Source organism: Ambystoma mexicanum, chromosome 10 (assembly GCF_040938575.1).
Source record: "Ambystoma mexicanum isolate Mex_15411 chromosome 10, UKY_AmexF1_1, whole genome shotgun sequence".
Taxonomy (NCBI): domain Eukaryota; kingdom Metazoa; phylum Chordata; class Amphibia; order Caudata; family Ambystomatidae; genus Ambystoma; species Ambystoma mexicanum.
The window spans coordinates 1,066,041,798-1,066,185,976 of record NC_090932.1 but is presented as its reverse complement, the minus strand read 5'-3'; positions in this window follow the sequence as shown (position 1 = coordinate 1,066,185,976).

The following is a 144,179-nucleotide window of genomic DNA, read 5'->3' as shown; positions in this document are numbered from 1 at the left end:
TAACAAGGAGTAGCTCTTGACTTCTTCCATTAACTTGCTCATAAAATTCGTACCTTGATCGGTTAGTATTTCCTTTGGGAAACCGACCCTGGAGAAATACAGTAGAAGGTGTTTCAGGATTTGCTTTGTAGTATTAATTTGCATTGGGAACGCTTCGGGGTATCTGGTTGCATAGTGCACAATTACAAGGACATATTTGTTGCCTAATCGGGATGTTTCTAGAGGGCCAATGATGTCCATCCCAATTCTTGAAAAAGGGATTTCTATGATTGGCAAAGGATTCAGAGAGACAGGTAATGGGACGTGTGTGTGGTTTTCTGGCAGATCTCACATGTCTGGATAAACTTTATATTGTTGTGAATACGTGGCCAGTAAGGTTTCCCACTGATATGTGCCTGGGCTTTGTATTGTCCAAAGTGCCCCACGGTAAAATGAGAAAGTGCAATTTCCAGTACAACGTTTCGGTGGGTCTTGGGGATTACTAATTGTGTCTTTATTAAGCCTTCTGTAGATGTGTCTTTTCTATATAGCAACTCCTGCTTTAAGAAGAAAAAAGAACTTCCTTTCTTCATACCTTCTCCTTCAGGCATGGCTTGCAGAAAAGCTACAGCAACTGCTGGAACATTTTGCTGGGCGAAGGCTGGGTCGGGATAGATTGTAGGCTCTTCATTCTTCCTTTCTTCAATGTTAAAAGGTTTTTCAGCTTCCCCAAAGCCTAGTTTATCTTGTTCTGTTTCGTCTGGTTTACTTTCCTTAAATCGAGGAAATAGAGCCTTTTCCAGAATTCCTTGACAATTTGATCCCCACAATATACTTCAAATGGTATTTCACCATGATTCATTAAGAGAACCTTTACGTCCCCCTGGAAGTCAGGATCAATGACACCTGCTAAAATATCTATATCGAACTTCCAAGCTAGGCCAGATTTTGGGGCCATCCTTATGTAACACCCCAGAGGTGGCATCAACACCAAATCGGTAGGAATCATTCCTCTTTTCCCAGGGGGAATAACAGCTTCCATACTACTACAGATATTGAAACTTATTGACTCTTTAGTGGCAACAGAGGGGCTGGAAACTCTATGACTAAGCTTTTGAAATTGTAGGGTTCCCTAATTTATTTCAATTGAGTCACATCCTAAACCTGACACCATATGTAAGGAAGGCATGGTATCAAAGCAAGACAGACACAAGTGATCACAGTTCAAGGGTGTTTATTAAACTGCAATAATGGTAGAGATAAATGCTGAATCTAAACCTAAATCTAAAATGGAAGCAAGCTACGACCATCAAATAATTATTTCCTCTAAATACAAAATAGTGAGGGATAATGTTCACAAAGAAAAAAAAGAATTGTTCTCAAAAGGATAAATCAGGATATTACAGCCGGGGTCTCCCTGTCCCATGTTTGAAACATGGGACAAGGTGGGAGCCTCGAGCACAGCAACCTTCTGGGGCTACTCCAGCCTGAGTTTACAGTTCCCTTTTCTCCTTTAAAGGCCTTCTGAGCCCAAGTCTCTTCATGCAAAGTCTCTTGCTTCAGAGGGCCTGTTGCATCACAAGCAGCAAACAATAGTTCCTTCTATTTATCTTCACTTCAGGTGATTACTCTTCACCTGAGGTTGCCCCTCAGCCAGGCTCCAATCCCTTTCACATCAGCCTCCCTATATCAGGCTCCCGACCAAAAACTCACTGTGGAAATCCCTCAGTCGAGTTCACATTTGTCACCACAATGCATTTCACTTAGCTTTTCAATACATCACTGTCTTGCTATATTCATGAATCTCAATGTCCCCCTTGTCTGGGCTTAGACCTCCTTCATTGCTTTCAAAATCACTTGTCACTTTACAAAGAGGCCTCCGAAAGGGTGAGCACTGTCTCGCTGGGTCACTCTGTGTTTCTATGGCAAGGGTACATTTCACTTTATCATAATCTATGCAGTGTTCCCCTCATCAAAACAGTTCACTTCACAACGTCTCAATGACTTTCGACTGTACAAGGGGGTTTGGCTTGACCCTTGTATGACCCTTTTTATTACACACCAGCCTTCCCTAGGTTCTCCTGGTTCTTATAGTTCTCTCAATTCATCCTATCCTCCTTGTTGAGAGGCGGGGCCTTCATCAGAGTCTTTCAAAAGAGCGCCCACGTGGCGCTGGACCACTCTAATGTTGATACCTCGTTAGTTCACAAAAGACCCTTGTCTATTACCTTCTTTACTTTATGCAAAATGTTGCCACTGCCACCTTGAGTTTTAACACAGTCTGGTCCCCTGTCAGTTTCTTGTGGCTCACCGGCTGCGCTGAACTCATTGGCTTTTCTTCCACTGGAGTCAAGGACGGTACCATGACAGCAAGCTCTTTTCCTGTCCTGGCAATCAGAGCGGAAGGACCCTGTATACCGTTGACATCTGTCACACCAATTGCCAGCTACGTTTCCCGGTCTTATGGTTCTTTCACGAAGGACAATTCCCTCCATGTCATTCTCTCAGTTGCCACAGCCTTTTCCCTTCATTTGAACTGCCAGAATGGAATCGCGGCTTCCTTGTGCGTTCGGCCTTGCTCAAAGTGTGATCTCATGCTCTGCCTTTTATCAATGTGGGGAAGGGAAAGGGCCGTCAGGTGTGCGCTGTTATCAGCAATTGGCCAACTCTGCCTGACCCTTGTGTTGGGACATTACAGGTAAATGGCTCTGGTGTTAGTCCTTTGTCTTTCATGGTGTGAGAAAGTGTTTAGAGGAGGGCTGAGGTAGAGTTTTTTAATATCCTACGGGGCTGGATGGGGAAAAGGTGTCATAAGGAAGGGAGTACTGTGTCTCACCCATCAGTGTCCCACTTCCACTCCCCAAATACCCTCATCCAGGTCCTCCTCCCTCACTGGTCCAGCCCCCAGGAGTTGGATCCAATAGCGATGGCCATGTCTTGGCCACCTGGATGACAGATCCCCAAGGACTAGCGAGTGAGACACTTCAGGTTTCTCACATCAGAGGGTTATGAAGTAGGTTACCTCATTACAAGGACATGATTATTCCATTCAACATGTGTAGGGTAAGGAGAGTATAGTAGCAGATTATTTGTCCTGGGCACAGTGAGGTGGAGAAGAGGTAGATGGTGATGATGAGGAGAAGATGGAAGAACAAGTCTACAGCATATTTGGGCAAGTGGTCAAAAAGCAAAAGTGGAACAAGGCTCTAGAACATTATGTGGAGCTAATGGATGTTGTCCGTATAGTGGGGTGTCCATGGGACAGGCAAGTGGGTTGTCCAGGACCAAAGCAGTTCAGTAAAGTAAAGGATGAATTGAGCATCAAGGATGGTTTCCTCTGCAAGGGAGACAGACAGTACCTCCTTTGGGTGTAAGAAATTAAATACTGGAAGCCGGTCATGAAGGACATGTGGGCATGACCATGTTCAAAGGTAGGCTTTGGTGTGACTGTTGGTGGCCTGGCATGGATTTGAATGTTAGAAAAATGGTCGATGAATGCAGTGTGTGTTGTCATGCGGATAAGATGTTGAGCAACAGGACCCAGCCACTTACGACAGTGGAATTTCCAAGCTTATTTGGGGAATTCTAATGCAGTGGTTTAATTCTTGGATATGGTTTTCCAGAGAGAGGTTTCCCCAGTAAATTACAGATGGACAATGGGGTGCAATTAACATCAAAGGTTGTAGAGTGTTTTCTGGAGAGTGTGGGGGTGGCACACCACAAAACCTCCTTATAAACAAATGGTGCAGTTGAAAGGTTCCATCACACACTCATGCAAGCCGTGGGGCATCTAGGAGAATTTGAGAACGTTAGGAGAAAGCTGTGGAATGCAGGGTGTGTGCATGCAAGTTGGCACCAAATGCCACTACGGGACTGGTACCCTCTGAAGTGCTGAGGAGGAAAAAACCACATTGCATGGTATGCTCCCTGTTGTTGGGACATGCAAGAATTGTGGAATGGGCCAAAGGTGAACTTAGAGAAAAGTATGACAAAAGTGCAAAAAATGAAGGTGAGGAATGATCTTCAGAATGATGCTAACAGGAATGATTTTTGGGAGGGGGAACAGGTACAAGTGAAAAAGGCAGGGTAGTCCATAAAGGGCTCAGTAGGGCTTGGGAGCCATAAATGATACAATATGTATATGAGGATGCTATAGTTATGAATGAGGGGAGGATACAGAATAAAAGTAAGCTTGCCAAAGTGAAGGAGTGTGTGGGATATGCAGAATGAGTTGTTTGGAACCTCATGGTTAACTTTCATTAAGTATCAACCTTTGTTACTGTATTGCTTCATGATTGTGAGGATCGAGGGATGAGTCTCTGGAATTTCACTGCCAGTCATTCTGACATGGTTGTAGTAGTGTGCCCCACTTGTTTTCATTTATGTGTATCCCTCCCACCTCTAACCTTCAATTCTACCTTCCTGCCACAAAGTGACCAATGCTGAAACGGATGCAAAACAAATAAATACATATTAATACAACTTCATCAATGCAACATGCATGAATGGCACATTATAAAATTGGAACATTGGGTGTTCCATCGTTGAAAATGGGGCTGGAGCGGGCATTAATCACTGAGATAAAGTTTGCTTCTCCCGCCGCCGAGTCAACATTCAACACAGTCACACTCTGCCAGGCACCACCAGCTGAATCAATCCTAACCCACCCCATTCCCTCATTTGACTCCTTCCCTGCCTGATCCAACTTTCAAACTAATTTGTCAGTTTCCAGCTACAGGTCTGCTTGTTATATATTAGCTTTGTTGTTTCCAGGTTAGTACTGCTCTAATCATTCCATGAGCAACATTTTACATGGAGTCCCCAGATTTCTGTGAGCAACATTCTACATGGAGTTCTCAGAATTGGCTGTGGAACATCTTGTTGTGTCTACTTCTAACCTGAGGTTCTACTGGCGGATTGATGCTGAAAGCTGAGAGGCTGATGTGCTGTTAGGGTTCTTGCTATCCACTGGTCTGGAGTTATGTACACTAAAGCAAACCTTCAGTTTGATCTTAAGCCAACTCTGTCACCTTTCATTATACACCGTTAGGACCATCCTTTTTTTTCCATTCCCACTCTTTCCTTTTATTCACCACCCCCACTCTCCCCACTCCATTTTCTCTAGGTACACACCCCCAAGCACTCAGGCCACACACCTGCACCCATCCTCCAGTCTACTAGACCTTCATGCACTCATTTTTATTGCTTCATGCCCCACACTATTAAGGAACTGTTACCCCTCACTCGTACCTTCCACTCCTCTTTCTTCAGCATGTCACTGTCTTATGCTTCAAGGTAGTTACCTGCTTATACCTTTCAAAAACCTATAGTTGACCTGTAAAACCATCATGACTACCAAAACGTTTCCCTTCTCCCTAACACGTCTAAACATCTAAATTGTGTGTTTTTTCATTGCACCGCCAATTACTTGGAAATATGAGAACTCCGAAAGACCAGGCTCTTGCTTCTGCAGTTGTCATTCCATGTGAATAATAATAACTCGTGTATCAAACTTTTTCTGTAATGCTCAGCACTCCCACCTCATCTTCCTTGTACTTCCAAATACTAATTTCTCACCCAGACTCTTTCACATGTCTGCTTCCATGGCACTGCCCTTGCCTGGATCATCTATTACTAATCTACTCACTGCTTTTCCATTATCTGTCCCCTCCTATTCACTCCCTATACCATGTATTTTGTCAGACTCATCTGCTTCTTTGGGTTCTCATATCATAGATGATGACAGACATATGTTTATCCTCTTCTCCTGGCTTACCTTGGAATTGTCTTGCTTCATCCCTGAATGATTGACCACTATACTCTGTTAAATGCCAAATCCCAGCCTGATGCCTAATTCCTTCAAAACTGAGGTGATATCAATCACAATTTCTAATGCCTCATCCATCCTCTCTTCTTCAATATCCTTCCCCTACAACATACCATAACAGATGTATTTCTATAGTTCACCTACTGAAAGGTATTTGTGCACTATTGACAGATAACTGATGTTTACTGTTAAACAACACAATAGCACTCTTTTATAAACCTCAGAAGGATGGCCATAACTCTGACTTCCACCAGGTAGGCCCTGCTGGCTTGCAATCGTTTTTCAGAGCATCAGCCCTATTTAAAGCAGTGCCCATTCAGGGAAAAGCAACTCCATTAGCCCCTTTAATCCTATCCCATACTGAGCGCTTACTTTTCCCATTACACAATTGCAGCGAATCATGTGACTGTGAAAATTGCATGACGTGTCAGAGTGTAGGCCTGAGAAAACCAATTGTAAGATCCCTGTGCCATGTCTCCTGAGCCATTGGAAGGCAAAGGATCCACACACAAAAATATGTGCCTTTCACTGTTATTTATATTCTACCTGATCCTACGGTAAATCTCTTATTCATGAAGGTGAAATTGTATTGTGTAATGTTTGTAGTGGCGTTTTTGATGTGGAGGGGCTGAAACCGAAAGGGTGCACCTTATTTTGTGTTTATGAAAACTGGGCCATCTGTGTTTTGGCCGTGCTAGTACCAGGAGGGAGCGACAGGCCCCTTTAGGGGATGAACCATGTATGTGGGTAAGGGTGCTTGTACATGGGGCAAGAACCGCTGGAAAAGGTGTACAAATAGCACCAATCCCCCCAGTTAAATGCAACTGAAATCAGCGGTATGAACCCACGGGCATGATGGGGGATGAGCACATCCATAACTGTCAGAAGCATTCATGAGTGCAGCATATTGCCACTTTATGTTCAAGTAGGTGTTCACATGAGGTGTGGATGCAGATAGTTAAATACTGATACATGAATTCAGAGCAGAGTAAGAGTAAACTTGCCACAAGCATTTTAATAAAATACAGTATTAAGCAGTACTTGAAGCTTTGAAAGAAGGACAATGTACGATGGCCACATACATAAACAGCATTAGATCAAATCCAGCGAGTGTGGCAATAAAGATGAGAGTCCTGACAAGGTACATATTAGCAACTGCACAGGATGCAGTGAGATGTAAGAGACGCACAATTATCACACATCTAGTTCACCAATCACGACAGTATGTCCTCCAGAAGGAAGAGTCAGTCTGGGTGGCTTGGGTCCGATGTGAATGTGCCCTGATCTAGAAAACTGGCAAGCAAAGTCACAGAAAATTATGAGGGCGGTGATGGTGAAAGTGAGGTTCGGTATGCCAGCTGGCACTATGACAATTATGGCCCAGAAATGAAAGAAATATGGCATACAAGAACATGTAGCAGCATAATGAGCGCCAGTGTCCAGGAGTAGCCATGTGCACCAAGACATGCCTGCTAGGTTGTCGTGTTTGGGCACCCATTTTGCCCTATGGGGTACAAATCAGCACATTAAATACCATGACATGCCAGAATTCCCCTCATATAAGTAATCTAGCATGGGCCAGTCAAGGTCTGTTAGTAGAAGGTAGTGTTAGAATGTAGCGCCTAGAGACTAGTGATGTGCTATACACTTGGAAAGTAATCTATACTGCAATAGTATATGTAGTACTTTGAACAGCAGGGAGCGCTCAGAGCACTAGAAGCCTGTATTAACATGTATTTGCTTTACATTTGCAAAGCAGCCTCTTAGTGACGTGTGTTTTTATGTTACTTTTCATTTATGAACTTATACAATCCTTCATTATAAAAAATAACTTAGATGCTTGATTGCTTACTCAAACATACTTGCAAGCAAACATGCTTACATATTTAGTTCTGCATAGTCTATGCATGCCTACATATTGAACCAGCAAACAGTGCAAGCAACTTCATTTGTATTCCCCATAAAAAGGAACAAACAGCCTGCTGAGGAAGCCAGGGAACATGTAACAAGGCATTGACTTCGTACCTAGAAGCACAATGCTGTTCGAAGCATCTTGTTGAGGCATGATAACATTGGTAGACACTCAGAGCAGCTTGCTAGGATTGATACCAAGACGAAAGTCCTATGTGTTATGATGCAGGTGTTTTACTGATTTATACATTGAATAATGTGCTTTCACATTTCTTGCATTTCATCTCATTTATGCTTTCTTGATATATGTGTTTTGGCTTAGTTTGAAAAGTTGAATTGAGACGTATGTTTCAACTGATTTGGTGTTGAAGCATGGATAGGGCTTTTGGTTTTTGAATAGATGTTTTGTAGATTGGTTTGTATAAAGAAACATGACTTGTATCCTATAAAATGGTTGATTTGCTGGAACAAAATGAATCATTAGCAACAGTGTTTTGAGGGTTTTTATATATGTAAAATAAATGTTTCCTTTTTTATAGTAATTTTTGTCTCAGAAGCGTGGATATAATGCTAACTAATGAGAAAGTGTCATGTTAAGCATTTTGTCTCTCATTCAAAGATGCCTTTCTGTTTTGTTATTTTCTCTATCCCTTTATAAACATGTGCTAGCATGAACGTATTGCAGATCCAGTCAATAGATGTAGGGTTGTATTTATATGTGTTTCGGGACATGGGTTGGGGAGGGACACATGTTTGATCCCTCACCAGCTGAACAAACCCAATTAAACCAATGTACCCGAGCATAAATCGTCAATGTTATCAGATGAAGGAGTAGTCTCGTGCTCTGTGTCAGTGTCCGATAGCTACAATGTCACATGAAAAGGGAGCTAGATCCTACTACTGACTAAGTTGGGAGCAGGCTTCCTCCTCCGCATTACGGTCAGCACCCTTAGTATAGCCTAGGTGGTCCTTTTATGTGGGGCTTTTTAAGCCTTTGGTGCCCATTCATTTATCCTTTCTTGGGCTCAAGTGATTTACCTCAACCCGAATTAGCTCACAGCACAGATAAACGTGCCAAGACAGTACAGCTTGGTTTTGTTAATTAAGTCTTTTTCCTTTCATTCAGCAAAGAGCATTGGGGGTTTTGATAGGAAGGCCTTCCACTAGTAATGCTTTAGAAAGAGAGAATTCATTCAAAAAAGAGCAGCCGAGAGGGAAGCTGCACTTATCTTAGCTAGGACATGCACCTTTCAAATAAATCTTCACTGCATCTGGAAACGCTGTGATAGAGCAATAGTTCCATTCATTTTAATGCTATAATATAGGAACGAAAACCTATTTTAAAGCTGTAAATTCTATGAGTGCTTCAACCTCAGAAACATGCACAAGTGCTTGTACTATTCCCTCTGGAATTGGTGCACCAGAAGGGCTTTTATAAATATTGGCCGATGGATCTTATCCACCTCTCCCAGATGGCATATATATTCACTTGCTTTGCATTGACCAAGTTAACTCTTGGCTGTGCAAAGATGACATTTATAGAGTCCAACTAAACTTTATCATAAAGGTACAACAACCCAGGACACACATTTCTCATCCTACAGATATCCTGTATGTTTATATTAAGATACCTTCTGTGAAAATGAGGTGTAGCTTCAGATGTTAGACTTACCCTGCTCACCAGGCTAGCATTTCATATGTGCACATTTCTGAGCCAGAGCCATGGTTGTCCAGAGAAATATATCTATCCTGGTTCCCAAATGGTCTTCATTTCCCACCAGGAATTTCCCAACATGGGCAGATAGTGCAGGGTTCATGGATCTACGGAAATGCTCTGGGGTTTCGCCCCATAAGGGAATGGACCATGAACATAGATGCAGTTGAATACTGTTGCAACAAGGAATGAAGAGACTAACACAACTGGTGCTGTGGTGATGGTTATAGACTTTCAACACACACAAAAAAAAGATTAACCTACCTGTCTATCTGTCATTAACTGTAATGGAGTTTCCCCTTACTAAACTAAAGAAACTCTGGTGCTTGTCAGGAAGTCCTTGAAAGCCCAAAATCAAAAAGGCACCGTCCCAGTCCAAAAGCTGTTACACAATCCCTGTCACTACAATAAGGGTCCTGATCACAACCTGGGAGAATGATTTGCTTCCCCTGGATGCAAAAGTATCTCAAAGCTGCCGCATCTTCTCAAGGTTAAAGTTCCATTAAGGTTCCCTGCATTTCGTTAAAAAAACAAAAACTGTTCTACAGGATCCTTGTGGGGCTAGGAGAATTACTGCCTTCTCCTAGCCGGTTCTGCGATGTTCCGTACAATTATCTAAAAAACTTGTATTTCCTTCTAGGAAGTATTAACAAATTTGGATTTCTTTATACTACTTATCTTGCCCCCAGTAGTATGATGAAGATGCTCTGCGAGTCCCTCTTGATTCTCGAGCACCCCCTCCTCTTGAGGGACTGCTCAGTGAAGTGTGCTACAAAATGATTCACTGCTTCACCTGCTTCTTCTTCCTTTCACAAAAGGGGAACAGTGACAAAGACAAGGACTATATGTCCTCTCATCTACGAAAAAAAAAGTAACCCCAGGGATATGAAAGGTCTGGACTCTTGACTGGGTCTAGTGTTGACCAATTGCAATTTCAAAATGGCCATTTGAAAGGTGATGATTGGCTTTTGCTTTCAAGACAAGCCCAAGATGAATCTGTGGCATGTGTTGGAGGGATTTTGGTTAGCATGTATTTTGGGGTGTTACATCATCTCAAAAGTCCTCACATAAACTCTATTATTGTCAAATGTAACCCCTCGAATAACATGTCAGGGTTTTACTTTTGAGGACAGAATTACTTTCAGCCGATGTGGCGAGTGTCATCTCCTTATTGTCGTCACTGTTTGTTACACTTGATTGTCTCCGTCTTTTCTCTCGTAACTTTCTCAATTTCCCCTCTGCTTCCTCTTCTAATGATTCCTGTTACCTGCTCTCGGCGTCAGGATGTTCCACCCATTCTGCTGGTGATCTCAGGTGGTATATAGATTCTCTCTGGCTGGGTGCTTGTCTCCAAGCTCCTGTAGTACTTACTGCTTTGATGGTGGTAACGGACTCGACTGACACTTCTGTACCTGCCAGGCATACACCACCACTTGGGGTAGCGGTCTCTGCATAGCTGTTGGACCGCATTACCCAGGTCATGCTACTGTGTTACAGTGTTCCTCTTTCTGTTGGGTCGGTTCCTGTCCAAATGGTAAGATACTTTCCGGGCATCTCACCAATCATATCTGTTTCTTTCAACGGTGTGTTGTATCTTGTACCTAGGCTAACAAGGATCACAGCAGGGGCCCCTCCTCCTAAGTGGTAAACACCCAAGATGGCTAGTACACAGAGAACCATATCTAAAATCATCTCTTTGATGCTTAAAGACGCCTCTAAGAAGCAGACGCTAGATGGAAAGCAAAGGTAAGGGATGGCAAGTCCCTCAAATTCTAAAACAGATAGTGTGAAATACACTGTTTTACCATAATCAGTTCCATAGGAGAATGCCTAACAAATTGATTGATGGCTGGCCTCAACCATACACTCGTCCACATTTGGACACAGGGGGCCTCATTCCGAGATTGGAAGCAGCCATGGTGCTATTTGCACCATGGCTGCCTCCAATACCGGGTCCGGCACCGGTGTTGTTCAATGGGGACTTACCGGTGCAGTCCGACCCTGGCGGGACCGGTAAATCCCCATTGAACAAACCATTCCCCATTCCCATTTGAGCCCCCATATGGCTCGATTGGAATGGGCAGAGCGCTAATAATGGGCTCGAGAATGGCAAGCCCGTTATTAACGCCCTGGTCCCTTAGCGGGACCCATAAGGGACGTGTGGTCAGACCACACGTTCCTTACGATTCCCTCCAACGGACCTCGGAATTGGGCAGTAAGGGATTACCGGCACAGGTCTCCTTACCTGGTATCCCTTACCACCCGACTCGTAATGACCCCCAGGGACAGTAGTAGATGGTGTTCAAATAACTGAGATCCCCGGCAGTAAAATAGGGTTCCTCTATAGACAGCTAATCCCTTATTAGGGGAAAGCCATTAAAATAGGTAGAATATGTGTATAGTGCAATACATGCAGAAAAATGTCGCTGGTGCTTTTAGCTAACCTAGAAACCTAATAACTATAGAATCTCCTATGTTAGTCATAAACACATATAATAATGAAGGGAACAAAGTAATTCCCCTTTATGTCATGTTTCCATCTCGGACTCAGCCTTTCACCCTTCCATGTGGATATAAAGAATACTCACGTAATTAATGTCACTAATTTCAGCGCTATGCAACACACCTGATGCAACGCTATTTAAAAAGATTAAGGATGCATGCATTTGCAACGATAACATGTGGCTTAACAGGCCTTAAAAACCCTTGCTGGCTGATGGAAAGCCACAGTCTGCATGGGTAGGTTTATAAAAGGCACAACAAATGGCCCTCATTCCGAGGTTGGTGGTAGTCATGGCGCTATTTGCGCCATGACTGTCACCAATAACGGGTCCGGCACCGGTATAGTTCAATGGGGACTTAATGGTGTAGTCCGACCTTTGTGGGACCTGTAAGTTCCCATTGAAAATGCCATTCCCCATTCCCAAATGGGAATGGGGAGGGCGCAAATAACGGGCTCGCGAATGGCAAGCCCGTTATTTGCACCCTAGTCCCTTAACGGGTCCCGTCCACAACGGCTGGTCAGACCAGCCGTTACTGGTGGGACCTGCTAAGGGACCTTGTAGTAGGGCGGTATGGGATTACCGGCACCGTTCTCCTTACCGGTGCCCGATATCCCTTACCGCCAACCTTGGAATGACCCCCAATTAGACCATTAATAAAAAGTGCACAGCACACTTTTACGATAGTCGCTCTATCTGATAAGAGCTACACGTTCAAAACATTAGGGTGGCTTCATAAACGCCATCTTTAACTGGCAGATAATCCCTGCATGAGAAAGACAGATATAGGGCCTCATTACGAGAAAGGAAGTAATGGAAAAAGGAAGGCGGAATGGTAATGCCGACATCATTAATGGGTCCAGGCCTTTACGACCCGACAACCCGCCAATGCCGCCACCGCCGGTACCGTGCCCCTTCATACTGGCACGTGCGTGTACACGCGCCCCTTCGCGGAGTAAATAGCGGGATGCCGGTAATAGGAGGACTTCACAACTCACGGGGGCATACAATTACCGGCAATTCTAAGGCGGTAATTAGGGCCTGCACAATGGCGGCCATACAGGCATCAGGGACCACCCGTAAACAGCAACCTGCGGTCAAGGCAACTGCCACAGGTGCACACAATCACCACAGGTGGATTAAATGAAGCCTGTCCCAGTACAAAAGAAGTAGACACACACACCACACCCCTTCCAACACCAAAATGATACCACTAGCTGTTGCAATCATGGGGCTGAAGGACATGCCTATACTGCTACAACTACAGCAACAACACCAACTACACCAACAACTACAGCTACAGCAACAGGCAGCACAGCAGAGACACAGGAGGAGAAGGAGGGTGAGACAGGCCCAGCAATTACCACCAGTGCAGCCAGTAGTACCTCGTAGGCAGCTACCAATCCCTCCCATCAGACCCAGTCCATTCAATTTAACCCCTGAGCAGATCCACAACCTTTACCGGTTGGACCGGGACACCATGCGCACCATTGTGGACATGATACATGATGACATCGTCAGCCTCATAGAAATACGTACTGCCATCCCCCCGTCTACTAAAGGTGGTTTCTGTGCTCCACTTCCTGGCCACAGGCACCTACCAGCACACGGTGGGCCAGCTGCATGGCATTTCACAACCACTATTTTCACGCATGCTGACCCTAGTGCTGGATGCCCTCCTGAAGCACGCTAGCACCCACATATCCCTACCACGGACTGCCCAGGAGATAGCCGACACCAAAGTAGGCTTCCATGCACTGGCAGGGATGCCCAATTGTGTTGGTGCCCTCGACTGCACCCATTTAGAATTGGTAGTCCCCCATGCCCTAGAGGCGCTGTACCGCAATCGCAAGCAATACCACTCCATCAATGTGGAGATGGTATGTGACTCCAGCAAGATCATCACACATTGTTGCGCTCGATATCCCGGATCAACAAATGATGCCATGGTGCTGCGTAACTCCACGATACCCCGCTACATGGAGCGACATGCTGGACGACGTGCCTGGCTGCTTGGTGAGTTGCCTGACTGGCCCATGGCAGTGCATCAGGGTTGTGAGGTGGGGGATGCATACTCCACCAGGGTGGGAATGGGCATTGAGTGGAAAATGCAGGCAGAGCTAAACACTCCTGACCTGAACCTCCCAACCCGAACATGACACATCACTGCCACACATTGGACCAATGCCGTATATCAATGACAACATGTAAGACACACAAGCTGGCCACCATGGGTATGTCAAGCAATGCATCACTAAACATGATTGCAACTGTGCTAATGTGGCTAATGGGATCATGCACAGTGTAGTATACACAGCAATAATGGGAGGCAAAACATTGTCCTGCATCCACAGTACATCCACATCAGCATGCAAGAAATCACCCTGCATCATCTGTACCACACCATCCAGACTACCACACCATATTGCAGTATACAATGCATCTAAATAATATTTGTGCATACGTACAGGGACATGTGCATGTCAACACCAAATTGCTGCGCACATGGCTGTGAATTCTGATGGTGGCAGCTCAGAGTGATTCACACAGACCTATTTGTATTCGCTTGCAGGTGATGGAGGATATCCCTTGAAGCCGTGGCTACTTACCCCTGTGCGGAACCTGCAGAACAGCCATGAAGAGGAGTACAATCGGGTTCATACCCGTACCCGTGTTGTGATTGAGCAGACCTTTGGCCTGTTGAAGGCGCGATTCTGCTGCTTAAACAGGTCTGGTGGAGCCCTCCTTTATAGGCCTGAGAAGGTGGCAAAGATCACCATGGTCTGTGTCATGCTGTACAACATGTGTGTCCGGAGAAATGTACCACTGCCACCTGACATTGACATGCATGCACCGGGTGGGGATGATGAGGATGAAGACGGAGGAGAAGCAGCACCCCTGCCAGTACGTGATGCACAAAATGTCCGTGCAGTACGCCAATCACTGATTGATGAATACTTCTGACCCACAGGGAAATTGATGGATGTGGGTCAGTAACACATTGTACACTGTGTCCATGTGGACATGCTCACAGGGAATGTGGGGAGTTGGGCACTGTGCACTGTCATGAATAAAATGTATACACACAAAATGAACAATGTCCAGGCATTGAATGATTTTTCACACACAGGTGTATTAATATCAACTACAGAAATGTGCTACCCCCCAACACCCCACAACACCAAAACACCCCATACCCCCAATGAGCTCCCCATACCCCCAATGAACTCCCCATACCCCCAATGAACTCCTCATACACCCCAATTAACTCCCCCTAATACACCTATACACCACCGACACCATCTGACTCACTCCCATTGTTTTCCCACACTATTTCCTTGCTTTCTTGTCCGGGGCAGCATTTCTGACTTCCTCGCACTCAGTCTTGTCGGACGCACAGGGCTGGAGGGTGCAGCGGAAGCGGATGTGGAGGATGGGGGTGTGGTGGATGGGGTGGAAGCCGTGGTGTTTGCCACGGCTGGTGCGGGTTGTTGCTGTTGCTTGGGCAGCAGGATTGAGGTGAGGCCCTGCGTGACAGCCCCCAGACTGTCTTGCATAATCAACGCAGAGGCATTAAAGGCGGCTGTGTTCGCTGCTATGGCCTGCACAATCCCATGCCTCGTGTCCTCTCCCTCCACAACATATTGTTGGACAAGGTCCAGCATTGCGTCCTGTCTAGCCTCCACCCTTGCTAGTCATACCTCAAGGTTGGTAGGAGCAGCAGTGGTTGAGGGTGCTGCGACCAGGCGTGCATTGGCAGGGCTGTCCTCGGGGCGGGGTGGCTGCTGAGGTCCGAAATGTGGAGTAAAGGTTCCGCAATGCTACTGGTGGGTGTGGCCTGAGTGTGAGGTTGGGGGGTGGACACGGGGCTTGGGGAGTGTGGACATGCCACATGGGTTAGTCCATCCTCGTCCACATTCCCCTCCACTGCAGTTTCAATGTCGCTCAGTGGGGCAGTGGCTGCTGCCTCGCCCACCGAACTTGTTGCTGCCGAATGTGTTTCACTGGCCTCGCCTTCCACTGGTGTTGCCAGGTCTGTGGTCCCAGTCTCAGGTGTAGATGTGGGGCCATCATGTGCGCACTCGCCCTGGGTTTTGGTGTGGCCTGCGAGGCTGCCCCGGAGGTGGTCTTGCCTGTGGGAGTTGTCTTGTGCCGGGACGTGGATGCCCTTGAGGGTGTTTCCTCACTGGCATCCTCTCCATCGGTGCCTGGGGGGGTAGAAGAGATGCAGGGCATCAGTGATGGTGTTACATGCAAGATGTATTATATGGTGCTGTGGAGAATTTCATTTATCATGCACTCATATCTTACAGGTGTGTCACACAGGGTAGTATGAAGGGGGCATTTTGGCATTTGCCGTGACGTCTCAATTCAGGAATGCTGCATGGCAGTTGGCATGCTGTTGTATTGGGGTTTGTGTGATGTATTACATGGGCACAGTCCGTGTGTGTTGGCTGTCTGTTGATAATGGGATTGGCACTCAGCATGCATTCTAGTGTGGCAGATTTTGGGCCTCCATCTGGACAAGGATATGTTGATGTGTGTGTTGGGCCATGCGCTGCCTTGCCTAGACTCTGTTCCAGATCACTTGTGCTACGTCATGGTTTCCCCTACTGGGATCATCAGGGTCCCTCACCTCCATCTCCAGATGTTGCAGCACCTGTCTCCATCTCCTCAAAGCCCTCGATGGACTCCATCTGGATGAAGGTACTGCACGTCTCCTCCCAGCACATTAGTTTTGTGGGTGAGTGTGGACCCCCGCCTGTGGCCATGGCTTGCCTCCTATTGCTGGCCAGGATGTTCCATACCCTGAGGCGGAGGTCATCCCACCTTTTCTTACAGTCTTTGACTGTCCGTGGGGTGGTCCCGACTGCCGAGACCTTGCAGGCTACCTCCTCCCAAATCTCCATTTTTCTCTGCTGCACCTCCCTTTTGAGGTTGTGCTGGTTAATCTCCTCAGCATGGGCAGCAAGGGTGTCCGCCAACATGTTGAGTTCTTCGTCCGAAAAAAGCTTCTTGCGCAGGCGGGGGTTTGATTTCCTGGTAGCCTTAGACATGTTGAATAGATTGGCACTGGTCTCTCCTTTACACAACTGGTGGTTTGGGAGGATTGCAATGGATTGTGTTTTTAAAGATGCCCGCCGGCGCATTTCCCGTTCCGACGCGATGACGTTACTTCCGGGTCCGGTATTACGACTCCGGTATTAGCATGATGTTATTACCGTGTCGGTATTAAGGGGTGCCTCCTAGGTGGAGGCGGTATCGGCGGGTCCCGTGATGGTGCTATCGGGGGGTTGGAGGGCCTTTAGCGCCATGGCAGTATGGCCATTACCGGCATGGGGGTTCGCGCGTGCTCGGGCACTCGTAATCACCCGCTATTGGCGGCGTCAAACGAGCACGGACCTGCTAGTTCCTACATACCGGTAATGACCCCTGTTTTTACCGCACTTCTCGTAATGAGGCCCATAGTGTGTGTTATTTGTTATTTGTAAGCACCAGGCATGTTTACTCATGTGATTAAACAGCTCGGGAAATGCAGAAATAGTAAAGCTTGTGAGAGAAAAGAACACTCTTAAAACAAAGCCAATATGCAAGATAGCATATATCATGTGACTACTCTGAGCAATAAGCAAAGGAAGCTGACATAACTACAGCCCATGCCAAAAATGAGCAGGATGCACATTTGTAGGGTCTGTTGGACTAGAGAATAGATGATCACATGCGAAGTACACAAATGACTGCAAATCCATCACACGGCTCATTCCAATTCCATCTTCGCAGTCTGGGTTACTACAGTTTAAGACAGTTTCTGGGGCACATGCCAATAAAATAGTGGTATCCATTGCAAAGACGTTCATTGGTAGGAAACTCACAGGCTGCCATTAAGTCATAACATTCCTCACGTATGGAGGGGCTAGTTACAGGAGTGGGATCTCTGCAGAGACAGGGGTGCAGCGGCACCCTGCCACTCCCTTGCCGCCTTCAGAAAGCCCAGCGCTAGCCTGTTCGGAAAATGCAACTGAGAAATAGAATAGGTTTCGCAGGCGCAGGCTTCATTGAACAAATTAGTAATAAAGGACACTGATGAAAAACATTTCTGTAGTAAGACATGATCACACAGTGCAATTGAAAAGGTGCATTTCAATGTTAGACACACAAAAATGCTATCCTGTACCATAGTGTCCCTTTTTTGAAATTCGAATCTAGGTGTGTGTTTTAATATCTGCACCCTTTTTCATTGAATTGTGTGTCCTGTGTGTCCTTTTTTGTGACTACTAGGCCACCTAATGAGTTTGGGATAGGACTGTACAGCCATCCTCTTTCCCTCAACTATCCTCTGCCATCCTGGTGGCACTCACCATCTCCACTATCTTCTCTAATTGCTATACTACCACCTACCCTCCCTCTCTCACGAAGTCTGGAAGAAAAAAGCATAAAAAAGACATCCTGACCACCAGCCCTGTCCTACACATCTCAGATACCTATGCCAGTGCAACTTCCAGACAGGTCTTCACTGATATCCTCTTCTCTGTCCCCTGCCCAGATCTATGGACTCATCTCATCTCTACTCTCTCCTTTCACATCCTCTCCCATTAATGGTGGCACCAAGTGGGAAGTCCTCTTGGTGGGCTTTGCATCATCCAGGTGTATCATTAATGTCTATCACACTGGCACTATCTTGGTTCAGGGTCCTCAACCCAACCTCCTTCACTTTGACCGGCATCTGCGGTCCCTTATTAACTTCCTTCCCACATCTGCTACTCCCCCGTCCACTCTCTCTGTCCACCACTCTGACTGGTGTACCATGCCCCTGTAACCATCCTCGATAAACCTCCAACGGTGGAGACCTCCTTCATCTAGCCATACTTAACCCTCGCTCATTCATCAAACACACTGCCGACATCTGCCTCCTACTTGAAGACATTGACCATGACATCCTCACTCTTACCGAGACGTGTTTCAATACAATCTCAGTCACTGCTTTTGACTCCCTTCCCTCTGATGGCTAAAAGATCAACTCCAAACCTCGCCCTAACCGGTCTGGTGATGGGGTTGCCCTGATTTTCCCTGATTGGGTCCCTTCCTCCCTCATACCCACCCAGCCTTACTCTTACTTTGAGAGCCTGTTCTACAAACTGGTAATTTTTCCCTGTTCCTCTCTGACCATTGCCGCTTTCTACAGGCCACCTTGCCTCCCACCCTGATCCTCATCGAATGGTCCAATTTCTCCTTCTCTCTCCTCACAACCACCTTTAAACTCCTTCTCTTGGGCGATTGCAACATCAATCTGGACTCCTCTATAATGGCATCCACTTTCTACCGTGACCTTTTCACCTCTCTCGCTCTCCATTCTCCCTTCTGGTCCAACCCACTCAGCCGGACAGACTCTTGATGCCCTCATCCACTCTGATCTTTCAATCTCCTCCCCACTAATCACCCCTCTCTCCTGGTCAGACCACTCTCGCCTCTCCTCTCACCTGGGTCCTCTCAGCCCTCTGACCGTACCTCCTCTAGCCCTGCCAACCTTGTTCACGAAAATCCATCCGATGAAATGTGAGTCAGCTGCTGCCTTCACATCCACCTTCATACCCTGTTCGCCCCCACCGCAAACTCTACCTCTGACTCTGCTCTCAGCAACCTCCATCTGGCCATTGCTAACACTTTGGACATTCTTGACCCAGTCATGAGGATCCACCTGAAATCTGCCGCTAAGCGTATCACCTTGTACAACTCTGCACTTGCAGCCATGAAATGTAAGTGCAGAGCTGCAGAACAGAAGTGGCAGACCTCTGGCTCACCCTCTGACAAACTGGTTTGTCACCTGTACCAAAGACAATACAGACTTTCCATCTGCTCCAAAAAAAGGGTCCACATCCAGGCATGCATCTATGGTGCATCCAACAACACAGCTGAACTCTTTAAAATCTGCATGGAATTAGCGAAGCCTTCCGCAGTCTCCCCACTCCAAAGCCCTCTGCAACGCATTGGCCACATGCTGCACTACTAAAACTCATGAGATCCTGAGCACCCTTTGCGTCCCTCTCACACTCCTTCAGCCTCTTGCCTCCAATGACCTCCCAGCCCCTTCTTCCTTTCTCTCCTCCTTCTCCCCTATCACACCAGATGAGGTCCCCAGAGTTGCCCACTCCATGAAGGTCTCCTCCAAACAGGTTTCCCCTGCTCCTCCTCCTACAACCATCAAGGACAATATTGGCTCTCTTGCCCTTGCACTTGCTTATTTCTGCAACCACCAAGTTGCCACTGGATCCTTCCCATCCTACCTCAAGCACTCCCTTGTGCACCCCCGCATGAAAAAACTTTTGCAGATCCCACTTGTCCAGTCAACGAACACCCTATTTCTATCACCACCTTCCTCTGTAAACTCCTGGAGAAGATGGCCTAACCCCAACTTACCTCACACACTGAACTTGTTGGTTACCTCCACGATCATCAATCTGGATTCCAAGCATCCAGACGCACAGAAACTGCTCTTCTGAACACCTGTGAAGAATTGCTTGCATCTCTAGATTCTAACTCTCCGGCTGCCCTCATTCTACTTGATCTCTCCTCTGCTTTTGGCACGGTCAACCACTCCATGCTTATAAAACGGCTCTGTGATACCTTAGGTATTTTGGAGTGGGCACAGGACTGGCTGACCTCCTTCCTCGGTGCCATCCATCCCAGGTTTTTCTGTGCACTTTCTCCTCCCCATCCACTTTCTCCACCTGTGGTGTACCCCAGGGCTCCAACCTCTCTCCCTGGCTCTTAAACACTTACCTTGCTCCACTGGCACGTGTTATTTCCACCTTCTCCCCTAACTTCCACTGTTACACAGATAACACACAACTCTTCTTCAAACTTCCCCCGGCCCTCTCCTTACTTCTGCTCTCATTCTGGACTGCCTATCTGTCATCCAGTCCTGGTCCACTTCTGAAAATCTCTGCCTCAATGCCAGCAAGACTGAGATGCTTCCTATTGGGACTCCTGCACCCTCTTTCTTCCCCTCACTCTGGCCATCCTCCATGGACTCTCCCCCATCTCTTTCATCCAAAGCCAGAAATCTTGGAGTCATCTTTGACTCCTCTCTATCCTTCCTCCCTCACATTCAGGACCTTGCCAAGAAGTCCCACTTTTAACTCTTGCTTCTTAAAGGAATTCTCCCTTTTCTTACTTTCCCCCAGAAGCTCAATGTCTCAAGAGCTCTGGTTATCTCTAGGCCAGACAACTGCAATAGCATTTTCCTGAATCTACCCTCTTCCTTTCTATGACCCCTCGAGCTAATCCAGAATAGGGCAGCAAAACGTATCCTTGGCCTCAAGCCCAGGGAATGCATCTCTCCAGCTCTACAAACTCTCCACTGGCTCCCGGTTGCTGCAAGGATCAAATTGAAATCCCTCTGCATCATCCAGAAGGATGTCTGTGGCCGGGGACCATGCTATCTACAACTTGCTCTTACTATATAGTCTCCCGCTAGATCCTTACATTCTTCTCGTACCAACTCTCTGTGTGTCAAGTGCTTCGATAAATAGAGGACTGGTGGGTGATCTCTTTCCTCAGCTGGCTCCCTTTTATGGAACAGCCTCCCCCTTCCTTGTCTTGATCCGGATCTCCTAAAATTCCAGAAGCTCCTCAAGACTTTCCTTTTCGCCTTCTCCTTTCCTTCCTCCCTCCTCTGCTAATCCCACAGTTGCTGAGATTGGTGAGCAGGGCCTTTATGTGTCCTTCTGGGCCCTGGTCTCCTACACTGAATCACCTTCAGCCTCCACCCACTCCCAGCACTTGCCTTGGCACCCACTGGCCTATGCCACAGTAGGCCTGCACTTATCTATTTATTGGCAGCTGACCTCTCCCTGCACTTGCACATTCTGAATCCTCACAAGGCCTAGTAAGTCTCTCTTTGCTTTTAATTGTTTTCAATCCCATGTTCCCTCCCTGTTGCCCTGTGGGTGCTTTGAAACACAATTTACTTGCTGTATAAGCGTCTAACAATTGCACAATACAATAATATAAAACAAATGCAAATAAAATGGTTCAACTATGGGCAGCCATGGTCAAACCAATGACTAGGTCTAGCCATGGATCCTGGTTTCAGGTGCCACCTAGGAAGGTCCTATAGGGAGTTTAGTAGCAGACCTTATAAACTCAAATGGGCTCACACAGAACCTTGAAATGGTAATTCTAACAAAGGTGGACAGTGCTTTTTAACAAAAGCCATTACAAAAGCAGGGTTACATCCAAGCAATGCTTGTGTGTGTGATTTCTTGCAAAGAAACTGTAATCAGTCTACCATAGTTCACTAAATTAGCATCAGCATACTATAGTGAAGCAATGCGAAGCATAGATTCATGCGTGGATATAATCTTCATCAAATTCCTGCGTGCACACAAAACAAAAGAATGCCTTCATCCAATGCATGCATTTCCAAGTGGTTCTATCTTGAAGATGAACTTCTGCTTCGAGGTGACTCTCTGCCCTACATCATGAGAACATACATAACATATGTAGCTGATGTGGACAACAACCCATAATCCAAGAAACATTGAACAGAACCTGTTTCTTTGCTACCATGCTCACAACATATGGCAGATATGGATATACCCAGCCTATAACAATAGCTCAGGGAGTTGCGCACTTGCCACAGTCAGCTATAATGTTACAATCAAGTAGATCCAATATAAAGCATTTTACTCACTTAAAATAAAAAAGGCACTGCTACAAGCAGGCTTTGCAACATGCAGCACATATATTATGAGGAAACAACACAGAAATTAGAGGCAACAAATACAAGGGTGATTTTGTTATGTGGACAGCATAATGACAAGAAGCTCCTAGGTGTTTATGTGGTCAACACGGCACTATAGGTAATAACCTGGTATTAAAATGACAAGAGTATTAAGTTGGTGTATTTGATGTCTGTAAACATTCAAAGGGAATTAGGTTTGAAACCTCAATGGTTGACCAGTTCTGTGATTGTTGATGGGATTGAGTCAGCTAAGTTTGGTAGATCCCGTCTGTGATAAATTACACAGACAGCTAGTCACGATCTGCCAGACTATGATTTAGAGGACAAGACTCAAAAGATTTGTGATCCGTTTGAAACTCCTGAGGTTTCTCAGTGTTTAGTCATTGATTACATAGACTTGTACATATGATATGTTCCTTTAAGTGTGTGTGGGAACCAGTGGTAACCACACAAGACCAGAGCACATCATTCAGGTATGTATAAGTAATGTTGTTGCATATACAACAAATCACCACCACAAAGGTGCATAGTTGACCATTGCTTTTAGAAATGGGCAATTCTTTCCAATCAATACCCAAATCATATAAAAGCCTTCTCGAAATTTGATCAGGCCTGTAAATATCACCAGCCATATTGGGGATTGTATATGTACAAAAAGACAACAACCCATGCAATCAATTTGACAACAAAGTTTTGAGAACCACATTGGCGGAACCATACTTTTTTTCAATTTTTGAATCAAGCTTTCCGGAAACAGAAACAAGGCAAGTTCATTGATTCCATTCCTCCTTCTAGGGAGGGCCATTAACATTATAGCATTACCATGTTAAAATACTCTCGAGGTATACAATCAAGCATTGTCTGACAAATAGAGAGAAACAGTTGCAATGTGTATTCTGTCAAATGCTTATGTCACACAGAGACACATGTTTTTCACCTTCCAAGCCTCTCCCCAAGGACTGTAGGCCAGCTCCAGGCAGACAGCATTGAGTAGGCTGCTGGTCACGTGACCGGGCCCTGCCACTCAATTGATCCACGCATCTTCAGTTTTCACACGCCTTCCATGCCTCTACTTAAGGACTGTAGGCCAGCTGCAGGAAAGCAGCATTGAATAGGCTGCTGGTCATGTGACCAGGCCCTGCCACTCAGTTGATCCACACACCTGCAGTGTTCACATCTTCCAGGTATCTACTTAAGGACTGTAGGCCAGCTCCAGTCAGACAACATTGAATAGGCTGCTAGTCACATGACCTGGCCCTGCCACTCAATTTGGCCATATCAAATCATTTGAAAGCTATCATCCTCAAAGAGCTTTCACAGTGATTAAGGAGCCATCCAAAGTCAGGATTGAACACATTCTGAAGACTGAAACCTGGAGAACACAAACAGTAGAGGAGTGCAAGGGAAATTAACTGATAAGTGACAACATTAGAGTGCAGGGAATGACTGGATGAAAATATTAGCATTATAAACATTTGATGACTCAATGTAAGATAAAGAAATCTCAGAATGTGGTGTAAGTTGATTTTTTTTCTTCAAATCAGTGTTTTTTTATGTTACTAAACCAGCCTTTTCTACTCCTTTCTATAGTACAAAAACGCATAATTCTTTCCAGGGCATGAGGGACTTGGATGGGTTATCCTCAAGTAAAAGTTGGAGAGGGGAAAAGTCCCATTAAGTAAACCTCCATCATTCTTCAAAAAGGCAGAGAATAGGGTAGAAGATTGACTCGTTCACAGCAACCCACAAAGATTGCACAGAAGAAGGATCCCTTGTTCTTCCCCTGTTGCTGCTGCAAGGAGCAAGAATAAAGGGGGGGGGTGATTCTGTAGGGAAATATAAACAAAAGAAAACAAAATATGCAAATGCCAATTTGACATTTTGAATTGATATATGAACCAAATTCTGTGCAAAGAAATGAAAAGAAACACATGCAAGGAAATAGTGTGATGTCAGCAGCCCATCAAAAACAAAAGTGTATTTTTCCAAAATAAGTGACAAAGCCAAAACTACATTTTTCCAGTAACATGAAAGTATACAGACATCTTGATTAAATGGAGGTCAACAATTGCTTTTTCTTTTGTCTTTATAGGACTGAGATTTAGACAAATACAATGACACTTTCAGAGACTTGAAGCTTAAATCTGTGTCTAAAGAAGCTGGATTGCAGACATGTTGTAATGACGCCCCTATTTAAAGAACACATTATAATGTGGAAATGTGGAAAAATACGTGACTCTAAATATTACATTTGTGCATGAAACCAGCAACGCTGGCTAAAAGGCAAAGTGGCCTTTTCTCTGACTCCAGCAACAGTGCTGAGGAGTTGTTTTCTCAAAAGAAGTGAAACTAAGCCCTTTGAGGTTGATCTATAAACTTAATGAAAATCTGGATTCACCAATGGGTCGAATGCACTCTTTGTGAGGGGAGTTTTTGTAAGGAGTGTCTGAGAAATGGATTTGTGAGTGAAAGGAGAGGGGTGTAGAAAGTGCATAGAGTGAAAGGAGTATGGTAGTGAGGAAACAATAGTAGTAGTGTGGGAGGAAGAGTACTACTAGTGGGAGGAGGATTGACGTAGCAGTTGGAGACGGATAACAGTTGAGGGGGAGGAGGATAGTAGTGCATAGAGGAGAGTAGCAGTGAGAGTAGAAGTGTGGGAGGAGAGAAGTAGTGAGAGTAGTCATGGGCAGAGAAGAGTAGTAGTTGGAGGAGGAGAGGAGCGGTGAGATGAGGAGAGTAGTAAAGGGAGGAGGAGAGTAGTAGTGGGATGAGGGGAATATTAGTTTGTAGGAGTAGTGAGAGTTCTGGGAGAAGTAACATCAAAGGGTGGAGACAAGCAGTAGGAGGAGGGAAACATAAGAGGGGCTGTTGACTCGAGGGAGAAGTAAGAGGAGGGGCTTGGTCGAAACAGTAGAAGTGGTAAATGTGGGCATATGTGCACTTAACCGAATCAAGCAGAGCAAACTCGTAGCACTATCCCTATTCCCTAATAGAATACTAATAACTGTTTATTATAGGGAAAGTTAGTATGTCCTGAAGAGAGTCAGTGAACCTGCACATAGGGAATTCCCATTATTCTAAGACAGACCCTGGACAGTAGGGGTTATCATTTGGTTAAGTTAGTGACCAAATCTCATGGGGAAAGAGTGGGGAAAAGAATGAGAAAGAGAAAGAGAAAGAGAAAGAGAAAGAGAAAGAGAAAGAGAAAGAGAAAGAGAAAGAGAAAGAGAAAGAGAAAGAGAAAGACCTAGGGCCCTCGGCATATCTATTAAAAACTCTTGGACCTTCCTCGAGATTCAGTGTTTCCTGTAGCATCTGTGAGAGTGGATTTTTGGATGTATGAAATTAGGGGTAAGAAACATTTTATTTAACTTTTGTACATTTTAAACTGGGACACATCAGGAAGAAGGCAAACAAAGAATGGTCTCAAAAGGAAGACAAAACAAAGTTTTCTATATAGAGGAAACTAACAACTCACTATCAACATATTGAACACACACTGAAGCAATAGGGCACAAGCATGTCCTACAACAATACACTAATGACCAAGATGCAAATATATTCTGAAAAGCTTGAACTCATCAAAACTCCATGAAACAGTTGTATTTATTTGTTCTATTATCCAAAGGGTGTTATAGATAATATTAGCAGTACAATACAACAAATATAAGGCAAACAGGAACGATCCAGAGATTTAGAACAAATCATGATTCAGGGAAAAGGAGTTCAGTAAAAGATTATTTTTAAGCCTTTTTTAACTGTGTACACATGAGCAAATATCTGAGGTACATAATTCCAGAGTATAGGAGCAAGGAGTTGAAAGAACTGAAAGTGTTAAACAGCACAAGAAGGATAAAGTACCAGCAGAAAAAAATGGGAAGCAAAACAAGGTTATGAGTGGATTGGAAGAGAGAACTCAAGGAGCAAAGATAGGGGCAAGATCATGAATACATTTGAAAACTAAGCAGATACCAGTAAATATAAGCAATATTATAAGTGGAAACAAGAGAAGAACAGGGTAGACAGAGAAGCATCCTAACTACAGAATTTAAGATAGAAAGCTAAGAAAGGTGTATTTTGAAGGCCTACGTAGAGAGACCAACAATAGGAACGACTGTAAAGAACCAGATATTGAAGCAGCGTTTTAGCAGAAGTAAAAGTAAGAAAATGACACATTTTCTAAATATAAAGATGGTAGCAATAAGAAAAAGCAACAGTTGCAATTTGGACCTGGATGAAATAGAGGGGTAAAATATTACACCCAGATTACTTGCATGAGGAGGAATAGGAAGCTAGAGCAGTGGAAAGTAAATAGATAAGGGAGAGGAAACCTGAGATGAGGCTGGCAAAAATAAAAAGTAATTTTCTCTGGACCAAGATAGTGAAAGCTGGAAAATATCTAAGAAGTGATAGCAGAAAGACAGAAGGAAAGATGATAATGAATAGAATCATTGAAAAAGGGGGATGACAGCAGAATCTGGGGATCATCAGCATAAAGATGGATCTGAAAGCCAAAACCTGAAATTAATGAGGCAAGACAAGAAGTATAAAGAATAAATAATACAGGACTAAAGTTTGACACTTGAGGAACACAATGTGAAATAGAACAAGTCCAGAATGTAGCGCCCTTCCAAGAAAAACTGAAGAAATGATTTGTGAGATAGGAATAAAAACATACAATGAGAGTACCAGAAAACCCCAGAGAGGAAATAATTGAAAGTAAGGTGGGATAATTGACAGTGCCAAATGTAGCACTGAAATCAAGCAAAAACAAGGGGGTTCTGGGAGTATCTCTACTACTGACCTATATCCCGGGTTAGAGTCTCAACCAGAGTCTTTAGCTCACCATCGTTTCACAGAAGAGAAATTTCCGCTACATATCAGTCTTTGTCCTGCCCAAGGTGAGTACAGCACCGAAATGTCTGGCAATTCTCTTCTGAACAAGAGTACCAACAGCAACCCCAGACACGTGTTTTGGCCTGGTTGGTCAGTGAGGTGGAGCTGTGCCCCTCTAAGAACAGTGAAAAGAGAAACTCCCAGAACCCCCCTTGTTTTTGCACTGAAATCAAGCACCATCAAAATAGAAAAAAGTTTATGATGACGGGCATGAAAAATAGAGTTAGATACAGAAAGAAGTGTGGTTTTGGTGGAGAAGCCTAAACGAAAACTAGATTGGCGATAGGGGAGTAACTTGTGAGAATTGAGATAAGAAGAAAGTTGAACATGCAATTATTGTTCCAAACGTTTAAATATATAGGGAAAACTAGAAATTGGCTCAACATTAGAAGGATCAGATGGATCAAGAGAGGGCTTTTTAAGCAATGGAAAAACAGTTGCTATTTTAGATGCCAAAGGGAAACAACCTGAGGATAAAGAGAGATTGAACAAGACAATAGGGACTAGAGCAAGCGCAGGAACAATTGACTTATCTAAGGAGGCAGAAAGAGGATCCAAAGTTGAGCGGTGGTTTGAGCCATAGAGATCATAGAAGTGACATCACACTCAGAAATTGGACAACAAGAAGAGAAAGTTGAAACATCAAAGAGAGAAGCAGCAATGGAAGGAGAAGCTGTAAAGACCAAAGAAGCATGAATATTTAATGAAGATGTAATGTTTTCGACCTAGGCAAGAAAGAAGATAGTACAATCTTCTGGGGAAAGATTCGGGGACATAAAAGGGTCAACAGTGGCAGGAACAGGCGTCCTATTAAGAGTAGTGAAGAGTAGATAAGGGGAATTAGCCTGGGATTAAAAGTGTTTGAAAGTAATTGGCCTTGACCTGTTTCAGAAATTAAGAATACAAAGGAAGCAATGAGGAGAATATTTGGTAGCTGGAAATGGATTTATGTTTTAACAATGTCGCTTGGCACTATGAGCTTGAACCCGAAGCAATTTTATTTTAAAAAGAGGAAAACGAGGAGCTACGAGACCTACCCTTAGGTTTGAATTCTGAAAAAGGAGAAGCAGTGTTTAGAGAAATAATAGCAGAGTAAATGTTAGTAGGAAAGTTATCAATATCAAGAGAAGAGTTATGCCCACAATCTGAGGGCTGTGAAGATAACGAAGTAATAAGAGCAGAAGATTCCAGGGGCCCGATTTATGGAATTTTCTGTATGGTAAATAGGGAATTTGCATGCTGAACCACTCGCAAAATCCCATTTGTCGATTCATGAAATCGACTGGGTGGGACTTTTCCATACTTTGCGGGCACTTTGTGCAGTCTCGGCATATCTCTGCGTGCAGTCAATCGCCCTGCGGGAGACACCTCACAGAACATGGGCATGGCCTGCGCAGAAGCCAGAGTAGGGGGCGGAACATGGACAATGGGGAAGAACATGAGAAAATATGGGCATTATGAGGGACGGGCCACAGGCAGTCCAACGCACACCCACAACTGCGCACGTAAAATCGTATTCATGGATCTGACCACACAACCTCACGTCGGGGAAAAAAACATGCAAAGCTGTCAATGTAAACGCCATTTGAAGGCAGGCGTACAGACACGTGCACATAGGAATCACTGTGCAGAGGTAAGATTGCATGTTGGATTAAGGGGTGCATGCCCGCAGTCGGGTTTCCGATAAAAGTTAGAGTTGTGTGTGAGCAGTGTAGCAGGGTGCAGGAACAGTTTGTGTGGGTTTGCACACATATTTATTTATCGGGAAATGTTAACTTTTACGATACATGTTTTGCATGTTGATGGGGTGCTGCAAATAGTTCGGAGCGACACTATGCAGTGTAACTGGGGTGCTTCCTTGATTGCAGGGGACCCCACACAAGATTACAGCGGCACATGAGTTTGTGCCCTAGGACCGTGCACAGATAGGTATTAGTAGCTGTATCTGTTTTGCTGAGGTGTGTGTGAGGGGTGTTCCAGCCACAACCTGCACATAGGCTTACTTTGCTGGGACAATTCCATAAATATACGGTGCATGTAGAAAAATGTATGTGTGCAGGCTTGCACAGAGTCGTTATCGGTGCACAGGCTTTGCGGGATCTATGTGCACTTTTCAATGAATCGGGCCCCAGGTTATGTAAATCACAACACAGAAACGTGGAAGTTGAGGGTAATCGGGGAAAGGAATTATGATGAGAGAATAAAAAAGATGAAGAAACTGAAAAATTATGAGTAGGAAGCAGAAAAGGAGTATAAATAGAATCAATAGATTCAAGATCAGAACAAGCAAACATTAGGACAAGAATGCCCAATGCTGACATTTCATGTGCGCTAAAGTCCAATGTCGCCATATCATGTGCTCCCAGGTCCAGTGCCGCCATATCATGTGCACCCAAGCCCAATGCCGCCATTTCCTGTGCGACCAAGCCCAATGTTTCCTTCTTATGTGCGTCAAAGTATAACGCTACCATATCATGTGTGCCAAAGCCCAAAGTTGCCATCTCATGTGCTCTCAAGCCCAATGCCGCCATATCATGTTCGCCCAAGCCCAATGCCACCATATCATGTGCACCCAAGCCCAATGAGACCATTTCTTGTGCGCCGAAGTCCAATGCTGTGATTTCATGTGCGCCCCATCCCAATGTTGCCTTCTCATGTGAGCACAAGTCTAATGCCGCCCTATCATGTGCGCCGAAGCCCAATGCTACCATATCATGTGTGCCAAAGCCCAAAGTTGCCATTTCATGTGCGCCCAATTCCAATGCCGCCATTTTATGCGCACCCAAGCCCAATGCCACCATCCCACATGCTCCCAAACCCAATATCTCTATTTTGTTTGCGCCCAAGCCCAATGCCACCATGTCATGTGCTCCCAAGCCCAATGTTGCCTTATCATATGCGCCCAAGTCCAATGCCGCCATTTTACGTGGACCGAAACCCAATGTCACCATTTCATGTGCCTCCAAGCCCAGTGCCTCCATACAATGTGCGCCCAAGCCCAATGCCGCCATATCATGTTCGCCCAAGCCCAATGCCACCATATCATGTGCACCCCCAACGACACCATATCTTGTGCGCCCAAGTCCAATGCCATGATTTCATGTGCGCCCAAGCCCAATGTTGCCTTCTCATGTCCCCCCAACTCCAATGCCGCGATTTAATGTGCACCCCATCCCAATGTTGCCTTCTCATGGGTGCCCAAGTCCAATGCTGCCCTATCATGTGCGCCGAAGCCCAATGCCACCATATAATGGGCGCCCATGCCCAATGCCGAAATTTCAAGTGTGCCCAAGTCCAATGCCGCCATATCATGTGCTCCCAAGTCCAGTGCCGCCATATCATGTGCACCCAAGCCCAATGCCGCCATTTCATGTGCGACCAAGCCCAGTGTTGCTTTATGCATACATCCAAGACCCACGCTGACAACCACCTGGCCTACAATACACATGCTACCATGCCACATCCAAGTCTAGACCATCGCCGCGATCTCAGATCCCGGACGATAACACCAGAATCCCATCACACGCAACTCTTTCCTGTGTCACCGAACCCAAGCAGATATTCCTCCACAAAAACTCATGAACCCTGACAATATGCATACAACTGCACCTAACACTGAATGGTAACCATCCCCTCCCCTTGTATGCACCCTGATTAATGCCAGGCCCGTCATTGCCCACACACTCGACGTCAAAGATCTCATAACCACCAACAACATTGACATCTTAGCCATCACAGAAACATGGCTAACCCCATCTGTGGGCTCAGTTCTATCTATGCTATCCCTATTCAATATGCCAGTCTTAGAGAAGACACAAAAGGCAGTAAAGGTGGCAGTGTCGTCTTGATATATAATGACTCGATCCCACTTAGACTTATCACTGCATTGCCCATCCCACACTGCAAATCTACAGGTTCCTAACTCAGTTGCTTGCCCAACTGCTCCATATCACTCTACTTGCTGTACCGCCCTGGGTGCCCACCCCTCAACACTTTTGATGACAATCTTATCCAAGTCATCGCCACTAACCTCAAGCCTAAAATGCAGCTCATAGTCCTGGGAGATTTCAGTCTTGGTTTTAATGACCTTTTGGATCTCAACGCCTCAGCCCTGGGCAAAGCTACCTCAGCCCTCGCTGGACCCAATGGATCCTTGACCCCACACATTCCATAGGCCGCACACTTGATTGGCTACTAGAACATTACTGCAACATATATGTAGTCTCCAATGTATCATGCCATTGGACAACTGCAGAGCTTTCACCATCCATATGCCACAGAAATACATGAAACCCCCCTCCCGCTTTAGCATATAGCTCCCACAATCTCACTAGTGACTGCCTAGTATGGCTGCTCATCACCGAAATCCAAACTCACCACAATATCAACTACCTAGTGGAGCACCACAATTCCATGCTAACTAACACAATTGAGACCCTATCCCTCAAAACAGGAAAAGCAAAGAACACTAGCCACAAAAACTCCTGGTTCAACAACCAGCTCCAGGCCCTATGAGTGGAAAAACGAGCCTTTGAAGCAGCCTGATAGAAGGAACCCAATACAACCAATAAGGCCCTATTCTCAGACTAGCCTAGAAAATATGAACAAGCTATTCTCACGACCAAAGCAGCATCCTAGAATAACAGGATAATGGAAGCATCCTAAAGTTCACGTGAGCTGTTCATCATCCTTCGAGATATAAAATCCCCTACTACACCCCCATCGACTGTCACCAAAGATACTACCTGTTGCAGCAGCATCCAAGATGCCTTAACTGGAAGTATCAATCTACTACAAAGTAGAATTAAATCTAAATCAGATATCATCATCTACAGTCTGCCACAATGCCTTCCTAATGTCTCCCCTACCCACACACATCTCTTTCATTTCAATCCCATCTCTGAGCCGGACCTGTCCCACATTGTGAAGGCTCTCAAACACTCTTGATGCAAAGGCGATATCTGCCTTGCCACTTTAGTCATACAATGCATAGATCCTCTCACTTCACTAATTACGGCCATCATCAATGCCTGCTTCGCTGCAAACCCTGCCCTTTTGACCTTTAAAGAATCCTGAATCACCCTCTTGCTAAAAGAAAACTCACTTGACCCAGCCATCCATCCTAATTAATGACCAATTACCACTGTCTCATTCCTCCTGATAATCCTAGATAGAGTTGAATACACCCAGATCCAGGCCTTCCTGGAAGGCCACTCCATCCTCAGTCCACGCCAATCTGGCTTCCGCCCTAATCACGGGACATAAACTGCAGTGCTTGGCCTAAAAAATGAATTGGACAATGCCAACAATGCAGAACAACTTTCACTCCTACTTTTACTTGACCTCTCATCAGCGTTCCATCTCATGGACCACAAAACCTTATGCCACCATTTGAGCTTAGCATGCTTTTCACTGGAAGCTGGAAGCTGGGTTGCCTCCCTTCTTGATAACAGAACATCGAGAGTTTTTGCTCCCCTAACACCCACTACGTGTTGGTGCCCCGCCAGGTTCACGTATCTTCACCACTCACTATAACATTTATACAAAACCAGTATTTAACCACCTTGACTCACTGGGCATCTCCTTCATGAACTATGCAGATGACACACACATTCTCATCCCCTAACTGGAGTCTATGACCAGGACTGCTCTACTGAAAAGTCTATTTATGAGGTAATCCAAACCTGTATGGCCCATCATAGCCTTTGCCTGAATGAAGATAAGACAGAGCTTCTTCTAGTCAGCCCCCCAACCTGTCTCACAACCCATGAACCTGCATACTACCATTTCACCATATGTGGTCATAAGATCCCTTTATGTTCTTCAGTAAAAGCGTTGGGCATTTGCTTGAATGCCTCGTTCAAAATGGCCTGCCAAATCAACATTATCACCTCTACAACTGCCTACCCCACAAAACCCATAAGAGCAAGCAGACCGTTCCTCTCTTCTGCCAACCGACTCACAGCGGCCTGTGCCCTTGTGGGGTGAAAGCTGGATTACTGTAACGCCTTACAATGTGGGACCTCTGAAAAGAACCAGCACAGGATCCAAGTCATCCAAAATAATGCTCTCTGAGCTGCACTGGACCTGAGAAAACGTGACCATTTCTCTGAAACCAGGAGTTCGGTCCACTGGCTCCTCATCTGGGAGAGAATGAAATTCAAAACTATTTCCATTGCCATCACTGGCTGGCAATAAGGCCCTCTCCTACTTTGTTGAGAGGAACACAAAATAACTGCCAGCCAGACCACTCAAATCCTCCCACAGTCACCGTCTCCTGACCCCAGGATTTTTATGGAAACGAGCAGATGGCGCTAGCTTCTCGGTGGTGGTAGCTAACCTTTGGAACAATTTGCGACTTCACCTACATTCTGAGACTTCGTACCAATTATTCAAACAAACTCTAAAGACACACCTGTTCATCTAAACCCGGACATTTGTCCACCTGCTATTTCTGCTTGTCATTCCATCTGTTTGTAACCAGCGCCCAGGATCCTCAGGGCTTTGTGCGCTTCTGTAATTGCAATAACAAAAAAATAACATAAATAAAATAAACGTAAAATACAAATAAATGAGCCTTAGGGTGTTGAACTTCATTTAGATTGTCATTGTCTAAACGTCTCAAATGAACAAGACAAGTCAATCAGAGTGCTCGGATTTGTTGGTCAAAAGCGACTGATAAACTCATTTCTCATCATGAGCGCCAAGGCCCATAATTGCACGATGGAGCATCAGACGTGACCCAGGCGTCCGCTGCAAGTTCATTGCGGATGCAGCAAAAACCCATCCCATTCCCATGTTAGCAACACATGTTTCTTCAAATATGTGGGAGGCCCTTTAGGTCCTTTTTCTTGAAAGTGTGTCCATGCTTACTAATAACCAGGTATTCTGAAAAAGAGTAACGCCGTGCATGTTTATTTAATTAGACATTGGCATTGCAAAAGATATTCTTGCATATTTCAGAAAGTAGTGCCTCTAAGATGTTGATCCTGAGCACACAAGCTCAGATGTGAACAGCAGTGGATTATGCATTATTTTACATATTCTCTTGTACAGGAATACTGATGGATTATTTCCTGGCACAAGGACTCAGATAAACAGATTCTCCTAAACATGAATGGTGATTGCAATATGAAAATGCATACTATATTAGAATAGTTGATGGATATTTTCCCGAGGCACATGAGTATATAATTGGTTGTTTGTTCTGTAAAATGAATTTGCAAATGGGCTTGATTTCTCACGTGACCTCTCATCTACTTGTGGATTCTATATAGGCATTGCACAATTTAATACCAGCGTGTAAACCTGTTCTTTACGTTAATCAGGGGTTATTTCTGTCAATTGCCTAACTATATGTTCCCTTTGAGATAAATAGCACGTGTGTGTAGCAGTGGCAGTCAGATATTAAAGCAGTGGATGGATGCAAGAACGCATCATCAACATCATGTCTAACACTTTGGCAGTTCAGCTGGTATGGTTGGGAAATGTGCTATTCAGTGAAACACTGTAAATGTTATCGAAATGTACGGGGAGGTGTCGCACCACATTTTGAAAGCTGAGCTATCTGGGGGCCCCGCCGGCTCCATGGGGCACACTTGCAGATTCCTCTTTACGAATTCGGAAGTGCACACCTTTAAACGTGTTTCCATTTGATACAGCCCAAGTGAACACACACATGGAACATCTGACTTTTGAATGTAGTCAACAGAGTAACATCCAAAATGCAGTGTATGTACCTCCCTGTTGTGAAGAAAGCTTCATTTGTAAACCATCTGCCACGGAAGAGGCCAATTCATTCAAGAAAGCTTGAAGCTAAAAGCACTTGTTGGCATATCAATCGTGTATCCCTACCTAACAGATAGCTGTCGTTTAAAAAAAAAAAAAAGGTGGTATGTAAAATAGCATCTGTTTTACTGTCCACCTAATTATGAGGTCATTAGGTATCGACCTCATGTGGGTTTCCGTGAATACAATACGTGTGTGTTAATTGCAGCATCAGCATGATCAAGAGTCAGAATTCTGCATTGAAAACCTCTGTCAAGAACAGCTTTATTGTAAATAATGAAAATGTAGTCATATTTCCAGGGCACATACTTCATTGTTTAACATTGTAACAATGGTGAAAGGGATCAATAACCCGATAAGGGGACAGTGTCGATTACACAACATTTCTTTTATTTCGTCACAGGACAGCTGAAAGAATAAGCAGGCTACATGACCTAATTAAAAGAAATGAATTAGGTCTCATGATCTCAGATAACTCTGTATATAGATGGGTCCCCACGCCCTTCAGTCGCTGTCTCCTAGTAGGGGTTTTGGAATATTCTCAGGTTGGCCTTCTCTTAGGATCTTGACTCCAATCTTCTCTACCAAATACGCAAGCTTCGGAAGTTTCACCAACCAATTCTCACACTAGGGTGTGAACCAGAAAATACACTGTGGTTTTGCAAGCAACATGCACACAAAGGTTTTACAAGCTATATTCATGTGTTTTCCTTGCTTCCCTCACAAGGAGTTTCTAGGAAGATTGCTCACTGAAATCATTGACTTTCTAGGTCAGTGCCTTCAACTATTCGTGCTGCCATGTCCACGTGTACACAGTCTCCCTCAAATGCCACCCTGCGACTTCTAGCAACACAGCAGATGCTACTCGATCCTACTTCTACCTGGACTCTTTGCCTCAGCTCTTTCTTAACAACCTCCCTTCTCATCATTCTAAACGCAAACATGGTTCTCCTCTTGGTGCTCCTCCTGCTACACCATTGCAACTCTGCACACTCCCTATGCACGAGGCACTGGTTCCTATCCTTACGGCCTCTTTCTGGCCTCTGTGAACTCTGTGTTAGTTACTACTCTGCAAAATAAATATACCCCACTGGACCCCTCAGTACTGGCAAACTACTGACTCATTCTTGATTTTCTTTCTTTTTTTTTATTTTAAAATCTTTATTTAACAGTTTGAGTTATAAGAATGAATACACAATCTTCATATCATAACAAAATGTCCAAATTGTAAAACTTGGAAAAACAACAGAATTGAAGATAAACAAATGTCTAACAAAGTGGACATCCAAAACAAATGTAAAATAACATTTTTGAACTCTTTAAAAGATTCACAACACATAAATTTAAGACAAAACAACATAGAAACACACAACTAAACAGTCCTTCACCACCTCCCACTCAAAGAATAGGTCATCAAACACTGGACTATATGTATTCAACCATATAGGTTATTAAAAGGCCCCCAAAGCCGACAATAACGTCCCTCCCATCCCTGTCCAAAAAGCATAACTTTATCATATTTCAACAAGACTTGCATGTGAAAAAGCCATTCCTCCACACCAGGTTTCTTTCTAGATTTCCAAACTCGCAAGATCTGTTTCATTGCCAAAACCAAAACTCTATTAATCCAATCTGCACTCTCCCTAGCCCTGTCTCCTCTCCCCCTGTTGGACAACAATATGGTTGAAAGGAATGTGCGCGGAAGTTTCTCTTCCAACACAAGATCCAACCTGTCCAATACATTGGACCAAAAATCAGATACTCTCGAGCACATCCATAACATATGCATCAGAGAACCCCCGCTACATCCACACCCCCAACATGAATCAGAATCTCAAAGTCCCAACCTGGCCATCTTAGACGTATCCAATATAATCTATAGAGGATCCTTTGTCTAATATATCTCAGTTGCAAATCCATCTTTCGCTTGTACCCCCACATGAACTAAATATGTCCACTCTTTAACAGGGATATCCGCTCCAACATCTCAGTTAAGCGGACTCAACCTCCGGCAAAGCCAGAGATTCTAAGCACGCTGACACCAACCTAGACTGTATTTCCTAACCGAACACTACGCAGAAATACGTCTCGCGGCCTCATTACAAAGGGCTCCAGAATATTGAACACAGATCTTCTCTGCTCACTGAGATTAAAAAGATCATTCGGCTCATGTAGCATTTTGTGAAGCATACTGCGTTTTTTTCCGCCCAAACTATACACATAGTGGGTTTTGTGTTTATATAAAAAAATACCACTATCAAGAAGCATTCAGCACCATCAAATTGTTATACTGTTCTGTTCCTCCTGTCCTGAAGACGGATATACTTGCATCAACAGACAACGTTTTTGTGCATTGCCTGATTTCTCCTGGTGCTATTAGCCGAAACATATGTCGACTTTCACAAAACCAAACCTAAGATGCCTAATAGGTTTTTCCTCTCGTAGAATAGAGCTGGTTCAACTAAGTAACGCTCTATCTCTAAGTGTTTGATACTGTACATTAAGTGCTTATATAACACTCTCTGCTCTCACGTACTAACCCCACAAGTTTTTTCGTGTATATTTGACTATTCAGCTTTGACAACAAAAGATTACTTGCTGTAGTCGTACTGTATTGTTTTTCTTTTTAACAAAATGTTTTTAGTATGATCAAAAATAAAATTAATTTTGTTATTATACAGTGGTTGTTTTTCTCCAATGTGTTGCTAAATGTTTTTCAAAAAAAACATTCTTGTGCTGTCATCTGTGTGTCTAACTTGAGATCAGTTGAGTGTTACTAGCACACTCAACATTACAGAAATAGTGTTCTAGCAGCTGTGTCTCCTGGCGATAGACACACCATTCACCTGACTGTGGTTGTAAGAAATAGGGTCACCACTCCTCCCGTTTGTTGCTCTCTTTACTTCTCTATGATCCCTGAGGGTGGTGCTCCCATAAATTGGATCTCTCCTAACGTTAAAATAGGCATTCAGTCAAGAGTGAATTCAAAGCATCATAACGACTTTTCTCTCTAGCTCCAATCCCAAAAGACGTTCTCAATTGGTCAAAGGGAATCATGTGACCTTCTAGTCCGACATCACGAATACGAAGGATGCCTCTACTGATCCAGCTCTTCCAGCATAAGGGCCGGTTAGCTAACTGCAAACATGCGTTATGCCACAAAGATGCATCATAATGCATCCAAGCATTTCCCCCATCAATTTCAATAAAGCGCAACATCGCCTCCCTAGTAGCGCACATTGTAGGTAACTTCTTCACTGAAGGCGGCACTTTCAACATAGAATATATATCTCTAAGAGCATAAGGTAAAAATTGGGAACTCTCAATAATATTCCAATTGGGAACATAGTCACGGTTATCAGAGAAGTATGAGGTCGATTTTTTCAAGAGAAAACCCATACAATTATTCGTCATGATCGGGTATCCAAATCCCCTATCTTTCACAGGACATGTCAAAATATATTTATGTACTTTAGGCCTTTTACCAACCCCCCAAAGAAAACCCTGGAATGCTTTGTCAACAGGAGCCAGTACTTTTTTTGCGAATTTTAGGGGGATGGATGTATGATGTAAAGAATTTTTGGTAAAAGTACCATTTTAATTGCATTGATCTTGGCCCATATCCCCATCTTCAACTGTTTCCACTTCAATATTTACCTCTTAATTACCTCCAATATTCGCGATACATTAAAAGTTGCCATTCTTTTCAAGTCTCAAACCAAGTAAACACCCAAGTACTTCACTACCCCCGTCTCCCAGTGGCAGTTCCAAAAGCCCAAAACACCATGTGGGATATCGACATCCAAAGGGAAGGCCGCAGTTTTTCCCCAATTTATCTTGTGGCCCGACAAACGACCCACTTCTTCAAACATCTGTTTGAGTCTGACACATCCTTCTGCTGGATTAGACAAAACAATAGTCATGTCATCAGCATAGCACAGAACTTTCATCTCATTATCTCTGAACCGAAGTCCATGAACGTCCTGTTCCTGTTTCAAGTATAAAATGAGGGGTTCCAGTGCCAGATTAAATAGGTACAGAGACAATGGACAACCATGTCTAGTCCCCCTAGATAACAAGAATGAAGAGAACATAACCCCGTTAACCCACACATTCGCACTAATATCAGAATTCAATGCTCGTATAGTATTAATGAATGTGGTACCAAATCCCATCCTCTCAAGAGTGTGGTAAAGAAAAGACCAATTGACCCTGCCAAAGGCCTTTTCCGCGTCCATAAAAGGCAACAGGGTATCCAGAATTCTTGTCTTCGGTAAACTCATAACATCAATCAACATCCTAATATGGTCATAGCCATATCTACCTTTCATAAATCCAACCTGTGAACTACCAATCAGTTTACCAATACACCCATCCAGTCTATTAGTCAATATTCTAGTAAAAATCTTGAGGTCCACATTCAGAAGAGAAACCGGCCTATAATTTTCACATTTCTTACCATCTTTCCCTGGTTTTGGAAGGACAACTACACAAGCCTCTTTCATGGTGGGACAAATTATCCCGTCTCTCATGAAACCATTGTACAGGGTGCATAGGAATGGTATTAGCACACCACTCAGCGTCTGGTAAAATTCTACCGGAAGACCATCTATTCCTGGTGACTTACACTCATTAAGTTGACTGATGGCCATCAATAATTCCTCCTCTGTAATAGGACTATCTACCATCACAGAGTGATCCACACATAAACTTGGCATGACAATCTTATCAAAAAAGGAGTCCATGTCGGCCCAAGACGGGAATTGATCCTCACGATATAATGTATCATAAAACTTCCTGAAACATTCACAAATCTCACCTTTTTTGATAACATGTTTACCATCATTATCTACCAGTTTTTGAACAAAAGAGTTATCTGTTAGACCCCGCAACCTATTCGCCAGAAGCTTTTTATTTTTATCACCGCGCTCCCAGAACCTTTGCCTCATAAAGAACATGCCCTTTTTATATTGTATATCCATTTTTTGCTTGAGTAGTTCCTTGAGCTCTCCTACTGTTTTTCTATCATCCGCACTCTTAGAAACTGCAAAATTCTTCTGTGCCACCTCTAAATCACCTTCCAATTTTTGAAGCTGATGCATACCTTTCTTCCTAGCTCAGGATGTAACATTCATCAATTCTCCACGCACAGTCGCCTTATAACTTTCGGTTCCTTCTAAATTACTTGATTTGCTGTTACTCTTCAAACCAATACCTTTGTCAAAAGCTTATGCCCATCACCAATTCTAAGGTAGATTATCTTCCATTCTGGCAATCATAATGAGTTTGTTTTCCCAGTAGCTCTGGGTGATGTACATCTGACAAATGGCATGTGTGGTGTTGCAGCCTTGGTCATTCTTTACCTACCTTCAGCCTTACACATTGTTGACAAGCTTACTCTCCTTAATCATACAGTTCTTGCATCACTGGAGCTGCTCTCCTCTGGCTCTCCTCCTTTTTTGCTAATTGTTCTCAATCTGCCTCCATGTTGCCCTTTTCTTCAGGCCCTCATCCTCTCCCTTGTGCGGTTCCACAGAGTTCATCTCTCTCCCAATTCTCTTTAACCTCTATGTTCATCCTCTAGCTTTTTTGGTTTCCAATTGTGGGTTCCCCTTCTGAATCTATGCATATAAAAACCATATCCTTTTCTGATTGGATGGGGATTTGGGGCCAGAGAATTAATGTTCCAAAACTACCTGTCATCTCTTGATAGTATTCATGTTCAAATTAGGTAAGAGAAAGAGAGTCGTGTTTGATGGTCCCACAATTTCGGAGTGCTCATTTGTGGCACCCCACCTTGGGTGCTTCCTCATCTCTATTCATGCTGGACATAATCTCAGGTTTATATTTCCATCTGTTTATACCTCACTCTACATGTCAATTAGATGTTGTCCTCGTTCCATATTCCCTTCAACATTGTAGTCAAATATTTCTGTTTTATATCCTCTCTGCATGTTTCTCTGCTATCTCTTCTGTCTTCAAATCCCACCTTGATTAAACCTGGATATCACTGCCATTAGGGGTCACTACCTTCTTATTATTCATGACTCGGCTGCCTGTATAATCAATGGACTGCACTACTGTGTCTCCCTGTACATACCCCCTTTTTGGGTCATATTTTTGTAGTATACCATCAAGAAGATGGTCCTCTTGAACAATATGTATGCAGTTTACCATTACATTTCTATGAGTGGCCAGGATTTTCTTGTCTCCAAATGGAAGCATCTCTTGTGAGATACAAATATGGTGCCGCATTCTCAAAACGCAGTGCAAATTAAAGGAGCGCTAGCTTAATTGGTTCTGTTTTCAGTAATGCTCAGATCACATTATTCACAAAGGAGATGTGAGTATTTCTGGAGTGGCTGGTCTGTAGCACAAAAATGTGCTGTCCATCCCCCCTGCATACATTTTACTATAGTATTACAGGCTGTGGGTGCTGGGAGCACATTTCACTGATACGGTCATTAAAAATCCTGCCTCTGTGAAATGACTGAAAAAGCATTTACATCTTTGCATCCCCATTTTGGGCCTGGGAATGCTATTGTGACAGTGATGGTTTAACCCACTGCAGTCACACTTAAAACAAAAACAGGAAACGGTCAGAAATAACCATGCCATGATTTGCATCTCTCCCTGCGCCTGATTCAAATGGTGCAGGGCATGACACTTATTTCTGGCATTTTAAAGCACATCTCATTTGTGAATTTGGAATGTGCTTTAACATGCCCAGAAATGCCTGATTATTTGCATACATGTGCAAAGGGAGAACAAAGGCTTCTGAAGGAGTACATCTAAGATGCGCTCAGTCATCAACCAGCAGCGACTAAACAAGGTAGGAGCGGCCCTGGTTAGTTATTAGAGCCTGCACTCTACCGTGACATTTCTGCCCCATAATCGATTCTCAGACATGCATTGTGAAGTATTTAAAATTGCACTGTGAAAGTATTTAAAATTGCATTGGGAAAGTGTTTAAAAATTGCATTGTGAGAGTGTTTATAATTGCATTGTGAAGCCTAGGCCTTTTCCCCCCTTACAGGTCTCTCAGACTTAGATGTGTTTCTCCAGTATCCAAATATCACTGTGATAGTGGTGACATTCTGTGTTAGACTTCTTAGCTAAGCACTCATCTAGCAACTGTTTACCATTGTCTGAGTGCCTGTCGTCTTGTCCAATTGTCTACTTGTCCCGTCTCTCTCTGTCTCGTCTGCTTGCGCCCCACCCTGTGTCCTTCCCTAGTGTTCTCCCCTATCCCTCCCACTCCCTTCCTCTTCTCTCCTCTCCCTACCTACCCTATGGTGCTCTCTGTCTTTCCTATCTTTTCTAACTGCTTCTCTATTGACTATCCTGCTCTCCTCACTAAATCTGGTACGAAGAAGTTTAAAAAGAATATCAGGGTCTCCAAGCCAGGCCTCCCTATCGCTGACACCTATACCAGTGCCACCTTTAGGCAAACCTTCACCAACATCATCTTTGTCGTTCCCTCGCCAGACCTGTGGACTCTTCATATGGTCACTGTGCTTTGTCCTTTCTCTTCTTCTCCCATTAATGGTGGCACCGGGTGGGAGACACTCCTGTCCTTCTTCCATTCCTCTGAGGTCATCATTAATGTTTACTTGAATGGTACCATCTTTGTCCAAGGCCCTCAGGCCAATCTTCTCCTCTTTGACAGACGCTTCCTCCGCCTCATCAATCCTTCCTTCTCCTGCTGTCCCCTCTCTTCCCTCCACGGCTTATTTGCCTTCCCCTGCTGTCTCATCCTTGGCTACCTTGCCCTCTCCTCCTTCCTCTTCTACACCTCCGCAGGGCGTACCTCTGATTTTTACCCCTCCCGGAAGTCTTTGACGGATGACAACCTCCTCCATATTGCCACTCTTAACTCTCGCTCAGCTGTCAAACACTCCTCTGACATCTGCCGCCTCCTGGAGGAACTTGACCTTGATGTCCTCAGTCTCACCGAGTCATGGATCACAGCCAGCTCTGTCACAAGCTTTGACGCTCTCCTCCCTGACGACTACAAAATCCTCTCCAGCCCAGTTCCAACCGTTACGGATGGGGTGTAGCCCTGATCTTCCCCGAGTGGTTTCCTGCCTCTGTCATTCCTACACAGGCCTACTCCTCATTCAAATGCCTCATCTGCAGGCTCTCTCTCTCCTAGCCATTCCCTTACTGTGGCTACAATCAGGGACATCTTTATGGGAGGACAAAAGGGCCACGAGCCCCGGGTCCCCACCCTGGAGTGTGCCCCAAGAAGGAGCCTTATTAAAAAAGAAAAAAGTCAGTTTCCCTAAGTCAACAAAATGAAGCATCACACATCAAGATTTTCTATGGTGTGCTGCTAAGGCTAAACCTATTTTCGGTCTCTTGTTGACAAGTACATTTTGTTCTGATCTTTTCATCCTGTAATGCTATGTTCTCTGTGGTATACATAGTTTGCGTGGCACAACACCTGTAGCATTCTTACCTTTCTGTGGGGATTTCATTGATCATGTGCAATAGCCAAAGTTGAAATACATATTGAAAGATTTGAGTGCCCCGATGATTCAGAGAATAGCTCAGTGTGTTAAGCACTCATTGCAGAGATATGGGTATTACAATACCAAATTCCAGCAAGGCCGACTCAGCATTTCAAATGTATGAAGTTGTTAAGCCGGCATGTATATGCACTTCGTTTTATAGCACTGGAGGTGTTATCACCAATGTACTTGCACCAGATAGTGGCTGCTATAAAAAAAAATAACATAGCGTCAGTATGTTGAAGGTCTAGATGAGGAGTTGTAAAACCCAGACAGGCACCTCCAATGTTGACAATAAAGCATTAGAGGTGTTTATGTATCCAAATTCCAGACTGTGGAACCAAAGCATTCATGCTTGCATCCTGGCTTTGCGAGCAGATGATACAGTGGATACATGTTATATCACTGGCAATACTTCACTGCCTTCTATGAAAAGGTTTGCTTCTCACATTCTGGTGGCATTGTTTGGCCAATTACCTGATCTTTCCTATCATGCAGGCCATTTGAGTTGAAGGAGCTCTAGAAAGAAGAGAGCAGGCCAGATATTGCAGGCTTCTTACAGGTCTACATCAAAACGGTTTGATTGTTTGTACAATTCAAAGGTTTTTCTGCATCTTTTTAAATATCATTGCCCAAGCCTGTGTTTGGGGTGTATTTAAAGCTTTAAAATACAAAAGAGAAACCTATCTGAATTCGTTTAAGAGCACAGCAATTAGTATGCTGGTATTTATATACTTTCCTTGATGATGGAGTCAATGCAGCTAGAATCATTACCATTTTGCATGAAATGTGTGATCCTGGGTATCTCTTTTAATCTTGTATTTGCTCACCTGTCAAGATTGCAAGTCTCTAAACCTTTAAAAATTGTCAGCCCTTCCTTGAAAACCGTGTCTCACTTCTAATCTCAGTCTGTCTGGATATGGACACCTTCCTGGTATCTTCAAATCGTCATCCACTCTCTATGCTATGGTATGTGTAGTTTTATCCTTGCTTCCCATTGGTCACCTGTATCCATGCTTGAGAACTTTTGCTGTCTCTGAGGCACTAGTCTGGATTATGTGTACTTTTGTCATAAAATCTGTGTCCGCAAGTTATACTATGTCCAGTATACCTTCTACGTGGCTGCTATTGATGCAATGTTTGCTGTACCTATGATTGAACACAAGTACCCTTGCGTAGACCGCTAATGTTGCCCTTGAAATGCTACTTGTTTATCACTCTGTTACAACAGGAATGAAGAGGGTAAGGTATCTGAAAGGGACTTTACCATGCTTATATTGATCTCTGCGAGGCTGCATATCAAGCTATTGGTTGTTATTGTGACATGGAGTGTGGCGCACTAGATATTCTATATACCTTAATTCTTTTGGTCTATTGGAGGTGGGCCCCAGAGGTGTCCGTGCCTCGGGCCCCCAAAGTGCTTATGATGGCCCTGACTACTATCAACCACTTGGTCAGATCTCCTCCTTCCTCTCTGAATGGATGGACCTTTGATCTGCCATCCTGGTCTTAACATCTCCTTGGAGACTTTAACTTCCACCTGGATGCTTCCTGTCCTTCCTCCGGACTCTTTTGTGACCTCTGTTACTCTCTCTCAATCTCTATTCTCTCTGCAGGGCACACTCTGGATGTTCTAATCTCCTCAGACATTCCCCTTTTTATCCCTCTCACACTCCTGGAGTGATCACTTTCTCCTTTCCTCCCAGCTCACCCTCCCTTCCCCTCCAGGCTAAGCCAATTCCAGCACTGCCACCTACCTTCTTGGTTATCAGACCCATGAAGCATGTGTCAGTTGAGGCTTTTGCCACCACTTTCTCACCCCCGACGCCTTTGGCTGACTCACACCCTGACACAGCCCTTTCCATGCTCCACTCTGCTATATCTGATACTATTGATGTTCTTGCCCCTGCCATGAGGATCCGCTTGAAGCCCAAAGCCAAGCGCAATTCCTGGTATGACTCAGACCTTGTCACCCTCAAACGCAAATTGCAGGGTGGCTGAGCGAAAATGGTGTGCTTCGTGTACATCCTCTGACAAACTGGCATGCCGCCTGCACCAAAGGCAATACCGGCTCTCTGTCCGCACCAAGAAGAGAGCTCTCATCCAAGCTCTCATCTCTGTGGCATCAAACAACTCGGCTGAACTCTTTAAAATCTTCAAGGAACTGGCCAATCCTGCTGCAGTCTCTACCTCTCCTGTCCCCTCCCAGGCCGTCTGTACAGCTCTGGCTTCTCATTTCAACTCTAAAACTCAGGACATACTGTCCTCTCTCTCTTCCTCTCCCCCTGCCCCCTGTACTCCCTGCTCTTCCTCTGGCCCTTCTTCAGCCACCTCTCCTCCCTCCTTCTCTGCCTTTCCCCTGTTCTGCCAAGATAAGGTTTCTATACAAGTCTGATCTATGAAAGTCTCATCAAAACAGGATCATCCCTGTTCATACAAAACCATCAAGGACCACATTGACTCCCTGATTCCTGCTCTTGTCAACTCCTGCAACCACTCCTTCACCACTGGAGTCTTCCCATCCCCCCTGAAGCACTCCCTTGTGCACCCTCTTCTTAAGAAACCCTATGCCGACCCGTCCTGCCCAGCTAACTATCGCCCAATATCCATCATTCCTTTCCTGAGCAAACCCCTGGAAAAGCTGGCCATCTCCCAGCTTAATCTTCACACTGAATCTATTGGTTGTTTTCATGACCATCAGTCTGGCTTCAGAGCTGCCAGAAGCATGGCAACTGCTCTCCTGAACATCCGTGAAGACCTGCTCTCCAACCTTGATTCCAACACCCTCTGTATCATCATCTTACTTGATCTCTCTTCTGCCTTTGACATGGCCGACCATGCCATCCTGCTCAACCATCTCCATGATAACCTGGGTATCACCAGTCAGGCCCTGTCGTGGCTGACTTCATTTCTCTCTGATCAACCCTCCCAGGTCCAACTTGGGTCCTTCCTCTCCTCTATCGCTATCCTACCTGTGGTGTCCCCCAGGGGTCTAACCTCTCTCCCTGGCTGTTCAACCAATACCGGGCACTTCTTGTCCACCGGATTGCCCTGTCTGCCCCTACATTCAGTGCAATGCGGATGACACTCAGCTTCAACTCCACACTCTCCTTCTCTCCTCACATCTCTGATGTCTCTAAGAAGTCACACTACCAGCTGCACCTCCTCATAGGTATTCTTCCTTTCCTCTCCTTCCCCCAGAAGCTCACAGTCTCCAGAGCTCTGGTTCTCGCTAGGCTGGACTATATCAACAGCTTCTTTCTAAATCTGCCAGCTTCTACTCTCCACCCTCTGCAACTCATCCAGTACAGGACTACAAGACTTGTCCTTGGCCTCAAGCACTGGGATTGTATCTCTCCAGGACTGAAATCTCTGGATTGGTTCCTGGTGGCTGCAAGGATTAATTTTAAAACCCTCTGCATTGTCCAAAAGGCCTTCTGGGGTCTCGGGCCTCAATACCTGATAGATCTCTTTCTTCAGCTCTTGCCTCCCTCTGGAACATCCTCCCTGCCTCCCTGCCTCCCTGAAACTCGATGAGATCCATCTCTTGTACCAGAAGCACCTCAAAACCTTCCTCTTTGCTTCTGCTTTCTCTCCCCTCTCCCCTGCTTAAATCCCTATGAAACTTTACTGGTTACCTGGCCACCCTCTGATCTTGGGCCCAGGTCCGCCCCCCCCCACAGCTACACACTTGCACTGCCCCTCTGGCAACCCCCACACTTGGGGACTGTTTTCTGTATCCCTACAGTCCCCCACCAGCACTTGACACCTGATGTCTACACTTACCCTTACACTTGCCACCAGCTGGCCCTACTTCTCCTATTGTTTTATTCATTCGATTACCCCATGTACTGCACTGTCCCCACCCCCTTCCACTCCGCACTTTTCCTCTTCCCGTTGCCCTGCACTTGCGCAATCTGAATGACATTTGGCCTAGTTGGATCGCTGTCTCTGTCTTCCCTCTGTTCCCCCAATTAGGAGGGGCTAAAACGAACTACTGCATTGGAGTACAGCTAGGTGGAGGTGACATATGGTCAGGCACCTAGTCTCTTCCCGCCTCAACAACTCACAAATCTTCAATTCCACACCCTCTCATACCTCCTCTAAATTCAACATCTCTACTTGTGCTCTGCCTCACTTTCTTCATGTCATCTGCAATTATCACCCTGCTGGTCCCACTGAACCAATCTTTGATGGACTTGGCCCACTCCTTGATTCTCTTTCCAGTAAACATCATCTCATTCACTTAGCGGACTTAAGCCTTCTTTTAACAACTTTCTCAGAATTCTGAACTTCAGTCTTTTCTTAGTGACCACACTCTCCACTCTATCCATTACCTAACTTCCGACTCCAGTGTAAGTCTTTGGTGACTTATTCATCTCAGCCTCTCCCACAGCCACTATTACTACTGTCTCATCCTCCCTATCTGATTACCCCATTGTTTCCACCACCATCTCGTTTCCACCCTCTGACCTCTGCTTACTATTTGCGTTGCCTATCACTAAAATGGAATTTAACCTTTCTGACATTCCTCCTTTTCTCTCTGACCTACAGTTCTCACTCTCCTCTTTCACTCCTGGCGCCTCTTCTATTGCCTTCTCCAGCTTCCAATCTCTGATATATGACTCAGTCTCCTCTCACTTCCCTCCTAAGTCTCAGCATCCTCAACCATGGGTCACCACAATCATATGCTTTCTGCGCACAGACATCCATCAATTGTTGTACAAATGGAACTGTACCCACTTGCATGAGGACCTGTAACTCTTCCGTCGAGGAGCAGATGATGTCATCTCTAGTGCCCACCCCCTCACTTTGTCATACTGGAAGCAAAGCAGGAAGACTCTTTGCATGGCATCAGGTATCATCCCAATATCGCACCGTAGATATGAGAGACATTGTGCACTCAGACAACCGTATTGAATGTGCCCTCACACTGATGTGATGAAAGGATGTTGGCGTACACCATTGGACATAGAAGAGCTGTAAAGGTAGACAGATCAGAGTAAAGTGACGTCATGAAGAGGAGATACTAAGACGTACTGAAACGATATGCGAATACTCAAAGAATGATAATGTAACTAAAGTAACAAAATAATTTTTTTTGGGGTATTGGCACAGAATGTTGAACATCTTTGTATCAATTTAACAAGAGAAACATGTATGGAGAGATGAAGAAACTATATATGCAAAGAAGATAAGTAACCAGACGAGTAGTGAATTGATATATGCAAAAACGCAAGGTTGATGAGATAAATACAAGCTTGCTGCAGTAGAAACAATATTGTGAGGAAAGTGGCCATGATTGAAAGATGGACATCACATCATGTCAAAACTATCTCAGAGACAAACCAAGGCAGCAGATCAGAAATACTGCAGAAAACAGTTTCATGCAAGGAACAAAGAATGTCTTTTTGCTGAGACTGAGTATGACACAGCAAAGCACAAAGTGAGTTAACCAGGATAAGCTATGAATGAAGGGAATATTTCTCTTAGATTAAGCAGAAGCAGAAACTTCAGCAAGTGAAATAATAGCACCCAGCATAATTAAATCAAATAGCAGTAAACAACAGGCCAAAATGGACAAATGTGTGGTCCACTGACACATGATGCAAGACTTGAAACCAAGGTCTATTCATTAACCCTAAGACGAAGATAGTGGTGTACCCTGATTCCCTTAAAAGTTCCAGAGAAGAAAACAGTCTGCAAGGTCAACTACAAAGGAGAAGTCTTGGCTCATGGTCTAATTTGTGAGAGAAGGTAGGCTAATTGACCAATGTGGGCAGTGGTCTGACTTTGGTCTCCGCACCTGGGTTTTGTTTTGCTTAACTGCTGCTAGCAAACGGAATGTCCAAAGTTGAGAAAGTATGCCAACCACTCATAAGTGGGTATGTAGCTGCATGCCATACAATGTTGCACAGGCCAACCAGCTGTTGTTATTCTGCTATAATCTGTATTATACATATTAAGAGGTGGTTTAAGGCGTGTCTACTAGGTAAGGGGCATCCAGTGATATTACAAATAATTATATAATTACCTGGCCACGGTAGTGGCCATGTAGTTATGGTTAAGTTGCTGTTTCCAATGGAAGAGCACTTTTTGGGCGGCTTATAACTTTGCTCCCCCTGGACGAATCCTCACCAAACTTTGCAAAAAGAGTATATGGCCCACTCTGAATTATTTTGCAAAGTTTGGTGTGGTTCGGTCTAGGGGGGGCAAAGTTATAGGGGGGGTCCCAAAACTTCTTTTTTTCCCATAGACATAATGGGAAAAAACTTAGCTCACACCTACAGCCCAAACCGATGGACGGATTTACACCAGATTTGTGGCAGGAGCGGCGGCTTGGTCCCGAAAGCATGCTTTTTTTATTTGGTGTAAATCCGTCCAGTAGTTTTAAAAAAAATTACAAAAATGTAAGTGAAAAAAATTATTGATATATGTGACCGCTTCGCGGACACACTTCCCTGTTCGCTCTGCGATTGGGCAAGCGGCTTGCGTGATGTCCGCAGACATCTGACGTGCTTTCCTATTGGCTGCAGTGAAGCGTGCAGTGCGTCGTATTGTGAGAGACGCCCGCCATCTTTGTTTATCATTTGCATCAGAGTGCAGCATAGTAAGCTCTGTGTCTTCCTCCCATTCTCCCCCAACCACGCTCATGCCCTGTGTCTCCCTCCCGCTCCTCCCACCCCCGCTCAAGCCCCTTGGCCCTCATTACGACCCTGGCGGTAAGTAATGTACATTACCGGCATGGCGCAACTAACGTGTCCGTGCTGGCCTGAAGCCGCAAAAAGCGGCACATTACGACCCATCGGGCACGAGCATTGCGCCATGCCGGTAATGTAAACTGCGCCATGCCGGTAACGCCCCCAAAACGGCACCTACCGGCATCATATGCCGCGCAAGGTGCACTTCCGCCACCCCACCCAACGATATTAGTGGAGACGGCAATTAACGGTGACCGCAATTAGCGGTGACTGCAAATAGGCGGAACCAGAAGTTGCGTCATTGCGGCGGAAAGGGAAAGAGCACGGCGGCCATCTTAAAAAACACAATCCATTGGCATCCTCCGCAACCAGTGGACATCTGACCCTGAGAACCGGCACAAAACATCAGCTACATCTACCCTTTGAGAAAATGCCTAAAGTTGTCAAGAAAAGTTGTGATCGCCAGCGGCAGGACCGTTTCAGCAGGGAAGAGCTGAACATGTTGGCGAAGACCCTCCAGGAAAACGCCGCTGTAGTCTTTTCCACCCAAATGACCAGACCTGCAATCGCACAGAAGAAGGCCATATGGGCCCTACTTGTACAGCGGGTCAGTGCAGTAGGGACAGCACCCCGCAATGCAAGACAGTGCCGTAAGCGGTGGGATGATCTCCAGCTCCGCGTTAGGAGCATCCTGTCTGCCAACAGGAACATGGGCATGGCAACCGGCGGAGGATCAGAGTCCCCAATAAAATTGCAGCCCTGGGAGGAAATCTGTGCCTCTACAATCGGCATCGAGAGCATCGAAGGGGTAGGAGAAATGGAGAGAGGAGCCCCGACATCAGGCGATGCAGGTAGGTGCCTCAAATCAAGCCATGCAAAAGTCACTGAAGTACATATTCATGGGAAGCACAATGTTGCCTAATAGTGTTAATGTGATACTTCAGCAGAAGACTGCCTACAGCCATTTCTGACCTCCACCCTGTACACATGCAGTATGCACACCCTAACTGTAGGCATGCACATACCTCCATGCTACTTTCACACAAAAGGAAGACAACCTGTATGTCCCTGCCTCCAATGTGCAGCATCTAGTAATCAAAATGATGGCAGTCATCACTATGACTGCTCAATGCCCGCAGACCCATCAATAACACTTTCCCTCCTTTGCTCCACCACAGGCTCCCATTCCGACCTCGACGAGGAATACACTATTGCCACCACACCTGCCAAGAAGGCCAGGACCGAAGTGCCAGCACACCGACCCTCCACCTCAGCTGTAAAGTCCAAACCCCCACAGCAGCCAAAATCTGTGGGAAAAACACAGGACAGGGCACTGACAGGCACCACAGCAAGCAGCACGGTACCAGCAGCAGCAGCAGACATACACCAACTGGTGGCCACAGAAGGGACTGTGTCTGCAGGAAGCAGCACAATCGGGGAGATTGCTGCCATTACAGCTTCCTCTGACAGTGATGCGGGGAATGATGAGGAGATCGTTTTAGGAACCCCCACTGCCCACCCTCATTCCCCCTATCTGTCCCAAAGCAGCCAGCATGAAGATGCCACACAGGGGCAATCAGATGATGAGTCTTGGCCAGGCTCTCCATGCTCAGTGCAAGATGTGCAGGAGGTGAGCAGCCCAATGGAAACACCACTGGCAATATCCATGGCCCAGAAAAATCAACATTCGTTGGAGGAGATTATCACACGGCAGCACCAACTCTCCTCACTCCTGAATGAGCATGTGGCAGAATGTGGGGGTGCAAGGGCAGGAATGCAGCAATGCGCAGAGACTGTGAAGGCTGCAATACAGTCCTCCACAAAGGACATCTGTGCTGAACTCGCCGCGGTGCGGCACGTGCTCTCTGAGCTTGTTCAGTCAATTAGGGACATGCGTCAAAATGACTATGTAGGAACCTCCTCCGCTGCCAGTTCAACCCCAAGCAGCCCCGTCCGCCAATCAGGCAGGAACCTGCGGAGCACAGGCAGGAGTGCCCCGGGGGCCGGGAGAGGTGGCAGCAAATAGTGGCCGCCCAGTGGAAAAATGCAACATTAGTCACTTCATCACAGGCATCCTCACACCTTTGCAGGGAGTCCAGGGGGGAGGGGGGAGTGGGTGTGTTGGGGAGTTGAGGGTGGAGGGGGGAGTGGGTGTGTTGGGGAGTTGAGGGTGGAGGGGGAGTGGGTGTGTTGGGGAGTTGAGGGGGGCGGGGGGAGGGGGTGTGTTGGGGAGTTGAGGGGGGAGGGTGGAGGAGGGAGTGGGTGTGTTAAACCAATTCACATTTTCAATACACTTTTCCCTTTTGCACAAATCAGATGTGTGGACATTGCTCATTGTGTATGTGTACTTTATTGCTGAACAGTCCACAGTGTGCATGTCCCAGACACACACAGTGCCCCAAGTGCCGTCTCCATGTGACACACACCAGCCGTGTGTGCTCGAAGCATCAGTTAATGATATTTTGACGCATGGCTCGTCCCTCCTGTGCATCGCCTCCTTCATGAGGTGCGGCCCCATCTGCACCCTCCTCACCCTCATTGTCAGGTGGTTGCAGTTCAGCGTCAGGGGGCAGGGGCACATTTCGTCTGATGCACATATTGTGTAGCCTTACACATGCCATGACCATCTTTGCCACCTTCTCATGGCGGTATTGGAGTGACCCACCAGACCTGCTGAGGCAGCGAAACCGTGCCTTCAATAGGCCAATTGTCTGCACAATCACCACATGGGTTCGTGTATGTGCACGATTAAAGTCCTCCTCGTGCTGGTTCTGTGGGTTCCGGACTGGGGTAAGGAGCCACCTCTTCAAGGGATAGCCTGCATCACCTGTATGTGGGCAACAATGTATGTGTCAGTCATGTCATCAAATTCCATTGATGACTTGGCAACATGGCATGCATTCATCTCTCACTGTGTACTACATTTACATGCACAATTGGAGTCACACTATGAGACCGGTATATGTGTATTCCTCTCATGGACTGTTTTGCATGCCATCAGCCAGTGTATTAATGGGGGTCCAGTGCCTTGTGTGTGCCTATCCACTGTGTCAGTCCATAGCATTTCTTTTGGTGACCTGGCAGGTGTAATGTGATATCAATGCTCACATCATGGCAACTTTGCTGTCAGCCTCATGTTGACCTCACTGGGGACTTCAAATGTTGTTATGCTATTTTGATGGTCCTCAGTGTCTGTGTAGTCGTGTATTGATGTTGATGTCCGTCATGTGCCTCCTTTTTGCGCAGTTATTTGGGACTGCCCTTTCAGTTGATGGTGTTTGGTGCCGTGTATTGGCTGGAGTTATTGCATGTAGGTGCATTTCGTTGAGGTGGATGGGGTCCGATTCAATGCAGTGCACTTGCAGATGTTTGTGTCATGGTTGTGAGACACCTTCAATCACATGGTTGTGCTGCTTACATCAGGCATCATGTGTTCAGGTGTTGGCTGAAGTTTGGCCTGCTTTACAGTATGTGCTGGCTCCATTGGCTTTGGTACTCGCAGCCAGGTAAGGCATGCATCTCTCCCCGCCCCTTTCAGCCAGGTATAGTATGCATTGGTACGTCAATCACCTACCCAATTCAAATTTCCATGCACATGACATGTGACTCACCAAGTAGCCAGGATCTTGGCCCTGCATGTTGCTCCATGTAGCGTGGTATAGTGGAGTTCCGCAGGACCATTGAATCATGGGTTGATCCGGGGAATCGGGCACAACAATGTGTGATGATCCTGTTGGAGTCAGATACCATTTGCACGTTGATTGTGTGGAATAGTTTACGGTTGCGGTACGCTACCTCAATGGCATGTGGGACCACCAATTCCACATGGGTGCAGACGATGGCACCGATGCAACCAGGTATTCCAGCTAGTGCATGGAAACCCACTTTGGTGTTAGCGATCTCCTGGGCAGACCGTGGGGAGGATATGTGGTTGTCTGTGTGCTTGAGGAGGGCATGGGGCACTTGGATCAGCGTACGTGAGAATAATGGTTGTGAAATGCCATGCAAGTGCCCCACTGTGTGCTGGTAGGTGCCTGAGGCCAGGAAGTGGAGCACAGACACTACCTTCAGTAGGGGGGGGGGGCGGTGGGTGTTTCAATCATGCTGACAATGTCGTTGTGTATCATGTCCACAATGGTGGTGATGGTGTCCCGGTCCAAACGGTACAAGTGTGTGGATCTGCTCAGCAGTGAGGTTGAATGGACTGGGTCGGATGCGTGGGATTGGGGGCTGCCGGCGTGGTGGCACTGGCTGTGCTGGTGGGCTTGCTGGCCCTGCCTTGCCATCCTCCTTCTCCTCCTGCGTCTCCTCTGTGCTGCCTGTTGTTGTTGTTGTTGTTGTTGTAGTTGTAGCACTTGCATTGCAATCAGGTCCTCCAGCCCCAACATTGTTAGTCGTATTGGAATCATTGTGGAATGTGACTGGGTGTGGGAAGGGTTGGGGTGTGCTCTTTTTGTACTTGGTGAGTCTGTCTGGCCTCCACCTGTGCTGATTGTGTGCACCTGTGGCAGCTAGGAACACTGCACATGGCCATTTGCGGTTGGTTTACGATGGCGGAATTAGCACCATGGCGGTAAGGTAGTTTACGGGCTTTGCAAGGGCGTTAAGTGCATGTCCGCTTGATTTGTGATGTTACCACCTTTGTGCGATGCCGGTAATTACGGCTTGGGAGGTTGCGTGCACGTGAGCTTGGTGCTCTTAGCGGCACTGTTAAGTACGATGCCGCTAATTGCACTTTCTCGGGTCATAATCGGACCTAGGGGTAAGCGATGCCGGTAATCATTTACCGGCATCGTTTTTCACTTACCGCCAGGGTCGTAATGAGGGCCCGTGTCTCTCTCCCGTTCCCCCCACCCCCCACTCAAGCCCCGTGTCTCTCTCCCATTCCCCCCACTCCCCGCTCATGGCCCGTGTCTATCTCTCGTTCCCCCCACCCCCGCTCATGCCCTGTGTCTCTATCCCGTTCCCCCCACCCCCTGCTCATGGCCAGTGTCTCCCTCCCGTTCCCCCCACCCGCTGCTCATGCTCCGTGTCTCCCTCCCATTCCCCCCACCCCCCATGTTCCCCCCCACCCCTCGCTCATTTCCTGTGTCTCCCTCTTTTCCCCCCCAACCCCCGCTCATGCCCCATGTCTCCCCTGTTCCCCCCACTCCCCGCTCATGCCCCGTGTCTCCCTCTATTTCCCCCCCACCCCCCGCTCATGCCCCGTGTCTCCCAAGTTCCCCCCACTCCCCGCTCATGACCCGTGTCTCACTCCCGTCCCCTCCACCCCCCGCTCATGCCCCGTGTTTCCCCTGTTACCCCCCAACCCCGGTCATGCCCCGTGTCTACCTCGTGTAGCCCCCCACCCCCTGCTCATGCCCCCTGTCTACCTCATGTACTCCCCCACCCCCTGCTCATGCCCTGTGTCTCTCTCCTATTGCCCCCCACCCCCAGCTCATGCCCCGTGTCTCCCTCGTGTTCTCCCCACCTCCTGCTCATTCCCCGTGTCTCCCTCGTGTTACCCCCCGCCCCCTGCCCCGTGTCTCCCTCCTGTGCCCCCACCCCCCACTCATGCCCAGTTTCTCCGTCGTGTTGCCCCCCACCCCCTGCTAATACCCTGTGCCTCCCTCCTGTTCCCCCCACCCCGCTCATGCCCCATGTCTCCCCTGTTCCCCCCAACCACCGCTCATTCCCCGTGTCTCCCCTGTTACCCCCCACCCCCCGCTCATGCCCCGTGTCTCCCTCTTTTTCCCCCCACCCCCCGCTCATACCCCGAGTCTCCTTCCTTTCCCCCCCACTCCCCACCCCTGCTCATGCCCCGTGTCTCCCTCCTGTTCCCCCACCCCCCGCTCATGCCCCGTGTCTCCTTCGTGTTACCCCCAACCCCCGCTCATGCCCTGTGTCTCCCTTGTGTTACCCCCCATCCCCGCTCATGCCCCGTGTCTCCCTCCTGCTACCCCCACCCCTCGCTCATGCCCTGTGTCTCTCTCGTGTTACCCCCCACTCCCTGCTCATGCCCCGTGTCTACCTCATGTACCCCCATCCCTCCGCTCATGCCCAGTGTCTACCTCATGTACCCCACACCCCCGATCATGTCCCGTGTCACTCTCCTGTTGCCCCCCACCCCGCACTCATGCCCCGTGTCTCCCTCGTGTTACCCCCATCCCCCGCTTATGCCCCGTGTCTTCCTCGTCTTACCCCCCACCCCCGCTCATGCCCCGTGTCTCCCTCCTGGTCCCCCCACCACCCACTCATGCCCTGTGTCTTTCTCTTGTTCCCCCCACCCACCACTCATGCCTGTGCCTCCCTCCTGTACCCCCCACCCCCTGCTCATACCCCTTGTCTGCCCTGTTTTCCCCCCCACCCCCGCTCATGCCTCGTGTCTCCTTCGTGTTACCCCCACCCCCCGCTCATGCCCCGTGTCTCCCTTGTGTTTTGTGTTACTCCTCACCGACCCACTCATGTCCCTTGTCTCCCTCCTGTTCCCCCCACCCCCGCTCATGCCCTGTGTCTCCCTCGTGTTACCCCCCACTCCCCGCTCATGCCCCGTGTCTCCCTTGTGTTCCCCCCACCCCCCGCTCATGCTCCTTGTCTACCTCATGTACCCTCCCAACCCCCGCTCATGCCCCGTGTCTACCTCGTGTACTCCCCAACCCCCGCTCATGTCCCGTGTCACTCTCCTGTTGCCCACCACAGCCCCTCACTCCCCATGTCTCCCTTGTGTTCTCCCCACCACCCACTCGTGCCCCGTGTCTCTCTCTTGTTCCCCCCACCCCCTGCTCATTCCCCGTGCCTCCCTCCTGTACCCCCAACCCCCCGCTCATGGCCCGTGTCTCCCTCCCGTTCCCCCCACCCACCGCTCATGCTCCGTGTCTCCCTCCCGTTGCCCCGCACCCCCTGCTCATGCCCTGTGTCTCCCATGTTCCCCCCCACCCCCGCTCATGCCCCGTGTCTCTGTCCTTTTTCCCCCACCGCCCGCTCATGCCCCGTGTCTCCCCTGTTCCCCCCCACTCCCAGCTAGTGCCCCGTGTCTCCCTCCCGTCCCCCCCATCCCCGCTCATGCCCCGTGTTTCCCCTGTTCCCCCCCACCCCCCGCTCATGCCCCGGGTCTACCTCCTGTACCCCCCACCGCCCGCTCATGCCCTGTGTCTCTCTCCTTTTGCCCCCCACCCCCTGATCATGCCCCGTGTCTCTGTTGTGTTCCCCCCAACCCCGCTCATGCCCCGTGTCTCCCTCGTGTTACCCCCCGCCCCCTTCCCCGTGTCTCCCTCCTGTATCCCCACCCCCGGCTCATTCCCTGTGTCTCCCTCATGTTGCCCCCCACCTCCCCGCTAATGCCCCGTGTCTCCCTCCTGTTCCCCCACCCCTGCCCTTGCCCCATGTCTCCCCTGTTCCCCCAACCCCCGCTCATGCCCCGTGTCTCCCCTGTTACCCCCCACCCCCCGCTCATGCCCTTTGTCTCCCTCATTTTCCCCCACCCCCTGCTCATGCCCTGTGTCCCCCTCCTTTCCCCCACCTGCCGCTCATGCCCTGTGTCTCCTCTGTTCCGCCCCACCCCCTGCTCATGCCCCGTGTCTCCCTCCTTTCCCACCCCACCACCCACCCCTGCTCATGCCCCGTGTCTCCCTCCTGTTCCCCCCACCCCCACTCATGCCCTGTGTCTCCCTCGTGTTACCCCCAACCCCCACTCATGCCCTGTGTCTCCCTTGTGTTACCCCCACCCCTGCTCATGCCCTGTGTCTCCCTCCTGTTCCCCCGACCCCTCGCTCATGCCCTGTGTCTCCCTCGTGTTACCCCCCCACCACCGCTCATGCCCTGTGGCTCCCTCATGTTCCCCCCGCTCATGCCCCATGTCTCCCTCGTGTTATCCCCACCCCCCACTCATGCCCAGTGTCTACCTCATGTACTCCCACCCCCCACTCATGACCCATGTCTACCCAGGTACCCCCACACCCGCTCATGTCCCGTGTCACTCTCCTGTTGCCCCCACCCCCGCTCATGCCCTGTGTCTTCCTCGTGTTACCCCCCTCCCCCGCTCATGCCCCGTGTCTCCCTCCTGGTCCCCCCACCACCCGCTCATGCCCCGTGTCTCTCTCTTGTTCCCCCCACCCCGCGCTCATGCCCGTGCCTCCCTCCTGTACCCCCCACCCCCGTTCATGCCCCATGTCTCGATCAGTTCCCCCCACCCGCCACTCATGCTCTGTGTCTCCCTCCCGTTCCTCCCCAACCCCCGCTCATGCCCTGAGTCTCCCATGTTTCCCCCCCACCCCCGCTCATGCCCCGTGTTTCTGTCCTTTCCCCCCCCACCCCCCGCTCATGCCCCGTGTCTCCCCTGTTCCCCCCACTCCCAGCTAGTGCCCCGTGTCTCCCTCCCGTCCCCCATCCCTGCTCATGCCCCATGTTTCCCCTGTTTCCCCCCACCCCCCGCTCATGCCCCGTGTCTACCTCGTGTACCCCCCACCCCCCGCTCATGCCCCGTGTCTACCTCCTGTACCCCCCCACCGCCCGCTCATGCCCTGTGTCTCTCTCCTTTTGCCCCCCACCCCCTGCTCATGCCCCGTGTCTCCCTTGTGTTCCCCCACCCCCCGCTCATGCCCCGTGTCTCCCTCGTGTTACCCCCGCCCCCTGCCCCGTGTCTCCCTCCTGTATCCCCACCCCCGCTCATTCCCTGTGTCTCCCTCGTGTTGCCCCCAACCCCCCGCTAATTCCCTGTGTCTTCCTCCTGTTCCCCCACCCCCACCCATGCCCCATGTCTCCCCTGTTCCCCCCAATCCCCGCTCATGCCCCGTGTCTCCCCTGTTGCCCCCACCCCCCGCTCAGGCCCTGTGTCTCCCTCATTTTCCCCCCACCCCCTGCTCATGCACTACGTCCCCCTCCTTTCCCCCCACCCGCCGCTCATGCCCTGTGTCTCCCCTGTTCTGCCCCACCCCCTGCTCATGCCCCGTGTCTCCCTCCTTTCCCACCCCACCCCCCACCCCTGCTCATGCCCCGTGTCTCCCTCTTGTTCCCCCCACCCCCCCACTCATGCCCAGTGTCTCCCTCGTGTTACCCCCCAACCCCCACTCATGCCCTGTGTCTCCCTTGTGTTACCACCCACCCCTGCTCATGCCCAGTGTCTCCCTCCTGTTCCCCCGATCCCTCGCTCATGCCCTGTGTCTCCCTCGTGTTACCCCCCCACCCCCGCTCATGCCCCGTGGCTCCCTCGTGTTCCCCCCGCTCATGCCCCGTGTCTCCCTCGTGTTACCCCCACCCCCCACTCATGCCCAGTGTCTACCTCATGTACCCCCGCCCCTCACTCATGACCCATGTCTACCCAGGTACTCCCCACCGCCGCTCATGTCCCGTGTCACTCTCCTGTTGCCCCCACCCCCCGCTCATGCCCCGTTTCTCCCTCGTGTTCCACCCACCCCCCGCTCATGCCCTGTGTCGTCCTCGTGTTACCCCCCACCCCCTCTCATGCCCCGTGTCTCCCTCCTGGTCCCCCCACCACCCGCTCATGCCCCGTGTCTCTCTTTTGTTCCCCCCAGCCCCCGCTCATGCCCCGTGCCTCCCTCCTGTACCCCCCACCCCCCGCTCATGCCCCATGTCTGCCCTGTTACCACCCATCCCCCCGCTCATGCCTCGTGTCTCCCTCGTGTTACCCTCACCCCCCGCTTATGCCCCGTGTCTCCCTTGTGTTTTGTGTTACCCCTCACCCCCGCTCATGTCATGTGTCTCCCTCCTGTTCCCCCCACCCCCCGTTCATGCCCTGTGTCTCCCTCGTGTTACCCCCCAAACCCCGCTCATGCCTGTGTCTCCCTCGTGTTCCCCCCGCTCATGCCCCGTGTTTCCCTCGTGTTCTCCCCACCCCCCCACTCATGCCCCGTGTCTACCTCATGAACGCCCCACCCCCCGCACATGCCCCGTGTCTACCTCGTGTACCTCCCACCCCCGCTCATGTCCTGTGTCACTCTCCTGTTGCCCTCCACCCACCGCTCATGCCCCGTGTCTCCCTCGTGATCCCCCTACCCCATGCTCATGCCCTGTGTCTCCCTCGTGTTACCCCCTACCCCGCTCATGCCCCGTGTCTCCCTCCTGGTCCCCCCACCACCCGCTCATGCCCCGTGTCTCTCTCTTGTTCCCCCCGCTCTTGCCCCTTGCCTCCCTCCTGTACCCCCCACCCCCCGCTAATGCCCCGTGTCTGCCCTGTTCTCCCCCACCCCCGCTCATGCCTCGTGTCTCTCTCCTGTTGTCCCTCACCCCCTGTTCATGCCCCGTGTCTCCCTCGTGTTACCCCACCCCCTGCTCATGCCCCGTGTCTCCCTCGTGTTACCCCCCACCCCCCCGCTCATGCCGCGTGTCTCCCTCCTGTTCCCCCACCCCTGCTCCTTCCCTGTGTATCTCTCTTGTTCCACCCACCCCCGCTCATGCCCCGTGTCTCCCTCCTGTACTCCCCACCCCCCGCTAATGCCCTGTGTCTCCCTGTTCCACCCCACCCCCCGCTCATGCTCCATGTCTCCCTCGTGTTACCCCCCACTCCCCACTCATGCCCCGTGTCTCCCTTGTGTTACCCCTGCTCATGCCCTGTGTCTCCTTCCTGTACCCCCGCTCATGCCCCGTGTCTCTCTCCTGTACCCCCCACCCCCAGCTCATGCCCCGTGTCTCCCTCGTGTTGCCCCCCACCCCCGCTCATGCCGCGTGTCTCCCTCCTGTTCCCCTACCCCTGCTCCTTCCCTTTGTATCTCTCTTGTTCCACCCATCCCCGCTCATGCCCCGTGTCTCCCTCCTGTACTCCCCACCCCCCCGCTAATGCCCTGTGTCTCCCTGTTCCCCCTCACCCCCCGCTCATGCTCCATGTCTCCCTCGTGTTACCCCCCACTCCCCACTCATGCCCCGTGTCTCCCTTGTGTTACCCCTGCTCATGCCCTGTGTCTCCATCCTGTACCCCCGCTCATGCCCCGTGTCTCCCTCCTGTTTCCCCCACCCCCCACTTATGCCCTGTGTCTCCCTCGTGTTACCCCCAACCCCCACTCATGCCCTGTGTCTCCCTTGTGTTACCTCCACCCCTGCTCATGCCCCGTGTTTCCCTCCTGTTCCCCCGACCCCTCGCTCATGCCCTGTGTCTCCCTCGTGTTACCCCCCCACCCCCGCTCATGCCGCGTGTCTCCCTCCTGTTCCCCCACCCCTGCTCCTTCCCTGTGTATCTCTCTTGTTCCACCCACCCCCGCTCATGCCCCGTGTCTCCCTCCTGTACTCCCCACCCCCCGCTAATGCCCTGTGTCTCCCTGTTCCCCCCCACCCCCCGCTCATGCTCCATGTCTCCCTCGTGTTACCCCCCACTCCCCACTCATGCCCCGTGTCTCCCTTGTGTTACCCCCCGCTCATGCCCCGTGTCTCCTTCCTGTACCCCCGCTCATGCCCCGTGTCTCCCTCCTGTTTCCCCCACCCCCCACTTATGCCCTGTGTCTCCCTCGTGTTACCCCCAACCCCCACTCATGCCCTGTGTCTCCCTTGTGTTACCCCCACCCCTGCTCATGCCCCGTGGCTCCCTCCCGTCCCCCCCATCCCCGCTCATGCCCCGTGTTTCCCCTGTTCCCCCCCACCCCCGCTCATGCCCCGTTTCTACCTCGTGTACCCCCCCACACCCTGCTCATGCCCCGGGTCTACCTCCTGTACCCCCCACCGCCCGCTCATGCCCTGTGTCTCTCTCCTATTGCCCCCCACCCCCTGATCATGCCCCGTGTCTCCGTTGTGTTCCCCCCACCCCCGCTCATGCCCCGTGTCTCCCTCGTGTTACCCCCCGCCCCCTGCCCCGTTTCTCCCTCCTGTATCCCCACCCCCAGCTCATTCCCTGTGTCTCCCTCATGTTGCCCCCCACCTCCCCGCTAATGCCCCGTGTCTCCCTCCTGTTCCCCCACCCCCGCCCTTGCCCCATGTCTCCCCTGTTCCCCCAACCCCCGCTCATGCCCCGTGTCTCCCCTGTTACCCCCCACCCCCCGCTCATGCCCTTTGTCTCCCTCATTTTCCCCCACCCCCTGCTCATGCCCTGTGTCCCCCTCCTTTCCCCCACCCGCCGCTCATGCCCTGTGTCTCCTCTGTTCCGCCCCACCCCCTGCTCATGCCCCGTGTCTCCCTCCTTTCCCACCCCACCACCCACCCCTGCTCATGCCCCGTGTCTCCCTCCTGTTCCCCCCACCGCCCACTCATGCCCTGTGTCTCCCTCGTGTTACCCCCAACCCCCACTCATGCCCTGTGTCTCCCTTGTGTTACCCCCACCCCTGCTCATGCCCCGTGTCTCCCTCCTGTTCCCCCGACCCCTCGCTCATGCCCTGTGTTCTCCCTCGTGTTACCCCCCCACCCCCGCTCATGCCCCGTGGCTCCCTCGTGTTCCCCCCGCTCATGCCCCATGTCTCCATCGTGTTACCCCCACCCCCCACTCATGCCCAGTGTCTACCTCATGTACCCCACCCCCCACTCATGACCCATGTCTACCCAGGTACCCCCACACCCGCTCATGTCCCGTGTCACTCTCCTGTTGCCCCCACCCCCCGCTCATGCCCCGTTTCTCCCTCGTGTTCCCCCCACCCCCCGCTCATGTCCTGTGTCTTCCTCGTGTTACCCCCCCACCCCCGCTCATGCCCCGTGTCTCCCTCCTGGTCCCCCCACCACCCGCTCATGCCCCGTGTCTCTCTCTTGTTCCCCCCAACCCCCCGCTCATGCCCCGTGCCTCCCTCCTGTACCCCCCACCCCCGTTCATGCCCCATGTCTCCCTCAGTTCCCCCCACCCGCCGCTCATGCTCCGTGTCTCCCTCCCGTTCCTCCCCAACCCCCGCTCATGCCCTGAGTCTCCCATGTTTCCCCCCCACCCCCGCTCATGCCCCGTGTTTCTGTCCTTTTCCCCCCGCCCCCCGCTCATGCCCCGTGTCTCCTCTGTTCCCCCCACTCCCAGCTAGTGCCCCGTGTCTCCCTCCCGTCCCCCCATCCCCGCTCATGCCCCGTGTTTCCCCTGTTTCCCCCCACCCCCTGCTCATGCCCCGTGTCTACCTCGTGTACCCCCCACCCCCTGCTCATGCCCCGTGTCTACCTCCTGTACCCCCCCACCGCCCGCTCATGCCCTGTGTCTCTCTCCTATTGCCCCCCACCCCCTGCTCATGCCCCTTGTCTCCCTTGTGTTCCCCCCACCCCCCGCTCATGCCCCGTGTCTCCTTCATGTTACCCCCCACCCCCTGCCCCGTGTCTCCCTCCTGTATCCCCACCCCCGCTCATTCCCTGTGTCTCCCTCGTGTTGCCCCCAACCCCCTGCTAATTCCCTGTGTCTTCCTCCTGTTCCCCCACCCCCACCCATGCCCCATGTCTCCCCTGTTCCCCCAATCCCCGCTCATGCCCCGTGTCTCCCCTGTTGCCCCCACCCCCCGCTCAGGCCCTGTGTCTCCCTCATTTTCCCCCCACCCCCTGCTCATGCCCTATGTCCCCCTCCTTTCCCCCCACCCGCCGCTCATGCCCTGTGTCGCCCCTGTTCTGCCCCACACCCTATTCATGCCCCGTGTCTCCCTCCTTTCCCACCCCACCCCCCAACCCTGCTCATGCCCCGTGTCTCCCTCCTGTTCCCCCCACCCCCCACTCATGCCCCGTGTCTCCCTCGTGTTACCCCCCAACCCCCACTCATGCCCTGTGTCTCCCTTGTGTTACCACCCACCCCTGCTCATGCCCCGTGTCTCCCTCCTGTTCCCCCGACCCCTCGCTCATGCCCTGTGTCTCCCTCGTGTTACCCCCCCACCCCTGCTCATGCCCCGTGGCTCCCTCGTGTTCCCCCCGCTCATGCCCCGTGTCTCCCTCGTGTTACCCCCACCCCCCACTCATGCCCAGTGTCTACCTCATGTACCCCCGCCCCTCGCTCATGACCCATGTCTACCCAGGTACTCCCAACCGCCACTCATGTCCCGTGTCACTCTCATGTTGCCCCCACCCCCCGCTCATGCCCCGTTTCTCCCTCGTGTTCCACCCACCCCCCGCTCATGCCCTGTGTCGTCCTCGTGTTACCCCCCACCCCCGCTCATGCCCCGTGTCTCCCTCCTGGTCCCCCCACCACCCGCTCATGCCCCGTGTCTCTCTCTTGTTCCCCCCAGCCCCCGCTCATGCCCCGTGCCTCCCTCCTGTACCCCCCACCCCCTGCTCATGCCCCATGTCTGCCCTGTTACCACCCATCCCCCCGCTCATGCCTCGTGTCTCCCTCGTGTTACCCTCACCCCCCGCTTATGCCCCGTGTCTCCCTTGTGTTTTGTGTTACCCCTCACCCCCGCTCATGTCATGTGTCTCCCTCCTGTTCCCCCCACCCCCCGTTCATGCCCTGTGTCTCCCTCGTGTTACCCCCCAACCCCCGCTCATGCCTGTGTCTCCATCGTGTCCCCCCCGCTCATGCCCTGTGTTTCCCTCGTGTTATCCCCACCCCCCCGCTCATGCCCCGTGTCTACCTCATGTACCCCCCACCCCCCGCACATGCCCCGTGTCTACCTCGTGTACCTCCCACTCCCGCTCATGTCCTGTGTCACTCTCCTGTTGCCCTCCACCCCCCGCTCATGCCCCGTGTCTCCCTCCTGGTCCCCCCACCACCCGCTCATGCCCCGTGTCTCTCTCTTGTTCCCCCCCGCTCTTGCCCCGTGCCTCCATCCTGTACCCCCCACTCCCCGCTAATGCCCCGTGTCTGCCCTGTTCTCCCCCACCCCCGCTCATGCCTCGTGTCTCTCTCCTGTTGTCCCCCACCCCCTGTTCATGCCCCGTGTCTCCCTCGTGTTACCCCACCCCCTGCTCATGCCCCGTGTCTCCCTCGTGTTACCCCCCACCCCCCCGCTCATGCCCCATGTCTCTCTACTGTACCCCCCACCCCCAGCTCATGCCCCGTGTCTCCCTCGTGTTGCCCCCCACCCCCGCTCATGCCGCGTGTCTCCCTCCTGTTCCCCCACCCCTGCTACTTCCCTGTGTATCTCTCTTGTTCCACCCACCCCCGCTCATGCCCCATGTCTCCCTCCTGTACCCCCCACCCCCCGCTAATGCCCTGTGTCTCCCTGTTCCCCCCACCCCCCGCTCATGCTCCATGTCTCCCTCGTGTTACCCCCACTCCCCGCTCATGCCCCGTGTCTCCCTTGTGTTACCCCCCGCTCATGCCCCGTGTCTCCTTCCTGTACCCCCGCTCATGCCCCGTGTCTCCCTCCTGTTCCCCCCACCCCCCACTCATGCCCTGTGTCTCCCTCGTGTTACCCCCACCCCCCACTCATGCCCTGTGTCTCCCTCGTGTTACCCCCACCCCCCACTCATGCCCAGTGTCTACCTCATGTACCCCCACCCCCCACTCATGACCCATGTCTACCCAGGTACCCCCATACCTGCTCATGTCCCGTGTCACTCTCCTGTTGCCCCCACCGCCCGCTCATGCCCCGTTTCTCCCTCATGTTCCCCCCACCCCCCGCTCATGCTCTGTGTCTTCCTTGTGTTACCCCCCCACCCCCGCTCATGCCCCGTGTCTCCCTCCTGGTCCCCCCACCACCCGCTCATGCCCTGTGTCTCTCTCTTGTTCCCCCCACCCCCCGCTCATGCCCCGTGCCTCCCTCCTGTACCCCCACCCCTCCGTTCATGCCCCATGTCTCCCTCAGTTCCCCCCACCCGCAGCTCATGCTCCGTGTCTCCCTCCCGTTCCTCCCCATCCCCCTCTCATGCCCTGAGTCTCCCATGTTTCCCCCCACCCCCGCTCATGCCCCGTGTATCTGTCCTTTTCCCCCCACCCCCCGCTCATGCCCTGTGTCTCCCCTGTTCCCCCCACTCCCAGCTAGTGCCCCGTGTCTCCCTCCCATCCCCCCATCCCCGCTCATGCCCCGTGTTTCCCCTGTTTCCCCCCACCCCCCGCTCATGCCCCGTGTCTACGTCGTGTACCACCCACCCCCCGCTCATGCCCCGTGTCTACCTCCTGTACCCCCCACCGCCCGCTCATGCCCTGTGTCTCTCTCCTATTGCCCCCGACCCCCTGCTCATGCCCCGTGCTCCCTTGTGTTCCCCCCACCCCCCGCTCATGCCCCGTGTCTCCCTCGTGTTACCCCCCGCCCCCTGCCCCGTGTCTCCCTCCTGTATCCCCACCCCCCGCTCATTCCCTGTGTCTCCCTTGTGTTGCCCCCAACCCCCCGCTAATTCCCTGTGTCTTCCTCCTGTTCCCCCACCCCCACCCATGCCCCATGACTCCCCTGTTCCCCCAATCCCCGCTCATGCCCCGTGTCTCCCCTGTTACCCCCACCCCCCGCTCAGGCCCTGTGTCTCCCTCATTTTCCCCCCACCCCCTGCTCATGCCCTATGTCCCCCTCCTTTCCCCCACCGGCCGCTCATGCCCTGTGTCTCCCCTGTTTTGCCCCACCCCCTGCTCATGCCCCATGTCTCCCTCCTTTCCCACCCCACCCCCCACCCCTGCTCATGCCCCGTGTCTCCCTCCTGTTCCCCCCACCCCCACTCATGCCCCGTGTCTCCCTCGTGTTACCCCCCAACCCCCACTCATGCCCTGTGTCTCCCTTGTGTTACCCCCACCCCTGCTCATGCCCCGTGTCTCCCTCCTGTTCCCCCACCCCTCGCTCATGCCCTGTGTCTCCCTCGTGTTACCCCCCCCACCCCCGCTCATGCCCTGTGGCTCCCTCCCGTCCCCCCATCCCCGGTCATGCCCTGTGTTTCCCCTGTTCCCCCCACCCCCTGCTCATGCCCCGTTTCTACCTCGTGTACCCCCCCGCCCCCACTCATGCCCCGGGTCTACCTCCTGTACCCCCCACCGCCCGCTTATGCCCTGTGTCTCTCTCCTATTGCCCCCCACCCCCTGATCATGCCCCGTGTCTCCGTTGTGTTCCCCCCACCCCCGCTCATGCCCCGTGTCTCCCTCGTGTTACCCCCGACCCCCTGCCCCGTGTCTCCCTCCTGTATCCCCACCCCCGGCTCATTCCCCGTGTCTCCCTCATGTTGCCCCCCACCTCCCCGCTAATGCCCCGTGTCTCCCTCCTGTTCCCCCACCCCCGCCCTTGCCCCATGTCTCCCCTGTTCCCCCAACCCCCGCTCATGCCCCGTGTCTCCCCTGTTACCCCCCACCCCCCACTCATGCCCTTTGTCTCCCTCATTTTCCCCCCACCCCCTGCTCATGCCCTGTGTCCCCCTCCTTTCCCCCACCCGCCGCTCATGCCCTGTGTCTCCTCTGTTCCGCCCCACCCCCTGCTCATGCCCCGTGTCTCCCTCCTTTCCCACCCCACCACCCACCCCTGCTCATGCCCCGTGTCTCCCTCCTGTTCCCCCACCCCCCACTCATGCCCTGTGTCTCCCTCGTGTTACCCCCAACCCCCACTCATGCCCTGTGTCTCCCTTGTGTTACCCCCACCCCTGCTCATGCCCCGTGTCTCCCTCCTGTTCCCCCGACCCCTCGCTCATGCCCTGTGTCTCCCTCGTGTTACCCCCCCACCCCCGCTCATGTCCCGTGGCTCCCTCGTGTTCCCCCCGCTCATGCCCCATGTCTCCCTCGTGTTACCCCCACTCATGCCCAGTGTCTACCTCATGTAACCCCACCCCCCACTCATGACCCATGTCTACCCAGGTACCCCCACACCCGCTCATGTCCCATGTCACTCTCCTGTTGCCCCCACCCCCGCTCATGCCCCGTTTCTCCCTCGTGTTCCCCCCACCCCCCGCTCATGCCCTGTGTCTTCCTCGTGTTACCCCCCCACCCCCGCTCATGCCCCGTGTCTCCCTCCTGGTCCCCCCACCACCCGCTCATGCCCCGTGTCTCTCTCTTGTTCCCCCCACCCCCCGCTCATGCCCCGTGCCTCCCTCTGTACCCCCCACCCCCGTTCATGCCCCATGTCTCCCTCAGTTCCCCCCACCCGCCGCTCATGCTCCGTGTCTCCCTCCCGTTCCTCCCCAACCCCCGCTCATGCCCTGAGTCTCCCATGTTTCCCCCCCACCCCGCTCATGCCCCGTGTTTCTGTCCTTTTCCCCCCCACCCCCTGCTCATGACCCGTGTCTCCCCTGTTCCCCCCACTCCCAGCTAGTGCCCCGTGTCTCCCTCCCATCCCCCCATCCCCGCTCATGCCCCGTGTTTCCCCAGTTTCCCCCCACCCCCCACTCATGCCCGTGTCTACCTTGTGTACCCCCCACCCCCTGCTCATGCCCCGTGTCTACCTCCTGTACCCCCCACCACCTGCTCATGCCCTGTGTCTCTCTCCTATTGCCCCCCACCCCCTGCTCATGCCCCGTGTCTCCCTTGTGTTCCCCCCATCCCCCGCTCATGCCCCGTGTCTCCCTCGTGTTACCCCCCACCCCCTGCCCCGTGTCTCCCTCCTGTATCCCCACCCCCCGCTCATTCCCTGTGTCTCCCTCGTGTTGCCCCCAACCCCCCGCTAATTCCCTGTGTCTTCCTCCTGTTCCCCCACCCCCACCTATGCCCCATGTCTGCCCTGTTCCCCCCAATCCCCGCTCATGCCCCGTGTCTCCCCTGTTGCCCCCACCCCCCGCTCAGGCCCTGTGTCTCCCTCATTTTCCCCCCACCCCCTGCTCATGCCCTATGGCCCCCTCCTTTCCCCCCACCCGCCGCTCATGCCCTGTGTCTCCCCTGTTCTGCCCCACCCCCTATTCATGCCCCGTGTCTCCCTCCTTTCCCACCCCACCCCCACCCCTGCTCATGCCCCGTGTCTCCCTCCTGTTCCCCCCACCCCCCACTCATGCCCCGTGTCTCCCTCGTGTTACCCCCCAACCCCCACTCATGCCCTGTGTCTCCCTTGTGTTACCACCCACCCCTGCTCATGCCCCGTGTCTCCCTCCTGTTCCCCCGACCCCTCGCTCATGCCCTGTGTCTCCCTCGTGTTACCCCCCCACCCCCGCTCATGCCCCGTGGCTCCCTCGTGTTCCCCCCGCTCATGCCCCGTGTCTCCCTCGTGTTACCCCCACCCCCCACTCATGCCCAGTGTCTACCTCATGTACCCCCGCCCCTCGCTCATGACCCATGTCTACCCAGGTACTCCCCACCGACGCTCATGTTCCGTGTCACTCTCCTGTTGCCCCCACCCCCCGCTCATGCCCCGTTTCTCCCTCGTGTTCCACCCACCCCCCGCTCATGCCCTGTGTCATCCTCGTGTTACCCCCCACCCCCGCTCATGCCCCGTGTCTCTCTCTTGTTCCCCCAGCCCCCGCTCATGCCCCGTGCCTCCCTCCTGTACCCCCTACCACCCGCTCATGCCCCATGTCTGCCCTGTTACCACCCATCCCTCCGCTCATGCCTCGTGTCTCCCTCGTGTTACCCTCACCCCCCGCTTATGCCCCGTGTCTCCCTTGTGTTTTGTGTTACCCCTCACCCCCGCTCATGTCATGTGTCTCCCTCCTGTTCCCGCCACCCCCCGTTCATGCCCTGTGTTTCCCTCGTGTTACCCCCCAACCCCCGCTCATGCCTGTGTCTCCCTCGTGTTCCCCCCGCTCATGCCCTGTGTTTCCCTCGTGTTCTCCCCACCCCCCGCTCATGCCCCGTGTCTACCTCATGTACCCCCCACCCCCTGCACATGCCCCGTGTCTACCTCGTGTACCTCCCACTCCCGCTCATGTCCTGTGTCACTCTCCTGTTGCCCTCCACCCCCCGCTCATGCCCCTTGTCTCCCTCGTGATCCCCCTACCCCATGCTCATGCCCTGTGTCTCCCTCGTGTTACCCCCTACCCCCGCTCATGCCCCGTGTCTCCCTCCTGGTCCCCCCACCACCCGCTCATGCGCCGTGTCTCTCTCTTGTCCCCCCCGCTCTTGCCCCGTGCCTCCCTCCTGTACCCCCCACCCCCCGCTAATGCCCCGTGTCTGCCCTGTTCTCCCCAACCCCCGCTCATGCCTCGTGTCTCTCTCCTGTTGTCCCCCACCCCCTGTTCATGCCCCGTGTCTCCCTCGTGTTACCCCACCCCCTGCTCATGCCCCGTGTCTCCCTCGTGTTACCCCCCACCCCCCCTTCTCATGCCCCGTGTCTCTCTCCTGTACCCCCCACCCCCAGCTCATGCCCCGTGTCTCCCTCGTGTTGCCCCCCACCCCCGCTCATGCCGCGTGTCTCCCTCCTGTTCCCCCCACCCCCCGCTAATGCCCTGTGTCTCCCTGTTCCCCCTCACCCCCCGCTCATGCTCCATGTCTCCCTCGTGTTACCCCCACTCCCCGCTCATGCCCCGTGTCTCCCTTGTGTTACCCCCCGCTCATGCCCCGTGTCTCCTTCCTGTACCCCCGCTCATGCCCCGTGTCTCCCTCCTGTTCCCCCCACCCCCCACTCATGCCCTGTGTCTCCCTCGTGTTACCCCCAACCCCCACTCATGCCCTGTGTCTCCCTTGTGTTACCCCCACCCCTGCTCATGCCCCGTGTCTCCCTCCTGTTCCCCCGACCACTCGCTCATGCCCTGTGTCTCCCTCGTGTTACCCCCCCACCCCCGCTCATGCCCCGTGGCTCCCTCGTGTTCCCCCCGCTCATGCCCCATGTCTCCCTCGTGTTACCCCCACCCCCCACTCATGCCCAGTGTCTACCTCATGTACCCCCACCCCCACTCATGACCCATGTCTACCCAGGTACCCCCACACCCGCTCATGTCCCGTGTCACTCTCCTGTTCCCCCCACCCCCCGCTCATGCTCTGTGTCTTCCTCGTGTTACCCCCCCACCCCCGCTCATGCCCCGTGTCTCCCTCCTGGTCCCCCCACCACCCGCTCATGCCCCGTGTCTCTCTCTTGTTCCCCCCACCCCCGCTCATGCCCCGTGCCTCCCTCCTGTACCCCCCACCCCTCCGTTCATGCCCCATGTCTCCCTCAGTTCCCCCCACCCGCAGCTCATGCTCCGTGTCTCCCTCCCATTCCTCCCCACCCCCCTCTCATGCCCTGAGTCTCCCATGTTTCCCCCCACCCCCGCTCATGCCCCGTGTTTCTATCCTTTTCTCCCCCACCCCCCGCTCATGCCCCGTGTCTCCCCTGTTCCCCCCACTCCCAGCTAGTGCCCCGTGTCTCCCTCCCATCCCCCCATCCCCGCTCATGCCGTGTGTTTCCCCTGTTTCCCCCCACCGCCGCTCATGCCCCGTGTCTACGTCGTGTACCCCCCACCCCCCGCTCATGCCCCGTGTCTACCTCCTGTACCCCCCACCACCCGCTCATGCCCTGTGTCTCTCTCCTATTGCCCCCCACCCCCTGCTCATGCCCCGTGCTCCCTTGTGTTCCCCCCACCCCCGCTCATGCCCCGTGTCTCCCTCGTGTTACCCCCCGCTCCCTGCCCCGTGTCTCCCTCCTGTATCCCCACCCCCGCTCATTCCCTGTGTCTCCCTTGTGTTGCCCCCAACCCCCCGCTAATTCCCTGTGTCTTCCTCCTCTTCCCCCACCCCCACCCATGCCTCATGTCTCCCCTGTTCCCCCCAAACCCCGCTCATGCCCCGTGTCTCCCCTGTTGCCCCCACCCCCCGCTCAGGCCCTGTGTCTCCCTCATTTTCCCCCCACCCCCTGCTCATGCCCTATGTCCCCCTCCTTTCCCCCCACCTGCCGCTCATGCCCTGTGTCTCCCCTGTTCTGCCCCACCCCCTGCTCATGCCCCGTGTCTCCCTCCTTTCCCACCCCACCCCCCACCCCTGCTCATGCCCGTGTCTCCCTCCTGTTCCCCCCACCCCCACTCATGCCCCGTGTCTCCCTCGTGTTACCCCCCAACCCCCACTCATGCCCTGTGTCTCCCTTGTGTTACCCCCACCCCTGCTCATGCCCCGTGTCTCCCTCCTGTTCCCCCGACCCCTCGCTCATGCCCTGTGTCTCCCTCGTGTTACCCCCCCACCCCCGCTCATGCCCCGTGGCTCCCTCCCGTCCCCCCCATCCCCGCTCATGCCCTGTGTTTCCCCTGTTCCTCCCCACCCCCCTCTCATGCCCCGTTTCTACCTCGTGTACCCCCCCACCCCCTGCTCATGCCCCGGGTCTACCTCCTGTACCCCCCACCGCCCGCTCATGCCCTGTGTCTCTCTCCTATTGCCCCCCACCCGCTCATCATGCCTCGTGTCTCCGTTGTGTTCCCCCCACCCCCGCTCATGCCCCGTGTCTCCCTTGTGTTACCCCCGAACCCCTGCCCCGTGTCTCCCTCCTGTATCCCCACCCCCGGCTCATTCCCCGTGTCTCCCTCATGTTGCCCCCCACCTCCCCGCTAATGCCCCGTGTCTCCCTCCTGTTCCCCCACCCCCGCCCTTACCCCATGTCTCCCCTGTTCCCCCAACCCCCGCTCATGCCCCGTGTCTCCCCTGTTACCCCCCACCCCCGCTCATGCCCTTTGTCTCCCTCTTTTCCCCCCACCCCCTGCTCATGCCCTGTGTCCCCCTCCTTTCCCCCACCCGCCGCTCATGCCCTGTGTCTCCTCTGTTCCGCCCCACCCCCTGCTCATGCCCCGTGTCTCCCTCCTTTCCCACCCCACCACCCACCCCTGCTCATGCCCCGTGTTTCCCTCCTGTTCCCCCCACCCCCCACTCATGCCCTGTGTCTCCCTCGTATTACCCCCAACCCCCACTCATGCCCTGTGTCTCCCTTGTGTTACCCCCACCCCTGCTCATGCCCCGTGTCTCCCTCCTGTTCCCCCGACCCCTCGCTCATGCCCTGTGTCTCCCTCGTGTTACCCCCCACCCCCGCTCATGCCCCGTGGCTCCCTCGTGTTCCCCCCGCTCATGCCCCATGTCTCCCTCGTGTTACCCCCACCCCCCACTCATGCCCAGTGTCTACCTCATGTACGCCCACCCCCCACTCATGACCCATGTCTACCCAGGTACCCCCACACCCGCTCATGTCCCGTGTCACTCTCCTGTTGCCCCCACCCCCCGCTCATGCCCCGTTTCTCCCTCGTGTTCCCCCCACCCCCCGCTCATGCCCTGTGTCTTCCTCGTGTTACCCCCCCACCCCCGCTCATGCCCCGTGTCTCCCTCCTGGTCCCCCCCACCCCCGCTCATGCCCCGTGTCTCCCTCCTGGTCCCCCCACCCCCCGCTCATGCCCCGTGCCCCCCTCCTGTACCCCCCACCCCCGTTCATGCCCCATGTCTTCCTCAGTTCCCCCCACCCGCCGCTCATGCTCCGTGTCTCCCTCCCGTTCCTCCCCAACCCCCGCTCATGCCCTGAGTCTCCCATGGTTCCCCCCCACCCCGCTCATGCCCCGTGTTTCTGTCCTTTTCCCCCGCCCCCCGCTCATGCCCCGTGTCTCCCCTGTTCCCCCACTCCCAGCTAGTGCCCCGTGTCTCCCTCCCGTCCCCCATCCCCGCTCATGCCCCGTGTTTCCCCTGTTTCCCCCACCCCCCGCTCATGCCCCGTGTTTACCTCGTGTACCCCCCACCCCCTGCTCATGCCCCGTGTCTACCTCCTGTACCCCCCACCGCCCGCTCATGCCCTGTGTCTCTCTCCTATTGCCCCCCACCCCCTGCTCATGCCCCGTGTCTCCCTTGTGTTACCCCCCACCCCCTGCCACGTGTCTCCCTCCTGTATCCCCACCCCCCGCTCATTCCCTGTGTCTCCCTCGTGTTGCCCCCAACCCCCCGCTAATTCCCTGTGTCTTCCTCCTGTTCCCCCACCCCCACCCATGCCCCATGTCTCCCCTGTTCCCCCCAAACTCCGCTCATGCCCCGTGTCTCCCCTGTTGCCCCCACCCCCCGCTCAGGCCCTGTGTCTCCCTCATTTTCCCCCACCCCCTGCTCATGCTCTATGTCCCCCTCCTTTCCCCCCACCCGCCGCTCATGCCCTGTGTCTCCCCTGTTCTGCCCCACCCCCTATTCATGCCCCGTGTCTCCCTCCTTTCCCACCCCACCCCCCACCCCTGCTCATGCCCCGTGTCTCCCTCCTGTTCCCCCCACCCCCCACTCATGCCCCGTGTCTCCCTCGTGTTACCCCCCAACCCCCACTCATGCCCTGTGTCTCCCTTGTGTTACCACCCACCCCTGCTCATGCCCCGTGTCTCCCTCCTGTTCCCCCGACCCCTCGCTCATGCCCTGTGTCTCCCTCGTGTTACCCCCCCACCCCCGCTCATGCCCCGTGGCTCCCTCCTGTATCCCCACCCCCCGCTCATTCCCTGTGTCTCCCTCGTGTTGCCCCCAACCCCCCGCTAATTCCCTGTGTCTTCCTCCTGTTCCCCCACCCCCACCCATGCCCCATGTCTCCCCTGTTCCCCCCAAACTCCGCTCATGCCCCGTGTCTCCCCTGTTGCCCCCACCCCCCGCTCAGGCCCTGTGTCTCCCTCATTTTCCCCCACCCCCTGCTCATGCTCTATGTCCCCCTCCTTTCCCCCCACCCGCCGCTCATGCCCTGTGTCTCCCCTGTTCTGCCCCACCCCCTATTCATGCCCCGTGTCTCCCTCCTTTCCCACCCCACCCCCCACCCCTGCTCATGCCCCGTGTCTCCCTCCTGTTCCCCCCACCCCCCACTCATGCCCCGTGTCTCCCTCGTGTTACCCCCCAACCCCCACTCATGCCCTGTGTCTCCCTTGTGTTACCACCCACCCCTGCTCATGCCCCGTGTCTCCCTCCTGTTCCCCCGACCCCTCGCTCATGCCCTGTGTCTCCCTCGTGTTACCCCCCCACCCCCGCTCATGCCCCGTGGCTCCCTCGTGTTCCCCCCGCTCATGCCCCGTGTCTCCCTCGTTTTACCCCCACCCCCCACTCATGCCCAGTGTCTACCTCATGTACCCCCGCCCCTCGCTCATGACCCATGTCTACCCAGGTACTCCCCACCGCCGCTCATGTCCCGTGTCACTCTCCTGTTGCCCCCACCCCCCGCTCATGCCCCGTTTCTCCCTCATGTTCCACCCACCCCCCGCTCATGCCCTGTGTCGTCCTCGTGTTACCCCCCACCCCCGCTCATGCCCCGTGTCTCCCTCCTGGTCCCCCCACCACCCGCTCATGCCCCGTGTCTCTCTCTTGTTCCCCCCAGCCCCCGCTCATGCCCCGTGCCTCCCTCCTGTACCCCCACCCCCCGCTCATGCCCCATGTCTGCCCTGTTACCACCCATCCCCCCGCTCATGCCTCGTGTCTCCCTTGTGTTACCCTCACCCCCCGCTTATGCCCCGTGTCTCCCTTGTGTTTTGTGTTACCCCTCACCCCCGCTCATGTCATGTGTCTCCTTCCTGTTCCCCCCACCCCCCGTTCATGCCCTGTGTCTCCCTCGTGTTACCCCCCAACCCCCGCTCATGCCTGTGTCTCCCTCGTGTTCCCCCCGCTCATGCCCCGTGTTTCCCTCGTGTTCTCCCCACCCCCCCGCTCATGCCCCGTGTCTACCTCCTGTAACCCCCACCCCCCGCACATGCCCCGTGTCTACCTCGTGTACCTCCCACCCCCGCTCATGTTCTGTGTCACTCTCCTGTTGCCCTCCACCCCCCGCTCATGCCCCGTGTCTCCCTCGTGATCCCCCTACCCCATGCTCATGCCCTGTGTCTCCCTCGTGTTACCCCCCGTTCTTGCCCCGTGCCTCCCTCCTGTACCCCCCACCCCCCGCTAATGCCCCGTGTCTGCCCTGTTCTCCCCCACCCCCGCTCATGCCTCGTGTCTCTCTCCTGTTGTCCCCCACCCCCTGTTCATGCCCTGTGTCTCCCTCGTGTTACCCCACCCCCTGCTCATGCCCCGTGTCTCCATCGTGTTACCCCCCACCCCCCCGCTCATGCCCTGTGTCTCTCTCCTGTACCCCCCACCCCCAGCTCATGCCCCGTGTCTCCCTCGTGTTGCCCCCCACCCCGCTCATGCTGCGTGTCTCCCTCCTGTTCCCCCACCCCTGCTCCTTCCCTGTGTATCTCTCTTGTTCCACCCACCCCCGCTCATGCCCCGTGTCTCCCTCCTGTACCCCCACCCCCCGCTAATGCCCTGTGTCTCCCTGTTCCCCCCCACCCCCTGCTCATGCTCCATGTCTCCCTCGTGTTACCCCCACTCCCTGCTCATGCCCCGTGTCTCCCTTGTGTTACCCCCCGCTCATGCCCCGTGTCTCTTTCCTGTACCCCCGCTCATGCCCCGTGTCTCCCTCCTGTTCCCCCCACCCCCCACTCATGCCCTGTGTCTCCCTCGTGTTACCCCCAACCCCCACTCATGCCCTGTGTCTCCCTTGTGTTACCCCCACCCCCTGCTCATGCCCCGTGTCTCCCTCCTGTTCCCCCCACCCCCCACTCATGCCCCGTGTCTCCCTCGTGTTACCCCCCAACCCCCACTCATGCCCTGTGTCTCCCTTGTGTTACCACCCACCCCTGCTCATGCCCCGTGTCTCCCTCCCATCCCCCCATCCCCGCTCATGCCGTGTGTTTCCCCTGTTTCCCCCCACCGCCGCTCATGCCCCGTGTCTACGTCGTGTACCCCCCACCCCCCGCTCATGCCCCGTGTCTACCTCCTGTACCCCCCACCACCCGCTCATGCCCTGTGTCTCTCTCCTATTGCCCCCCACCCCCTGCTCATGCCCCGTGCTCCCTTGTGTTCCCCCCACCCCCGCTCATGCCCCGTGTCTCCCTCGTGTTACCCCCCGCTCCCTGCCCCGTGTCTCCCTCCTGTATCCCCACCCCCGCTCATTCCCTGTGTCTCCCTTGTGTTGCCCCCAACCCCCCGCTAATTCCCTGTGTCTTCCTCCTCTTCCCCCACCCCCACCCATGCCTCATGTCTCCCCTGTTCCCCCCAAACCCCGCTCATGCCCCGTGTCTCCCCTGTTGCCCCCACCCCCCGCTCAGGCCCTGTGTCTCCCTCATTTTCCCCCCACCCCCTGCTCATGCCCTATGTCCCCCTCCTTTCCCCCCACCTGCCGCTCATGCCCTGTGTCTCCCCTGTTCTGCCCCACCCCCTGCTCATGCCCCGTGTCTCCCTCCTTTCCCACCCCACCCCCCACCCCTGCTCATGCCCGTGTCTCCCTCCTGTTCCCCCCACCCCCCACTCATGCCCCGTGTCTCCCTCGTGTTACCCCCCAACCCCCACTCATGCCCTGTGTCTCCCTTGTGTTACCCCCACCCCTGCTCATGCCCCGTGTCTCCCTCCTGTTCCCCCGACCCCTCGCTCATGCCCTGTGTCTCCCTCGTGTTACCCCCCCACCCCCGCTCATGCCCCGTGGCTCCCTCCCGTCCCCCCCATCCCCGCTCATGCCCTGTGTTTCCCCTGTTCCTCCCCACCCCCCTCTCATGCCCCGTTTCTACCTCGTGTACCCCCCCACCCCCTGCTCATGCCCCGGGTCTACCTCCTGTACCCCCCACCGCCCGCTCATGCCCCGTGTCTCCCTCATGTTGCCCCCCACCTCCCCGCTAATGCCCCGTGTCTCCCTCCTGTTCCCCCACCCCCGCCCTTACCCCATGTCTCCCCTGTTCCCCCAACCCCCGCTCATGCCCCGTGTCTCCCCTGTTACCCCCCACCCCCCGCTCATGCCCTTTGTCTCCCTCTTTTCCCCCCACCCCCTGCTCATGCCCTGTGTCCCCCTCCTTTCCCCCACCCGCCGCTCATGCCCTGTGTCTCCTCTGTTCCGCCCCACCCCCTGCTCATGCCCCGTGTCTCCCTCCTTTCCCACCCCACCACCCACCCCTGCTCATGCCCCGTGTTTCCCTCCTGTTCCCCCCACCCCCCACTCATGCCCTGTGTCTCCCTCGTATTACCCCCAACCCCCACTCATGCCCTGTGTCTCCCTTGTGTTACCCCCACCCCTGCTCATGCCCCGTGTCTCCCTCCTGTTCCCCCGACCCCTCGCTCATGCCCTGTGTCTCCCTCGTGTTACCCCCCCACCCCCGCTCATGCCCCGTGGCTCCCTCCCGTCCCCCCCACCCCCTGCTCATGCCCCGGGTCTACCTCCTGTACCCCCCACCGCCCGCTCATGCCCTGTGTCTCTCTCCTATTGCCCCCCACCCGCTCATCATGCCTCGTGTCTCCGTTGTGTTCCCCCCACCCCCGCTCATGCCCCGTGTCTCCCTTGTGTTACCCCCGAACCCCTGCCCCGTGTCTCCCTCCTGTATCCCCACCCCCGGCTCATTCCCCGTGTCACCCTCATGTTGCCCCCCACCTCCCCGCTAATGCCCCGTGTCTCCCTCCTGTTCCCCCACCCCCGCCCTTACCCCATGTCTCCCCTGTTCCCCCAACCCCCGCTCATGCCCCGTGTCTCCCCTGTTACCCCCCACCCCCCGCTCATGCCCTTTGTCTCCCTCTTTTCCCCCCACCCCCTGCTCATGCCCTGTGTCCCCCTCCTTTCCCCCACCCGCCGCTCATGCCCTGTGTCTCCTCTGTTCCGCCCCACCCCCTGCTCATGCCCCGTGTCTCCCTCCTTTCCCACCCCACCACCCACCCCTGCTCATGCCCCGTGTTTCCCTCCTGTTCCCCCCACCCCCCACTCATGCCCTGTGTCTCCCTCGTATTACCCCCAACCCCCACTCATGCCCTGTGTCTCCCTTGTGTTACCCCCACCCCTGCTCATGCCCCGTGTCTCCCTCCTGTTCCCCCGACCCCTCGCTCATGCCCTGTGTCTCCCTCGTGTTACCCCCCCACCCCCGCTCATGCCCCGTGGCTCCCTCCCGTCCCCCCCATCCCCGCTCATGCCCTGTGTTTCCCCTGTTCCTCCCCACCCCCCTCTCATGCCCCGTTTCTACCTCGTGTACCCCCCCACCCCCTGCTCATGCCCCGGGTCTACCTCCTGTACCCCCCACCGCCCGCTCATGCCCTGTGTCTCTCTCCTATTGCCCCCCACCCGCTCATCATGCCTCGTGTCTCCGTTGTGTTCCCCCCACCCCCGCTCATGCCCCGTGTCTCCCTTGTGTTACCCCCGAACCCCTGCCCCGTGTCTCCCTCCTGTATCCCCACCCCCGGCTCATTCCCCGTGTCTCCCTCATGTTGCCCCCCACCTCCCCGCTAATGCCCCGTGTCTCCCTCCTGTTCCCCCACCCCCGCCCTTACCCCATGTCTCCCCTGTTCCCCCAACCCCCGCTCATGCCCCGTGTCTCCCCTGTTACCCCCCACCCCCCGCTCATGCCCTTTGTCTCCCTCTTTTCCCCCCACCCCCTGCTCATGCCCTGTGTCCCCCTCCTTTCCCCCACCCGCCGCTCATGCCCTGTGTCTCCTCTGTTCCGCCCCACCCCCTGCTCATGCCCCGTGTCTCCCTCCTTTCCCACCCCACCACCCACCCCTGCTCATGCCCCGTGTTTCCCTCCTGTTCCCCCCACCCCCCACTCATGCCCTGTGTCTCCCTCGTATTACCCCCAACCCCCACTCATGCCCTGTGTCTCCCTTGTGTTACCCCCACCCCTGCTCATGCCCCGTGTCTCCCTCCTGTTCCCCCGACCCCTCGCTCATGCCCTGTGTCTCCCTCGTGTTACCCCCCACCCCCGCTCATGCCCCGTGGCTCCCTCGTGTTCCCCCCGCTCATGCCCCATGTCTCCCTCGTGTTACCCCCACCCCCCACTCATGCCCAGTGTCTACCTCATGTACGCCCACCCCCCACTCATGACCCATGTCTACCCAGGTACCCCCACACCCGCTCATGTCCCGTGTCACTCTCCTGTTGCCCCCACCCCCCGCTCATGCCCCGTTTCTCCCTCGTGTTCCCCCCACCCCCCGCTCATGCCCTGTGTCTTCCTCGTGTTACCCCCCCACCCCCGCTCATGCCCCGTGTCTCCCTCCTGGTCCCCCCCACCCCCGCTCATGCCCCGTGTCTCCCTCCTGGTCCCACCACCCCCCGCTCATGCCCCGTGCCCCCCTCCTGTACCCCCCACCCCCGTTCATGCCCCATGTCTTCCTCAGTTCCCCCCACCCGCCGCTCATGCTCCGTGTCTCCCTCCCGTTCCTCCCCAACCCCCGCTCATGCCCTGAGTCTCCCATGGTTCCCCCCCACCCCGCTCATGCCCCGTGTTTCTGTCCTTTTCCCCCGCCCCCCGCTCATGCCCCGTGTCTCCCCTGTTCCCCCACTCCCAGCTAGTGCCCCGTGTCTCCCTCCCGTCCCCCCATCCCCGCTCATGCCCCGTGTTTCCCCTGTTTCCCCCACCCCCCGCTCATGCCCCGTGTTTACCTCGTGTACCCCCCACCCCCTGCTCATGCCCCGTGTCTACCTCCTGTACCCCCCACCGCCCGCTCATGCCCTGTGTCTCTCTCCTTTTGCCCCCCACCCCCTGCTCATGCCCCGTGTCTCCCTTGTGTTCCCCCCAACCCCCGCTCATGCCCCGTGTCTCCCTCGTGTTACCCCCCACCCCCTGCCACGTGTCTCCCTCCTGTATCCCCACCCCCCGCTCATTCCCTGTGTCTCCCTCGTGTTGCCCCCAACCCCCCGCTAATTCCCTGTGTCTTCCTCCTGTTCCCCCACCCCCACCCATGCCCCATGTCTCCCCTGTTCCCCCCAAACTCCGCTCATGCCCCGTGTCTCCCCTGTTGCCCCCACCCCCCGCTCAGGCCCTGTGTCTCCCTCATTTTCCCCCACCCCCTGCTCATGCTCTATGTCCCCCTCCTTTCCCCCCACCCGCCGCTCATGCCCTGTGTCTCCCCTGTTCTGCCCCACCCCCTATTCATGCCCCGTGTCTCCCTCCTTTCCCACCCCACCCCCCACCCCTGCTCATGCCCCGTGTCTCCCTCCTGTTCCCCCCACCCCCCACTCATGCCCCGTGTCTCCCTCGTGTTACCCCCCAACCCCCACTCATGCCCTGTGTCTCCCTTGTGTTACCACCCACCCCTGCTCATGCCCCGTGTCTCCCTCCTGTTCCCCCGACCCCTCGCTCATGCCCTGTGTCTCCCTCGTGTTACCCCCCCACCCCCGCTCATGCCCCGTGGCTCCCTCGTGTTCCCCCCGCTCATGCCCCGTGTCTCCCTCGTTTTACCCCCACCCCCCACTCATGCCCAGTGTCTACCTCATGTACCCCCGCCCCTCGCTCATGACCCATGTCTACCCAGGTACTCCCCACCGCCGCTCATGTCCCGTGTCACTCTCCTGTTGCCCCCACCCCCCGCTCATGCCCCGTTTCTCCCTCATGTTCCACCCACCCCCCGCTCATGCCCTGTGTCGTCCTCGTGTTACCCCCCACCCCCGCTCATGCCCCGTGTCTCCCTCCTGGTCCCCCCACCACCCGCTCATGCCCCGTGTCTCTCTCTTGTTCCCCCCAGCCCCCGCTCATGCCCCGTGCCTCCCTCCTGTACCCCCACCCCCCGCTCATGCCCCATGTCTGCCCTGTTACCACCCATCCCCCCGCTCATGCCTCGTGTCTCCCTTGTGTTACCCTCACCCCCCGCTTATGCCCCGTGTCTCCCTTGTGTTTTGTGTTACCCCTCACCCCCGCTCATGTCATGTGTCTCCTTCCTGTTCCCCCCACCCCCCGTTCATGCCCTGTGTCTCCCTCGTGTTACCCCCCAACCCCCGCTCATGCCTGTGTCTCCCTCGTGTTCCCCCCGCTCATGCCCCGTGTTTCCCTCGTGTTCTCCCCACCCCCCCGCTCATGCCCCGTGTCTACCTCATGTAACCCCCACCCCCCGCACATGCCCCGTGTCTACCTCGTGTACCTCCCACCCCCGCTCATGTTCTGTGTCACTCTCCTGTTGCCCTCCACCCCCCGCTCATGCCCCGTGTCTCCCTCGTGATCCCCCTACCCCATGCTCATGCCCTGTGTCTCCCTCGTGTTACCCCCCGTTCTTGCCCCGTGCCTCCCTCCTGTACCCCCCACCCCCCGCTAATGCCCCGTGTCTGCCCTGTTCTCCCCCACCCCCGCTCATGCCTCGTGTCTCTCTCCTGTTGTCCCCCACCCCCTGTTCATGCCCTGTGTCTCCCTCGTGTTACCCCACCCCCTGCTCATGCCCCATGTCTCCATCGTGTTACCCCCCACCCCCCCGCTCATGCCCTGTGTCTCTCTCCTGTACCCCCCACCCCCAGCTCATGCCCCGTGTCTCCCTCGTGTTGCCCCCCACCCCCGCTCATGCTGCGTGTCTCCCTCCTGTTCCCCCACCCCTGCTCCTTCCCTGTGTATCTCTCTTGTTCCACCCACCCCCGCTCATGCCCCGTGTCTCCCTCCTGTACCCCCACCCCCCGCTAATGCCCTGTGTCTCCCTGTTCCCCCCCACCCCCTGCTCATGCTCCATGTCTCCCTCGTGTTACCCCCACTCCCTGCTCATGCCCCGTGTCTCCCTTGTGTTACCCCCCGCTCATGCCCCGTGTCTCTTTCCTGTACCCCCGCTCATGCCCCGTGTCTCCCTCCTGTTCCCCCCACCCCCCACTCATGCCCTGTGTCTCCCTCGTGTTACCCCCAACCCCCACTCATGCCCTGTGTCTCCCTTGTGTTACCCCCACCCCCTGCTCATGCCCCGTGTCTCCCTCCTGTTCCCCCCACCCCCCACTCATGCCCCGTGTCTCCCTCGTGTTACCCCCCAACCCCCACTCATGCCCTGTGTCTCCCTTGTGTTACCACCCACCCCTGCTCATGCCCCGTGTCTCCCTCCTGTTCCCCCGACCCCTCGCTCATGCCCTGTGTCTCCCTCGTGTTACCCCCCAACCCCCGCTCATGCCCCGTGGCTCCCTCGTGTTCCCCCCGCTCATGCCCCATGTCTCCCTCGTGTTACCGCCACCCCCCACTCATGCCCGGTGTCTACCTCATGTACCCCCACCCCCCACTCATGACCCATGTCTACCCAGGTACCCCCACACCCGCTCATGTCCCGTGTCACTCTCCTGTTGCCCCCACCCCCCGCTCATGCCCCATTTCTCCCTCATGTTCCCCCCACCCCCCGCTCATGCTCTGTGTCTTCCTCGTGTTACCCCTCCACCCCCGCTCATCCCCCGTGTGTCCCTCCTGGTCCCCCCACCACCCGCTCATGCCCCGTGTCTCTCTCTTGTTCCCCCCACCCCCCGCTCATGCCCCGTGCCTCCCTCCTGTACCCCCCACCCCTCCGTTCATGCCCCATGTCTCCCTCAGTTCCCCCCACCCGCAGCTCATGCTCCGTGTCTCCCTCCCGTTCCTCCCCACCCCCCTCTCATGCCCTGAGTCTCCCATGTTTCCCCCCACCCCCGCTCATGCCCCGTGTTTCTGTCCTTTTCCCCCCCACCCCCCGCTCATGCCCCGTGTCTCCCCTGTTCCCCCCACTCCCAGCTAGTGCCCCGTGTCTCCCTCCCATCCCCCCATCCCCACTCATGCCCCGTGTTTCCCCTGTTTCCCCCCACCCCCCGCTCATGCCCCGTGTCTACGTCGTGTACCCCCCACCCCCCGCTCATGCCCCGTGTCTACCTCCTGTACCCCCCACCGCCCGCTCATGCCCTGTGTCTCTCTCCTATTGCCTCCCACCCCCTGCTCATGCCCCGTGCTCCCTTGTGTTCCCCCCACCCCCCGCTCATTCCCCGTGTCTCCCTCGTGTTACCCCCCGCTCCCTGCCCCGTGTCTCCCTCCTGTATCCCCACCCCCTGCTCATTCCCTGTGTCTCCCTTGTGTTGCCCCCAACCCCCGCTAATTCCCTGTGTCTTCCTCCTGTTCCCCCACCCCCACCCATGCCCCATGTCTCCCCTGTTCCCCCCAATCCCCGCTCATGCCCCGTGTCTCCCCTGTTGCCCCCACCCCCCGCTCAGGCCCTGTGTCTCCCTCATTTTCCCCCCACCCCCTGCTCATGCCCTATGTCCCCCTCCTTTCCCCCCACCCGCCGCTCATGCCCTGTGTCTCCCCTGTTCTGCCCCACCCCCTGCTCATGCCCCGTGTCTCCCTCCTTTCCCACCCCACCCCCCACCCCTGCTCATGCCCCGTGTCTCCCTCCTGTTCCCCCCACCCCCCACTCATGCCCCGTGTCTCCCTCGTGTTACCCCCCAACCCCCACTCATGCCCTGTGTCTCCCTTGTGTTACCACCCACCCCTGCTCATGCCCCGTGTCTCCCTCCTGTTCCCCCGACCCCTAGCTCATGCCCTGTGTCTCCCTCGTGTTACCCCCCCACCCCCGCTCATGCCCCGTGGCTCCCTCGTGTTCCCCCCGCTCATGCCCCATGTCTCCCTCGTGTTACCCCCACCCCCCACTCATGCCCAGTGTATACCTCATGTACCCCCGCCCCCCGCTCATGACCCATGTCTACCCAGGTACTCCCCACCGCCGCTCATGTCCCGTGTCACTCTCCTGTTGCCCCCACCCCCGCTCATGCCCCGTGTCTCCCTCCTGGTACCCCCACCACCCGCTCATGCCCCGTGTCTCTCTCTTGTTCCCCCCAGCCCCCGCTCATGCCCCGTGCCTCCCTCCTGTACCCCCCACCCCCCGCTCATGCCCCATGTCTGCCCTGTTACCACCCATCCCCCCGCTCATGCCTCGTGTCTCCCTCGTGTTACCCTCACCCCCCGCTTATGCCCCGTGTCCCCCTTGTGTTTTGTGTTACCCCTCACCCCCGCTCATGTCATGTGTCTCCCTCCTGTTCCCCCCACCCCCCGTTTATGCCCTGTGTCTCCCTCGTGTTACCCCCCAACCCCCGCTCATGCCCGTGTCTCCCTCGTGTTCCCCCCGCTCATGCCCCGTGTTTCCCTCGTGTTCTCCCCACCCCCCCGCTCATGCCCCGTGTCTACCTCATGTACCCCCCACCCCCCGCTCATGCCCCGTGTATACCTCGTGTACCTCCCACCCCCGCTCATGTCCTGTGTCACTCTCCTGTTGCCCTCCACCCCCTGCTCATGCCCCGTGTCTCCCTCGTGATCCCCCCACCCCATGCTCATGCCCTGTGTCTCCCTCGTGTTACCCCCTACCCCCGCTCATGCCCCGTGTCTCCCTCCTGGTCCCCCCACCACCCGCTCATGCCCCGTGTCTCTCTTTTGTTCCCCCCCGCTCTTGCCCCGTGCCTCCCTCCTGTACCCCCCACCCCCCGCTCATGCCCCGTGTCTGCCCTGTTCTCCCCCGCCCCCGCTCATACCTCGTGTCTCTCTCCTGTTGTCCCCCACCCCCCGTTCATGCCCCGTGTCTCCCTCGTGTTACCCCACCCCCTGCTCATGCCCCGTGTCTCCCTCGTGTTACCCCCCACCCCCCCCGCTCATGCCCCGTGTCTCTCTCCTGTACCCCCACCCCCAGCTCATGCCCCGTGTCTCCCTCGTGTTGCCCCCCACCCCCGCTCATGCCGTGTGTCTCCCTCCTGTTCCCCCACCCCTGCTCCTTCCCTGTGTATCTATCTTGTTCCAGCCACCCCCGCTCATGCCCCGTGTCTCCCTCCTGTACCCCCCACCCCCGCGTCTCCCTGTTCCCTCCCACCCCCCGCTCATGCTCCATGTCTCCCTCGTGTTACCCCCACTCCCCACTCATGCCCAGTGTCTACCTCATGTACCCCCACCCCCCACTCATGACCCATGTCTACCCAGGTACCCCCACACCCGCTCATGTCCCGTGTCACTCTCCTGTTGCCCCCACCCCCCGCTCATGCCCCGTTTCTCCCTCGTGTTCCCCCCACCCCCCGCTCATGCTCTGTGTCTTCCTCGTGTTACCCCCCACCCCCGCTCATGCCCCGTGTCTCCCTCCTGGTCCCCCCACCACCCGCTCATGCCCCGTGTCTCTCTCTTGTTCCCCCCACCCCCCGCTCATGCCCCGTTCCCACCCCCCCGTTCATGCCCCATGTCTCCCTCAGTTCCCCCCACCTGCATCTCATGCTCCGTGTCTCCCTCCCGTTCCTTCCCACCCCCCGCTCATGCCCTGAGTCTCCCATGTTTCCCCCCACCCCCGCTCATGCCCCGTGTTTCTGTCCTTTTCCCCCCCACCCCCCGCTCATGCCCCGTGTCTCCCCTGTTCCCCCCACTCCCAGCTAGTGCCCCGTGTCTCCCTCCCATCCCCCCATCCCCACTCATGCCCCGTGTTTCCCCTGTTTCCCCCCACCCCCCGCTCATGCCCCGTGTCTACGTCGTGTACCCCCCAGCCCCCGCTCATGCCCCGTGTCTACCTCCTGTACCCCCCACCGCCCGCTCATGCCCTGTGTCTCTCTCCTATTGCCCCCCACCCCCCGCTCATGCCCCATGTCTGCCCTGTTACCACCCATCCCCCCGCTCATGCCTCGTGTCTCCCTTGTGTTACCCTCACCCCCCGCTTATGCCCCGTGTCTCCCTTGTGTTTTGTGTTACCCCTCACCCCCGCTCATGTCATGTGTCTCCTTCCTGTTCCCCCCACCCCCCGTTCATGCCCTGTGTCTCCCTCGTGTTACCCCCCAACCCCCGCTCATGCCTGTGTCTCCCTCGTGTTCCCCCCGCTCATGCCCCGTGTTTCCCTCGTGTTCTCCCCACCCCCCCGCTCATGCCCCGTGTCTACCTCATGTAACCCCCACCCCCCGCACATGCCCCGTGTCTACCTCGTGTACCTCCCACCCCCGCTCATGTTCTGTGTCACTCTCCTGTTGCCCTCCACCCCCCGCTCATGCCCCGTGTCTCCCTCGTGATCCCCCTACCCCATGCTCATGCCCTGTGTCTCCCTCGTGTTACCCCCCGTTCTTGCCCCGTGCCTCCCTCCTGTACCCCCCACCCCCCGCTAATGCCCCGTGTCTGCCCTGTTCTCCCCCACCCCCGCTCATGCCTCGTGTCTCTCTCCTGTTGTCCCCCACCCCCTGTTCATGCCCTGTGTCTCCCTCGTGTTACCCCACCCCCTGCTCATGCCCCGTGTCTCCATCGTGTTACCCCCCACCCCCCCGCTCATGCCCTGTGTCTCTCTCCTGTACCCCCCACCCCCAGCTCATGCCCCGTGTCTCCCTCGTGTTGCCCCCCACCCCCGCTCATGCTGCGTGTCTCCCTCCTGTTCCCCCACCCCTGCTCCTTCCCTGTGTATCTCTCTTGTTCCACCCACCCCCGCTCATGCCCCGTGTCTCCCTCCTGTACCCCCACCCCCCGCTAATGCCCTGTGTCTCCCTGTTCCCCCCCACCCCCTGCTCATGCTCCATGTCTCCCTCGTGTTACCCCCACTCCCTGCTCATGCCCCGTGTCTCCCTTGTGTTACCCCCCGCTCATGCCCCGTGTCTCTTTCCTGTACCCCCGCTCATGCCCCGTGTCTCCCTCCTGTTCCCCCCACCCCCCACTCATGCCCTGTGTCTCCCTCGTGTTACCCCCAACCCCCACTCATGCCCTGTGTCTCCCTTGTGTTACCCCCACCCCCTGCTCATGCCCCGTGTCTCCCTCCTGTTCCCCCCACCCCCCACTCATGCCCCGTGTCTCCCTCGTGTTACCCCCCAACCCCCACTCATGCCCTGTGTCTCCCTTGTGTTACCACCCACCCCTGCTCATGCCCCGTGTCTCCCTCCTGTTCCCCCGACCCCTCGCTCATGCCCTGTGTCTCCCTCGTGTTACCCCCCAACCCCCGCTCATGCCCCGTGGCTCCCTCGTGTTCCCCCCGCTCATGCCCCATGTCTCCCTCGTGTTACCGCCACCCCCCACTCATGCCCGGTGTCTACCTCATGTACCCCCACCCCCCACTCATGACCCATGTCTACCCAGGTACCCCCACACCCGCTCATGTCCCGTGTCACTCTCCTGTTGCCCCCACCCCCCGCTCATGCCCCATTTCTCCCTCATGTTCCCCCCACCCCCCGCTCATGCTCTGTGTCTTCCTCGTGTTACCCCTCCACCCCCGCTCATCCCCCGTGTGTCCCTCCTGGTCCCCCCACCACCCGCTCATGCCCCGTGTCTCTCTCTTGTTCCCCCCACCCCCCGCTCATGCCCCGTGCCTCCCTCCTGTACCCCCCACCCCTCCGTTCATGCCCCATGTCTCCCTCAGTTCCCCCCACCCGCAGCTCATGCTCCGTGTCTCCCTCCCGTTCCTCCCCACCCCCCTCTCATGCCCTGAGTCTCCCATGTTTCCCCCCACCCCCGCTCATGCCCCGTGTTTCTGTCCTTTTCCCCCCCACCCCCCGCTCATGCCCCGTGTCTCCCCTGTTCCCCCCACTCCCAGCTAGTGCCCCGTGTCTCCCTCCCATCCCCCCATCCCCACTCATGCCCCGTGTTTCCCCTGTTTCCCCCCACCCCCCGCTCATGCCCCGTGTCTACGTCGTGTACCCCCCACCCCCCGCTCATGCCCCGTGTCTACCTCCTGTACCCCCCACCGCCCGCTCATGCCCTGTGTCTCTCTCCTATTGCCTCCCACCCCCTGCTCATGCCCCGTGCTCCCTTGTGTTCCCCCCACCCCCCGCTCATTCCCCGTGTCTCCCTCGTGTTACCCCCCGCTCCCTGCCCCGTGTCTCCCTCCTGTATCCCCACCCCCTGCTCATTCCCTGTGTCTCCCTTGTGTTGCCCCCAACCCCCGCTAATTCCCTGTGTCTTCCTCCTGTTCCCCCACCCCCACCCATGCCCCATGTCTCCCCTGTTCCCCCCAATCCCCGCTCATGCCCCGTGTCTCCCCTGTTGCCCCCACCCCCCGCTCAGGCCCTGTGTCTCCCTCATTTTCCCCCCACCCCCTGCTCATGCCCTATGTCCCCCTCCTTTCCCCCCACCCGCCGCTCATGCCCTGTGTCTCCCCTGTTCTGCCCCACCCCCTGCTCATGCCCCGTGTCTCCCTCCTTTCCCACCCCACCCCCCACCCCTGCTCATGCCCCGTGTCTCCCTCCTGTTCCCCCCACCCCCCACTCATGCCCCGTGTCTCCCTCGTGTTACCCCCCAACCCCCACTCATGCCCTGTGTCTCCCTTGTGTTACCACCCACCCCTGCTCATGCCCCGTGTCTCCCTCCTGTTCCCCCGACCCCTCGCTCATGCCCTGTGTCTCCCTCGTGTTACCCCCCCACCCCCGCTCATGCCCCGTGGCTCCCTCGTGTTCCCCCCGCTCATGCCCCATGTCTCCCTCGTGTTACCCCCACCCCCCACTCATGCCCAGTGTATACCTCATGTACCCCCGCCCCCCGCTCATGACCCATGTCTACCCAGGTACTCCCCACCGCCGCTCATGTCCCGTGTCACTCTCCTGTTGCCCCCACCCCCGCTCATGCCCCGTGTCTCCCTCCTGGTACCCCCACCACCCGCTCATGCCCCGTGTCTCTCTCTTGTTCCCCCCAGCCCCCGCTCATGCCCCGTGCCTCCCTCCTGTACCCCCCACCCCCCGCTCATGCCCCATGTCTGCCCTGTTACCACCCATCCCCCCGCTCATGCCTCGTGTCTCCCTCGTGTTACCCTCACCCCCCGCTTATGCCCTGTGTCCCCCTTGTGTTTTGTGTTACCCCTCACCCCCGCTCATGTCATGTGTCTCCCTCCTGTTCCCCCCACCCCCCGTTTATGCCCTGTGTCTCCCTCGTGTTACCCCCCAACCCCCGCTCATGCCCGTGTCTCCCTCGTGTTCCCCCGCTCATGCCCCGTGTTTCCCTCGTGTTCTCCCCACCCCCCCGCTCATGCCCCGTGTCTACCTCATGTACCCCCCACCCCCCGCTCATGCCCCGTGTATACCTCGTGTACCTCCCACCCCCGCTCATGTCCTGTGTCACTCTCCTGTTGCCCTCCACCCCCTGCTCATGCCCCGTGTCTCCCTCGTGATCCCCCCACCCCATGCTCATGCCCTGTGTCTCCCTCGTGTTACCCCCTACCCCCGCTCATGCCCCGTGTCTCCCTCCTGGTCCCCCCACCACCCGCTCATGCCCCGTGTCTCTCTTTTGTTCCCCCCCGCTCTTGCCCCGTGCCTCCCTCCTGTACCCCCCACCCCCCGCTCATGCCCCGTGTCTGCCCTGTTCTCCCCCGCCCCCGCTCATACCTCGTGTCTCTCTCCTGTTGTCCCCCACCCCCCGTTCATGCCCCGTGTCTCCCTCGTGTTACCCCACCCCCTGCTCATGCCCCGTGTCTCCCTCGTGTTACCCCCCACCCCCCCGCTCATGCCCCGTGTCTCTCTCCTGTACCCCCACCCCCAGCTCATGCCCCGTGTCTCCCTCGTGTTGCCCCCCACCCCCGCTCATGCCGTGTGTCTCCCTCCTGTTCCCCCACCCCTGCTCCTTCCCTGTGTATCTCTCTTGTTCCAGCCACCCCTGCTCATGCCCCGTGTCTCCCTCCTGTACCCCCCACCCCCGCGTCTCCCTGTTCCCTCCCACCCCCCGCTCATGCTCCATGTCTCCCTCGTGTTACCCCCACTCCCCACTCATGCCCAGTGTCTACCTCATGTACCCCCACCCCCCACTCATGACCCATGTCTACCCAGGTACCCCCACACCCGCTCATGTCCCGTGTCACTCTCCTGTTGCCCCCACCCCCCGCTCATGCCCCGTTTCTCCCTCGTGTTCCCCCCACCCCCCGCTCATGCTCTGTGTCTTCCTCGTGTTACCCCCCACCCCCGCTCATGCCCCGTGTCTCCCTCCTGGTCCCCCCACCACCCGCTCATGCCCCGTGTCTCTCTCTTGTTCCCCCCACCCCCCGCTCATGCCCCGTTCCCACCCCCCCGTTCATGCCCCATGTCTCCCTCAGTTCCCCCCACCTGCATCTCATGCTCCGTGTCTCCCTCCCGTTCCTTCCCACCCCCCGCTCATGCCCTGAGTCTCCCATGTTTCCCCCCACCCCCGCTCATGCCCCGTGTTTCTGTCCTTTTCCCCCCCACCCCCCGCTCATGCCCCGTGTCTCCCCTGTTCCCCCCACTCCCAGCTAGTGCCCCGTGTCTCCCTCCCATCCCCCCATCCCCACTCATGCCCCGTGTTTCCCCTGTTTCCCCCCACCCCCCGCTCATGCCCCGTGTCTACGTCGTGTACCCCCCAGCCCCCGCTCATGCCCCGTGTCTACCTCCTGTACCCCCCACCGCCCGCTCATGCCCTGTGTCTCTCTCCTATTGCCCCCCACCCCCTGCTCATGCCCCGTGTCTCCCTTGTGTTCTCCCCACCCCCCGCTCATGCCCCGTGTCTCCCTCGTGTTACCCCCCGCCCCCTGCCCCGTGTCTCCCTCCTGTATCCCCACCCCCCGCTCATTCCCTGTGTCTCCCTTGTGTTGCCCCCAATCCCCCGCTAATTCCCTGTGTCTTCCTCCTGTTCCCCCACCCCCACCCATGCCCCATGTCTCCCCTGTTCCCCCAATCCCCGCTCATGCCCCGTGTCTCCCCTGTTGCCCCCAACCCCCGCTCAGGCCCTGTGTCTCCCTCATTTTCCCCCCACCCCCTGCTCATGCCCTATGTCCCCCTCCTTTCCCCCCACCCGCCACTCATGCCCTGTGTCTCCCCTGTTCTGCCCCACCCCCTGCTCATGCCCCGTGTCTCCCTCCTGTTCCCCCCACCCGCCACTCATGCCCTGTGTCTCCCCTGTTCTGCCCCACCCCCTGCTCATGCCCCGTGTCTCCCTCCTGTTCCCCCCACCCCCCACTCATGCCCCGTGTCTCCCTCGTGTTACCCCCCAACCCCCACTCATGCCCTGTGTCTCCCTTGTGTTACCAGCCACCCCTGCTCATGCCCCGTGTCTCCCTCCTGTTCCCCCGACCCCTCGCTCATGCCCTGTGTCTCCCTCGTGTTACCCCCCCACCCCCGCTCATGCCCCGTGGCTCCCTCGTGTTCCCCCCACTCATGCCCAGTGTCTACCTCATGTACCCCCGCCCCCCGCTCATGACCCATGTCTACCCAGGTACTCCCCACCGCTGCTCATGTCCCGTGTCACTCTCCTGTTGCCCCCACCCCCCACTCATGCCCCGTTTCTCCCTCGTGTTCCACCCACCCCCCGCTCATGCCCTATGTCGTCCTCGTGTTACCCCCCACCCCTGCTCATGCCCCGTGTCTCCCTTCTGGTCCCCCCACCACCCGCTCATGCCCCGTGTCTCTCTCTTGTTCCCCCCAGCCCACGCTCATGCTCCGTGCCTCCCTCCTGTACCCCCCAACCCCCGCTCATGCCCCATGTCTGCCCTGTTACCACCCATCCCCCCGCTCATGCCTCGTGTCTCCCTCGAGTTACCCTCACCCCCCGCTTATGCCCCGTGTCCCCCTTGTGTTTTGTGTTACCCCTCACCCCCGCTCATGTCATGTGTCTCCCTCCTGTTCCCCCCACCCCCCGTTCATGCCCTGTGTCTCCCTCGTGTTACCCCCCAACCCCCGCTCATGCCCGTGTCTCCACCGTGTTCCACCCGCTCATGCCCCATGTTTCCCTCGTGTTCTCCTCACCCCCCCGCTCAAGCCCCGTGTCTACCTCATGTACCCCCCACCCCCGCTCATGCCCCGTGTCTACCTTGTGTACCTCCCACCCCCGCTCATGTCCTGTGTCACTCTCCTGTTGCCCTCCACCCCCCACTCATGCCCCGTGTCTCCCTCGTGATCCCCCCACCCCATGCTCATGCCCTGTGTCTCCCTCGTGTTACCCCCTACCCCCGCTCATGCCCTGTGTCTCCCTCCTGGTCCCCCCACCACCCGCTCATGCCCCGTGTCTCTCTCTTGTTCCCCCCCGCTCTTGCCCCGTGCCTCCCTCCTGTACCCCCCACCCCCCACTCATGCCCCGCGTCTGCCCTGTTCTCCCCCACCCCCGCTCATGCCTCGTGTCTCTCTCCTGTTGTCCCCCACCCCCCGTTCATGCCCCGTGTCTCCCTCGTGTTACCCCACCCCCTGCTCATGCCCCGTGTCTCCCTCGTGTTACCCCCCACCCGCCCGCTCATGCCCCGTGTCTCTCTCCTGTACCCCCCACCCCCAGCTCATGCCCCTGTCTCCCTCGTGTTGCCCCCCACCCCCGCTCATGCCGCGTGTCTCCCTCCTGTTCCCCCACCCCTGCTCCTTCCCTGTGTATCTCTCTTGTTCCACCCACCCACGCTCATGCCCCGTGTCTCCCTCCTGTACCCCCCACCCCCCGCTCATGCCCTGTGTCTCCCTGTTCCCCCCCACCCCCGCTCATGCTCCATGTCTCCCTCGTGTTACCCCCACTCCCCGCTCATGCCCTGTGTCTCCCTTGTGTTACCCCCTGCTCATGCCCCATGTCTCCCTCCTGTTCCCCCCACCCCCTGCTCATGCCCTTTGTCTCCCTCGTGTTCCCCGCACCCCCCGCTCATGCCCCGTGTCTCCTTCCTGTACCCCCGCTCATGCCCCATGTCTCCCTCGTGTTGCCCCCCACCCCTCGCTCATGCCCCGTGTCTCCCTCCTGTTCCCCCCACACTCCGCTCATGCTCTGTGTCTCTCTCTTTTTCCCCCCACCCCCTTCTCATGCCCATTGTCTCACTCCTGTACACCCCACCCCGCGCTCATGTCCCGTGTCTCCCTCGTTTTACCCCACCCGCTCTCATGCCCCGTGTCTCCCTTGTGTTGCCCCCCACCCCTTGCTCATGCCCTGTGTCTCCCTCCTGTTCCCCCCACCCCTTCTCATGCTCCGTGTCTCCCTCGTGTTACCCCCCAACCCCTACTCATGCCCCGTGTCTCCCTCCTGTTCCCCCGACCCCTCGCTCATGCCCGTGTCTCCCTCGTGTTACCCCCCCACCCCCGCTGATGCCCCGTGGCTCCCTCGTTTTCCCCCCGCTCATGCCCCGTGTCTCTCTCCCTCGTGTTACCCCCACCCCCCACTCAGGCCCAGTGTCTACCTCATGTACCCCCGCCTTCCGCTCATGACCCATGTCTACCCAGGTACCCCACACCCCCACTCATGTCCTGTGTCACTCTCCTGTTGCCCCCACCCCCCGCTCATGCCCCGATTCTCCCTCGTGTTCCCCCACCACTGCTCATGCCCTGTGTCTTCCTTGTGTTACCCCCCACCCCCGCTCATGCCCCGTGTCTCCCTCCTGGTCCCCCCACCACCCGCTCATGCCCCGTGTCTCTCTCTTGTTCCCCTCACCCCCCGCTCATGCCCCGTGCCTCCCTCCTGTATCCCCCTCCCCCGCTCATGCCCCATGTCTGCCCTGTAACACGCACCCCCCGCTCATGCCTCGTGTCTCCCTCGTGTTACCCTCACCCCCCGCTTATGCCCCGTGTGTCCCTTGTGTTTTGTGTTGCCCCTCACCCCCCGCTCATGTTATGTGTCTCCCTCCTGTTCCCCCCACCCCCGTTCATGCCCTGTGTCTCCCTCGTGTTACCCCCTCACCCCCGCTCATGCCCGTGTCTCCCTCGTGTTCCCCCCGCTCATGCCCTGTGTTTCCCTCGTGTTCTACCTACCCCCCGCTCATGCCCCGTGTCTACCTCATGTACCCCCGCTCATGCCCCGTGTCTACCTCGTCTCGTGTACCTCCCACCCCCGCTCATGTCCTGTGTCACTCTCCTGTTGCCCTCCACCCACCGCTCATGCCCCGTGTCTCCCTCGTGTTCCCTCCACCCCCTGCTCATGCCCTGTGTCCCCCTTGTGTTACCCCCTACCCCCGCTCATGCCCCGTGTCTCCCTCCTGGTCCCCCCACCACCCGCTCAAGCCCCGTGTCTCTCTCTTGTTCCCCTTCGCTCTTGCCCCGTGCCTCCCTCCTGTACCCCCCACCCCCCGCTCATGCCCTGTGTCTGCCCTGTTCCGCCCCACCCCCGCTCATGCCTCGTGTCTCCCTCATATTACCCCCACTCCCCGCTCATGCCCCGTGACTCCCTTGTGTTTTGTGTTACCCCTCACCCCCGCTCCTGCCCCGTGTCTCCCTCCTGGTCCCCCCACCACCCGCTCATGACCCGTGTCTCTCTCTTGTTGCCCTCCACCCCTGCTCATGCCCTGTGTCTCCCTCGTGTTCCCCCCACCCCCTGCTCATGCCCTGTGTCTCCCTCGTGTTACTCCCTACCCCCGCTCATGCCCCGTGTCTCCCTCCTGGTCCCCCCACCACCCGCTCATGCCCCGTGTCTCTCTCTTGTTCCCCCCCGCTCTTGCCCTGTGCCTCCCTCCTGTAACCCCCACGTCCCGCTCATGCCCCGTGTCTCTCTTCTGTTGCCCCCCACCCCCGTTCATGCCCGCTGTCTCCCTCGTGTTCCCCCACCCCCTGCTCATGCCCCGTGTCTCCCTTGTGTTACCCCCCACCCCCTGCTCATGCCCCGTGTCTCTCAAATGTACCCTCCCACCCCCCCGCTCATGCCCCGTGTCTCCCTCGTGTTGCCACCCACCCCCGCTCATGCCCCGTGTCTCCCTCCTGTTCCCCCACCCCTGCTCCTTCCCTGTGTATCTCTCTTGTTCCACCCACCCCCGCTCATGCCCCGTGTCTCCCTCCTGTACCCCCCACCCCCCGCTCATGCCCCGTGTCTCCCTGTTCCCCCGCAACCCCCGCTCATGCTCCATGTCTCCCTTGTGTTACCCCCCACTACCCGCTCATGCCCTGTGTCTCCCTTGTCTTACCCCCTGCTCATGCCCCATGTCTCCCTCCTGTTCCCCCCACCCCCTGATCATGCCCTGTGTCTCCCTCGTGTTCCCCCCACCCCCCGCTCATGCCCCGTGTCTCCCTCCTGTACCCCCGTTCATGCCCCATGTCTCCCTCGTGTTGTCCCCCACTCCTCGCTCATGCCCCGTGTCACCCTTCTGTTCCCCCCACACCCCGCTCATGCTCTGTGTCTCTCTCTTTTTCCCCCCACCCCCCACTCATGCCCCGTGTCTCAATCCTGTACACCCCAACCCCCTGCTCATGTCCCGTGTCTCCCTCGTTTTACCCCCACCCGCTCTCATCCCCCGTGTCTCCCTTGTGTTGCCCCCCACCCCTCGCTCATGCCCTGTGTCTCCCTCCTGTTCCCCCCACCCCTGCTCATGCTCCGTGTCTCTCTCTTGTTCCCCCCACTCCCCGGTCATGCCCGTGTCTCCCTCCTGTACCCCCCAGCCCCCGCTCATGCCCCGTGTCTCCCTCCTGTTCTCCCCACCCCCCGCTCATGCCCCGTGTCTCCCTCGTGTTACCCCCCACCCCCTGCTCATGCCCCGTGTCTCCCTCGTGTTCCCCCCACCTCCCGTTCATGCCCTGTGTCTCCCTCGTGTTCCCCCACCCCCTCTCATCTCTCATGCCCCGTGTCTCCCTCGTGTTACCCCCCACCCCTCGGTCATGCCCCGTGTCTCCCTCCTGTACCCCCTACCCCTGCTCATGCCCCGTGTCTACCTTGTGTTGCCCCCCCACCCCCGCTCATGCCCCGTGTCTCTCTCCTGTTGCCCCCACCCCCCTGCTCATGCCCCGTGTCTCTCCCCTGTTCCCCCCACCCCCAGCTCGTGCCCCGTGTCTCTCCCCTGTTCCCCCTCCCCCGCTCATGCCCAGAGTCTTCCTCCTGTTCCCTCCACCCCCGTTCATGCCCTGTGTCTCTCCCCTGTTCCCCCCACCCCCCGCTCATCCCCTGTGTCTACCCTGTTCCACACCTCCCCCCGCTCATGCCCCGTGTCTCTATCCTGGTCCCCCCTGCCGATGCCCTGTTGTGTTCTCTTTATACACCCCGCCTTCCCTTTCCATGGTGTCCATCTTGGTAAAAGATTTTCCTTCCTACACCGGGACGCGCAGGCGGTCCAGTTTGGGAAGAAAAATCTTTTTTTTACCACCCCGGGTTCCCACTTTGAGAACCTAGGATGCTAGTGGTCTTCATCCATTGAAAAGGACATTATGGTTACGTTGCACTAATAAAAACCTATGAAATTCAGTAAAATAAAATGTGTTAAAGGGACATTATGGTTAAGTTGCACTAATAAAAAAACTATGAAATTCAATGAAAAAACTTTGTTAGAGGGACGTTTTGGTTAAGTTGCGCTACTAAAAACCAATGAAATTCAGTGAAAAAACATTGTTAAAGGGACGTTATGGTTCCAAGTAAAAACGAAAAACCCTTGAAATTCGTAAGTTATGGTAAACTAAGCAACCATATCTCGCGCCACCATCGTGCACTGCTAAGCCTAACACCCAGGAAATCAAAGATGACATCACAAATGTCATTGATGACATAACTGATGACATCACATGTGCATTTACCTTTCATGAAAATCTGTACAAGGGATTCTTAGTGTAATGTTAATAAAAAAAAGTGTAAAGGATTTTTGGAATAAATATCAAGTGCTAATTAGTGCATTAAGCTATGCATTGATATAAATAGCATTCTATTATTAAGTTCAATCCAGTATACTAAGGTACTCATGTAGAAACATAGGCATTGTGTGCAGCATACATGATGGAGGTGCAATATTCATAAGCTTGCCATGTTGAATAGTGAAATGATAACTGTTTTCTTATTAGAGTTTTGCGTACTGTGAAACATGTGATAAGTAGGTAATAAAACCCACTTACTACATAATTGCATTATTATAGACAAAACACAAAGAGACAACACCACATACAAATATGAATATATACAAGGAAATAGAAGTACAAAAAAACAGCAGTAGTAGCAGAAAGCGTTCATAACCTAACTGATTACCTTTATGCAGAGAAATGATTGCTCTGTTTTTAAGCTGTTACTTACCCTATGTATATTTATCACATGATGTGCTTGGACCCTAAGGTAAATAGTGTGAGTACAACATATAAAAATAGGAGCATATACAGGGAAAGTACAGTAAGAAAAAAACTTCAGAACTATCAGAAAGTGCTGATAACTCTACTGATTATTTTAATGTACAAAAAGGATTGCTGTCTTTCAAGGTTGTGTCTTCCCCTATGTATATGTTTCATATGACCAAAAGGGAATTATTTTAAGAAAATACTTGAAGGATAAGTCTACAAATATAGTATGTTTACAATTCTTAGTTCCTAACTGTTACTGAAGAAAAACATGTGGCCTAGATATGTCAGTAAAGAAAAATGGGGGAGCCAGACATGGGATGTTATCAGTGATGTCATCAATTACATTTGTGATGTTATCTTTGATGTCCTGGGTGTTAAGCTTAGCAGTGCACGATGGTGGCGCGAGTTATGGTTGCTTAGTTTACCATAACCTGCGAATTTCAAGGGTTTTTCGGTTTTACTTGGAACCATAACGTCCCTTTAACAAAGTTTTTTCACTCAATATAGATACATGTACTCCCTTATTCAATCCCTCCCTTCAATAGATTTTATAGTTTTCCATTTAGGATGACATCATAGATGACGCTTGTTGGGGTATAAAGTCTTTGTATAACCTCAAATTAAGTGTGAGTGTGTGGATTACATTTTGTTGATCACCAGATTGCCCTACTTTATTTGTGCTAATAATAAAGTAGTACTTTGCCATATTCTTTGAGTCTGTCCAGTTATTTGGCTCTGAGCTCATTATTGGTAATTCCACCGAGCACACATAATGCTCCAAGGTGCTAGTGCACATTTTGATAGCAGTGCAGATGGTTCAGATCCAGTCAATCTGGGCCCAGGTCTTGACTCTCGGACGATCAACGACTCACCACCAGCCAGAAGACCATGGAGCTTCCTGTGGAGAGCAGCGCACAATACACACATGCAAAAAGAATTGGTGGGCTGGTGCCCCTTTGAAGAAATTCCTGTCTGTTGCCCGCAGGTTCCCCGCATACTGGTCAATTGGGGAAGAGTCGTTGCCGAGGGAGTTGAGCTGAGCCACGGATGTAAGTAAAGCATCGAAACTGGCAAACATGATGGGAGGGACTGTATTATAAATATATGTATATAAGTAACTGGATTTCAGGGGATTAAAAAGAAAGGAAATAGTAACCTCGATTTCTGCTTCCACGAGGGGCAGAAGGCTATGACCTAAAACTCCAAGTGGGGGTATTATTTAAGGACTCCTGTGGCGAGGCCAAAATAGGGTAAAATGTGAGATGTACGCAAACAATGTAAAGTGCCAATGTGTATGGGGTTATAAATATGTCAGCGCAAAACATTTATTGTGTCTAGATTAGGAGATATAAAACGATAGTAAACAATTAAAGTGATCATCAGATTTTTAAATCAAGAGATTGGCTTCAATCACAAGGATAAAAAATACAAAGGAGAATAATAAAGAAATGAAGAAGAGAGTCTTAAAGTGTCAATAATAAAACAATGAGATAGCAAGAATTGATAAAAAGTTTAAACAAAGGAATAAAAGTAACACCACTGCATAGATGTTTTAAATATGTTAAAAACTTGGTTTTTCTGGTAACATAAAACATAAAACTGGCTCCTAGCCGCGGAGCAGCCGCCGAGTGGACGACGAGTGGCAGTCCTGCAGTCATGGCTGTCAGGACTGTCAGGGCCATCAGGCCAGTGGACCTAAATGCATCGACTAAAGAAAACGATGAAGGCCGTCGATTAAGAATTTCTCGGCCGCGTGTAATCACACCTACTGTCCATTCCAATGTGCTCGCAAACACGCCAGAGCTGAGACCTATCCTCGGCAACCTCAATGAGGCTGACTCAGTTCCACCTTTTCCAACATCAGTACACACATTCGGATCAGTGAGCGGCGCCCAAGCCTCGCCGCCGTCTTTGGCAGAAAAAAACAGGGAACAGCAGAACCACCAGCTCCCACTTATCTTCTTTCCAGGCCAGCCACAACGACCTCCGGTGCTCGACTTGGATCCACCTAGCACAGAGCATCAGCGCGACCCGTGCCACACGCCGGCGGCTCTTGGAGGAGGGCCGCTGCCCATGTGGGGACCAGGGGGTGTCTTGGGTTTGGGCAGAGCGCGGAGGACGACGGTGAACCCGCTCATGTTGCACCGGAGGAGAGAGCGACCGGGAGCGAGGAGCCTGCTGCGGATACCCTGCAGGAGCTGGCCATGCCCCCTTGGCAAACTCCAATACGAGTGGAGGCACTGATTCAAGTGGCTGCAGAAATGACTTTGAACAACACAGGAGAGCTGTATAGAATACCAGCCTCCGAGGCTGCCATCATAGCCCCAAACACAAGGAAAAGAAAAAGATTGCCTGATTCAGTATCCCTGAAAACACAGAAAACATTAAGGATTAACATGAAAAACCAACGAAAAAACAACTTCAAGACAAACGTCCAGTGTTCTAAAAAACCACTGGTACCGAATTCAACCACGCACTTGGTTGCTGAAAAACAGGCAAAAAGAACTGAGGAGCCACCTGCGAGGAACTTTGTGACAAATTACTTTCAAGCACGAGTAGGCTCCAGATCGGGAAACAGACATGGCTCAGTCGAGCTAACCGACATGGAAATACTTAAGGCCATTAGAGAATGTTTACCTTTTGCAAAACAACGTAGGCTGGATCCCAGCATAACAAACCTGCAGACCTCAACACTGCTTCCAAGTTCTGAAGAAAGGAAGTTTGCGACAAAACAACAAGAACTTCAAGAGAGGGGGGAAACAGTGTTCAATCAGCCCTAGCCTGAGGCAAAGGCTCTGATAGTACTGAACAACCCACATCCCCTGCTAAATAAACAGTCAGATCTAAATGAGGGGAATGAGCTTGCCAGGCTCATGTGCCACAACTGAAGAAAATCCACTGTTACTGCAGAGGGAGCAGGACTTGTTGCCAGATGTGGAGCAGGACATGTGGCCAGATGCGGAAAATTACATACTCAAAAACACACACCCCCTGTCAAATAAACAGACTGATCTAAACAAGGGGAATGATCTTGGGAAACTAGGACCATTGGCTACAAATGAAGAAAATCCACCGTCACCCCAGAGGGAGCAGGACCCGTCACCAGACGTGGGACATGACACACTTAAAAACAGCTCCTGCACGACTGAGTCCAAGAAAAGAGGCTCTCCCCTGCCTGCACCACAGCTGAGAGAGCTGGACCACGGCACAAACTTAGAGAACTCATTAACTCCACTTAACTTGACCGCTAAACCCCCTGTGGAAAGTTTGAGGCGTCCTCAGCATTCCCATCAAAGCTTCTGGGGGTCCGACCATCACCCGACCTCTCCAGATGCGACTATGAACAGAAGAAGTTCTTTGGACAAAAATCAGCTCGCTAAAAGCCATCACCCAAGCGTGACAAAGTCCAGAAATGACTCCCCAACGAGGAGACCCTCAGCCCAGCAACAGTCGCCAAGCTCGTCGGGGACCTCCAACAAAAAGACAGATTTACTTCAAGTTATGTCAGCCATGACCATAGCTTTAGTGCCATTCATGAAGCTATACGAAGCAGTGGCAGACTCCTTAAAAGACCGTACAACTTTGCAAGCAATGATCCATAGCAAAGTCATCTTCTTGGAAGCTTACATCATGGTTTTGGAATCAAGACAAAAGACATGGGCATCCTGCCAGGAACAGCTCCTTACCAATCCCCAAGAGCCCCAACAGGCTAAGAAACAGGGGGTGGTCTGTAACACGACAGGAACACAAGTCATCACAACAATCGATTTAACAGCTAATAAAACAGACAAAGACGGACCTACTGTGCAACTGGCCACCGAAACCACAAGGGGATCAAGTGGAAACCCAGGGAAATCATGCAGAGGTGATTATACGGCAGATCCCCAGAGCGGGTCGCTAAAGGCACTGACCACGTCCACAACCACTCGGAAGAAATCAACTACGCTTCCACTTGAAAAATCAGGCACTCAAATGACAGAACCGATTTTCCAATTTTTCACTCAGCCGCGAAGTAATATAGAGCAAGAATCAACTCCAGTGTCATTTGTAAGCATCCAGCCAAACAAAACAGCGGTGAATGTGAAAAGGGACGAAGTTTCGTCACACAAAACCATTAACGACTTTCTTGAAAACGAGTCTCTGATGAACCTGAGTCAACACTTATTAGATCAATCGTTGACACAACCAACCATGGAGCAAAACCCCACAGCATCGACTAAAACAACTATGAACACACCAGAGGTCAACTTAGGCGAGAAGGACGAGAACTTGGTGAGATACCATCAAACACTTGAGGACAGGTGCAAAAGAACTAACAAAAGAGTAAATTGAAACCAAGAAACTCAGAGACAAGTGACCCAAAAACACCTGTCGCAAGCAACTGAAAAAGAAACTAAAAGGGAAACAAAGAGGGCACTCGACGAACAGGCCATTGTAAGAGCTGGAAGGGAGAAACAATGCAATTCACCTAGCAAACACGACCACTCAAAAGAAAAAAACAAAAAGAGGCAGAGATACGAAACTCCTCCAAAGCACAAAGGCCACCTTGGTAAAAGAGACAGCCCATACAACCAATCTCCCCCTCGTAACCACAGCAAAGATAAGATTAACATGAGCAAAGAGAACGAATCAGCCTCCAACCATACACTTAGGGAAACGAGAGAGACAGGCCTGCATTACAGATCCAGCACCCAAATTTACAACAAAAAACCAAGAAAATGGGAGCAGGCTAAATGGATAATCAAACTGATGCAATCTGAAGAAAACAAAGATAGGATTACACTGAATAGGAGTTCAGTGTTAACACTCTTTAAACACATCTGAAATTTGGGCCACATCAAGTCAGAAGATCTCCTAGTGGTGGAGCCCAGCCACAAACATAGCAAAGCAAGAACTCATCTATACATTTCTTCAAAAACACTAAAGTGTACCATCAGAGACAATGTAAACACATTTCTAGGGATGGGATAGGATCTAAATGTATACCCAGCAGGCAGTATGTCAAAGAGACCAGCTAGCCACAATGAAAGGAAGCGGCAGGGGCCGCTCAACCACAGCTCTAGTAAACATCCCTATGAGACACCCAGTCGTCGGAGGGACGCGACAACCAAAAACCACAGTAATAAGGAGAAGGAAAGCGGCAGTTCACCAGAACATAAGAAGATAAACAACAACCGTACCATGCCAAAAAACAAGGAACGTGAGGTACCAATGCCATTCTAGACAAGCCAGTCAACAAATAACCAACAAAACAACAATAGCAGGCCAGGAAAAGAAAGCGACACAAATAGAGACTATACCATCACTAGATCCATCTCACATATGGTACCAAACCAAAAAACAGAGAGTGAAGCATCAAAGAAATGTGCCCCAATGCGAGGGCTGTGGTCCTGGCTCCAAAAGCCCTAATATTAAAGAAACAAAAGTAGCAATCAACCGACCGTGAGCACACCGACCAAGAACGCCATCACCCTAACCATCTAGATCAAACTATTAGGATGTGCTCATGGATCACGAGAGGGTAATCTCACCTGCTTACTCCTGGCGATATGGACATCGGGACATACAACATACTATGCCTCCAGGAGACCTGGCTGACAGAGCACCCTTCGATGAGAGGGTATGAGCTAGTGTTGGATCCAGCAAAAAAAGGCCTGTTAGGCCAGCCGTCATCTGAGCTGTTGATCGCTTGTAGGAATGGATGTGGGAACCAACTGGAACAGACACTGATCAGAGAAACCAAGCCATTCTGATGGTCAAAGCATCATGGACATATCAAGGAAGGAAGAAGTCCACGTACGAAAAAACAACACTAATAATAGCAAACATGTACTGAAACCCGGTTACCATGGACACAACAGTCTACTTGGAAATGGCAGAAGAAGCAATAGATGAGGCCCTCGCAGGCCACCTGGCACACCACTTTTTGATATGCGGCAATCTCAATGCTACTTCTCTACTAAAAACAGGAGCCGACTATGATCAAGTTAACAAAACTGTCGCAGGACTACGTGGGAAACTGTGGATGTAGTTGATGGATTCAAGAAACCTACACAACTTGGACGAGGCCTTCCCAGACTTAAACCGCCCACAGTGGGAGAGACACAACACCAAGGCCACACTCAACTACATATTTGTATCAAAATCAATACGGTCAGTGACTCAATATTTTGAAGTCACCAGCGTTAATGCCAGCGATCACAACCCCCTCTCAACTACTTGGTGGGCAACATCTCCACTGTAAGGATATTTGACGTGTTACAGCACAGAGTACAGCACTACTGCACAGGTAGCAATTTTTTTTATGCAGCACCACCACAAGGGTACGGTGCATCGCTATATGTGTTACCAGATTAACAAGGAAAGACAGGCTATTCAGTCAAAAACGATTTTAACATATAAGATGCAAATCTATTTTTACAGTTAAAAGCTCACGTGCACATTCAAAAATGCACACTATTTTTTCACCTGAAATGCCTATGGTGCGAGAGACACATTTGAAAATTAATAACTAACATTACTCATAACTAACCTGACTAATGAAACTGAAGTTAACATAATCCACTAATAAAAATGTGTCTCCACTGCAGAATTAGGCCTATTCTGAAAGTGAACTTTTAAACGCACATCCATTTTTTTTTTCTTTTCGTTTTCTCCACATAACTACAGGAAGCAAAAGGGCTCGAAAGAACAGGACATCAGTTGGTTACAAAGTATTACTATAAAAATTAGCCATTGTGTAGAGAAGGAGGAGATGGCATGATTGATTCTGATTGGAGCAGCGTCATAGCAAGTATCATGCTAGAGGGAGTGATCAGAGTTTTGCTGGGGGGAGTTTGAGGAGAGAGAACGACAGTCAAGATTTGGCAGAGCTGGGAGAAGGACCTTTTTCCTGGCTGGAGCATTCCTATCTGCAAAAGCTGAGAATTCCAGGCAATGACCCCGGTTTGAGAAGGAAAGGCGCTCCTTTTCACTGGGGTTAATCTTCAAGGGAGCCACATTCAGAAAGAGAACAGCTGAAGAAAACTCGGCTGAACAGATAAGGTAATTACATAAGTGTGGGAGCTGAGTGTGTACGAGAATATTCAGTCAGAGTAGGAAAGGAGATTCCGGTGACTTAATCACATGTTAATGTTGCAAATTGGGTTCTGTTCTCCGCCACTATTCTTTCAGTGTATCACAGACAATGCTGTTACTGTGCTATTTTATTTATTTCTGTAAAGAGTGAGATCGTGTTTAAATGCAACTTTTATAATCCAGAAAAATATTTGAAAGCAGATGGGTGGTGTGTCTTATATTTACCAATACAGTGCTGATGATGATGGGAGATTTTTAAACAATGCAATTGTCATTTTAAGACAGATGTGTGCATGATCATATTCAGTATGGACAGTTGAGAGTGATTGTTTGTAGCATAGCTCGTTGGAGGTACATGAGCCAACGGGAAGAGGGACTCTCTGAACATGGTTCCCTACCGTATATAAGGTAGTGGAAATTACCACAAAATTACCACATATAGCTCTCTGTCGTAAATAAATCAGTGAGATCGCCCATGGTGGCACACTAACACTAACACTGAAAATGTGGTATCCCTAAAATGTAGGTCTGAGGTCTCTCTAGTGATTACACGAAAAATATAAGCAAAGATAAGGGATTCTGGACATTGGGGCCACAAATAAAACAAGGGAATTATGCTCACCAAAATACCACCAACCACGCATACCAACCACGCATACCAAATATGCATGTCTGGGTGCTGAAATAATACATGTCCACTGTATTATTGTTGCACATGGCCCAATCTGAATACAAGGAGTGATTATTGCTAAGTTATTTTTCGGCGGTAATAAAATACCGTCAGGCCCCAAATCTCCACAAAATACCCTACATATTAGGGTATGTAAGGATATTTGTACAGGTAGTTTTTCATTGTCGCTCTGCATTTTGTCTTGACACATTAATATAACAGTGACACTAGGTATGCAGCTATTCTGGAGATATACCTCCACAGCATCATTTGTTTTGGCAACGGTGTGACATTCATTTATAGACTATCGAGACTATGGTCAAAGCTTGAGGCCTGGGACTGCCCTTCTGCCCTGTTGGACCCGATCAAAGCCCTGCATACCGACACTAGTATTTGACTTCGCCTGGACAAAAAGGGCCTACTGCCAGCCGCAATTCTGACATATGGAGGTGTAAAGCAATGGTGCCCGCTGGCTCCGGCCCTCTTCGGGCATTTATGGGTACTATCAGATGTAGAAATAAGAGCATTTCCACCAAAGCTATGTAAAACAGCGATCACGAAGCTACTCTATGCAGACGATCTAGTTCTGCTAGATCACACACCGATTGGGCTACCCCCAACCCCCTGCTCATGCCCCGTGTCTCCCTTGTGTTCCCCCCAACCCCCGTTCATGCCCTGTGTCTCCCTCGTGTTCCCCCACTCCCCTCTCATCTCTCATTGTGCTACAACGCCAACTAACAAACCTGCAAAGTTACATCCAGGGAAACAACTTGGAAATAAATGGAAAGTTCTTGACGCTCGAAGCAACCACAAGAAACAAAGAAAAAACTTGTTTAACCCTCGAAGGAACGCCCATTGATAAAGTTCTAGATTTCAAATACTTGGGGGTTATCCTGGACTCCACAAAGTAAGATCGTGCAATGCAAGACTCATTAAGATCCAAAGTCAACAAACTGGCCGCACAAGGCAGAGCCATAGACAAGAAATTTGGCAGATACTCTACGGTCCCAGCATTGGAATTCTATAAAAAGAAGATGACGCCTACTTAATATACGCAAGTGACGCCATGTTAAATCTACCAGCGACCAGCTGGCCAAAATTGGAAGCAACGTTATGGAGGAAAGTCCTCCATTTACCAAACTCCACTCCGGCTGATTCCATCCACCGAGAACTAAGCTTGCCCTCCTTAAAAGGAGCTGTAAAACAGTCTACATTGATGTTGTATAGGAAGTGTCAGATGGCAAAACCCCTGTCAATTTACAACCGAATAAACCAAGAAATTGAGAAAAATGGCACCAAAGGCTATCAATCTGGAAAAGAGAAAACATTGAAATACTGGAATGAATAGAGTGTGGTGAAGACACATTAATTGGTAATCTGGGACCTCATTACGAGAATCCCTCTAAAACCGGGCCCATTACCGGCACGGAGTAAGTAGCGGATCTGTGCTTTTTTGATGCTGCTAATAGCGGCTGATTACGAGTGCGCGAGCATGCGCGAACCCCCATGCTGCTAATGGCCATACCGCCATGCCACTAAACACCCTCCAATCCCCCATTAGAGGCATCACGGGACCCGCAGATACAGCCTCTGCCTAGGAGGCACCATAACATCATGATAATACCGGGCTCATAATACCAGACCCGGAAATAACGTCATCGCGTCGGCATGGGAAATGCGCCGGCGGCCATCTTTGAAAACACAATCCATTGCAATCCTCCCAAACTACCAGTGTTGCACAGGAGATACCAGGGCCTTTAAAAATAAAATGTCCAAGGCAACCCGAAAATCCCACCCCACCTGCGCAAGAAGCATTTTTCTGATGAGGAACTTAACATGTTGGCAGACACCCTTGCTGCCCATGCTGATGAGATCAACACACACAACCCCAAAAGGGAGGCGCAGTAGAGGAAGAAGGAGATATGGGAGGAGGTATCCCGCAAGGTGTCTTCAGTCGGCACCACCCCACGGACAGTCAAAGACTGCAAGAAAAGGTGGGATGACCTCCGCCTTAGCGTACGCAACATCCTGGCCAGCAATCGGAGGGAGGCCATGGCCACAGGCGGGGGTACTCACTCCCCAATCAAACTAATGTGCTGGGAGGAGACATGCAGTGCCACCATCCAGATGGAGTCTATCAAGCACTTCGGGGAGACGGAGACAGGTGCCGCAACATCTGAAGATGGAGGTGAGTGCCCTGCAGACCCCAGTAGGGCAAACCATGACATTGCACAAGTGATGTCGAATAGAGCCTAGGCAAGGCAATGCACTTCCCAACACACACACATCAACATAACCATGTCCAGATGGATGCCCAAACCCTGCCACACTGAAATGCATGCTGAGTGCCAATCCCATTACCAACAGACATCCAACACACAGGGACCATTCCCATGTCATACATCACACAAACCCCAATACAACGGCATGCCACCTGGCATGCAGCATAGCCAAATTGAGATGTCACGGCTAATGTCAAAACGCCCCCCTTCAAACTGCCCTGTGTGACACACCTGTAAGATTTGAATGTATGATTAATGAAAAACTCCACAACACCATCTAAAGAATCTTTCATGTAACACCATCACTGATACCCTGCATCTCTTCCACCCCCCCAGGCACTGACGGAGAAGATGGCAGTGAAGACGCAGACACAAGGCCATCCACGTCCCGGCCCAAACCACCAGCCACCAGCAAAACCACCTCCGGGGCAGCCTTGCGGCCCACTGTACCAGCTAGGCCGAGTGCACAGGCCATGCCGGCACATGAGGGTCCCACAGCTACGGATGTGAGTGGAAGCCAAGAAGTGTCAACAACAGTGGAAGGGGAGTCCATTGGCACCCATTCTGCTGCAACAAGTTCCATGGGTGAGGCAGCAGCCACAGCCCACTGAGTGACATTGACATTGGAGCGGAGGAGAACGTGGTCAAAGAGGGCTTAATCCATGTGGGATGTGCACACACCGCAAGCCCCCTGTCCACCCCCCAAACCCCACACTCAGGCAACACTCTCCAGCCCCATTGCGGATCCTGAACTGCACAGTTCCGACCTCAGCACCACCCCCGAGGCCAGCCCTGCAATTGCACGCCCGGCCGCAGCACCCTCAACCTATGCTGCTTCCACTGACTTTGAGGCACGGCTATCAAGGGTGGAGGCAAGGCAGGACTCCATGCTGGAACTTGTTTGCCAATATGAAGCTGAAGGAGAGGACACAAGGTGAGAGATTGCGCAGGCCATTGCAGGGAACACTGCCACTATAAATGCCTCTGCGGTCATGATGCGTGACAGTCTGGGGGCCTTCATGCAGGTCCTGACCTCAATACTGCAACACATGCAGCAGCAGCAACCGGCTCCAGCCGTGCCAATCACTACGGCATCCACCACACCCGCATCCTCGGCACCCTCCAGCCCTGTGCGACGGACAAGGTGAAGTGCGAGGCAGTCCGAAATGCTGCCCCCGGACACAAAGAAAGCACAAAAATAGTGTGGGTCAACAATGGGAGTGGGGGAGATGGTGTCGGTGGTGTATAGGTTAATAAGGGGGTGTTCATTGGGGGTATGGGGAGTTTATTGGGGTATGGGGAGGTCATTGGGGGTATGGGGAGTTTTGTGTTGGGGGAGTGGGAGGCCCTTTTCTGTAGTTTACATTAATACACCCGTTGTGTTAAAATCATTTGATGCCTGGACATTGTTAATTTCGTGTGTATTCATTTTATTCATGACAGTGCACAGTGCCCAACTCCCCACATACCCTGTGTGCATGTCCACATGGACCCAGTGCTCAGTGTAGCACTGACACATATCCATCAACGTCCCTGTGGCTCAGAAGTATTTGTCAATCAGTGATTGGCTGCTTCTCCTCCATCTTTATCCTCATCATCCACACCCAGTGCATGCATGTTAATGTCAGGTGGCAGTGGTACATTTCTCCGGACACACATGTTGTGCAGCATGACACAGGCCATGGTGATCTTTGCCACCTTCTCAGGCCTATAAAGGAGTGCTCCACCTGACCTGCTTAGGCAGCAGAACTGCACCTTCAACAGGCCAAAGGTCTGCTCAATCACGACGCGGGTACGGGTATGAACCCGATTGTACTCCTCTTCATGGCAGTTCCGCAGGTTCCACACAGGGGTAAGTAGCCACGGCTTCAAGGGATATCCTCCATCACCTGCATGGGAGTACAAAGAGGTCTGTGAGAGTCACTCTGAGCTGCCACCTTCAGGATTCACAGCCATGGCAGCAGCTATTTGCTGTTGACATGCACATGTCCCTGTACGTATGCACGAAGATTATTTAGATGCATTGTATACTGCAATATGGTGCGCTAGTCTGGATGGCGTTGTACAGATGATGCCGGGTGATTACTTGCATGCTGATGCGGATGTACTGTGGATGCAGAACAATGTCTTGCCTACCCTGATTGCAGTGTATACTACTCTGTGCATAATCACACTAGCCACATTGGCACAGTTGAAATCATGTTTGGTCATGCATTGCTTGACCTACCCATGGTGGCCAGGTTGTGCGTTTTACATGTCATTGATAAACGGCATTGGTCCAATGTGTAGCAGTGATGTGTTATGTTTGGGTTGGGAGGTTCAGGTCAGGAGTGTTTACATCTGCGTGCATTGTCCACTCACTGCCCATTGCCACCCTGGTGGAGTATGCATCCCCCCACCTCACAACCCCGATTCACTGCCATGGGCCAGACAGGCAACTCACCAGGCAGCCAGGCACGTCATCCAGCATGTCGCTCCATGTGACGGGGTAGCGTGGAGTTATGCAGCACCATGGCATCATTTGTAGATCTGGGATATCGGGCGCAACAATGTGTGATGATCTTGCTGGAGTCACACACCATCTGCACATTGATGGAGTGGTATTGCTTGCGATTGCGGTACACAGCCTCTATGGCATGAGGCACTACCAATCGAGGGACTACCAATCTGAGTCCCTATGTAGCACAGTTGTGTACTCAGTGAGGAAATCAATTGGGGGATTGTGGAGATTTCTTCAGGATCTTCGTCCCTTAAACAACATTGTGGAAGCAGAGTTTCTTTTAATTCCAATGCCTGCTACAATATTATGCAACATCCCATTTAAGGCCAAATATTTTACAGTTATAGATTTTTAAAACGTGTTCTTTTCAATTCCCCTTCATGAGGAGTCACATTTTTGACTTCATCATCATATAGAAATATGTGCCTAAGACATACTTGTTTGCCTCAATACAATGGTGAGTTTTCTTCAATCTTTAACTAGTCATCCAGTTGGAGCTAGGTAATGTACAGCTTGAGACTACAATAATTCAGTAAGTAGATAACATTTTAGTATGCAGTGAGACAGAATAAAGATGCAGAGAAGACTCATTTCGACTCATGACCACACTAGCAGAGAAAGGATACAAGGTAGTCAAGGAGAAACTACAATATTATCAGGAAGAGGTCCTGTATGTAGTACAGTTAATGTCTCAAGAAGTGAGAAGAGTGAAAACTGAAAGAGCAGAAGCAATTATGAAGACTTCAGAACATAAGACAGTGAGGGAAATGCAATAGTTTTTGGTCCTATGTAACTACTGCAGAGCCTTTTAAAAGGAATTAAGGAAGCACAGGTAGACAAAAGTAAGATAACGAGGACAGATACATTGACTGAAGGATTTGAAGAATTCATAAGTGTGATCAGTGCAGCCCCTGTGCTATGAATTCTCGACTGTCATAAAGAATGTTACCTATTTTCCTATTCAAATTTAGAGGTTCTGACAACAGTTCTCACACAGAAAATGACATTAGGACATGGACATAAACATTTGGCTTTTTTTGTGGAATTTCAGATCCAGTAATGAAAGGGCATTACACTTGCTTACTTCAGAGATATGAGGATGAGGAAGTGATGGTGTACACTGACTCTACCTATGTGACATCGACTGTACATACAGGTTTGTCACGCTGGACTAGGAGGGATTCATCCAGGAAAGCGGCACACCAGTGAAACATGTGTCACTATTGGGTAAGCTTATGGCGGTGCTAAGACTCCCATTGGCAATTGCTGCCCTGAAATTCGCAGCCCACAGTAAAAGAACTACATGATTTCTCATGTTAACGAAGTTGCAGACATAGACCCCAAAAAGGCAGCATATTTCCCAAACATTTCTGATTTTGAAGTAAAAAGTGTTCAACAAATGGCAGGATGGTGCATGATGGTAAATTATGTTGTCAATTGTTGTCAATAGTTCAGTTAATTGAGTTACAAGGTTGAGACCCACAAGAATAGCAAGACCTATGGAGGTAGCAGGGTGTTCTTTATCCCCCACTGAGGCTATATGGAGACAGGAGAGCACTGGAAAACCAGTTATGCCTCTAGCATTATTGAGGGTGGCGCTGAAGCAGCTTCACTACCCAACTCATAGGACTCAAGAGAGTTTTGCTGCTATAATTGCAGAAATTTATTACAACATGTTGCCCAGTTTATTCTAAATTGCATCGTGTACCCGATGTTTACATTAGGGCACACTTTGCTTTCAGTAAGCGCTGCAAGCCCTAGACCCAATGGCCCATTTCAGCACCTACATATAGTTTATATGGATATGTTGCAGACATTCAGTGGCTATAGATTCATGCTGGTAGTAGTATGTCCCTTTTGTAGATGGATTAAGCCAGGTCCATGTATGCACCTCGATGCATCATGTGCTGCCAATTTGCTCATGCAAGAAGTGTTTCCAAGATGGGAAAGTCATGTGATCTGACAATGGACCACATTTTTTAAATGAACTATTTGAGCAGGTCATTCTTTTATTAAGTATAAAGTATAAGGTCTCTTCTGCCCATCACCCACAAGTGAATGGAATTTGTGAATGTTTAAATTGCCTCCTTAAAGAGAGAATGGTTAAAATCAAGATTACTTTAAAGAAGGGGTCACCACCTAACTCCTCATGAGTTGGTGACTGGACGCCATATGAGAATACCTCTTGCTGCTCCTACTAGGTTAGAAACTGATGCCCACAGTGTAGCAAAGACATAAGTTGATGAGATGATTTATTATTTGGCAACTATGACCGTTTGTCTCTTTTATTTCTCAAATGTTCAAGAACCGTAGGGATGGGTAGAAGAAGATTGAAGAAGACAGCCAACCAATTGATCCTGACAATCTATTGGAGCAACCTAGTTTATTTGTGTTTATTTGTATTTGTATTTTTACACCCACCGTTGGGCCTTGTGTGCTACACAAATAAATAAAATAAAAATACAAATATTAAGGAAGACCTTGACCCTTCCTGCATCTGCTGACAGTGACGCAAGAGAAGAAGTTCCATACATGCAGACCAGATTGGCTACCAAGAATAAGGATAAGGAATTAATAGACTTGCAGCTTTTCCAGAATAATTTCACATAGGAGCAAGAGAAAATGTATTGACATAATGGATGCAAAGGAATAGAGCACACTGCATCTTCTATGCTGCCAATAATAATAACATTGCACACATTCTTGTATGATGTTTTTACCTATATATTACATTCATACCCATCTCTGGTAAAACAACACATGGACATTATGACATTTCTCGGGAACCATTAAAACAGTCACATTATTTTCAAAATCATTGTTGCAATAATTCTACATTTTTTTATATAAAAGTGTGATTTACAGAAAATAAATGTGCATATTGACTTAAAACAAGATGAGAAGAGGTCCCAAAATATAAGAGACTCACTCCCATCAGGAAAATCAATACATTTTTCTTGAATGGTAATTGTGATTTCATTCTGCATTATGATTTGTCTTTTCTTCCTTATTGTTATGGCATTTAGACACATAATGATTAATAATGCAGATGCAATGGTTGACAATGAAACATTTCTTATGATTCCTAACAAACAAAGAATGAATAGTATTTTCCCTAATGTTTCTGAACAGATTGGGCAAAAAGAGATGCTGAAGAAGATAATGAGGACATAAACTCATACCTTGATAATTCTGCCCATTTAAAGAATAATATGCAGTATCAACACATTAAGCTGGTGGGGAGGAGAATTTCAGAGAAAAGCTGCTACATGTGTTATCTTATCCCTATACCATGAGCTCAGCCAGAACATGTATTTCAAAAGACATACCCTTATATGATCCAAAGCGTCTCAGCCATTTAACAGCTTGCACAACAAGAGGACAATTTGAAGGAAAATTCCCAACCCTAAAATGGAAGTCAAGAAAGTCAAGTCCCAAATGAAGATGAATATGTAAGACACAGAAGTTGGAGAGCTATCCAGACTCGATGAGCCCAATGCTCTTGTACACACACAGTGGCATATCTGGAGACCAGATAAAGATAGTTAAGAAGAAACAATTTAATTGTGCAGACAAATGGATAAAGCCAAGATTGCCAGGATGTTGGGAAAGACCTCAGATGTTGGTATATGGATGAGTGGCAACATGTACAGGATGGGAAGATGGAATGTTAGCTTGCCGTACACATTTAATGATGACCTCACCAGTGCAGATTGTACAAATAGTGAACAACGCATGACTGAAATCATGGGTCAAATATTAAAAACTATTGACCTGGGTCAAGGATGAAGCAGGACCTGTATCCATATTGCCAATAAAGAATGCCACAATGTGCTTTCGAAATAGGCAGCTGACTAAAGTTGAAGAAAAGAAAGAATGCCAGAAGATAATTGATGTCCTAGGAATGAATGAGGAACTTCCATGTTGTTGGACCACAATTGGGTCTGTTGATCCAAAGCTTATATGCAGCTACCCAAGAATTGGGGAGGAATATGTTCTATACTGATCATACATTTTTCCTGCATTGTTGATTCTCAAAAGTGATTTACAGATTGAAAACTTTCTGAAAATGGATGCACACCAAAGAAAGAAGAGGTTGCTTATCCTTTTTTGGTTGAAAAGAGAGAACTATTTCTCAGAAAAATTGATAAAAGCTTATGACAAACTATTTGGCAAAACAGCAATGATACTTACATCTATAGTTATGCCAGGACTCCAGACTGCAGTGAATACAGATTACCGATGGGAGCTGCTATAAACAATTAACACAACAATAAAAGTATTCAATGCGATTCAAGAAGAACTAAGGGCCATTTGATTGATGACCATCCAAAACAGGTATGTCTTGGACTTGATTACAGCAATGGAAGGAGGCGTTTGCGCTAAGATCGGGCCTTCTTGCTGTACTAACAAACCTGCTCATGATGGAGATAATGGAACTCAGACAGAGGCAATAGTGGCGCTGACAATCTACATGTGAAAATGGAAGAATAAGTAGTCAAGACTGAGGAGATGATTGGTTCTCATCCTTGTTATCATGAATTCTGACCTGGATGGCAAATACCTTCAAATTATTAGCATCAATGCTAGTGTTGGTGATGCTAGATTTCTGCATTGTGAGAATCATCATTGACAATGTCAAAAGACAGCCAAGAAAGCTACTGGGATAAGATAATGATTGATATAAATGCTCAAACTGGTGAACACATGCAAAACGAGAGTACCACTTATGAATATACAGAAGGAAGTGCCTGTCATGCCGCAGAGTAAGTGGCGTGTCTGGGACCTATGGAGACGGGTCCGCCATTAGCCGTTCCGGCACGCTTTTCGCTACATCTCTCTGCGGTCTAGTCGTTGTACGCGTTTGTTTCGGAAGTATTTAGCCTGCCACTTCCGTTCCGCGGACGCGTTGCAACGCTAGTCTTTCCTGTCTGTTGTTGCGCTCCATGTGTTATTTCCCTTGCGGTTTCGTCCACCATTCTATCTTTTCTCGCTCTCATTTCCTTCCTTTCTGTGCTCATTCCTCTTAGCTACTGGATTCCTGCATTTTCATCCGTGCTCTCCCCTATCTTTTGTATCACTCGCAGCTGACCATTCTTTGTGTGTCTTTCGGATCGCTGTCTACCTTCATTGGTTCTGGTGTTCTCCCGATCTTCCCTGTATTTACTCTATCCTTAACTGGATTCCTTCCGTGGACAAGCCTCCTACCTTCTGGGGTCCGCCCTGATCGACTGTGATATCCAGTTCCTGTTTTGGGTTTTTTATGCCGCTGGCTTTTTCCCCTTAAACAGACGACCACAGTGATTTGTCCACAGCCCACTATTCCAGTGGCACTGTGGCGTCATTCCGTGGTCGCCCGTACCTTCTAAAAAAAAAGGAGAAGCCATCTTTGAGGGACAAAAAGAAGAAAGGAACCAAGCTGAAGTCTAGAGGTGAGGAGGAAAGGGAAGGAGGGAAGACAGATTTTTCATCTGAGGAAGAGGATATCTCTGACCATTGTGATAGTTTGCAATGCCCGGAAAACATTATGGCCACACCACAGCAACTTCAAGAACTCGTAGCAGCAGTTCAAAACCTGAACTTAGAAGTTCAAAATTTAAAGAGTGCTAATACTACTCTACAACAGAGGATGACTGAGAGGGAACAATCCTCTAACGATCTTCCCCCACTCCCATTGGTCTCAGGGAAATTTGTTGGGACACCCAAGAAGGTGAAAGAATTCTTAGATGCCTGCAATCTTCATTTTGCCTTTAGAACCCATACCGTCTCATCAGACCATGCAAAGGTTGGATTTATGATTACCCACATGACAGGGAACGTTCTAAGCTGGGCCACTCCTTTGGTTAACCAATCTGACCCGGTCTTACAAGATTACTCAGCCTTTAAGGCACTTCTACAACAAACCTTTTTAAGGACTGAAACCACCTACATCGCTTCTGAAGACTTATTGGACATCAAACAAGGAAACTCTGATCTGTTGTCCTATATTACTTCATTTAAACAAGTGGCATCTGAGGCTGGATGGCAAGAACAGGCACAATATGCCATTTTTCGCAGGGGATTAAGAGAGGAGTTTAAGGATGAACTTGCTTGCATTGCCCGGCCTCAAACCTTTGCCGATCTACTTACAGCAGTACTATGAATCGATTTTCGACTAAACGAACGTCGTTCTGAGAGAAGGAACATGTCAGAGAGGTATTTCGGAGATTACAAACTAACCATCTCTCTGTAAAGCTCAGCAAATGTGTTTTTTCCGCAACAACCATTCCCTATTTGGGCTTTATCCTTTCCAGTGTAGGAATCTTCATGGATCCCCAGAAAGTTTCTTCCATCCTGGAATGGCCTTCTCCCAAGACTGTCAAGGAAGTCCAGAAATTTCTCGGACTAGCCAATTTCTATAGGAAATTAATTCAGAATTTCTCTCTACAGGTTCTACCCATAACCTCTCTTCTAAAAAGGTCTGATTACCTTTACATTGGTCCAAAGAAGCTGAGGACAGCTTTTGCAGTCTTAAGCAGGCTTTTTGTTCAGCTCCCATATTACACCAGCTGGATCAAAACCTTCCATTTATCTTAGAGACTGACACCTCCTCCTCAGCCGTCGGTGCTGTTTTACTACAGCTCTATGAGGATAGGGAACATCCCATTTCCTATTTTTCCAAGACTCTCACAAGCAGTCATAGAAACTATTCAGTGATAGAGCGAGAACTGTTGGCAATGAAGCTGGCCTGTCTCGAATGGCGCCATCTGCTCCAAGGAGGTGTATATCCTTTCACCATCTGCACGGATCATAAAAACCTCCACATCTTGAGGCAGTTCGAATGCTATAACACCCGTCAGGCCCGATGGGCCCATTTCTTTGCTCAATTTGAGTTCAATATCTCGTACATCCCTGGTCCTCAAAATCTCGTGGCTGATGCTCTCTCCAGGTGCAGCGATTACATGGGGACACTATACCAGCTAAAGAATTCATATTTCCTCCATCTAAAAAGATCTGTATACTTACCACCTTTTTACAACAAGTGACAGAAGCCGCTGGAGGAACCTTTGAGACCGAAAGACATCCCAAGTCTCTCAACTATGATGTTAAGGGTGGTTTATATACTGTCAATGGAAGGCTGTGCCTGCCCACGCCATCTTTAAGGAGAGTGGCATTTTTCTGGTGTCACGACTCAAGTATCGCAGGACACAGAGGACTTAAGGGTACGTTGTATCTTCTTCAAAGACATTTCTATTGGCCTTCCATGTCAAAGGATACCACTCAATACGTACAGTCTTGCTCCATCTGCCTTTGCAGCAAGAATCCCACGCAAGGTCCATTAGGACTGCTAGAGCCCAGCCCGGTACCTTCTGGTCCTTGTAGGACATTGTCTACAGACTTTATAGTTGACTTGCCCAAGTCACAAGGATGTACTTGTATCATGGTTACAGTCGACTCCCTGACTAAATTGGCTCACTTTTCTCCTCTCTCAGGTCCACCTACAGCTCCTGAAATGGCTGAGGTATTTGTTAAAGATGTGTTCCGGCTTCATGGTATCCCTACTAAAATCATTTCCGACAGGTGTTCTCAATATACTTCTCACTTCTGGAAGGCTTTTTGTGAGAGATTGGGGATTGAGAGAGCTCTGTTATCTGGGTTCCACCCCCAAACTAACGGACAGACCAAACGCTTGAACGGAAATCTTGAACAGTATCTCCGCTGCTACATAAACTCACAACAAAACAACTGGGTGTCACTTTTACCCACCGCAGAATTCTCCTATAATAACACAGTACATTCTGCTTTGGGCATGAGTCCTTTTTTTGTACCTATGGCTACCACCCACTTGCGGTTCTACCTACTTCTAATTTGTCATCAAGCATTCCGGCTGTTGAATCTTCCTTGGCTATGGTCCAAGAAGCCCATCCTAAGGCAAAGGCTTGTCTACAGGAAACTGCTCATCGCAACAAGGCCCTGGCTGACAAACATCGGAGACCTGTGCCCGACTGGGAGATTGGGTCCAAGGTTATGCTCTCCACCAAATAACTACCCAGATGGGTGAGACCCTCTAAGCTTTCCCCCCGTTACCTTGGTCCCTATGAAGTTCTGCATAAGATAAATCCAGTGGCGTTCCGCCTAAAACTTCCTGAAGGTTTACGGCGGGTGCACCCAGTATTTCACTCATCCCAACTAAAGCCATTCCAGGTAGACGAATGGGCTCGCACCTCTAAAAAGATGCCAATACCAACCGGAGCGTCCAGGGAGGAGTATGAGGTCACTCAAATCTGTGATTCCCGATACCATCATGGTAGACTAGAGTACCTAGTTCACTGGAAGGGTTACCCATGGTATGAAAATTCCTGGGAGCCAAGGTCTCACCTTCATGCCCCGTTGTTGGTCTGCAAATTCCATCAGTCTCATCCCGGCAAGCCCGGGGGGGGGTGTGGCTTCGAAGGGGGCATTCTGTCATGCCGCAGAGTAAGTGGCATGTCTGGGACCTATGGAGACGGGTCCGCCATTAGCCGTTCCAGCACGCTTTTTGCTACGTCTCTCTGCGGTCTAGTCATTGTATGCGTTCGTTTTGGAAGTATTTAGCCTGCCACTTCCGTTCCGCGGACGCGTTGCAACGCAAGGCTTTCCTGTCTGTTGTTGCACTCCATGTGTTATTTCCCTTGCGGTTTTGTCTGCCATTCTATCTTTTCTCGCTCTCATTTCCTTCCTTTCTGTGCTCATTCCTATTAGCTACTGGATTCCTGCATTTTCATCAGTTCTCTCCCCTATCTTTTGTATCACTCGCAGCTGACCATTCTTTGTGTGTCTTTCGGATCGCTGTCTACCTTCATTGGTTCCGGTGTTCTCCAGATCTTCCCTGTATTTACTCTATCCTTACCTGGATTCCTTCCGTGGACAAGCCTCCTACCTTCTGGGGTCAGCCCTGATCGACTGTGATATCCAGTTCCTGTTTTTGGTTTTTTTATGCCGCTGGCTTTTTCCCCTTAAACAGACAACCACAGTGATTCGTCCACAGCCCACTATTCCAGTGGCACTGTGGCGTCCTTCAGTGGTTGCCCCTACCTTCTAAAAAAAAGGAGAAGCCACCTTTGAGGGACAAAAAGAAGAAAGGAACTAAGCTGAAGTCTAGAACTGAAGAGGAAAGGGAAGGAGGGGAGACAGATTTTTCATCCGAGGAAGAGGATACTTCTGACCATTGTGATAGTGCCCTGGCACCCCCAGGAACAAAGTTCTATTACCCTTGGAATCACAAGAAATGTATAAGCCTTTGGGTATTCTGTCCACCGTCCGGGGAATGCTGCTATATAACTTGGAGTGTGGATAAACACATAAAGAATGTAGGTCACCTGAGGGTGGTGATGAAGATATGGATCTCAAAGAAGCCACAATGTGAAGAGAAGGTGGAGAAGATTGAGGAGGTGGTCAAGGATTCGATCATACTGGAAACAAAGCAGGACAGATCTGTGCATCGCACCAGGTATCATCCCAATATCGCACCAAAGATATGAGAGACGTTATGCACTCAGAAAACCATATCGAATCTACCCTCGCACTGATGTGGTGGTAGGATTTAGGCATACACCATTGGACATAGAAGGATTGTAAAGGAAGTCAGATCAGAGTGACATCATGAAGAGGAGATACTAAGACATACTGAAATGATATGCAAATATTCAAATAATGATAATGTAACTAAAGTAACAAGAGAAGCATGTATGAAGAGACGAAGAAACCATATATGCAAAGAAGATAGGTAACTGGATGATTAATGAATGTATATATGCAGAAAAACTAGGTAGTTGAGATAAATAGAAGCTTGATGCAGTAGAAACTTTAACGTGAGGAAAGCGGCCGTGATGTAAATATGGACGATGGATCATGTGAAAACCACCTCTGAGTCAAACTAGGGCTGCAGATCTGAAACGTTGCAGAATACAGCTTCATGCGAGGATCAAGAATAACTGTTTGCTGAGACTGAGGATGACACATCAAGACATAATTGGAAAGCACACATTGAGTTAACCAGGATAAGCTATGAACAAAGGGCACATTTCTCTGAGAATAAGTAGAAGCAAAAACATCTGCAAGTGCCAAATATTGGACAATCAAGAGAGCAGAAATAACACGTAAGATGGAGCAACCAAGTGTCCAAAGGGTAAGAAGAGTAATAGCACCCAGCATGATTAAATCAAATAGCAGTAAATTGTGCTCTAGTACCTTGAAGCATTTCATGTAGTAGATGGAATTACCAAAATTATCTTGGACCCAAATAACCGGACAGACTCAAAGAATTTGAAAAAGTACTACTTTATTAACAGTATAAAATAAAGTAGCGCAACAAGCTGTAGCCCATACATTCACACTCAAACTTGACTATACAAAGGTGTTATACCTCAATCTGCATTACGTCATCCTACGTGGCAAAATGTAAAACCTATTGAAGAGAGGGATTAGTTAAAGGAACATATATACCTACAGTATGTACAAAAGTTAATAACATCATTGGCTGCCCTTATCTGTTAGGCACACCTCAAACTACCTCTAAATAAGTATAATATTGATTATGATGGAATAATGGCAGTGAGTTGGTCTTTGCAACATTGTATAGCATGTTGCTTCATAGACCCTCTGATTAGTTGTCATGTTTTCCCAACCTTGGACCTTCTGCTCAATAGCAGTGTAAGAGAGGCATTACTTCACAACTATGACACAGACACAATAGCTACAATTTGTAAAACCTTTACTGAAGTTTCTAGGGTTGGAAAAACTCCTACTTTGCCCTATAACTAAGATGGGAGTAGTCCAGACCATTCAACGATAAACAAAATTGTCCTAGTAGAGTCTGTCAAATCAAAAAGGCCTATGCTAACAAAAACCTAATGCTTGTGTATAAAGGAGAAATGTATGCAAATGAAAAATCAGTCTTGTAAATAATAAAGGTGGCTGAATCAGGTCTCCTCCCCACGTTAAACCACACGGTGTGGATTGAAGACCACAAGTCTCACTTTTCACTTCCAAATAATGTTTCAACAAAATGTTCATGTAGGTCTCCCTCTGTCGGGCTCAGACCCATTAAAAACACAGTTCACATTGGTCCCGCTCTGTCAGGCTCAGACCTTTTACAAACACAATTCACGTGAGTCCCCCTTTGTCCGGCTCAGACCTTTGACAAACCCAGTTCACGTGGGTCCCCATCTGCCTGGCTCAGACCTTTCACAAACACAGTTCACGTTGGTGTTAGGGAGAATTCTCTGTTTAGGCTGAATTTCCTAACTTAGTGAGTCCCCCAGCAGCTTTGCTGGATTACTGGAGTTTGTTTTTTCCATCCTGCCAAGAGTGAGACTCTTTTTCTCCCACTCTTGGACATGAATGTGTGTAATTCCTTTGAATGTCAATGTGTTCTATGGGCTATGGGTCTTTTACTCCATAGGGTCTCATATGTTTTTCTATGTGTGTTACACCGCAACCTCCGTGCCGTAACACTGGGGCGTCCTAGCAGACCTCCATCATAGACTCCATACCCGGGGACTGACTACTGTCTCCCCGGGCATGTAAAGTCACCATTGGCTTTACTAGACCTAAATCTACTAACAGAACTAGTACAAACCATCCTATTGTGGACGTGCTAGTAGGGATAATTCGATTACTCCTGGGTCTGTTATTCGAGGGGGCACTGTCCCGTCCCCCCTCGTCGAGTTTTGGCTGGTGGCAGTGGAAACTACTTGTTATATTCGACCCCGAATATAACCCTATGGGATTCTTCCCATTGTTGGAGATTAATACCTTTTTCCCGTTAATCTCTAACATACCACCGGTTTACTTATCTTAAATAAGTCTATCGGATGGTATTTTCTGCCAGAACTCGGTATTTAAAATGGCGTCTGTGTTCGTCTCTGTGACTCCTAAACCAAAGGTTGAGCCCTTTGTTCCACTTTTGGTGGGCTTCTGTACAGAGACCCTCCAAAGTGGTGCCATTCTGTCTGGGTTACCACAGGGGTGCGGGAGGGGGTTTAGGCACCCTGGACTGAGTTGCCTTGCCAACTCAGGTCGCACTCTAGTGTGATTGGCCCAAGTGGTGAGCCTCCCCGCTCACCACTTAGCGTGTTTTGATTGACAGCTAGGCTGAATAAATGGGGGTTTTCTGCATAAAAGCAGGGCTTTTGGGACTGGATCTTGAGAAGTCGCCATAGGACCTAAGAATCCGACGAGGGTAAAGCTGAGCCGACCTGCAACGACGACACCTCCGGTGGAGCCCTGCTGAACCGACTCACCACTTCCCGACGACAGAGGAGATCTCCCTGCCGGAGAGTCTCTTCCCCTGACTGGTGGGAACAACCAGTCACCTTTGCTTTTTCTTTGCTCCAGGACGCAGTGGTCGAATTGCCCGTGCAGAGCACCTCGGCAACCGGATAGCCACTACCCCTGTACCGCGACCAAAAGGTGGTGCCTTGTGACGGAGCACTCCGCGGCTGGTCTCTTCCCTGGTGGTGCAACGATCTTCAAATTTCCTTCGACGACGAGATCATCTCTTCTCTTGGCAAAGACCTAATGTGCATCCACCACCAGGAACAACTGCCCCCGCCGGAGCTGTCTCTCCACAAACAAGGTACCGTGTCCGCCTGGCTTCCCTTTCTGCCAGATAGAGTGAGGTGTCTTAATCCTCGCCTTTCCATTGGGTCGCCTCCATGCGTTCTTTTACTTTCTGTTCTGAACTGGTCCAAACTTTCCATAACAATTTGCGATAAAGACTCGAAGCGCATTTCCACTGAGACACTTTTTGGGACATATCGCCTTGCCTCTCTCCGAGTGGGCCTCGCCTCTGAACTTTGTTATCTGCAGTAGACCCTGCCTTACTTGCCTTGCATTTGTCCGTAAAGTATTGGTACCGAGTTGATTTCATAACCTGCCTTATTTTTCTCTCCCGACCTAACGAATACTAGAGTGCCATCTAGGTTAAAGCATACACCTCTGTCTGCAAATAAGTGATGCCGGTGAACCTAGACTTGTCGAACTATTGTTAGGGGGATTGATCTTTTTCTTCGTATTGTAATTGTGATTGAAGTTGTTTGCCGTATTAGTGCCAGAGTGTTTTCTATAGATGTGTTGTTATAAATAAATACCTTTATATCTTTACACCGTAGCCTTGTTCCGTGTTTGCTTGTTCTACTGTGTAACTTGCCCTATATTGTATACTCCACATACTGCCTAACTTTTCTTGAGGGAAGTCTGACTGCTCAGCCACAGCTACCAAGTGAATCTGTGTGGTACAGACTGCTACCAAGTGGGTTTACTGCCAAACACCTGTAGTCCTAAATCTTTTGCAGTGGTCCCAGAGGGAACTGCACAGGTTTCCGCCTAACAGTGGGTCCTCCTCTGTCTGGCTCAGACCTTTTCAGCAAAGTTCACATAGGTCCCCCTCTGTCAGGCTCAGACCTTTTCAGAACACAATTCAACAAAACCTACACAGGGGCTCCCTTAACCAAGCTTGTTACATTTTGGGTCTCCCTCAGTCGACTCAGACCATTTTCAGATGTTGAAGACTTTCGAATGTGTGTGGCTTTCTTTAGAGACCTTGGTAGGACCACTTTGACTCAAAGTTCACTGTAAAGCTTTTTACTCTCCCCTTCTCTCTCGGTTAATTGTGCTTATTTTGCTCTGCAGTTAAATTACTTTTGTCACTACAAACAATGTACCTTTCACATAGACTTTTCAGTGGTCTGCTTCCTTGGCCGGAACACTCCGTTACTCAGTATCGCTGATTTTACAGCTGTCCTTACTTCAAAAGTTAATTCACAGGTTTGCCTTTCGTCGCGTCTCATCCACACGCTTGCAGCTTTCACTTACTATAAAATGTTACGACTTCAAACTTTCATTAACACACACCGGTCTCTCAGGTTGCTTGCCAACTCACAGCCTATCTGCACTTCTTTCTTGATCTTGTGATCCCCATTCACAAGTCAAGTTTAGTGCTACAGGTTTGGCCTCATCTCCCCAGCTCTGCCGTTCATCCAAGGGGGTTGCTGGCATCCTCAGAACGCAATGTAGTCTTCTGCTGTGGGATCTGGCCTTGTAAACGTGTCTTTCGCAGCCTGTCGGCGGAATCTACCTCAGTAGGAAACTCTCGGGATTCTCGACCCACTGCTCTCATCCCTTGGTCAGTCGCTCTACTCCAGTAGGTGTACCTTCATCCTGGAAGCTCTACTCATAGTCGTGTTCCACCTTGCTCAAAGTGTGTCTTTCGGTTCTTCCTTTTATCCATGTGAGGAGAGCTAATCAGCATCAGATGACGCACTTGGAGTCAAGTACCTGAGTTTGCCTGACCCGATTAGCGGGACATGTCCAGTACGATGCATGAGAGCTAGTCATGTTACTCTCAGTCACCGTCTTCCTCTGCCCAGCGGTTGTGTAAAAAGGGGGGGGTTGGGATTGGTAGATAAACAAAAAAGCGGGGACTATTGGGTCTCACCATTGACTTCCTGAGCCCCACTGCCTGAAGACCCCTCACCCAGGTGATCCTCCCACACAGGTGCAACCCTAGGGTCTGGATCCAAAAGCAATGTCCATGCCCTGGCCACCTGGGAGAGAGATCCCTGAGAACTTGCAGGTGAGACACCCTCTGGTTTCTCACATCTGCACATAGACAAAATGGACCACATGTGCTGAGAGTAACGTCAGACTACTCCCCACTTACCCAATTAGTCCGTCATCTCTCATTGTTCCGGCCTAAGCCAAAGTTTCTCCTTTGTAGTTGACCTTGCAATCTGTTCTCTATTCTGGAACATTTAACAGAGTGTAGGTACACCATTATCATTGTCTACAGCTTAATGAATAGCACTTGTTTTCCACTTCTGAATCACGTCTGATGAGACCACGAATTTGTCCATCTCAATCTTCTACTTACTGCTATTTAATTCAATTATACTCAGTGTCATTACTCCTCTTGGCCTCTAGAGACTTGCTCACTCCACTTTGTACAGGCTTTTCGCATATTTTTATTGTCCAATACTTAGTTCTTGCAGATGTTTTCCTCTTTGCCTAACCCAAGAGAAATATGTTTTATCTCCCTAGATGTCGGCGTGTCAGAGGCGGCCGTTCTAGACTGTGAAGCCTGATGCGGTCCAACGCTGGTGTAGGGTGCTTTTCTCAGATCTCGCCGCGGTGTGGCGAGTCTCTGTGGGTTCTGTTGAGCTGGTAACAGGGCGCACAGCATTGTCTGCGGTGAGGAGTGCAGCATCCCCCCTCCCTCTGAAATCTCTTGAAGCCCCTGAGTTCCCAGCCTGCTGTTGCATAGCTCCTTATAGCTATCTACAGCATTCCGCCCATCCTCCTCCTGTCAGCACTGATTGATAGGTTGTATAGTGCTTTTTGCTGGCCTTTGGCCTGGAACCTCACTATTTCTTCTGCCTCTAAAACTCACTATCCAAATCTGGGTCTCAGATCACTTGTCACACGAAATCTTTTTTTTAATTGGTATGCCTATGACAAGGCTATAGAGCATGCATAGCATGGATAAGGGCATAGACCTGCCCATAGTAGCCAAGTTGGTGTCCACCCCAGTGCCTGCCAGTCATCTTTCGAATGCTCTGGGCAGGGATGCATCCCACCACGCTCACATTTATCAGGTCATCATGGGGGTGGCAGCCGCCTATCAGAGGTTCTAGCGCTAAGCACAAAAAGGAGGCAAAAGTTGCAGAGGGAACAGCTTCTGATCTCCAAACTGCTGGATAATAATAAAGATTTCAACAGCAACACCAAGAAGGGTGTCAGCGCTGTAGGCCCACCTCCACTTACCCCTACCAAACTCCTGATTTACAACAAAAACTCTGACAGTGACATTACGAATGATGTAAGCACTATGTTTTACCCTTACCCTCTTCCTCGCATTTTCATCTTTTTGTACCTGAGCTTCTTGACGACCATGGAGTGGCAAAAGAGTAACCCTTTGAGAAGGAGGAGCCTCAAAAAATAGTATGCCACAAACGGACATGTGCCCTGATGGGGTCAACTCAGCAAATAACAAAGAGGGAGCAGATGGGATATAAGATAGAATGTCCCAATAGAGGGTTGGTTTCCATCGAGATACCCGATAATTGGCCGTCCTATAAGGATCAGCTGTTGTGGGACCTTGCGGCTTGTTTAAACTTCGAGGACTTCTTGTCCTGGTTGGTGTCTGTTGGTCCCAAATCCCATATGCCACCTTTGCCAAGTCTACCAAATCCCTTATACCTAGAAGCATTCAGAATGGAACATTTCTCGCAAACCCCTATGACGTTGCCCGGGCTTCACCAAGGGTGTCAAACTGACCCCATAGAGCCTTCTCTTCAGGGTCTGGCTCTGCAGATGAAAACAGTTGCCCCTGCCTCTTGCCCCGAGGTTGAAGTGGAGGGCATCTTACTTCCTACCAAGTCCTCCTCTCATTGGGTCCCCACACCACACAAGGACCATTGACAGAAAAAATCATCAAAGGATAAAATCCCTGACACTAACCTAAGGAGTTTCGTCCTGGACCCTAGAAATGTTATTATTACGAATGTGGGGAAACCGAGACAAATGGAATCCAGAGCAGCACTCAGGAACAAGGTCTTAGCCTGGCTCAATTCAATAGTGGGGTCCAACTGTATTAGAACTCCGGACCTGAGGGTCCTACGCAGTACTCAGATTGATAACTGGTGCAGCTCTAATAACACTGTATTGTGGTGGCATGTGGATCTAGCAGTCTACGCTTTTTCTTGAATAGAATCACCAACCTGAGGCACATGTCGGTGCATTTCAAGATAAATATTGTGTTGGACTAATTTGGGTTAACCATCTGAGCGGCTTGCTCTTTTCCTCTGCTGATATGTTGCTTTCCATATAATGTTCCCTGCCCTCCTTTTATGTTTTATGCTTTTCATATTTCGTTGCTGTGTGTCTGTATGTGCCATCATGCCTCCGGGGCATTGAGGGCTATATAAATATATAATAAATAAATAAATAGTTATGTACATTGCTTATCCTTTTGACTCCCCTTTTGCCTTGAAAATATTCCTTTAAGTAGCATCCTTGATCCCTGACCAATAGACTCCTCTTCATTCCTCACAAAAAGCTGTTTTTCCAGGATCTCCTGACTCTGCAGCCCTAGTCTATCTCCGAGATAGCTTGATTGGTTTTAATATGAGTCCGGCGTCCATCTTTCCATCATGGCCACTCTAGACATGTTATGTTTTCCTCTGCAGCAAGCTTCTATATGTCTCATCTACCTTGCGTTTCTGCGTATATAAACGTATAAGTCAGCAGGTTACGTTATCTTCTTTGCATATGTGATTTCTTTGTATTTGATTACATATTTCTCTTGTTACTTAAGTTACATCTTTATTCTTAAGTATGTGCATATAATTTTAGTACGTCCCAGCATCTTCCCTTCATGACATCACTCTGCCCTTGTTAGATTTCACATATAGTTCTATGATGTCCAATGGTGTGTGCCAACATCCTTCCTCCCTTTCTATGCAAGGGTACATTTGGTACGGTTGTCTGAGTGCATATCGTTTGCTATATGGGGCGTGGCCTGGGCTCACGGCGTGAGTCCGCGTTTCAGAGGAGCTCCTGCCGAGGACCTACAGGATACTGAAAAAACATATGAAAATAATACATAAAACATCCGCGAGCACACCCACCGAAGCTACAACCGTTTCCCTGACTGCAACCTGGCCAGTAATCGGAAGAAAACTGCTGGGGAAGGTGGCTGAGAAAGGAGGCCCCTGCCACCCCAAGATGGTGGATGCAACGTGCTGGTGATGAGGAGAGGCAGCGGAGAGAGCCACTAGTGGAAGCAAAGACGAGAGGCGAGGAGGGTGCTCAAGCACCGCGATCTGTCTGGGACAAGGGGTGTGGCTCCGCACACTGACAGAAACAAGGCGACCGAGCACCCAATGGCCTGTGAACTACAGCCGCAACAGGCTGCACTGCAGCCGGGGAGTAGCGGATGCAGCACGCACACCAGGAAGAGCAGGAAGAGGGTACCCGGCGCAGCAGTTGCTTCGAGACAGAAGCCATCGTGGGGGTAAGAGGAGTACGCTTCAGTGAGCCGGACAACACACACCGGAGATGGCGGGGACCCTGGAAGGCTCCCGCACTGGAGGAGTGCATGCAACAGTGTCCAGCGGCCCCAGAACGAGACATTGTAGAGGAGACGCCCGCAGGCCAAGCTGAATGGAGATTCGGCCGTGAAGGGGCAAGACAGGGGCATCAGGCGAGGAGGCGAAAAGGCAAAACTGGAACCACCCGAAACCCCTGAAGAGACACAAGAGGGGTCCCGACCCAAGTGGACCGAAGCAGCTGACCACAGCAAGAGTTTCCCCACACATCACACCGGCTGGGGCCTGAGGGCACAGGGCCAGACAGCCTGCCAGGCACCAACACGTCGGCCAGCTGACCTGTCGCAACGGAGGAGGACAGCAAGCTGCAGAAGCACCAAGCCGACTCCGGGGACGGAGCCAGCAAACTGAGAAGAGGGGGAACGAGTGAGCTTGCAAATAGCCGCAGACATATGCGGTGGCCCGAACAATGCCCTGTTGACAAGGGGGTATGCAAGGAAGATACGGATCAAGACCAGGTGGAAGGAAACCTCAAGCTTCATTCAGAAACGCATGCAATGGGGGGCAGTCCCAAGTAAGCTCCACTTCAATACATCTAAACTAAACCCTCATAGAGTGAGACTCAAGATAGGAGAAGGCAACAACAGGGCAAAGTGGCAGCCCAGTGACTGGGCATTGAACAACCCTGAGGGTTCCCCACGCGGAAGGGGCTCTGCATAACCAACACGGCACACCACCCCGGACTGCACCCACTGTAAACCAAATGTGGGCACTGGTGGCAACAAGCCCTCACTAACATAAGGGGCAACAATCATACCGGGCTGCACGGGATGCGCACAAAGCTACACAGAGCTCTGTGACCCCCCGCAATAGAGCAGAGTCACCACAACCTGCGGCCAGAAATACATCTAAACTGAACCCTCATAGAGCGAGAATTGAGACACGAGAATGCAACAACAGGGCAAATTGGCAGCCCAGTGACTGAGCACTGAACAACCCTGAGGGAACCCCACAAGTGTAGGACGCTGCATAACCAATGAGTGGCACGCCACACCTGACCGCACGGGACGCACATAAAGCCATGCAGAGTGCTGTGACCCCGCACAACAGAGCCGCGCCACTGCAATCTGTGGCCAGCAATACATCTAAACTGAACGTTCATAGAGTGAGACTTGAGATATGAGAAGGCTACAACAGGGCAAAGTGGTAGCCCAATGACTGGGCATTGAACAACTCTGAGGGATCCCCACACGGGAGGGACATGGCACACCACCTGGACTGCTCGCATTGTGAACCAAGTGTGGGCACTGATGGTAACACGCCCTCAATAACATAAGGGGCAACAATCACATCAGGCTGCACGGGATAAGCACAAGTCACGCAGAATGTTGAGACCCTGCACAACAGAGCCGCGCCACCACAACCTGCGGCCAGCAAAGCAGGTACCCAGATCTAGGACACCCCAAGCAAACAACTGGGTGCCAGGGGCCCACTACAATATGGCGCTAGAAAAGGTAACAACAACATAGAGCGATACGAGGGATATGCAACACAGATAAGGCGAGCAGTGACACTGCACAGAGGGACAGAGACCCAAGAACTCGAGGTTAGGATCCAAAGAACAAAGCACAAGAACACACAACCAGCATACCCCATAAACAGTCGCTGGACAGACCTAAGAGAACCCACAAGGGAATGACGGCAGTGCGACCTGGAAACGCTTGCACTACCAACACTGTACTCTAAAAACAACCAGGTAATAGCAAAATTATGCCTACAATGAAGAATAAGAAGGATGCCACGATCATGAACTCCTTTAATGCAGCTATGCAGAAAGGGCAACCACACAACAATCAAGAAGCAACAACAATGCAGCCATGCAAGAAAATCACCACTAACGTCGGTCAAGTGCTGATAGCAATTGCAGCATGCAGAGCTTTCATAGACACCAAGAGAGAGGAGGTTAAATCCGATGTACAGCTGATGAGGCAAGAAGACCTCAACCTCACTTAAAGGGTTCACAACCACCAAAACGGAATTGAAGGAGACAACAGAAACCACCAAAGAACTAGAAAAGCGTCTGACAGAGCTAGAAAGGAAGAACGCGGCACTAGATGTCTGGGCGGAGGATGCAGAAGGGCGAGCCCAGCGCAACAACATAAGCCTGCCTGCTGGGGATCCCGGAAGGAATGGAGGGATACAACCCGACAGACTTTGTGGAAAACCTGATCATCCTACAGGAAATTGGGGCAGAGTCATTGTCACAGGGGGTCGTGGTAGAAAGGGCACACAGATCCTTACAAAAGAGACCACCACCAGTATCACACCCATGCCCCATGATAGTAAAGATACTGAACTTTCATGACAGAGAGACTATTTTGAAATTCTCCAAAGAAGGAGGGGAGATCTGTCGAAACAACGCCAGTGTAGCCATATACCCGGACTACACACCGGCAGTGCAAAGGGCAAGGAACTCATTCGTGCCAATCAAGCTTAAACTTAGAAAACTAAATCTCAAGTACATGTTAATGGATCCAGCCAGGCTTAAGGTGTTCTACAAAGGACGGGCCATTTTCCTGGAAATGCCAGTGGTGGCCACAACGTGGCTGGAACATAACAACCTGGACGATGGTCAAGAGGCGAACACATGAACAACAGCTGGCCCAAAGAAAGAATGGGGTGCAGGTGGGACTCGCCAGCAACAAATCTGAGGTTGAGTGACACAGAACAATGAGATATTTTGTATTACCAAATGGTGGGAGCAAGACTGGTCTCTCGAACAGCGCGAACAGTCACACCCCACGAACTGGTAGGCATCAGCCAGTTGCTGACAAACCACAGCCCGTACGCTGAAGCCCGGATGGGCCAAGCAGATGTGGGGGCGCTCAAGCACCACATTTGGAAAGTGTCAGCTGAGCGCAGTTTGTTAGTTTTAGTTTTGTTTAGAAGTTGTGATGGTTGGACCCTACACGGAGCGAAGTATGTGTCAAGAAACATGTGAATGTGGTTTTACACAGTGGGGCGGGGGCCGGGGTCACCCAGGGAATGAAGCAATTGGTGAAGCTGGGGAGAGCAACTAGAGACCAAGGGGGCGGGAGAGCGGGGGGGAACCCACATACTGAAATGGCCACTGAAATCAGAGTGATAACATGGAATGTCCGAGGTCTGGGAACATACATGCGCAGGAATCGGGTGAAATCCTTCATTAATAGGAAGAGGGTGGCCATCGCGCTGCTGAAGGAGACCCACCTGACCAAGGAAACTATGACCGCAGTAACAGAACACTGGGATGGGCAGTGTTATGGTGCCCCCCTACTCCAAATACGCCAGAGGGGTGCTCATTTGGATAAACCTGGCAATTACAATCAAACTATTGAGTTGGGAGGTGGACCCGGAAAGGCAGGAACCTAATAGTGAGAGGATACATTGAGATGGTGGAGGTCTGTATAATAAACTCATACTTACCCAACCACGGGATTCCAAAACACCTAGACACGCTGGGGGCCAAATTAGGCCAATGCCGAGACAGTTTCTTCATATGGGGAGGGGACCTCGACTGTGTCAGGGATTGGGGGCTAGACAGGTAAAAAAAAAATGGCAACTAAAAACGGCGCTACAACAGGGGCACTAATCACATTAGTAGAAGCCCTAGATCTGGTAAATGTATGGAGGGAGCTGCATCCCACAGACAAAGGTTACTCTTACTACTCATCACCACACTCCCTGCACATGAGAATTGATTACATATTTGTGGCCAAGGGGCACCAAACACAAACTGAATCGGCGCAGTACTTAGTTCGGTCAATATCAGACCACTCGCCACTGCTGATTAATTGGAAAAAACGGGGGCCTAGAACGCCCATACCGCATGTCGCAGGGCACCAGACGCCCTAACAGACCCGGCCTTTATGGAAGAGCTGCGAGATAAAATAGAAGAATATGTGGAAAAGAACGTAGGTAGCGTTGAAAGATTGGGCACAGTCTGGGAAGCAATGAAGGTAGTGGTGAGGGGTGAGGCCATCACGGGAGAGAGGGGGGGCATACTGAGAACACTGGGAGCCGAACTGGGGAAACTGGAGGAGGTGATGAAATAGAAAGAGTTAAACACAAAGGGGACAAGGGAGGAGGAGGTGGAACTAGCAAAGATACGGGGGGACTGCCAAGACGCACGGGGGAGGCTCGCCAAATTCGATCACTCAGTGAAAAATGCGAAAGCACACACAAAGGGCAACAAACCAGGCCGACTGTTGGCATGGCTGTGTAGGAGAGAGCATCCACGATCTCAGACCACGGAGATCAAAGACACAACGGGCACAACACACAGAATGCAGCAGGAAATCAATGACATCTTCTGAGAATTCTACTCCCGCCTATACAGTCACGACCACCAGGTGCTGCAAATTGACATACTAAACACGCTAGACGAAATAGGCCTTCCCAAAATAGATCCAGCACAAAAGGAATCCTTAGAGGCTGAAATAACGTGGAAGATATTACGGAGGCAATACAATCACTTGCCTCCAGTAAAACACTGAGAAGCAACCGACTCCCCCCACAGTTCTATAAAACATATGAAGCAGCCCTCACACTGGTGCTACTTGAAGTTTTCCGGGAGGCATACACCAATGGGGAACTGCCGGAATTCATGAGGGAGACACTAGTTATACCAATACCTAAACCCGGAAAGCCAATGGACAAATGTGATTCGTATCGCCCACTAGCGATGCTGAATTATGATGTCAAAATCTTAACCACCATATTAGCCAAGCGCCTGAACAGGATAATGTGGGGCTTGATACACAATGACCAAAACGGCTTTATACCAGGGCGCAGCACAGTGCTGAACCTATGCAGATCACAACGCATACTTGAGCAAACAGCGGCATCCCAAGAACTCTAAGCCATACTCTCCCTGGATGCCACGAAGATGTTCAACTCGATATTCTGGGAATGGCTGGTAGTGACATTGAGGTGGGTGCAAATATTATCCACAAACCCAAAGGCTAGGGTTAAAACAGGGAGGTGGGTGTCAGCAATCTGGGGCATCAAGAGAGGGACGAGACAGGGGTGACCACTGTCCCCAATGTTGTACATGCTGTGACTCAAGCCCATAGCAATATGCCTTAGCAAGCAACACCTGGATGCTGGCATCTGGGTCAGGGGAAGGGGACTCCTGTTGTCACTTTACACAGACAACGTGCTGCTGTACATGAGAGATCCGCACCTGAACGTACCAGTGACCCTTGACATTCTCGATAACTACGTGAAAGTGTTGGGGATCCACTTCAGCAAAACCAAATCCTGCATATTTCTGTTGGCAGGGCTGAAGGGGAACAAAGTTGATGAACTACCTGTGGGGGGACTCAACTGGGAGGTGGACACGTTCAAGTACCTGGGGGTGAACATTAGACATACACCGGAGCAAATGCACAAACACAACACAGCAAAGGTGGTGCAGGGTCTGAAGAAGTCCATGAAGTTCTGGTTGAAGCTGCCAGTGTTACTGTTAGGTAGGGTAGCCATCACCAAAATGATCATTCTCCCAAGGTTTCTGTACTTGTTCAACAACGTGCACTGCTATGTAAGGGCATCCTTTTTCCACTCCTTGGAAGGGCTGTTCTGAGACTTCTTGTGGGGCACTGCTCGCCACAGACTTCCATTAGCAATTTTGTATTTACCATACGACAAGGGCGGGGTGAAACGGCCAGTTCTTGAAAGATACTACCTGGCAGCACAGCTCAGCCATGTAGTTAAATGGCTAGCAGACAAGTCCACCTCATAAACAGACCTACTACAACACTTAGTGGCTCCCATCCAACTGAAAGCAATGCTGTGGGTAAAACAGGAGTGCCTGAAACACACTCCACTAATGATAACACTGGGAAGGAAGGTCTGGAGGAGAGCGCATAACCTACTGAAACTGGTAAAGCCCTACTCACCGGAGGAGCCGATAGCGGCTGACGCATTTTTAGACAGCACATTCAGTAGTAAGAAAATGGGAAGAGATGGGGACATACACATGGGGTGATGTATATGAAGATGGGGTCTTCTGGAAATTTGATTCATTGCAAGAAAGAGAAGGGATGCCGAGCGGGCAATTCCTCTGATACCACAGAGACCAGGAAATAGCCAGGGAAAGATGGGAGGGTTGGCCAGAGGAACCACAGGCAAATCCATTACTTACCCTGATGTATAATTTGAATGACGGCTGGAGGCCGACTTCTAGGCTATACTGCATGTTGATAGACACACCCAACCCCAAGGCCAAAGCGCTGAAAGACCAATGGGAGAGAGGCCTAGGCACAACCATAACAGAGAAAGAATGGGCGAGAATACTGGGCTTCCCCAAGGCTGCATCAAGGAACCAACGCTTCAAATTAATACAATTGAATGTGCTGTATCGCACATACATGACCCCGCACAGAATAGCTATGTTTAAAAAGGAAGAGAGTTCCCAATGCCCGTGGTGCAGGGGTGAGGATGCTAACGTGTGCGAAGTTTCTAAGCATGCATAGAGCGAACATGCAGGAGGCTGGAATATGGAGGCATGAGTGGTCACTGAAAGAATGTCTGCTTTGTGCCTATCCCCGGATCAGCAAATACAAACATGTAGTTAGGTTCATGGACCTGGCATGCATATTAGTCAAAAGAACCATCACCATGTCCTGAAAAGCGGCTTCCGGGCCGCAATATGAAAAGTGGCGCAAGGAATTTGAAAGGTGGGCAGAGGTGGAGACCAAGGCGTGGGTGGAGGGAGCGAACATGACGGAAGCAGATGGTACAGACAAATGTGGGGCATGGAAGGCACTGCTGTGGGACATGTTCTACCCGTTCAACGATAAGCCCCCAAGTAGGGCAAGGAAACACCTGAGATGTTCCCAATTAATCACTCCCCGACAACAAGTGACATTCCCCGATTGAGATACGAGTAACAGAAGCTACAGCCCCGAACATTGAAGCTCCTTGTAAGTGATTTCAATCCGGCACTTCACCTAAGTCAATGCCTAGCGTGTAATGCACAACTGAAACCCTTATTTATTTATTTGTGTCTATAAGTACTTTTATTCTGAACGATGTGCCACTTATATCACACCCCTCTCTTGGAATCCCCCCCGCTCAGACTGAACAAGGAAGCAGGCTGGTTTGCAAAGTTAAAATATGTATTTATGTATTGCACAATATATCACACTATTTTAATGGGTATACAATGATCACCAAGAGGGTGATGTCACACTAAACAATCTTTTAAATCACAAGGAGTAATGATGGGGAAAAAAACAATGCAGCACAGAACTAATAATGTTGTGGGTGTGTTCAAATCAACTAGCAGTATGGTTACTATTCCTCCTGTACACCCCCAGTCCCCCAAATATGCAATATAAAGAGATAGAAGGAGAGAGAACAGGTTTCAAGAATGCAGAATTTAGAATGCAGAATGCAGAATTCAAGCAAAAATATCAATCCCAATTTCCCCCCAGCAAACACAAGAGAGAAACAGGAAAGATTGCAAACTTGTCAGAAATGGTTTTAAAGTTAGTTTTGAATGAATGGGTAAAACACTAAATCTGGATTTAATTCACTGAAATTATTTAAATACTAATGGGAGCCACTTTGTATGGTTTCAGAAAAACGCTAGCAATGATTTGAGAGTAATAAGCAAGTTGAAAACTTAATTTTGAGGTTGGGTGCAATGAAAAGATGTTTTACACGTTATAGATTTTGGCAAAAAGATTGCAGAAAAACTAAAATTTGGGTTCTTTAGAAAGATTAGGATGTTAGCTACAAGTAGACACTTAGATTTCGTTTCTAGCATAAAGTATGAAGAAGTAATGAACATTTTCGTGGAGGTCGTTTTTTTAGAAAGAGGCAAAATTGTAAAACAAGGATGCGCTATTAAAATACAAACAAGGTCTCTTTACACTAGGGATGGACTATGAAGAAACAAACTACACGGATGCTCAGCCACTTGATCAAGGCAACTGCCAGCCGAGACGCTTGCCTTCTTCAGATGCAATATATCAGCGCAAAGATGATTTTAAAAATTTTATTACAGAAGGACTATAGTATAAGAGAGAGAGTTCAGGCAAGACAAAAAGGATTTCTAGCAATACAGTTCTGGATATAAGATAGATTTGATTTGGATAGGGATAGGGATGACTATGGACAGTACATAGGCTAGTGAAAATCCTATACTATGGATACTCAGTACCAATGTTTTGAATGGAACCTTCAGGGATCTGGTTCTGGTCAGGAATTCTTTCTTGGACAGACTCCTGGGCACACCAGACTAGCCTGGTTCAGCGATCAGCAAGGCACTCTGGACACCGCACGGCAGGACTGGACAGCAAGGTGCTCTGGTCTACACTGCACAGCACGACTGGACCGGATCTGCAATGGCCCTCTGGTCTGCACAGCACAGCACAACACCAGAAGGGGTTTAATCTGTCCTTCTGGTTATGAAGATAATTCTTTTTCAGGCAAGCAGTTACAGCACAGCCTGGCTGCTTCTTTGGTTTCCCCTATAAGTTGAGGGATGGGTTCTGGAAGTTAGGCCCAGCTGAAAGTGTTTCAACTATGCCCTGAGTCTTTCTGCTTGCAAAGTTTCTGTAGTCTAGAACAAGGAGTATGAATGGATGTCCTTCAAAGTGCTTTGCCAAATTCGAGATGGTGGGTGGATCAGTGTCTTTTCTGAGTCCTCAGCTGTCTCTATTTATGTGTTTGATAAAGGGGTGGGTAAGCTGAATTATCCTAGGTGCACCCCCTAGGTAATCTTTTGGCTGGAGTCAGCTCTCTCCCTTGATTGGAGGAGAAAACAGAGTGTCAACATGATGATGTGGTTTATGAGGCAAAACATCCTCCCCTTTGCCTTTTGCACAGAAATTCTATTTTTGATATAATACATCTCTACATGTGTACAATATTTATACCAATAACAAACATAGATCCCATATTTTGTGGGGAATATTTTCTACCAAGCCCCATAGCTGTGAGGTCTTGGGTCTGGATTTGACAAATTTTGCACTTTATGTCCGGAAAACGATATCCAATTTGTCCAAAATTTTGTACATATGTGCGCATGATATATGGACATAATCGTATGAAGTCTCTAAACCATGAAGATTAAATAGTTGCAACCTATATTATTTTTGATAGCGGGTCATTTAATTCTCAGACATTTGATTTCAATTGCACAAGTTTAAGCGTCTGATGCAACTAATGACAGCTGTCATAAAGGCGGTACTGCGCCCATATTTGACTGATTTTCACAGGCAAGCACACTTTTTACTGTGGATATTTTGATAATAGATTCCACTTTTCCTGACATTGTGTGTTCATATTGATTCCTTAAATGAAGTGGCGGGTAACACCCAGCAAAGATATTGGATGTTTTGTGGTGTTTTGGACCGGTATTTTGTATTTTCGGCAACCAAGAATAAGGATTTAAGAGCAATTTCTGGGTTTCTTTCAAGAAAGCACTGCCTTTCAGGCAGTTTCCATTTTTCCTTGGTAGGCAACCTAGTGACAGGTTTCAGCAGTGAGGTCTTGTTTCCACTACTGACAAAAGGCAAAGTAGATTTGACAGCCATCTTTTCCAGTTTCACAGCGCAATTTTCATAGGTTTTGGCGCGCATATGGCTTTTGCAGCCATTTTGATGATTCTTGCACCATCAGCCCACAGGGATGTTGCAGGGCAGAGCCTAGTGGGTGAAAACATCCCACAAGCCCCCCGTTGTGACTTGACTTTTGACCGCCCATCAAGGGGAAGTCAAGAGATTCGGATGTCCAGTTTTCTTTTCGTTTGGTCCAAGTGGAAAAATCTGTCTGCTTCTTCGGTACTGGATCGACAGGTTCTCCTTGCCGGTTCCTGATGAGAGTACGGAGCGATAACCCGGGCCCCTTTGATCTTTCCTTCCGGTCCCTGGGTGGTCCTCCTTGGTTCTTAGGATCCTTGGTTTCAAATTCTAGGATTACCACCACTATTCATGTAGTCGGGCAGACACATACGTTTGACATATAATGACAATCTTTTCTGTTTGCAATTATTACTAATTATAACAGATGGAATAGTTTTCTAGTTGGAATTTCTAGGGATCTGGAATGTCCCCATCTGGGTTTCCAGATGTATCCTCTAGTTGCTGCAGAGTGTGCCGAGGATGGCAACACTTCAGCTGGTTGATGTGGACCCACTTATCTTCCCCCTCTGCCAAACTGCCTTTGGGGATACGGATTTTGTAGGCGACTGGTGAGATTCTGTCTACAATTTCAAAAGGTCCCCGCCAGCTAGGAAGAAATTTGTGCTGTTTGGCCTGGTTCCTTTGGAAATTGTACAAGTAGACCCGGTCTCCTACTTGGTATTTTTTTCCAGTTATCTTAAGGTTATAGTGGGTCTTCATACTGTCTGCAGATCTTTCTAGATTTCGCTGAGCATAGGCAAAAGCATGTTGAAGGTGTTTTCTCAGGTTTCTAACATACTCTTGAGTTGTGGAGGCATTGATCAAGGTCTGCTCTTGGGTTCTGTAGAGCAGATGCTGGGGAAGCACCATCCTTCGTCCAGTCATCACCTCAAACTGTGACATTTTAGTTGCAGAAGAAGGGGTAAATCTGATGGCCATCAGGACAAGAGGTAATCAAATGTCCCAACTTGCCCAGAAACTGCCACAAACTTTTTTAATATGCTCACAATTGTCTTGTGTTATCTCTTCACTACATCACTAGAGGCTAGCCGGTAGGCAATGTGTAGTTTCCTTTTGACCCCAAGTATCTCCCACATCTTTGTCATCACTTCGTTAGTGAAGTGGCTATCTCGGTCTGACTCGATCCTTTGGGGTAGTCCAAAACGTGAGAAGATGTGGTTGATCATCAGGGCAGCTGCTGTTTCTGCCTTGCAGTTTGGGGCTGGGAGACATTCCACCCATTTAGTGAACAAGCATGTCACGATCAACATGTACTTGTTCCCCCTAACGGAGCGAATCACGGGCCCAATAAAGTCGACTTGTAAATCTGACCAAGGCAGTGTCATCCCCCTCTTTTGGAGAGGCGTACAGTGAGTGAGGGATGTTGGCTGAAGTTGTGCACACACAAGACACCCCTTCAAGTATTGCTCAAAGTCATGCCCCATGTGTGGCCAGTATGCACCCTCTCTTAAGATTTCAAGTGTGGTATGAAACCCCCTATGACCAGCTGCGGCCGCATCATGAGTGTGACTTAGCATCAGGCTTCAGAATGATGTAGGGACCACCCACTGGTCATGGCCAGCTATGGATCTCCTCACCAACAATCCGTCTTGGATTCAGAACATTTTTTGGACATTTCATCAACACTCTGAGGTACTCTTTCCCTATGTAATTGGTATCCGTCAGGGGAAAGTTCTCAGGGTCCTCAATGTGTTGATAAAACTTACCAATTATTGGATCCCCTTTTTGAGCCGTAATCAAAACAGCATCTGGGGTCTCCGTACTCCATTGTGCAGTTGAAAGTTCGTTGTGAGCATTTGTTTGGGATCTAATGATAGCAGTGTCCTGGATTTCCTCCAACTGGGACTCGATCTCAAGTAGATCCCCTTGGATGGCTCCGGTTTTGGCCAGCTGATCAACTAGGTCATTTCCAGTTTTGTCTGGTCCCTCTACCTTAGAATGACCTCTGATCTTTTTGCAGTAGATGGTCATCCCATTCGAGGTGACCAGATCATCAATACTTTGGATTAATTTTCCATGTTTCTATGGTTTGTTATTAGCACATAGCATGCCTCTGGTTTTCCAGTTAACCAGATGCTCCACGAACCCGTTCCGTACATAATCCAAATCAGTGATTATGACCAGTTCATTGAGTTGGTGTTGGACAGCAGTGAGGATGGCTTGATGCACAGCCATCAATTCTGCCACTTGACTACTTCGGAGACCGATTTTGTACCCAGCAGAGGGTTCTGGGGCATCATTCACCCATGCATTACCCATGCCGGCCACAAGTTCTTTTTCCCCATTGTTGTCAACATGGTAAGAGCATCCATCCACATAGACAGTGGGCATTTCCTCACACTGGTCTTCTTCAAAGACTTTGTGTGGGGAATTAAGGTATGCTTCCATGTTGTCCTTGATTTTAAGACCTTCGTCCTCGAGACAGTTTGCTCTGGCACAATCATGCAAGTCAGCCAGACCTTGCGCAAGGGGACTCTTCTTGTTTTGGCCATATCTGACCTCTATAGGAAAGCCTTGCATTGACAGAATCCAGGAAGTAATTCGGGAATTACTCACATTTCCAGCCCGGATTCTGTCACTTTGGAGATATTGCAGAGGCTGGTGTGGAGTCTCCACTATGATGTGTTCCCCCCTGGATAAACGGGCGGTAATTCTTCAATGCCCACACCGTTGCCAGGAGCGCCTTCTCACAATCGTTGAATTTTTCCTCCACGGAGGATAAAGTCTTACTCGCATAGGAGATTACTTTATTGACCTTGTCATGCTTTTGATATAATACTGCAGTCAAGCATGTATTTGATAACCCTGTCGCCAAGAAGAACTCCTTGTTTTTGACAGGGTAAGCTAGGCAAGGCGCTTGTGAGAGGCTTCTTTTGAGTTGTCTTACTGCCTCGGCTTGTTCTGGACCCCAAACCCACTTGACCCCCCCCCTTCAAAAGATGAATCAGGGGTCTTGTGATCTCCGCGTAGTCCTCAATAAACTTTCTGTTGTAATTAGTCAGTCCAAGGAGGCTCCTTAGTTCCAGCAGAGTTGTGGGGTACTTTAATTTCTGAAGTGCTTCCACTTTCTTTTCCTGGGGACGGAGACCCTGGGGAGTAATCTCATGCCCCAAGAAATTGAAACGGGTTCTGCACCTCTGTGCCTTTTGAAAGGAGAGTTTTGCATCGGCAGCCCTTAACTGGGTCAGAACATAATGGATCTCCTCTATGTGTTCCTCCATAGTTGATCTTTTGATTAAAACATCATCTTCATAGGCCAGGTTACCCCTTTCACCCGGTTGGGCATGGCCTTGTGTAGAAAATGTTTAAATTCATTGCCGGAGTTGATGTATCTGAAGGGAGTCCGGGTCCATGTGTACTGCTGCCCCCCAAAGGTGAAAGCCAGCTTGTATTGGTCCTCCCTACTGACAGGTACAGTCCAGTACCCATTGGTCAGGTCAATGGCATTGAATACCTGTGACCCCTGGATCTGGGCCAGCCCTTGGTCAATGTAGGGAAGAGGCCATTGTGGAGTATGGACCCGTTTGTTGAGCTCCCTAAGGTCAGCACAGAGTCTCCACTGGCCGTTTGGCTTCAAAATCCCCAGCACCAGATTATTGAAGGTGCTGTGGACTGGACAAATTATCCCACAGGACTCAAGGTTCTTAATTATTTCAGTACGGGACTCCATTGATGCGAGAGGCAAGAGATATTGCTTCACAAACACTGGAGTCATGCCAGGGTCCGTGGTAATTGTTGTTGTGTGGATGTCGGTGCGACCACAGTCATATGTGTCCACCGCAAAGAAATCTTGAAAAGCTAAGAATACTTGTTTCAATTGTTGCTTTTGCTCCAGAGTCTCACAGGCATCAGCTAGGCTGACTTCTTCTTCAACAATCTGCCTGAAGCCCGGAAAGACTTCTGGTTTTGTTCTCTCAGTGGCCTCCTCCAGCTGGGTGGAGGAGTCCCTGGTCAAAGTGCTGATTTGGACTTTTGGCTTCAGGTGGGGAAGGCAGTCCTTGTGGACCTGGAAAATCACCTCATCCCTCCTGAAGTCACAGGTCACATCTTCCTTACCTTAAGCGCAGGAAGTGTACACAAGGAAATTCCCTCCATGCCGGGTGAAGATTCTGTCTGGTGTTGCGTCATCATCGCTATCACTGTCAAAAAATTCCTTGGGGATTGGTCCTAACAGTTCATTACCTCAATCTATGGAGAAATGTCATTCCTCAACCGCCATTCCAATAATGGTGCCAGCGGCTAGAGTGATACTCTTTAAGTCGCTGTTATCCACCTCTATTGGAATGGTTTCATGTACTATGTGGACTAGTGGTGGTGGGTTTACCCCAACCCTTGCTGTTGGAAATAAGCGTTAAGATGAATATGGGCGTCAGGGTTTTTCAATTTCTGTCCTCTTTTAACTTTCACTTCCAGTGAGAATTGTCGGGTCTGTTCTGGGATAGTGACTTCCTCTCCAATCTGATTTTCAACTGCATAAGGCAGCAATTGAGCTGACCTAAATGCTTTCTCTGGGCCATCAAAGACCATGGGATTACCCACTAATCAGGACCAAGCTTTGAAGTTTATTAGGTCCAAACTAATGGCAAAGCAATTGAGAATGTCACTGCCTAAGTAAAATGCGGCAGGGACATCTCGCACAGCCCAACAATTATGCACTATGCTCTTGTTGCCTATGGAAATTCTGATCATACACCTGCTAGGCAGGAGATGTTTGGAATTGGGTGTTTCCAGATCCATTTCCCATTTTGTAGCCCTATTTGGACTAGTGGTGGTGGGTTTACCCCCAACCCTTGCTGTTGGAAATAGGCGTTAAGATGAATATAGGCGTCAGGGTTTTTCAATTTCTGTCCTCTTTTAACTTTCCTTTCAGTGAGAATTGTCGGGTCCATTCTGGGATGGTGACTTCCTCTCCAATCTGAATTTCAACTGCATAAGGCAGCAATTGAGCTGACCTAAATGCTTTCTCTGGGCCATCAAAGCCCATGGGATTACGTGCTAAAAGGGACCAAGCTTGGAAGTTTATTAGGTCCAAACTAATGGCAAAGCAATTGAGAAAGTCACTGCCTAAGTAAAATGCGACAGGGACATCTCGCATGGACCAACAATTATGCACTATGCTCTTGTTGCCTATGGAAATTCTGATCATACACCTGCTAGGCAGGGGATGTTTGGAATTGGGTGTTTCCAGATCCATTTCCCATTTTGTAGCCCTATGTGGACTAGTGGTGGTGGGTTTACCCCCAACCCTTGCTGTTGGAAATAGGCGTTAAGATGAATATAGGCGTCAGGGTTTTTCAATTTCTGTCCTCTTTTAACTTTCCTTTCAGTGAGAATTGTCGGGTCCATTCTGGGATGGTGACTCCCTCTCCAATCTGAATTTCAAATGCATAAGGCTGCAATTGAGCTGACCTAAATGCTTTCTCTGGGCAATCAAAGCCCATGGGATGACCTGCTAAAAGGGACCAAGCTTTTAAGTTTATTAGGTCCAAACTAATGGCAAAGCAATTGAGAAAGTCACTGCCTAAGTAAAATGCGGCAGGAACATCTCGCATGGACCAACAATTATGCACTATGCTCTTGTTGCCTATGGAAATTCTGAGCATACACCTGCTAGGCAGGGGATGTTTGGAATTGGGTGTTTCCAGATCCATTTCCCATTTTGTAGCCCTATGTGGACTAGTGGTGGTGGGTTTACCCCAACCCTTGCTGTTGGAAAGAGGCGTTAAGATGAATATAGGTGTCAGGGTTTTTCAATTTCTGTCCTCTTTTAACTTTCCTTTCAGTGAGAATTGTCGGGTCCATTCTGGGATGGTGACTCACTCTCCAATCTGAATTTCAAATGCATAAGGCTGCAATTGAGCTGACCTAAATGCTTTCTCTGGGCCATCAAAGCCCATGGGATTACCTGCTAAAAAGGGACCAAGCTTTTAAGTTTATTAGGTCCAAACTAATGGCAAAGCAATTGAGAAAGTCACTGCCTAAGTAAAATGCGGCAGGAACATCTCGCATGGACCAACAATTATGCACTATGCTCTTATTGCCTATGGAAATTCTGAGCATACACCTGCTAGGCAGGAGATTGGAATTGGGTGTTTCCAGATCCATTTTCCATTTTTCTATCAGTTTAAATGTGGGAAGGCTGGATCTT